We start from the raw sequence: 141,857 nt of genomic DNA, 5'->3' as shown, positions 1-141,857 counted from the left end.
CCCACTTTCTGCAGACAAGTACACAAATCTGAAACAAATACCTGAAAGCCTGTAGGGCGAGAGGAGGAGAGAAGAAGGGAGACAGACACTCGAGAAGGGGAATTTCAACATCCCTTCAGAAAAGATAGATTTCATGTCACTTTTATTTATTAATGGGAAGTTGTATCGTTTGTTTGACGGATGCCTCTTCCCAGCCCTTGTTAAGTTATCCACAGAGAGAAAAAGAAAAAATGTGAAAATTACAAGACTTGTAGTTGGACCTGCGTTCAAAAATGCGATCCCACCAAGTGACTGCTTTCGGTAGGATTTATTTTGAGGTTACGTGTGTGATATATGGGTGTTTGGTGTGGTGCATTTGATTAAAATGGTTTACACATTATGATTACCCCAACATTTTTGAGGTTTGTGGTCAAACCGAACCCCTCTCGAGGGAGCGTTGGCCGATTGTCTGGTGTTCATGGTGGAAGTGATTTAACGCTGGAAGCAGGTTTTAACTATCTCGTGTTTTTCCAACATCGTGTGTTAATAAAAACACAGAGCCCTATTCTGTTTCAGAATGGATTTTCCATAGTGGAAAATTTTAAGCTTGAAGATTTCTGAAAAGCTATGCCGCAGGAAAAAAAAGGAAAAAGGCATGAGGCTGCTCTGGGGTCAGCATTAGCCGTGTCGGATACAGGCCATCCACTCAGCTGAGTTATTACACTAGTAGTCTGTCAGCATTACAGAGGGCAAGACATTATTTATTATTGTCATGAAATTTGATTATATTAAAGTCAGATAAAAGAAGGAAAGCTGTAATATTTTATTAAAGGAGGCAGTATTTTAAGCATAAGCATGACATTGCTTTGGACAATGGATTTGGCAAGGAGTCAAGAATTCTTCCCCTCCAAAAATTTAGGACATTTGAATTTCATGTCCTGCAATTCTCCATATTCAAAGGTGGTTTCACAAAGGATGTAGTGTATACTGTACTCCAAAAACAATTATTGCCAATGGTGCACAGTGCACGACAACACTGTCGCTGCACTGTGCAAAATGCGGAAACTCTCCCAGGACTGCTGCGATGACTGCCCATCCAACCAGGCGTCGAGCCGATGACACAGAGGCAACATGAAGGGAAAGTAAATACTGGACGCATTTAGTGACGTTTGAGTTTGTGGCAAGGTGACAGGAGGAAAGAGGTTTCTGTCGTGGCATGTGTGTTTATTAAAAGTCACGTAGCTTGTTGTAGTGAGCTTAGATTTTTTATCTGTTCCTTCCATCACCTTAACGATCCAATAAAGTTCCGAAGAGGCGCAGAAAACATTCACCTCTGTGGGAACAGTGAGATGAAGCCAGCTGCGAGTGCATGCCAAGTCCTTCAAAAAAGTCCCATAACTATGCAATACTTCCTTGACTCTGACTTTGATGTCCTCACAGCGACATTGTGAGAAAGAGACACGAAACTCAATTAACCCTGAACTGAAAACTCTGGAAGGATTTGGCAGCAGCAAAGATGGTGGAAGCGCAGCCAAAATCCTTCAGCTTGTCAGCTTTGTTGAAACACCTTCAGGTGACAGCAGTAATTATACTATACTAATTTTAATAAAAATAGCATTCATAGAATCACAAATCAAATCTAGTTTTAAAAAGTCATTTTAAAAAGATTTGTGGTTTTGCGCTACAATAAGCTCTGAAAAGCTTTTTCCCACCTGGAAGTTGCGCCTCCACCGCCATCTTTGCTGCTGCAAAATACTCCTTCAGCTTTGAGCTGACGGTTTTTGCAACACAATGACTCTCTCATTTCTGGTGTCATCATAGCTTTATAACTATTTATTCCAGTGCGAATCGCAGCAATTTTCTCCTGAACAATGACGCTACCACTAAGATAAACCTTATCTGGAACATCTGCTGGGACAGCAGTATATGCAGTCGAAACAGTTCTCTGCAGAAAGTCTCACTTTTTACCAGTTATTGTAGAATCTCCTCTTCTGCAGTCTGACCATCTCTAAGCTCCTGTACTGACATAAAAAAACAACAACAACAGACTCATACACTGACTTGTAACCGAGCACCACTGCACGCACCAACTTACAAAAATCAAGAGGTTCCCAATAAGCTTTAACTTTTGGTGTGTGCACCATTCACGAGTGCTGAAATAGGAATCATAAATTAGGTTTTATAATGTTTCTGGTATAACTTCCAGGTTTTTTTTTAAGTGTACTAAAGTGTACTACTTATAAATTTGTCAATTCAATTTTAGAGCCAAATCCCAACAAGGAATGTGCTTTGTATTTTAAGGTTAAGACTCAACAATAAAACAGACAACAATAACAATAACATGCAATAACACATTAAATGTGTTATGACACTCACTTCCTTGGCCTATGATGGTTTATTCCTCCTTAATAAATATTTACAATTCTTTTGGGGGTGACTTGAGGCTGACTCAAAAAGTAGGTCCTGTGGATTCCTATGTTGAATTGGCAACACAACAAAAATAACAAAGATAACAATAAAATTGTTATCTTTTTTAGCTAGCTAAAAAAATTGACCTGTACCGGCTGTTTTTTACTATGCCCCCATCACAGGTCTGGACTGTGATGTTTTTGTGGGTTTTTGTTTTTGTTTTTTTGTTGTTTTTTTTTTGGGGGGGGGGGGGGGGGGATCCTCGGGTGTCTCCACTCTGCCCGTATCCCAATAGTATATTTAAGTCTTGAGTTTTCCTCTGTTCTTTGTTGTGTCGTCCAGTTCAGTCCAGAATCAATAGATGATGTCATAGTGGCTATGTCCGTCTTTTATGTACAGTCTGTGTTTTCCCCTGGTGCCCGTCAGACCCAGTTCTTTCTTGGTACCTTTTGAAAACCAGCCCACATTTTGAAACATCTGTGAACCATGAGTAGTAGAACATGAACTGTTCTGTGGAAAAAACCGAGACTTGCTGTATCCCCTGCCAGCTACAGGCTTAGCAATTTTGTGGAGCTTTTTGGCACCAGCAGCATTTTTTTTTAAATATATCAAAATGTAGAAAACGATTATGAGAAACACACAGACACTGACAACTACAGTATATTTGTTTAGTTTTAGCCTTGGTCACAATTTCTAACAGTTTAAGATAAAGTCCGAAAGATGAGTTTAAACAGATAATAAACTAGTATTCAACACAGTAAAGGGGAAATGCCCCTAACTTCTTCAAACACAGTGAAGCTGTACATATTTTACAGTTTTATATCTGATCTCAACTGTCTTAGGCCCATAAATCAACTTCTCACAGAACTTATAAGGGTTAAAACATGGAGGAGCTTTACTATGTGTGTGTGTGTCTTTGCGTGTCCATGCATTGTGTGCATGTGACTATGCTTATGCATGTTTACTTTATGCAACAGCCTTTGGCCGTTAACGCTCTCCTCGAAAGCTCTCTTCTGAACTTTAATTAACTTCAAACACACACAGACATTTGCTCACACACAAAGATCCACATGGGCATACAAAACACCCCAGAGAGTCCAGCGGATCAAAGAGAGCCAGAGAACGAAAACAAAAATATTTCTCTGTCTGAAAAGGGGAACCTGCTTCCAGTAAAGCGAAAAACAGACGGTAAATATTGTCCGTGTGGACGGGTGTGTGTGTGTGTGTGTGTGTGTGTAAGAGAGAGAGACCTGGAAGATGCTTTGACTCACCACTCCTCTGAGTCATCACTAACAACGATGGAAGGATACACACAGAAGGGCAAGAAATGTGATTTGGACTGTGAGGGAATAGTGACAAAGGCCAACTCTCTCCACACACACACACACACGCACACACACACACGTCAGAAAACAGCGCAGCATGTGAGTGTGCACATGTGACTCTGTGCTGCAGTATGGAGTGTGTGTTTATGCCACACTGAGCACGAACACTGTTTTTGTTTGTGCACTGTTGCAGTGGGTGGGATGACTGTCCTTTAGCCAGATGTCCCTTCACTCTCAGCATCACTGAGCACAGTCACATGGTGACAGGATGTCCAGAAATCAGCTGCATTTTGTGTGTTTTATTTATTTATTTGCCGATTGAGATAGACAAAGAAATAAATGAGAGATGAAATGACAGATGGTGGATATTGTGGAGCTTAAAAAGCTGGAGTTAAAGCTGTGCTGATAATTGGTGCATTGACTCAAGGGTGAAAGGTGTTGGGATTAGGCATGGGTGAGAAAACTGATTAGTGTAAGAACAATGATTCCTATTTTCTGCAACAGAAAAAAGCAAACACTATCAAAATGCACAAATAACAATAGACAGTATTTAGAATTGTTTTTCCTAGTCTTATTGCAGCTGATTGTGGGAGTCTTTACTGCACAATGCTGACATTTACAGGCTTGTTAACTTCTTTCCCTGTGAGTGTACCTCCTCACACCTGTACCTGGGAGTGGATCTGAAAAGAAACAGGTGAAGTGATATAATATTAATTGAGCTGACCGTTGATGGTTAAGCCAAACATAATAAAAGACAGAAGCTGGTGAATAATTTATAATTTCTTTAAATGAAAGCAAATACGAGACTAGTCAATTAGTCTAAAAGACCGAAATCTCTCAGAAAACATTGAAAACTCTGCAGAATCAAATGGACAAAGTTAGCCATGCACATCTCTAATTGAACACAAGCTGCTGGCACAGGAAGTGTGAAATACCACCAAACTACTGGCACATTGCCGTTAGCTGTTAGATCGTGCTGTGTTTGCTCTCTCACTAGCAACCAGTGCACTGCTGAGGAAGCTGGTGTAGTAAAGACAGAAAAACACCTTGTAAATTCAGGTTCATAGATGAGCACCGCAGATCTGCTGTTGGTGTCGCACTGAGATCCAAATATGAATGCTTTATTTTGTTCTAGTTTGATCTCATTTTAGATTATTTTATTATTGAAAATGTTTCATTTTAGGATTTATTAGCTTCAGTGTTAGTTTCAGCTTGCTAAGTTATCACAGCCTAGGGGCAGGTGTAAGGAGTATTTCTCAAATAATACAAGACAAACACATCCCAGTTTGGAGGCAGTTATCACTGACTTGTGTAGACTCAAATCTAAGTAAACCAAGGCCTCACCAACAAAGACTAAAAATAAGTTGCTTGTCTGTTTTTGTAACTTTGTTTAATGTTTTTGAACATAATTTAAGTTAGTGCTCTTTTTTAAAATTTATTTCTCTAAATTATATTTTCTATCTTAGCTTCCGTGCAAACATGCAAATATGAAACAGTCAACAACACAAATTTCCCTTTGCTGCAAAGGAAGCAGTGAAGCCGAGGTTGTTCTCTGATGTTGGCAAAACTTGTTTTGAAAATGTGCCACAGAAAATCACACAAAGATTTGCTTGTGGTATGCAGCTTTTTAGCTGATGATTGGTAACTGGCAGATATCCAAGCCCTGGATGTGTAGAGAACCCTGCATTGTATTATCACCTCCTCGTGTGTCAGTCAGAGCTAATCCCACTGGTGATTACCTAAATTGGGCACTTCAGTGCTGAGAACAGTTCAACTCTGCTCCATTCATGTTGCTAAATTAGTTTGTCTCACTACAAGTTCCTGAATGTCATCAATAGTTTCACCAAATTGGTGCATTGAAAAGTTGGCAGAGTTTTGACGGCGGCGATCAAATCAATGTTTTAGCTACTTAAAGAGAAAAACGTGTGAGTGTCTGAAATCTCTTGTCACTGTAGAGGAAGTGTTTGTGTTATATACAGAAAGCAGTGGATGAGCGAACTGGGCAAATATAGAGAAAGGTTGTGTAAAAACAGAGGTGTGTGGTGGTTTTGTAAAAAAACACGTGACAGCAGGTCAAACGTGTCTTTGCTTTGCTCAAATTTAAGATTTTATTTGGCATGACACAATGTTGATTTAACCCTTGCCCCATTTTCATGCCACCTGACTCTCGGCTTTCAATCCACCTTTACACCTCACACCGACAAAGTACTGTAAGGACATTGGTTCTTGACTTAAGGATGAGGTGTGGTGTAACTTTGAGATAAAACCATTATCATAAAGGATTGATTGTGATAAGAATTTGCGTTGACTCACTGTGGACTCCAACCGGGAGAGTCATGTGACTCCAGCTATGTGGATGAATCCAGAGAGAGAAGTAAACAAAACAAGGAGAGAAAGGAGGGAGGACACATAAGGATGTACATACATGCACACACACACCCCTGTCCTAATTTCCCCCAGCTGTGAGCACAGTCTGTTTCTCCCAGAGACACTTGACAGAAAGACGTTGAACGGCACTCTCACACACACTCTCAAAACCCGACACATGTGTACACACAAGTCTCTCTGTGGTTTAGAGACGTCACGTCTGGCTGAGTTTTAAGTGTATCTAAGGGGCTATGATTATATTCCTCACACACACACACACTTCTCTGGAGAGCCTCAGTGGGGCTGAGGACTCATCCAGTATGACAGCAACGGTTGATGGCTCTGCTCAGTGCAGTCTGACATCGCCTCAGGTCAGTTTGATCCAGACCTGTGTTTGCTCCATTGATTGTCCGATTGTCCTACCTGTTACATGACACACACACACACACACACACACACACACACACGTGCACAGACATGCATGCTGTTCACTTAAATGACTCACGACAGAAACAACTGTCTTTGATTGATTGGCTGTGAGCAAAAAACAAACATAGTTGTACCATAGACTGTAAAAGAAAGATGGACATAGCCATTGTGAAAGCAAATTTATGTCAAAGACAGTCAATCATTAGTTATCATATGAATCTCTTTGCTACAGTCGGTACAGAAAGTAGTTTTTCACTCTTTGTAATATTGCAGCCATTTGCTAAAATCATTTAAGTTCATTTTTTTCCTCATTAATGTACACACAGGACTCCATATTGACAGAAAAACACAGAATTGTTGACATTTTTGCAGATTTATTAAAAAAAGAAAACCGAAATATATGACCCACTCACAAGTACAAGTATTTTGGTGATAATTAACAATAGTGTGTGAAGAGGACTATATTTACATCAACAAATAGGAATCTAGATCTAGATAGATATATGACTGGATATGATTCAAACCACTGCAGAGCAGTACTTTAAATACCTACAGCATGCTCTAATAAAATGTTACATGAGGTCTAGCGGGACAAGCACAGAGATGAGTCTGCTGTCAGAGGCCATTAGAAGATCATTTGTAACCTTCACTAAAGCTGTTTCTGTGCTGTGATCAACTCTGAAACCTGACTGAAATGATCTGTTAGCTGTTTGACAACTGCTCTCTTTCAAGAATTTTCGAAGTAAAAGGAAGGTTGGAGATTGGCCTATAACTAGCTAAGACAGTTGGGTCAAGTGAACACTTTTTAAGTAGTGGTTTAACTAGTGCTAGCTTGAAGGCCTGTGGTACATAGCCAATTAATAGAGACAGGTGATCATATTTAAGACTGAAGATTAATTAATGGTAGGAGCAGTCTTGTAGGAATGGGGTCCAAAAGACACTTTGATGGTTTGGAGGAAGTAATTACTGAACCCCAAAGGGACTTGTGTCTCTGTGAGACTCCTCACCTCTCAGCCATGGCCCTCCACTCACTAAACCAGCGCAACTGCCCCCAAGTTCTTAAAGTGGTAAGCACCTATTTTATCTTCTCATAACAAACAGTGCAAGAAACAGTGGGTCTCATTAATTAGTCGACTCTTTGCCCTCTTGAGGCGCAGTCATATGGATTCCTGTCTATGCTGATTTGTCTCCACTGGTTGTCTGCAGAGCCTTTCAGGATAGCTGAAACTCTGTTTGCCACAAATGGACACATGGTCTCACCCTGGAGATTCTTGAGTACCATTGTACTGTCCATCATGAATGTACATTGTGTTTCATTGCTTGCATTACGCAGGATAAGGTAGCTGACTGATCCATAAGCATCCATATGAATTTGAAAGTGTCTGATTCAACACACCCATTGAGACCAAGGCCCCTGTTGAGTGGAAGTTTGTCATGATCCAGGTTTTTGTTTCTGTTGTCAGTTCAGACTTTGGGATGGAGTCAAGCACCTTCCGTCAGTTGCTCACCCATTTGTTAAGACGGAGGTCTCAATTGCTTCAGATTTTTAAGACACATTGATACAGCAGCCTCCTCAGTAGCGACAAACTTGACAGTCATCATTGTAAAAATTCTGCACAACTGTTTGAACTACTTCAGCTCTGAACTGTCCTGTATCTTCAGCGCACTTCCTCAAAGCGAAAATGGCGCAACTGGGTGAGGATGTGGCCCCAATCAAGTGCACCGTCATGTTGTGCTCAGTCAGAAGACAACTTGTGCTTAGTCTACTCCAAAATTCACTCTAGCCTGATATGTGTGTGTGTGTTTGTTTTGATGTAATTTTAACTGAAAGCATAAGCATTCAACACATCTTATATTCTACTCCACAACTAGCCAGTCAGTCTCTGGTGTTACTTTAATTTGCCATGATGTTGCGTTTCCTGTTTTTTGTTATCTCTGGTCTTTGTACATTCCTATTAATTTTACTTCCTGTTGTAGTTCCCGTAGTTTGTGATTGTTTGCCCCACCTCCATTAGTGACTGAGAACCTTCACAGACATATTAGTACAGTTATTAGTAAAGTTACTTGTCTATTCAAAGGTGTGTTTTGTGTTTACCTAGATTGTTTGTGCACCTATTAAAGTGATAATCATCTTGGATTAAGGTATCAAATTGCTTTTTTTGCTGGACAAATGATTTACTTCCTGGTTCCTACAGTAATTTTCTTTCCTCCATGGCAGCTAAATACATCAGAAGATGTCAGAATTTTCCATATTTCCTATAGTTCAGAGCTTTTATGTATGTATGACGTGTGCTCTTACCTCTTAACCTATTTTTGTTGCTGTTGCTGAGCCACTTTTTCCTTGGCGCCTTTGGTGTCCGGTTTGAGAACCAAATGTTACACAGTTCATTTCCATAGGAAGAAAATCATAGAATAAACTCTGTGTTGGCCATATCTGCCAGTCCTTGATGAATTTCTTGCTGTAATCCCAAAAACAGCAAATTAAGTCAGCAATTTAAACCTTGGGCACCAGCAATGTTGTGGCGCCAGTCTCTCTTTTGTTTTTTTGGTTTTTTTTGTAGGAAATCGATGGAATAATTTCTGGATTGGGCACCAGCACTGCGTCAGTGGAACAGGGGTATTTACAACTCAGGTGCTGGTTTTAGGTCTGTTCAACAAGAACACAGCTCCCACAAAAATAACAGTGATAGCAGTGGAGTAAATGCAGATCTTTAAACATATGAGCATTTCTCATTTATTCCCAAAAGTAAACTAGGCGGATTTAAACATGACTCACATTGCAAATCTTCACTAAACAATTGACTCAAATGTCCATGTTTTGCCTGAAGCAGCAGTACTTGTTGAAGAGTACAGCACATAACAGGAACTAAATGTTCAGTAATGTGGGAGTCGTTATCTGTGATACGTTCTACTTTTGTTTTATTTGTCCATAAAGAGGTGAAGGTAAAAGGCATGGAGAGGAACTACAGCTCCTCAGTCACAAGATGAGGAATAGTTTAGTCACATCCTTCCTTAAGTGCTCATTAAGAGGGACAAACAGCAAAACAGTGTTCACGTTTGAGTGTGCATGTGACTGTCTGTGTACTCAGTGGATCAGCGGTGGGAAACGGTGACACACTTTGTCCGTTAAGCTTTGTTAACAGAACAAACATTATGTATTTCTCTGTGTGTGTGTTGGATATGTGCAGCTATTACTAAGATGCCACTGGCAGAAATTACACAACACCTGCTGTTTTAACATACATGCTATGAGTGAGTGTCTCTGGGGAATCTACAAATATGCTCTCTGTTACGGTTTCCTGTCTCCTAACAGGCAACACATCAGACTGACACTGCTGCTGGAAAACTATTTGCCAGGATTTCATGCTGTCATGTGATACAGTCTTGTGAAAAACAAAGTTATTATGATGCATTTCAACCGCTGATTAAGAATATTTTTAAGTTTGTCCGCGTGCACAGCAAAACTTAACCAGTACGTTGCTATGCAGCAGTTCAAAAACAACACTGTGCTTTTTTTACTTGTTATATTACTTAAAAGAATCTTTAATGCTTTTCTTTATTTACTGTCATGTGCACTGCTAGAAGCAAACTCTATGAACAAGAAACTCAGGATTCAGACTCATTATGACTCAGACTCCCAAAATGTTTTTGACTGTATTACGTCAAGACAACAAGTGCAGATCTTTGCAGCTCTGCCAATAGGCAGAGAAGCCCCGCCCACCTGCTGCTGGGAGGTACGTCACCATGAGCCATGTTCTTTTAAATGAATAATAAACACATTATTGTCAATACTTTACTCTCCAGGCCTCACGCAGTTGTTTTCTCTACCTTTGTAATTTCTTCTTTGAATTTGTTGTTTTTGTCTAGGTGTAAATGAGATTTTAAACCTGGTAAAATGAAATAATTATAATAAATTTCAGACAGAAATTCAGACAGCAAGAACTGCAACCAAGCATTTTCAATAACTGGAGGAATTCCAGCTTTGGAGCATTCCCACTCTTCTGTGTAGACTTGATTTCATTTCAGCCACACTGGGACGTTTCAAGTATGAACGGCATGTTTAAGGCTTTGACAAGGTGACATTTGCCTCAGGTCACTTTGCAGTGCCATAAAAAAATAAAATAAAATAAGTTCATAAAAGGGAGGAGGCCCCGGGGCAGACCCAGGACACGCTGGAGAGATTATATCTCTCGGCTGGCCTGGGAACGCCTTGGTATTCCCCCGGATAAGCTGGAGGAGGTGGCTGGGGAGAGGGAGGTCTGGGCCTCTTTGCTTAGGCTGCTGCCCCCGCGACCCGGCCCCGGACAAAGCGGATGAAGATGGATGGATGGATGGAAGTTCATAAAAGAGAGGGCATGTTCACACTAACCCAAAAGATAACGGAGGTACTTTAAACCACATCATGAACTGGGACACATACATGTGTTACAAGCATGCATGGATGTGTAGGCTCATAGAGAAACGTGGCCACAGTTATAAAATGCAAAACTATCTTTTTTAGATTGCAGAGGCAAATCAGGAGTTGAATGGGAGAGACGTTTTCTCTACATGCAGAAATCTGTTATGAAGTTACCACATGCTAGGACACTGGACTGTGAGCGCTGAATTATCTTCAGCATATTTACATTTGTTTTGCAAATTTCTACTGACGTCATGCTCTGAAGCTACACTAAATGGACGCAAATTACAGGGACTCCTACACGTTACACTTACCGGAGCTGGTAATCCTTGAAAACCCATGGCATGAAGCTTTCACAAAAGCTCTCTTTTGTGTTGATGTTAATGCCAAAAGAGGTTTTTAATTACAGGTATTCAGTCAGCTAATGTTGTACACGCCTCAGCACTTGGTGATCCTGCTCTGTAACTTTATGTGGTGTGACACTTTGGGGCTGAGCTGCTGTGGTTCTTACGGCTGATCGTGGAATACCTACGAGAGAAGAAATTTCACAAGCTGACTTGTTGAAATGCCATTCTTTACGGGGCCACGCATGAATTCATTGAGTTCTTTAGAAAAACCTGTTCTTTCACAAATGTTTGGAAAGGCAGACGGCATGATTGGCTGTCGGCATCCTCCTCAGATATACAGTAACATATCAGTGTTTAGCCCTTTCATTAACAAGCTGTATGAGCAAATTTAAGGCAAAGTGGCGATTTTGGATGAGCCTGAACCTCCAATGCCTGTCCAAAACATCAACGCTGAAACAAAGACACAGTATGAACAGGAAGCACCCCAAGAGCACAGACCTCTGCAGCTCAGTCGCTGGGCAATACTTACTTTTAAAGGAATACACTGTACATGTTAATTTTACTTTTTTATACTGAAGTTTGTAGTACAGTATAAATCAGATAATGGTAGCATGACAGATGTTTATTTTGATTACACAAGGACTATGTAGGAGTAGGTCATCGATAATACTGGTACTGATTTGTAAATAAGCAGACACGAACAACTTGAGCTTGTTATACAACATTATACTGCAGTATGTTTCTAACTAACTTGACAGCTCATTCTCTTTAAAGATATGAAATGAGGTCAGCTTGAAAGAAAGGCAGATGTGACATGTACAAGTGAACTTAATAGTCAAAAACTATAATGTGGAATTCCTAAACGTTGCCAACACAAACAAAGGCAGCAGAATTTTTAACATAGCTTTAACAATAACAGACATTTTATGAATGCTTGACCTTATTTGACCTTAAAGAAGAGGTCAGAGGTCCAAAGTAACATGATATTTAGAATACCATATGTCATTCCCTATATGCCTATATGTTGTTAGTTCAAACAATGGCAGTAAGAAGCATAGTTTTAAGTAGCTCTATATGGGTTATTATTATTTTGACCTTTAATATACTTTCTACATGTTGAAACTATGCAGCACACTTGTAAGAATCATAGTTTCTAAGTTATAAGACTTTTTTTGGTCAGTTTTAGACTAATAAATCATTAAGTTGACCTTAAAGGCCTTGGTGGATGTAATATTTCTTGCTTTGTAAGAGGTGGTCAGACCTGGCAACTATAATATGGAAACATCAACATCTGTCCGTCCGGAGGAGCTTTTACCCTCAAACCACAATCAGTTTTTTGACTGGATATTATCAAGGTTTCAACCATATTTGTGGGTTACATTTTGGGGCTTTTATTGTAGCCAGCAGCCATCAAGTATCAGTGATTACTGCAGATTAGACATTTACTGCACATGTGAGGTGGATATGGAACTTGATAAAATGATTTGAGGGGTCAGTAAACACTTTATTGGTGAGTTACTGCGCATGTGCTTTAACTTTGCTCAACTCGCTCATTTCATACTAAACTTTGCGGGAAATTACATCAATGAGACCAAAGTATTTAATGGACTAGTACCTGACTCAGGCTGTGGCCTTCAGCAGTCGCTGTTATTAAATTATGCAGCAACCCAGCAGACAGCTGTTAAGGATATAAAGGCTCCTCATGGGCTCCGTGTGCATGTGCGTGTCTGGGGGAGCAGACACCCTGTAGCAGTGACACTGATGCATTGCCAGGCCTTGAGCGTGACCAGAAGAGCCTCGTGCCTGTGTGTGCGTGTCTGTGTCGCGGGTTTTGGAGGTGCACGAGCACAAAAACAGACAACAATGCAGAAAAGTTAAGGAGAAGAGTGGAATGTATTTAGATTGGCAGTTAACATATGGCAGTAAATCTTATCTGCAACCGATAACGCCTCCGGTGTGTGTGAACAGATGTGTGTGTCGACATGTGCGCGGGTTATCAGCTATCCAGAGTTTTACTGCCTGCGTTAAAGCGCTTCCTTTTAGAAAAAAACAGTTTTGATCCACTGCCACACATGGTTAAGCATTCACCACCTGACTCTGCTTCGTTTCAAACAGCAGCCCGAGGAGAGAAGACAGAGGGAGGGGGCGCTTCAGAAAGTCCATGTTGTGAAAAAAAAAAAAGTGTGGAACTGCCCTCACCTCCCCACTCTCTCTTACCTGCCCTCAAGAGCTCCCATGGATGTTTTTTTTTAATTTTTTTTCTTTTATATCAACCTGTGCAGATATTCGTTTTCTTACCTCTTACCCACTGTGTGTGCTTTTTTTTACACTAATTCTCTGGCTTAACCCTTCAGTTTCCCTCAGCATATCCACACTCCTGCAGCAATGGGAAATCCTTCAAAATCCATAATTCACGCTTCACTGCTCCTCTGCCTCTCATCTCCCACTATTTCTCCCTCTGCAGGCCTCTGTGTGTGTGTGTGTGTGTGTGTGTGTGTGTGTGTGTGTGTGTGTGTGTGTGTGTGTGTGTGTGTGTGTGTGTGTGTGTGTGTGCGTGTGTGCGTGTGTGTGTCTGAGATAGCGAGAGAGACAGACCTGAATACAAATACAAACCCCTCGTGGAAAAATACAAACAAACATATGGTCTTGCCTTCACGCGCACTCACACACATTTCCAGACACACATCTTATTCACATGCGCCCACCACACACTGCACTCTTATGCAAATAGTTGCTTTTTAATGATTCTGTATGCAATGAAGAAAATATATTTTTAATGACCTTGTATGCAAATTGGAGAAAGCGTTCCCCTGGCACGCGCTACACGTGACAAATGCCAGTACAGTGAAGAGAAATGCATGTGAAGAAAAGTCTAGGCTCTCCAAAGCCACCGGTCATTTAAAGAATAAAGTTAGTACACTTAAAAACATTACCAGAATGTGAATCATTTTCTTACATAATAATAAATATAAATATTTACTCATAATATATTAGCACTGGACTTTTTCATAGCAGACAAGCAAAAAATTGTGTTATCAATAACATTTACAGTGGCCGTGTGTTATTCAGTTGTCCAAATGTAATGTAGGAGGGCATCCGTGTTGTTTATTTATTACTTAAATAAAAGATCATTTATTAAACATTTGTAATTTGTGACATTTATTAAAAAGTGACAGAGAGAAGGACCAACTTCATAGCCTTGAAGGCCCCAGGAGCTGCATCAGCTGACCGCCCTCCCATGTCTGGCAGCTGTGATGGTGGAGTAGGCCAGGACCACTCCGAGAGTGTCAGAAACAGCTAAATGAGATTTAATGATATAATATTTGTATTACTCTGTCATGGCCTTTGTGTTGATCATTGCTTGTTGTTGTAATCTTTACTCCTTGCTTCATTCTGAGCCTGCTGTGTTCCCCTGTTTATATCTTAATGTTATTTCAGCGAGTTCATTCTCGGTCCCGCTTTCAATTCACTTCCAGCTGTTGAATATTTAATCCCTTTTGTGGGTCTCAGCGTTTCAGCTTTGCTCCTTTTCCCACTTTCATTACTGTCTTGATTGAGCTTACCTGTGCTTTACTCCGCGTCTCCGTGGTTTGTCTGCATAAATTGCCCGTGTGTGCTTCTCTCCCTTGTGTTTCTCTTGTTGTAGAAAACAAGTTCAGCATACCCAGGATATATTTTCGTCATCTGGGATCATTTACTGTGACACTGTCAACCAGATTAAACAGTCACATAAAGGTGATTATCATAAAGGTGTTCACATGACCGAGACAGTGTTTGTAGCTTCTGACCAATCACAAACAAGGACAGGTGTGCTTGCAACAGAGCGGCATATTTTACAAATGACATTTTCAAATGTGTTTTTTGTGATTGTTGTGCATGTAAATTTTTTGCACTTTCAAAAATATCACAGTATAATTCCCTCACTATGCACATGTGGCACTTTTACTTTAACGTGCTGTTTATTTAATGTATTATTTTTATTTCTTATCCATCTGAAACACAACAATTTCCCTTGTGGCATCAACAAAGTATCGACCTATGATATGAAGGGTACACCAGTGTGTAACATGAGTCCTTTGAGCAATTAATAAAACTGCAGCTAAAAGCTAAAATAAGATAGAGTAGTTAAGTTAATAAAGTTGTAATTATCAAGTCCCCTTCTTTAAGACAAAATGCAGATCTCACTTTAATCACAACTATGTAATCTATTAAATTTATGGTTAAATGGGGGTGTTATGTAAGTATTATGACCGTTCCGCGATAGCCAAGTATAACAAGGATTCAAACCAAGCTGCGTCTCCTTTGAGGTAAGGCAAGGCTTACGTATCCGGTTTAAAGATGATATTGAGTTTATGGTGTTGGCACAGTGCAACCGACACCATATAATGTCATCAATGTTTAAATTGGTTGGTTGTTAAACTTTCTCTTCAGTTTTGCAGCCCACTGAGTCCTGGGGTCAGCAATGGTGAGGCCTAGCAGACAGCTTGCATTTATATCCAATAGGTCCAGATGGATGAGTTACACTAAAAAAATATAAAAAATCACCTGAAGAAGAGTACTAGCCATACTCTTGATTTCCTTGGTGTGAGCGTGACCCTGGTTTACATGATTCAGTCCCTACACTGCTAAGCAATAAGAGAAAATAGGAGAGGTAAATCTGCAGCTCTTTACACTCTTTGGGTGTGTCCCTAGATCCCATCTTCCTAACCTGTGTGTCAGCATCCATGTAGGTGAGCGACACAAGTAAAGGAACTTGATTGAGGATTTTACCCTCATGCTGTCGACATGAACGCCTGCAGACACCGTGCACAGCAGTGAGTCTTGTTACACTTCCTTGAAGTATGCATGAAGTCCACCTGAAAGGTGCATGGATGCACAACTGGTGGCATTGTAACAAGACTTCAGAGTCACAAAAAACTGGCAGACACACTCACTTCTTGTGATGAGGTTTTGCACCTGCTTGTACTCTAATGAGCTTGGAATGAGAAGTGAAAGGTCTTCAAGAAACTTTAAGAAGTCCAGTTGCTTTTCTTTCCACGGTCCTTAGATTACCAAGAACCTGCACAGACATATCACCTGATCGTACGTCAAGACCTGCTTCTTAAAATGTTTCCTGCAAATGTATTTATTTTTGTCCTGCATAATAGCAATAGCATATATGGGAACAGCTTATTGTATTGCATATTTGGACCATATACCTTTTCCCTTAAACAACTATGAACACACACACACACACACACACACACACACACACACACACACACACACACACACACACACACTGGAATCTGTCCCATAAATCAGCAGGATCTCTGTGAAGGCCGGAAACCCAAGGACAGCTCAGACACGTGGAGCACACACAGCCAAGACCTCCTGGTTCCACGCCACCCTCTCTCCCTCACTCTGAATGTGCCAGAGTATGTCTGTCCATATTTATGACTGCCTACGAGTGTTAACTCCCTTGTGTGTGCTCTCTCATAGGCATGCGCATGCTTATCTGTGAGAGTGTGATATTGTGTGAGCGTGTCCAGTAAAAATTTGCTGCTGTCTCTCTTTCACTCGCTGGGATCTGCAGACTTGCACACGGCCTCCAAGTTATGAATCTGCAGACAGCACTCTTTCTCTGGCTCCATCTTACTCGTGCAGCCACTTAGCTGTTGCAAAGGCAGTGTGATCACGTTGTCACGTGTTCATGTGTGTAATTTGTTCTATTGCTGGGTTGTAAAGCCTTCTTTAACTGGACAAAAATAAAAAATGAACAACGACAGAGCAGAGAGAAGCAAACGTACCAGGAATTAAATAGAAATTAAATTTCAGTGCCCCCTTATGTACTTTGAAAGACTGTAATTTGGATCATGACGAACCTTTAGGTCAAACAGTGATATACCAGTTGATGAATGCATTTCTATTGAAAGCCAAATGATTACAGTGCGAAATAACACTGAAATAACCTTCAGCAACAGTTTTAAAGGTTAATGGGACAAAAAGCGGAATAGATAAGCATGTAAAGGCTTAACTTCCTTTCATTCTCATTATTTGGTGAGGAAGGTAGGAAGGTCAACTTCAAATAAAATATGGTCTTCATGATGTGGCCCACATCATCCCACACAAACATACTCTGCTGGGAAGCTACCTTCAGACCTCTATAGAGGAGGCTGGACTACTAGGTTTGATCTTTTCTAAAACCCCTAAAACCCCGAAGAAGGGATCACATTAGAACCCACCTCACACTACTGTGGAGTGGGTTCAAGTCCACCCCAGAAATTTCCCACATAAATGCCTTAAAATTCCAAAATAAATCTTAAAAACGTCTGCTCCAAGACCCCCAGGAGGGGCTGGCTTGTTAGGGATTGACAGATAGACGTTGTTGGCTTTGTTAAGAGCCTTTAAACATGGTGACCATTCTTTGTCCATCACCCTGCCCACCCCAGAAGCTTCCACGAGAGTCAATGTTTATTTTCTGTCGTTTTCCCCACTCTCATCTTGTGCTTAACAAGCTTTTGATCCCTGACTGAGCCTGACCCCCGTTTAAAGGCCACCTGTTCTGTGCTTATGGAGAATGCGCTGAAGGCAAACACTGCGTTGTTTAACATGATTAACGCGCAACAATGCACGGGGGCGGAGGATGGCGAGCACGTCAAAAGGAAGCTGTTGGTTTTTAATGATGTTTTTCAAGCTCTTACTGACTCCACATAGCAGCAGACGGCAGAGAACACTGACGTGAGACAGCAGCAGGAGAGAGGGTCCTGTTTTCTTTTGTCTGTGTGTGCGGATGGGTCTGTGGGTTATTTATGGGGTCTTCTACACAGCGAGGGGACAGAGAGGAGTGTCTGAGAGGTGAGCAGAGAGTGGGATGGAGAGGACGCCTCATTCAGCAGTCACTGCCAAAGCAGAAGAGTTTTTCTCTCTTTTCAAAATTCCTTCTTACAACCCCCGCCTCCTCCTTTTTTCTCCCTTTCCCATTTCCTCGCACACTCTTCCATGCTCGACAGTTTCCACAGATCTGAGGGTTAATTCCCATTTTTCCTCCCTCAGCCTCAGAATGAAATCTAATTTCTCCCAGGTCCACTCCTGCTAATTTAGCGTTAATGCTTCAATCCGATCTCCGCCTTCTCTCCCTCTCTTATCTCTCTGCAGAATGAAATTCAAGTGTAATTTTAAAATCTCCCACTGAATCAAATCTAATTTTTCTCACCATCTCTCACACTAATGTCTGTTTAAAAAGATCTAATGCTTTATTTTACCGCTAGTGATCTCTCTCTTTCACACTCTCTCACTAATCCAAGAAAATGCTGAGAGCGTTTTTGAAGTATTATGTGACACAAGATGGAGGGAATGTAGTACAGGTGAACGCGTTTGTGTTTAATTTACCTCGTTACTTTAATTTGGCATTTCTGTGACCAAACCCTTAATAAATAAATTAAATAAGCTGTCCACTCTCTGTCCATCCCTCTCTGTCACCCTCGTTTTCCATCTCACGCTCCCTTTTTCGTCTCTCTCACACTTTATCTCTCACCTACCCCCCTTTTTTCTCCTCTCTCCTCCATGGAGTAACCAAGGGTGCGAGGTGTCTGGTTGGAGAAAATGTTCCCACATATCAAAAGGCTCCTGGGTTCTTAGTGGAAGCGGCCAAGAGAAGGAAAAGGTCAAGTTGAATACAGTGGGTGCAGAGAGAGGGATGAGGGCTGCAAAGAACAGTGATTAATACAAGCAGCAGAGAGGCAGTGGCACTGAAAGGGCACTCAGAGTGGGAACCAGTACTGAATTGCTTTGTCCCTTATTTCCTCTTTGAAATTTCCATTGATTGTTCTTCTCTATTATGTATCAATTTCCATTTTTAAATTTGTTGTTTTGATGCTGAAACTGAAATTTAACCAGCTTGTGTTTGTGGAACTTGGTGTAAATTCCCTTTGGCTGTTTTTAATCATAGTAAGTTTTCACAAATTATTAATTATTATTCATAAATGGATGTAAATGCATATGCAGCGCTCTGTTGCTGACAATGCTGTAAATCTTTGAAAATAGTTCAATGAAATGTAGTTTCACTTCTTTAAAACCCCAGGATGGAATAGTGGTTTGGATCATTGCTTGAACTATTTTTGCCAGTTGACTAATGCAAATTTTGGTGACGGACAGTTTTTCTCTGTATCAAATTTACATATTTTCCATTTGTCTGTAGTGCCGTTATCTGTCTAGAGAGTTTTGTATGATATGCCCAGTTTTGGCTGCTTCTCCAGTACTGCATGATTTGGGGGGTTTTTTTGGCAACACAGCGGTAATATTTCTTTCCGCAAGTCATTTCCTTGTTATTAAAAAAAACAACCAAAAAACACTGTGAGCACATTCATAAAGAGACTGTTTTAGTCTACTAAACTATAGTCACCTGACAAATAAAGCGCACCTTTACTCAGTTCCAAGGTTTCATGCATCAGGACATTGCACAAAATAATCTGGTTCTCAGATGAACAACAACATATGACATATGTCCACTGACTGCGCCATTATTTAAGTAATCGTTTAGGGAGTTCTTCCTTTCCACTGTCTCCATGTGCTGTATTATTGTAAGATCTTTGCCTTAGAATCTGAAGCATGTTGAGGTGACTGTTGTTGTAATCTGGCGTCGTATGAATAAAATCTAACTACACTGAATTTTCTGTATGACTTTATCAGCCTCTCACATGATTTTGGCCCAGTATTCTTTATAATGTTGCTTCAGCTCATTAAGGTTTGTGGGTGCAGCTTGCCACAGCATTTCCTTCCTTTGACTGGACCATTGCATCACCCCGTCCCTTTTCTTTTTGAGCTGGTCTGTTGTAGATTTGCTGCTGTGCTTGGGATCATCATCCAGCTGCATGACCTACTTAGCTGTCACACAGATGGCCTCACATTTGACACTGGAATACTTTGGTATTCGGACTTCATGGCTGACTCAATGATAACAAGCTGTGCAGATCCAGTGGCTACAAAACAAGCCCAGATCATCACCCTCCACCACCGTGCTCACAGTTGGTATGAGGTGTTTGTCCTGATGTGCTTTATTTTATTTTTTCCAAACATGGTTCTGCGCATTGTGGCTAAACACTTCCACTTTGGTCTTATCTGTCCAAAGGACACTGATCCAGAAGCCCTGTTGTTTGCTCAGATGCAACTTTGCAAAGCTAAGCCACGCTGCTGTGTTATCAGAGAGAAGAGCTCCTTTCAAACAAGCCATACTTATTCAGTCTTTTTCTAATTGTGCTATTGTGAACTATAACTTTTAACAGACTAATGGGCAACATGTCCAGAGTGTCCTCAAAGTCTTTTACAGGTGGAATAAGCTCGAACCCCTATGACCCTGAAATGGCTCTATAGATGATAATAATAATAATAATAATAAGCTTAAATTACAAATGCACAAAGGTAGGAAAGGCTTGAACGAGAAAACTCTACAAAAACATACAGAAAGCACAACTAAACAGATATTTACGATATAGTATTGATAGTATTGATGTTTGTGACACTCGTGATTTCTGCAAAGCAGATTTTTCCAGATTTATTTTTCACTTTTTATTATTATGAGTCTAATTCCAAAAATTCAGGATGTGATATTAATACAGTGTTGTGTTACCATGCAGTGTACAGTGGGACATTTATACAGTAAAACACATACATTGTGAATGTTTCATCACTGTAACAGTATGCATATCTAATTGCACTTTATATTCTGACTACACTTCCTTCTGTACATATTACTTGTTTTCTTTTCTTTCTTTTCATTTATTTGTTTATTTATTATTTTTGTTTTTTCATCTAACTTTAGTGAAAGGAACTCGCTAAAAGAAGAATTTCATTGCTCAGCATAACCACTATGTGTAGTTGTGTATATGACAACAAACTTCCTGAACCTGTTGATCTGGAAAGGGCAGACATCTCTGCAGTGCGTAACTCTAAAACTGGGAGACTCACAGAAAAAAAAGTCAAACAAATAGCACTAAAGGCCAGAGGAAAATGTGCATATGGGACGTTGGAATGAACTGTCATTTTAATAATGGTGGAAGAATGGAAGTGCATATGGGAATATGCAGGGACTGCAGTATAATAATCTAGCGCTACAGATGTAATGAAGAAGGGACTATGTTTACATGGAGCATAAAAGTCAGATTCTTATCAGTTTAAAAGCCTAAACACAATAAAAATCTTCCATATGAGCTTATCAGTCAAAATAAAGAATCTCTTCACAAACACCGTGTACTCTTTTTCACGTGTCCTCTGTCTTGATGTAAATTTGCGAAGGGAAGCTTACGTCTGTCCAAAAATGCTTCCACACTGAACCAGTTCTCTGTAGGAACTAGGGTTTTTTTTTTTCAGTCCATGTGACAAAGTGGCTAGGACTGAATTCATTTGCCATTTGTCACTTGCATATATTGTTATTTTGTGTTCTGTTATCCTATAGTCTATCATAATGCTTTAATGTAAACACAGCACATGTAACCTTGGCTCTACATACTATCCCGGGTCTGTTTGTGGTAGCATTGGTTATATTCATTTCATCTGTGCAAATGTACTTAAAGCTAAATGTCACTTCATCATTAATTGATTTGAATCTTTCATTCGTTTATGTAGTTTGGTTATACTTACCATTGTCTGTTCCTTTGAGCAGGTCCTATTTGTAAAACAGGTATGTGGGAAGGACCGCCCCAGTACTTCCTGATTTTATAGGATATGATGTCACTGATCATGTCAATTGGGTGTAACCAAATGAAGGGGTGTTTCTTTTGTGTATAATTGTTTATTTCATTTAAAATAACCTCATGAGTCAGATTAGGTGAAGAGATTGACTTTTCAAACTGTTTAGTTGGGTGAATGAGTTTGTTAAGTGGAAAAATTATTTTATTCCTGTTTCTTTGTCTAGACTGTGTTATTTAGTCTACCCTGTTTTCCCAATGGTAGAGGTTAATGAGATCCAGGTGTGAGTGGAATTCTATATAAAGCAGGTGAGATTTTGACTCACAGGTTCTTATGTTTTTGTGAAACAATTGTTGAAAGACGACGCCAGAAAATAACGAACACTTAAAAGAAACTTGAACAGTCTGCAGATGCTGTCTTATCACCTTCCATGCTGCTTATGTTATGCTACTTCACAGTCCAAACTCCTAAAAATTGAGGAGCAATAAGAGATTAAGCAGAACAGATGACAGATATCCATCTTTATTAAGCTGATCAAGAACATGCCAAAGAGATAAGATAACCGTTAAGGAAGACAAATGCATGGCACAATACAGCAATGTCCTGCTGTTCACTGCATGGTAACATAACACTGTATTAAAATCACATCCCATGTACACATATGACCACAAATCGATGTGTGCATGTAACCGCAGCCAGTCTGGCTCAGGATTTGGCTTTAATTGTTTTTTTGGTAACAATGGTGATGAATGGAACACAAGAATAAGCTCATAATTAGCCGCAAAGCTGGATACATTTTTTCTAGTTTTGGTTTCACAGTCTAATAATGGTAGAATATTACCATATATATATATATATATATATATATATATATATATATATATATATATATATATATATATATATATATATTTGAAAACCAGAAACAAAAATCTGTAGAACAACATCACCTTAAAACAGTTTCAAACCAGCAGCCATTTGCCTTCTTTCATTCCGTGTGTCATTACTCTTCTTGTTCTTAACCCATCTGTCTTTTTTTCCTCTCACACCATGGAGCACCCTCCAAAAAAATTAAAATTCAATCACTATAAGCAAATTTGCTCCCCCACAGGACATCACTGAGTGGCACACAGCAACAGTGCAAGGTACTCCAATCAATGGCCTTGTTCCCTGAGCACAGGCCCGCAGCTTTAATTTGCATGACATTGGACAAGTAAGCAGATAGTCTCTCTCTCTTTCTCGCTCTCTCTCCGTCTCTCTCTTACACACCCACGAATACAATTGCATATTATCCTCACACATCTATTCCACTCTATAACAGAGGAAAATATATTCAAAGGCTGAGTGCAGGCACACGGTGAGAGAAAAAAAGCAATAAAAACAGGGGCAGGTTGACACATAGATGTGAAGTTTCCACAGAACATTAATCCAACTTACTCCAGCCGTGATGTGCTCCTGCTCCCGTCTGCTGCTCCTGGTGGGTGGATAATGGATGGAAACTTGGACTGGTGTGTTTGTGTGTTTTATTCATGAGTGTGCACGCTCCAAATTATCAGTTTGTGTATGAGTGCTGTTTAATTTGCTGTTTGCTGCTGCAGACCAGCGGTTGCCCAATCATAACCGAGTTTCCCAACCTAGGCATAGCAGGTGTGTCGTGGAGTTTAACAAACACAAGGAGAGATTATTTGAAAGATTTAAACATCATTTATTGAGGTACAGAGTTGGTGTAATGATCTGCTACGATGAAGCAACAATGTAGAGTAGGAAGCGGGACTGGGCATGCCACCGTGAGTGTGGATGCTGGTGTTTTTGGAGATGAAGCACTTTGAGACTTGGATGAGTGACAGGGTGAACATGGGGATGAAGAGCACTGAGGTTTAAAGCACAGGGAACAGAGAATGATTAGCTCTCAGAAGGAAAATTACTGCACTGACTGAGGGTGAAGTAAATAATAGACCAGCAGCCCAAGGGCTCAGGAATGCTCTGCTCAAGTGAATATAGATATTTCTTATTGAGCTTTAGCATAAGCTTCATTAGACTGAAGCAAAGGGGATATTCCTCAATAAACACTGGGAATGCTAAACTGTTGTTTTAGCACGTATTCATTGTAACAGAGCGTGGTTAAAAAACTGATGTCTGATGATTTCTACTAGATTTGCTTCATAAAGTTCTGCTGGACGTCCTTCTCCAGGTTTTCTAGCACTAAGTAGATTAGTTAACATGTTACCCCTTCACTGATTAGAGCAGAAATTACAGAACCTGAGAACAACAAGAGCAACAACGATTAATGCTCCACAAGTCTGGATTACATTGTGAAATGGTCATACCACACACATCCTTTTATCTTACAGAGCTAGCTGCGTGTTGTGTAAATGGTTTATTGAAAGGGAAAGACCCACACAAATAGCCACCAAGAAAAGCAGAATGAAACAAGCAAAAATGCCCCCTCATGATCAGGACTTTAACAACCAAACCTGGCACGCAGACACATCTAAGTTTTATCTGTATCGCATATTATGACATCATCCCATTGCCTAGCAACCACCTACCAATGGACTATGACCCATTTATGAACCTGTAACACTTCATAAAAGCATTTTATATATTTAATGGACATACATTTATTAAATTAATACATTTTAATGTATTCGAATTTAAACACACAGAACTTAAATATTATGATATACGATCTATTATGACATCAGCACGTCTTCATGGTTTTCATGGTGGTCATCCGTCCTTCCATCCATCTCCTTAACCACTTATCCATTTCAAGGTTGCTGAAGAGGCTGGAGCCCATTCCAGCTGTGATAGAGTGAGAGGCAGGGGTACAGGTCACCAGTCTGTTGCAGGGTCATGGAAATAATACAGTCAATATTTTTTGGTTTGTACGAGAGTCTGACTAGACCATACTTGGACACGGACACACCACCCCCTTTGCCACCTGCCTCATATCAGCTTTGCACTTTCTTTTCTGACACGGACCACAATCTCAGTAAAACTGGGTTAGCATTCAAACAGTTCAGAGGAAGGTGTATTTGATGCAGTTACATAACCAATAAATTTACCTCACTTCTGTTAGAGTGCCTGGCTAACTAGCTTGCTAATGACATTAGTAACACAGTATTACTTCTATGTATATCCATGGACAGAAAATCAACATATTATGGGGCTCCCACACACATATTTCTTAAGTGCATGGTTTAATTTCTAGTTCCTGGTTTAAATCTCCTGGTCAGGTGGGGCCTTTCAGCGGCCTCCCACCATTCAAACAAATGCATGTTAAGTTAACTGGTGGTTCCACATTTGCTGTATGTGTGACACAGATAAAATGCTTAAAGCAAGAATCAATCCATGCATGAATGTGTGGCTATAATAGATGATGATTGTGACATGAGGTATGTAAACAAAAGCACTTTGAGTACTCGGTAATACTAAGCAGTGCTATATAAATGCCAGTCTTTCCATTAAATACACACATGTATGGATCACGTAACCACAGGCGCTGGATATATGATACATACTTATTCAGAGAGCTTGTGTATCTACACTTCCTGAGCACACAGTTTGGTCACACATCAACACAAAGCAGCTCACAACTACACCATGCATTAACCTCGATCTTGCATTTGTTTTTCCGACACATGAAAGCGCTGAGATTCTGTTACACTATGTACACTGTCAGTCTTCAAGAGTCATAAATACACTTTAATCTAAACAAAGACCACAGTGAAAACCACACACCCATAACTGGCTTCTCAGACACTTCTGCCTGAACGGTCAGGACATTTCTTTTCACGTGTTTACAGGAAGATTCAGTCTGAGCTGTATACATTAGCCAAACATTGACTCAGGGACCTTTTTCCTGCATAGGAGATGTGAAAGGGTGTAGTCAACTTCACTCGGTGCCCGGTCTCTTAGTGCCAGCACTGCTGCTCCTCTGCTGTCACAATGGCATCGAATCCCTCCACAGGAGGCCGAACTGTATCAATTACACAGCCAGTGACTGTTTAATTTGAGATTTTGGTTTGCCTTCCCATAGACTCTCTATTCTTTCTGCCAGATTCACAACTAACCAACAGCGTGCGACAGTATAATATATAAATTAATCGACTAATTCTCAAAACATTCAGTTTTCTAAATATACTATTTTTAACAAATGTTGAAATCCGTGTAGCATTAACATGTGGTAATCCGTGTATGGACCTCCAGTGTAATGCACTACAATAGCATTAAATACAGCCATTTATTCTGCGTGTGGTTAGATTGACACGCTGTGCACATTTACTAAACCGAAGCTGATCGTTGCCACTAACAGACAAACATAAATGTCATCGTTACAATGCTTATAAAAGGTTTTTTTTCTTGCAATGAAATAGCCCAGGTTTATCAGACAAAACGATTTACAACCATCTCATTGAGTTAACAATAATTAACATGCTGGCTGCAGTTGATAAAATCTGCCAGCCTATTTCAGTTAGTGGAATCAATTTGCCTTTGTTTTAAATCAAGCACCCATTGTTTCATAAGCTATTGTGAATTTCTGGTGGTAAGTCTTCCACTGTTGCAGTGCTCGGCTAGAGGGGAAAGCTTGGCGGGCATAGCAACAGTAAGGAAAGGAGGCAGGGCCTGGTAAACAGATACACAACACCAGCACACTCTCTCCTGTCTTTCTCCTCTGCGTAGCAGGTGAAGGGCAGAGAAAGGGTTCATGCATGCGGCAGCTAAGTGGCTCAATGCGCTATCGACTGGCTCGCCGAGGCAACCTGCAGAATTCCACCGCCCCCTCACGAGCCTGGCAGACTATCTGTTCGCCATTCCTTCCCTCCTCCTTCCTTCCCTACCTCCCTCCCTCCCTTCCTCTGTCCTTCTTCAGCTCCCATCCCCCACTCCAACAGCTCCAGGGAAGCAGTGACGTGGGGGCTCGCTGCTCTGAGAGGGAGACATGGAAAGAAAGGCTGGCAGCGAGCAAGAGGGTGATGTGAGAGAGAAAAGACAGAGCTGCTGCCACACTAAACAGAGAGTGAGAGAAAGAGGCGAGGAGCAGGAAAGAGAAAAGATAAAGATCTCCTCCCTCTCCCAGCACTCGTTGACAATGACACCAGGAGAGTCATTTCGAAGCAATGAGCCAGAAAACGTAGAGCCGCCGCTGCCATTCATCCTCCTAAGCACAACACTCAGTCACCACCGTGCCACAATCACATTCATCTCTGAGAGAACAGTGCTGGCTTAATAACATGTATGGCAGAACACTCGTGCTATAAAAACAGGCCATTTGAATGCAGTGACTCACTTTAATAAAAAATAACCGAAAAGTGAATTGAGATTGTGTAGTATGACTACAGTGGTTTAGCTCGCTCTTTCATTCATTTTAAGATATTTGCTTTTGACTTGTATTTTAATGCAATAAAGGGGAGGATTGATACCGTGCGCTACATGATGCTCGGCCTGTTCAGCCACTGGAAAGCAGCCAAGATGATCACGTATTAAATTAGGAAATACGTCATTACTCATTTAAAAACATATTTTTTACTTAAATGACAGTAATGTCCTTTACGTCAGTTAAACCTATAAATCAAGCATTTAGTATATACTGAATATTTAATGTTAAAAATAAAGGAACGTACTGGTAACTATCCTGCTACTGTGGCTATGCCAGTACTTTACTGCAGGCAAATTGTGAATTTACTACAATAGTTTTTTACTATAAAAATATTTTGTGATAATAATCAGAATAAGAGTCAGAGTACTTTATTAATTCCAGAGGAAATTATGTGGTCACGATAGCTCCAAGACAGTAAAAGCTTTAATACAAATAGCTCTAATATACAAATATCCCCTATGTAATAGACATAAGAAGTATAAAATATGAAGTTGAAGCTGAAGTGCCCGTCTTATCATACTGGCATTTATTTTCTCTGTAAAGGATGTGCAGATAACACTGAATAATACAGAAGCATTAAAAATATAATCCCGTCAGCTGTTATGACTATACTGCAAATGTTCCTAATCCTAATCTCCATAAACAGTGTATTACAGTGTTAGTGTAATATAAGTACAGCAACCTATGCATGCATGTTCTGGTTTACAGTAGGCACGATGTACAATTACAACGTGTAATTAATCATTAAAAAACTACTAAATAAATAATCTGAACTTAAACATTTATATCACCACAAATCTCCACAGTGTGGAATCCTGGGCTTTTTTCCCCCTATTTCTCTGTTTTTTGTGACTCTGAAGTCTCAAACGAGGCGGGAGAACAGAGGAAGCTTGCTATGATCAATGATGCATACGTGCATTCTTTGGAAGTGTTGTTACTTGTGACACATGAAAGAGCGTGACACTGCTTTTTCAGTCATCTGAAAAAGAAAGTTTTCCACAGGGCCCATGAAAAAAATAAATACACCTTTACTGCTTTCACAGGGAGAAGAACGAAAGCAGCAGCCAGGCGCTGATAATCAAATATGTTTGAATGTGGCCACCAATTTAATAACAGAGGTCCTGAGCATTTGGGTCTTTAGTAACACAAAGACGTAATCTTTGTGTCCTTTTGTCTTCCACTGTTTATCCAGGAGTGGACATCTCAACGTAAGACCATGTCATGGTTAGAAAAACTGCAAAAATATGGCTTGATTGGAAGGGTTGCCAGGAGAAAGCGCCTTCTCTTTAAAAAGAACATGGCAGCACACCCTAGGTTTGCAAAGCATAAATACTATCAAGCATGGTCGAGGGGTGATGATTTGGCGCCTCTGATGGAGTCACTGAGTCAATCATGAACTCCTCTGTACCCCGAAGTATTCTAGAGTCAAATATGAGGCCATCTGTCCAACAGCTAAAACTTGGCTAAAGGTGGGTGAGGTATCAGGACTGTGAATCCAAGCACTGCAGCAAATCTATATAAGAACGTAACACCTTGGTTATCTTATTTTTCCAAAGTCGAGAACTCAACCTGACTGAGATGAACTGTAGCTACATTATGGAGAAGAGTGGCTCAAAAGTCTTCCAGAACAGTGATGATAAAATGATAAAATCATACTGAAAATGATCACCTCGAGTACCTGCTGCTGAAGGACTGACTGTACAAAACATGTAGTCAAGACACTTTAACAATTATTCCCTCATAATTTGTCTTAGTTATTTAAATGTGCCAATTGGGTTAGCACTGACCCCCCTTGGTCTTAAATTTAAATGAGTTTGTGTGTGAGCATATAAAATGTGGATAACATGTGGCCTGTTTAAAGCACCTTGTGGTCTAAACGACTGAAAAAGCACTAATATATATCATGAAAATTCTGACATCTGAGCTCATAAAATTCTGCAGTAACAAAACAGCAGGCCGACGATGCAGCAATGGTGCTATACTTTACTGAAATTGCTTTAAATGGACGGCTCCAAAGCCAGGATGTCTGAGTTTATTTTATTTTATTATGCTGGTGCCTCAACTCATGTCTCTTCTTCACCTCCTGTGGTGGGAGAGGATGCAAGAAGAGGACACAAGGAGAGGAATCAGGGATGATTCCTCAGGGATGAGTGAGAGGAGTGGTGTCTGCAACATCACTCTGATTTTTAGATTTAGATTTTGACTGTGTGCTAAATAAATCAATGGAACTTAACATAATTTTGCTCAGATGATTTATGGGCAGACTGAATCAACAGAGAGTCAAGTCTGCCTTATTTCAAAAAGAAGAAATATTGTATTTTGCTGTGAGACTACACAGTAGCTTGCTGCTTTTCCTCAGTACTCTCTGAGTATTGACAAAAATCAATCATAGAATCAAAATGTTGTGAACAACAAAATAAATTGTAATTTTTGCTGTAAAATTTGAGAGACACATTTTATAATACAAACTCACAAACCAATCAATATGTATGAAATAACATAAAAATAGTAATTTTCATTTAATACAGCGTTTTATTATTAATCCAAGTAGGACATCTTGTAATGGCCTGAATTGAATATTCATACCCAGCTCTCTACTTTCCCTTTTTTCTCTACAAATAATCAAAAATACCATTTCATTTCCCCCCAGTCAGCCCCAGGTCATGTGCTGATGATGAGATGGAAAACACAGCATGTCGTTAAGCTGCCTGCTAATCAGTGTTAGCTAGTAATCCTCCCCCTTTCCATCTACCACACGGGCCCCTTCTCTCCCTCCACCTCTGCTTCTTCTGCTGCTGCGCTGCTGCTGTAGTCTGCCTGCGAGATGGATGGCACAGCCCTAATCACCCCCTGCAGTGCACTGTCAGCGTGGCTGCGGGCCGCTCTTAACATTTACACCACATGATCACACACGCACACGCAATAAACACAAGCCAATAAGTGAGAAAATCTACCCTCCTCCTCCTCTTTTCTCATCCTGCAGGTACCGGCTCCCTCACCCTCCACTCTCCCCTCCCCTCTGCCTCTGCCCAGGGCCCACCACGCACCAACACTTCTCTCACTGTCACCTTGGATGGATTCAGTGAGATGTGGTTATGTCCTGAGGGCTGAGATAGATAGTCCTCCTCCTCCTTCTTCTCCTCCTCTTCCACTGCCTCCTCACACTGCGCCTTCCTGCGGTTATCTCCAAGCTGGAGCCTCATCAGCCTGCACAGTAGCTCTGGCTTCCAGCTGTCTCACCAGCAGCTCCAACAGGGGAAGAGGCTGCCAGAGGAGCTGGGAGGGAGGCCGCTCCTATATCAGCATCCTCTCATGTGGCCGGCTTCAAGGTTCCTCTTAGGCAAGCTTTCAGTCTTTCAGACTCATCTTGAGGCACGCACATGGAAACACAGCCTCAGTGGTTGGCATGAATTTTAAGAGTCTCAGAAGTGCAGATTTTAGCCCAGTTTTTATTATTTTAAAACAAGCTTTGGTTTGATAGTGTCTGTGTCATAGCTATTATGTGGTCAAATAATAATTCATAATAATTAAATAAATCTAGTGCAACGAAAATTGAATGTGTCCATAAACATCACGAGGAAATATCGTGTGGATGTGGAAATTCTTTCTAATTGAGAACCAGATGTTCTTTCTGCATTCATACGGGAACAAATCAATCAGATATAGACAGAAGTTCCTCAGATAATAATGATCTGTGTTTATCAGATTTCTAAAAGAAACACGTCCAGTTTGAAGTCTTATTCAAGAACACATGATGTGCATTTTGTACATTTTGTTCCCTCAGCTTCTCAGATTCACTCTTCGCTCATTGTGTCTGGTTTCATAACACCAAGATGGCAAAAATGCTCAGCTCAGATGCTTCAGGACAGGACCTCACTAACAAGGGTGTGAAATCACAGTGGCTATTAAATCTTTAAAAAGAAAACAACAAAAAACAAACTTTGCTCTTAAAGTACATTTGACATAAAAAAAATAATTATTTTCTCATGCAAAGGCACAATTTGGTCTCCTTTACACTCTCACACCACCGTCATAATACTTACAGATTCACTGATACATAGAAGTTTGATAGAGATCTGAGGAAAGAGATCAAGATCTTTTTTTGTTTTGTTAATTTCCTCACGCCACTTTTGAAGAATGTTTGGGAGATAGCATGACTTGATATGCTTTTTTTTATGCTAATAAAGCAAACAGGCATCTGGGAATGTTATTTTCCTGAAAGGGTGTAACTGTTTTGCAACATTTTTGTAGATTGTACCTGTTGAGAGTAACAGCCACATGTCAGATACCAAGGTTCTCAAGAACTCTACTGTCTCTGGCAGTCTCGATGTAGTCTCTTTCCCAGGTAAACGGTGCACAAAATTCACTTCTTCTATTGCTCCACGGTCCAGTTCTGATTCTCACATGCGAACTTCATCCACCTCTAAAACTCACCACAACGTCTGCAGCTCTGCAGCCTCTGTATGCAGGAAGCTGCAATGCTGTGTGTTTTCTGGCATCGCTCTTCTGTGGAACTGGACAGTCGTCACTCCCAGCATTCATCTGTGAGCCTTGGGCAGCCATGCCTCTGTTGCCAGTTCACTGGTTATCCTTTAATAGATATAATGAACACTGGGAAAATCCCACCACAAGATGTTTTCAAGGATGCGCTCACCCCGATTAGCAAACTATCAATACATTGGTCCTTGTCGTTAACTTCATCTGGTTTTAATGCGGTGGCTGACTGGCCACAAAAATCCTTTTTCATCTATTTCTGTTCAAATCTCTGACCTGGGTTATCCAGCTCCTCTTTGGATTGCTCCTCACCAACCAGGTCTCCTATTGCCTGGTTTGCTGAGTTTTTTTCCTGACTAGAGACATTTCTTGAAGGGGTTTTGAAAGAATCTTTCTTGCAAACAAACTTTTCAAACCATTATCCTTTTGACTTCCAGAGCTTTCAGAGATTGTGAAGTTACAGCAGTTTTTATACCTTCTAGAAGTCTTTTCTGTTGAGCTCCTCAAGTCTGTTCACTTTATACTACAGTCTGTCATCGATCTTCTGCAGGCGTGCAGCTCCAGTCTTCTCCATTATGGCCTCCAACCTGCCATTCTCCCTCTCTGGGAGAAGAAAGGCCTTCAGGGAGATTAACTTTATTTTTCCTCCTTACTTTTCTGACAGTTTCTTAAACTCTGCAACTGTTTCTGGTTCAAAGACAAAGGTCATTTTCCTGAAAGTTGCACATTTGTTCGTCTCTCTCACCTCTCGTAGCGTTTACGTCGTGCCTCCAACTTTGAAACTTTGAAAGCCTGAAGAGCTTTTTCTGACGAGAATTCCTTACTTTTGCTGTTCAGCGTTTATGTCCTCCATAGTTTTTCAACACTCCTGATCAGAAATATTCACATTATAAATAATTTAAAAGGTGAACCTAAAACAATAAAAGATCCTGAGAATTTAATTTGATGTTTGTTCGTATTAACTATTTCAAATATATATTATATTTTCTCAGTAATTAGTTCTTAGTTCCGAATTTGTTAAAAGAAATGTCAGCAGCTAAGAAGGAAACAAAAATGAATTAAATGAAGTATAATTGTGAAAAAAACATGTACACATCGTAATGCAATTAAACCCATGATTGGTCCATTTTGGCTCACTACCCACTTAGGGGTGGGGATAGGTTAGGTTTTAAAAGCATGTTGTGCACATGCAGAAAGTACTCCGTTTGGGCTGGGGTACAGAGGCGGCCCAAAGCGAGGGAGCTCAAAGCGAGGAATCTTATTCACAAACAATGAGAAAGGTGGAGCATGAGGTGGAAAGGCAGATTTGGTGTGGTTGGAAGTTGAAACTTTTGATTTGCTAGTTCTTCTACATTCCAACACTCACCTGTGGAAATGAGATATGAGTGTTTCCACTGTTGGGTGGCTAGACTCGCCATTAAGGGTGCCAAAAGATGCCAGCTGAGGTGGTTTGAGTCTGGTCAGAGTGCTTGCTGGCTGCCTACCTTTGGAGGTTATCTAGGCGTGCAAGCTGGAGAGAAGATCTCATCTGGCCTGAGAGCACCTTAAAGCATCGGTCCTCAACCTTTTTTGCACCACGGATCAGTTTAATGTCCAACAATATTTTCACAGACCGGCCTTAAGGTGTCGAAGATAAATACAACAAAATAAAATGATACGACCAAGACAAAAACTGTGGTGTTTTGTAAATATAATAATAAATGCAAATTCACTGTGTAATTGTGTAATTTTGTTAGCAGCGTCCTCCTGAAATGTGCCAACAACATTGAGAGTAACATCCTCCTCTCTGCCCCTTAATGCTCTCTGGTCGCTATGGTAACGTGTAAATATTTCTTTAAAAATAAGACACACAACTACAACAAGGCAAAGATCCAGGGAAACCGAGTTAACGATAAAAACCCTGAAAACCATAAATTTCACACCCGAGTCTCAACTCTCGTGGCCCGGTACCAAACGACTCACGGGAACTCGGGAGAAGAGTTCACCAGACAGAAGATTTCGATTTACCAAAAAGGTTAAAATACCATTTAAAAAACAAAAACAAAAAAAGAGTTAAACCTAACACTACAGGTTGATAGCAACGATAAAAGGCAGCACTCATGCCTTCCACAATGGAAAAAGCTAATTAAATGTTATTATTCATTGACAATACCTGAGAACTACCAGTAAAACAAGACAATCCACTGGTATGAGAGACAATGAAAACTGATATTTCTAGTTTTTATAGAGTTTCACTCAAGCGTGACGTTCACTTTGAGGCTATAAATTAGTCAGCGTCTTGTTATGGCATGTATTAGCTGTGTTTTGTTTGGCACTTCACTGTAGCTTCCTCATATGCTTTTATTTTCCCAGGATGCCTGCCAGGGCAGTCCAGCAAATTCCCTGCCCCATTCTGACTAAGCACATGTGTGTTTGTATTAAACATGCCCACGTCTGCTCCTCTCATGACCTGCTGACCAGATCATCAAATGAAACCATGTGTCCACTACAAGGCCAGGCTCCAGATGATTGCACTCAGCTGCTGTCCCTGTCCCTCCTCCAGCCTCCCCGCCAACTACACACATGTCGGCTCCGCCGCTCCCTGCCAAATACATAATTATCCCGCTTTCCATTGGCATCAGCGGCATCAGGTGGAAGTGTGAAAGACAAAGAACCAGCAGGATGCCACTACACATCTCCTAGGAGGCAGTTTAACAGTTCAACTTGCTCTTATTTTTTTTGGCAGCTTCTTGCTTTCATTTGTTGTACGAGGACATAAGGAGGTACACTGGAGCTGATTAGTCATAAACTGCACACTGAAGTCAATATTCGCATTTATGGACTTTTGAGTGAGTCAGGCAGGATGGAAGATGAACTCTGGACTGACTGGAAAATTTAAAGATTTGATAAAAAATTTTCAGGCCCATGTGATGTTTGCGGGAGGCTCAGCTCACGTCACTATCCGCGCAACATCCATTATGTACACTTTGCTGCTGTGAGTCACTCGGCACAGTGGTCACTGCTCATGACTGGTACCTGCCTTTGACGCACAAACACACACATCTTTATCAATTACATGTCTAGATGGGAGGCTGAGTCACTGCGATGCCGGAGCACATCTTTCCTGCTTCCACTCTAAAATGCACAGGAGAGGCTCACAGCTTGCGTCGTGGGCAGGTTGCCGCTGCTGACGTAAGCATGAGGTCTCTTTAGAAAGCCTGAGCAAAGCCTCTCAAGAGACTCATTTAACCCCTGAGTCACGCTCACCTATTAGCTTCCACATCATTACAATCCAGATAAAAATAACTTGCATATCAGGACGGAGTCTTGAGTCTCTAATTACATGCCAGTGATTTATGCACGAGGCTCGATTTCTGCATCTCTGAATCCTTTTGAATTATGCTCAGAAGAAGAGACAACACGTGCGACTCCATGAATCCCGTCGAATTGACTCTGTCGCCTCAGCAGGTTAAAAACATTTGTCACACGCTAACACGCGTTGGGAAATCAGATTCTTTAGAAGAGGCTCTCAGGATTTCATTTCGCTTTCATACAGTAACTCCCACAGAGACAAATCTCTGAAGACAGGCGTTTATGACAGGGTTGCTGTTTCTCTCCATCTATAAAATCACAGCACATCAATAAGTGGCTTTGACGCTCTTTATTAGAGTTTTTCCACTTTATTCTAGAAGAAAATAAAGTACTTTTTTACTGGGTTACATTTCTTTAAAAGCTATAATTAATTTTCATTTTAAAGGGACAGTTCACTCCAAAATCAAACGGTCATGTTTTTCCTCTCGCCTTGAGTGCTGCTTATCAATTTAGGTAGTTTGGTTTGCGCACTTCTGGAAATATCCACTGCAGAGTTGTCTCCCTCCTCTTGAATATCATGGATCTGACTGACACTCACTTTTTGGTGCTCAAAACTTTAAAACGAGCAGTGGTTTCTGGCACAACTTCAGCTACTTCTAAGGTGCATATTAGATGAGTACAAAGTCTGAAGAGGATAAGGTTCCAGCAAAACAATAAAGAGCAACTTTATTGTTTGACCAACATATTTTAGTCCAAAGAGCATCTGCCTTCCGTGGCTTTAATCCCACAGAGGCATTAAGGACCACCTCATTTCTTATTTCTGCACCAAATGATGTTTTGCAGTAACTGTCTGAATATATGAGAAAATAAGAGATGTTACATTTTCTTAAGCCACCTTCTTTGCACAAGGATAATCCAGAATCCAACTCTGCTTGGAACAGTGTTCTCAACAAATACTCCTTTGCACCATACAACACCTCAGTGAAATCAGAGATGTCTGAAAAGACAAATTTCTGAAAGATGAAAATGATTATGAGAAGGACTACACCTCTCCAGCTAACACACAACCGGCATACAGTTTAGTTTAAAAACTCAAAGCACCAGTGCCTCTTTCTAGAAATCATCCTCCTGTATCCAGCTATTTTCTCCAAACTACACCCTACCAAGTGTATCATGCTGCAGAAGGAAGGGTCCATGCACACATCTGGAGACACTTGTGCAAAGAACTTCAAAATGCTCAAGAACACCCACTCTCTGGACTTCTGGTTTCATGGCGGGCGCTCGTGAGATGAATGAATGGGGCCATATGAGGCTAAAGGGTTCATTTTCAAAGGGGAAAAAAATAATAAATATAGCTCTACTTCTAGTTTTGAAGGGTTCAGTAAAATCTCTTTCTGTGAGCATTACAGATACCATGAGCTACTTTTTATGGCATGAAGTGAGCAGTATGCTGATAGCACTCAGCTTCACCAACACGTTTAAGCTTGTGCTGCGATTTAGCTGCACTTCTAATATCTCCTTTAGTAATCATTTGTAAGTGGGGCTCATCAAGAGAGCAGGTCAGTGTCAGCATGTATTACCTGAATGCCGGTATTTTATTTGCAAAGTCATCATCACTGTAAAAAGAACAAGAAAAAACAAACCAGAGATGTTGTTTTATATTATTTCAGATTTATCCTCAATACTGCTTTTGTCAAGGTTTAGCTGCCTTCAGTGAGGACTACCTGGGCCTGGGTTCCTGCTTGTAAAAACTGCTGTTTTACAATACAATACAACTTTATTTATATAGCACATTTAAAACCAAAGGTACACCAAACTGCTTCACAACAAGGTTAAAACATAAGATATAAGATAAAAGGCTATAACAGAGTACAAGCCCCCCCCCCCAAAAAAAGTACCGGCAAAATAAGAAATAAGTTTTTTTCTTTTTTTCTTCATTTTTTAGTTGTGATTTCTGGGTAAAAACACGGCAGCTGGAATTTCCAAATCTACTTCTGGCACCCGGTCACCACTGGGCGAGAGCCATTTAGAGCTATTACATTCAATAGAAGGCAGACATGTCTATACCCGATATCTCCAAAACTGGGCAACTCACACTAAAACGACCAAGGTGAATAAAGAAACTCCAGGGGAAATATATGTAAATCTGACTTTTTGGGCTGAACTGGCCCTTTAACCTTTAGATGATTAAAAAAAAAAAGACATGATGGGTTATTAAAATAAAGCATTAAACCAACAATTTTCTGGTTGGGCTCCCCAGAGTTTATACCAGTTCCACTAAACATTCCTGTCTCCTCTAAACGTCTTAGATGATTTCATTTCATGAAATCCAAAGCAGTAAAATATATTAATTAATTACTTCAGACTCAAACATCAAACACCTGAGTCGCTTAATGAATTAAAACTGTCAGACACGTGTCGAGTGATTTAAAATACTACAAAGTTAATGTGCTATATTTACAAAATTATACATCAAACCAAATGTGAAAGTCTCCTTGAAGAAATCTTTGTTAACATATTGTACGCGCTATATTTATTAGGGATTGAACCATCAGTGTGTCCATTCACGTTAAAACATTATGAATCATGCTTTCTTTGTCTCCCTCCCACCAGCCGTCGCTGCCTACCAAAGACGGTAGAACATGTCACGAGCGCAGGCTGAGAATGGCATTAAAACCTGTCTGTAGTGCAGCGCTGACTCATTCATTTGATCTGTGTGGTGAGAAAAAAGAAGCTGCGGTGAATCCCAGCTGAAAAGGAAACGCGCAGTGAAATAGAGAGATGACAGACTGGGCTGTTCGGCTGTGGGCAACAACAAAACTGCAGCAGTTTGTACCAATAATGCAGATTTCATTATACTCAACGTGTGTTGGTTTAAACGGTTTGGTTTCAGGTAACAGTTTAAAAAACAGAAGTATTTTTAAACTTTGTGAAAATCTGCACAATTCAAAAGTCTGGAATCATTTGGTGAATGAAGTCTGTCATCCTTTCTTTTTCTATAGCCAGTCTCAGCAGAGAGTCTGACGTCTGCTGCTTTTCTCCTACATTAAAGAAACCTTTCAATTGATTAAATAATTGTAAAGCTTTTAGTTCCAAGGCAGCACTTTTCTTTATGTGCTTAATATGTACTTAAAGGATGTCAGCCGTGGTGGTTGGCTGACCTTTCACCAGAAAATATTTTGATTTAAGATTACTAAATGCCTCTGAGGTTAAGGTCAGACGACTTATTTATGGAAACTCCAGAAAACCTGAATCTCCCCTCCAAGTTCTTTCTTCAGAAGTCAAACAAACAGTAGTCGATTTGAAACTACACATCTGGATCTCAGCTTTCCTTTCACTGCCGTTAATCAAATCTTTTCTTCTGGACTTTAACGTCACCTCATCCCTCCATCTCCTGTTTTTCCTCTGCTGTTATTGGATCTGCAGCACTGCGCTGTGATGCAGGCAGAGCGTCATGTCTTCCTACGTGGAAATGTCATCTTAATCAGATGTTCCCACTCAGAGAAAGAGCGTCATCAAATGCTGGGGATTGGAGGATTTTTGTAAATGAATATGAGCTTTCGTGTCCACCTGCCGATTCACCTGCTGAATACTTCAAACTTACATTGGTTTCATATAAATCATGCATGTAAGACACTTATGTGATGCATGAGGAAGAATTTTCTCTTTTTTTTCTTTGTTTTTCACTTCTTGTAACAGTAATGTCACTTCTTCCCCTCCACTCACCCTGTCACTAATGAATCCAGTCATTATTTTACTTCAACCCCCCTCCACCGTGTGACACAAAGACTTGCAATCATGCGCTTTAGTTTTTTAGCAGAGGGGAAGTACTCCTTCTAACTCATAAAAACAAGCAGATTTACTTAAAGTTTGCATCTATTAAGACTGAACAAGCAGCTCATTACAGGTGGAGAAGAGTGAAGGGTTGGGCAGGAGTGGGTTTAAACGTTCTCCTTTCAAAACTAAACTTCAAATGAGCTAATTTCTCTGTAATTTCCTGTGGATTTCTCCTGTTAGTGCGCTCCCTTCATCCTGTCCTCTCACAAGCACTGATTTCATAGATCTGACTGGCACATGCACGTCGGGCTTTTCCATCTAAAGGACTTTCCTGTCCACACACATACAAGGAAGACAGAAACGTTTTTCTTTCTTCTTTTTTTTTGTTAATGGGAATGTGGCAGAAACTTCCAACATATCCCTGCAGCATCCTGATGCATTTATTAGATTTTTTTTAAACAGAAAGTTGGCATGATGATGAATTTAGAAGGAGATCGAGACAAAAGCGAATCCAATCACGCGAGACCAGTTTGTTCTCTCTCTGCGTCACTTTTTTTTTCTCAGGTGGTTTTAAAATAAAACGGAGCCCGGGCTGTGGGAGGAATTAACGCCGAAATATTAAATAAACTGCGCTCGTGCAGCTGGAGAGAAACGGGCTTATTTGCGCTAAACTGCCGACGACTGCGCTGGTTTTCGTTCCTGCCGTTGGCGAATTTTAAAAGCGCAAATGCAGCCGCGCGGTGCTGCTCAGGTAAAGTTTCCGAGATACCGTTAATAACCAACACGCACGTGCGCCATCACATTACACCCACCCCTGGAGCACGTGCCCATGTTCCCAAAACACGAGACAAAAAAAAAAAAACGAAAAGAAAAAAATATGTAGTATATCAACACTTGGCGCCAGCAGCCTTTTTTGCTCGAAGACAAATATGATACCTAGATACGATATTTGATCTTCAGCAGGTTTTGACGTCATCAGGTTTGAAGTGCAGACAGGTGACACGTGCACGGCCGCGCGGACGCTTGGTAGAAGCTCTCTGGCGAGCACGTTATGGCACTGGCACCTTCACCTTCACCCCCAGATTCTAATTTGCGACCTCGGCTCTTCTGCTCATCCTTAATTCAGGAGTGACGCAGATGAATTAGCAGACCGCACGAGCGGCGCTGTACGTGTGCGCGCGCCGAGGCTGCTATGCAGCCCAGCACAGAGGGGCCGACTTGATGAGTATTGAATGTTTTGTACATATGAAAAGCTTTTTGGGGGGAAAACAGAGAAGTGCGAGTGCGCTGCGTTCGTTCGTTCGTTTCAGGCGATATTTCACTGCCGATTTGCGCCCATTGCCTTATAAGGAAAGACCGCCATGCCTGCCTGCAATAGGCCCAGCGCAGCAGCCTGCGGGAACTCTACACTTTAACCCTTTCGCTGCTGAATTTTATTTAGTCCTGCCGTCTGAAACAATGCGGCCGGGGCTGCAGTGACATTTTTACGCTTTTGTTTTCGAATAGATGTTTATGAAATGACTTCCTCCCTCAGATTCGGATTAAATGTAAAGAATAACAGTGAACAGAGAGCTGCGTGTGCCAACAGCGGGAAAGAACAGCACATGTTATTTGTAACCTCCCTCTGTGTCCGTCTAATTATATCAAAATCCTCAACCTTCCCTCAGGTGTAAATAAGCGCAACCATTTCTAGCACAAACCGTCGGCTTTGGTGCTGCAGGTCCGTGTGCCCCCCTCAGCTTCAGGCCCGAGCTGGTTCAGGCTGTCCGTGCCAATAATGGAACCGGCTGGTGCCTGTCTTGTCGGGGCTCAGTCAGAAATAACCCCTCCGGAGTTAAAACTGAGGGCTAGAGTAAGAGGATGACCTACATCGGCTGCCACTCAACCAGGAGCTATCTTCTAACAACGCGAAAATCCACCAGAAAATCCCCGCGACACGCTGCCATGCGAAATGTCATCTCTTTGTGTGACCTTGACTCAGGGAAGATATGGAAATCTATTCATTGTAATGCGCATTGCAGCGTAGGGGCTCTGTTCGCAATTTAACTTTACACAGGGTCACGATTCATGCCGCATTATCCACACTACAGGGCTTCGGATGGGAATGTGTTTTTCCCGTTTCACTGGCATTTGCCGTAATAGAGAAGGCCTTGTTATGGTGGCGGTGATAAATCAATGTCAGACGGGCTCTGGCCTTGACTTTGGTTGGGCCTGTTGTGTATTTTCAGGTGGATGGTTTCCATTTTGAGGCATACAATCTTAAGTTAACCACCTCATCGTGTGGCCCTCATAAAACACATTTTGGATAGCGCTTTAGGTGCTATTAAGTGCGAAGGCGCAAAGTTAAGAAAAAATATCTCGTATAAACTCGGACTGTTGATGTGCTGTGACTGCAAATACAACATTAATTGCAAGGCCTTGCTCAGATGCTGAATTCAGGCAGCACATTCGGGCCATCACGTTTCAGGATAAAACACTCACCATTCATAGCAGTCTCTTCCAGTTAGATCTGGCTTCGCGTTCAGCGACAAGGGAGGGAGGTGAGGCGTTCAGGCTCTTGTTTTGGCTCGTAACCTTTACTACCCCAGTCACGTTGTGTAGTGCACTTGTTTTTCTGATAGGCGTGTCACCCTCACGTTAGTTCTTTAGTCACAAACAGTCTAATTTGATCTCACGTGGGCCAATAAAAGGGTGGGATAATAATCCACTTTTGTTTCAGTATAAGGAGACTATTGCTCACGAACAGATAATAATCAGGCTACATCTTAAAGATAAGTGGAATGTCAACAATGCGTCTTCTGACAGGTGTATCACAAAGGTTCTGCAAGAACGCGAAACCTTCATACATAAAGTTTTATATGTATATATGTATTTAAATAATCACATAATCACAGCATTTCACTATTCGTGTTTCCAGCAGTTTATCAAAATATAAGAAAAAAACGTTGTAATTATATAAATGTTTGGTTTTTTTATTTAGAAAGCAAATCAAAGATGGTAAAGACATCACTGTATTTCTCTCACTTGGATGTAAAGCCATCCTATATGGTAGTTTGTACCGTATCTGTTCTCCAGAGCCACATATTGAACACCCTTGCTTTAGGTAGAAAGTTTATTATTATCTGTCAAGGTGATTTTCCGCCCAGACAAACAGAAGAGCAGGTGATTTCACACACTGGCATCTCCCCACAGTCAGACATGGAGGACTTAATGATATTAGAACTTCCTACCAACAGGCCGGAGAGGTACAAGCTTAGACACTGTCATGTAGGCAAAATTAGTGTCATATTTTTGTTTTTCTACAGGAAAAAAGTAAACGCCATTCATGTCTGGTTGGTGTTAATATCCTGGCACAATAAACTAGCCCACAACAAAATTTCAGCTACCAGATTTTTCCTTGGTTTTCATCCCTCGCCAAATTTCTCAAAGACATCCTCTACATCAGCCACTTACAGCTTTTTTCATGTTGTTTACGCGCCGTTGAAGTCGTGATTACACTTTTTACGACAGTCTCCGAATGCAGCACGGGAACAACCCCCGCCCCCAATAACCTCCCCCTCATGTAACGTCACACCAACGGCTATTTGCATGAAGTGTTTTCTGGCTGCAGCTCGAGCTCGGCTGCAGAGCGAGATCCTCAGAGGGGGAAAGCGAGGGAAGCGGTGCAGTGAAAATAGGAGGAGGGGGAGTCTTGTGTTTCACATCAGAGGAGCAGCGAGGAAAAACGGGCTGAAAGCAAGGATAAGGTGTCCGATAACAAAAGCAGAGAGGGGGGGGAAAGCAGAAGAGCGGCTTCTCTTGTATCGGAAAATGGAGCTACCCGCCGCGGGAGAGCACGTCTTTGCGGTGGAGAGCATCGAGAAGAAGCGCAGCAGAAAGGTTTGTCACAAGAGCACCGAAGGACATTTTTGCACACATGCACTTGGAAAGGAGGCTGATTTTTCTTTTTCACTTCTGCTTTCAGCGGAGCATATGTTGTTTTATTATTACTATTATTGTTATTCGATATTTTAAGATGACTGTGCAGCGCGGAGTAAAGTAACGTTACGCTCATTATCCCGTTTCTCCTCCTTCACAGGGACGGGTTGAGTATTTGGTCAAGTGGCGTGGATGGTCTCCAAGGTGAGTGCACTTGATAACAGAAATACACTCAACGAGGACGCCACATCCAAAACAGAAAGTGTGCGCAAGTGTAAATGCCTGCATTTTTCTGTGCGTGGGCGCGCGTACGGGGGGTTGCGCGTTCTTGCTCTGGGCACTCGGCGCGTTTATTGGCCCCGATGATGGATGTGGTTTCCCAATGTATGCAATCCCCAGTGTGCCAATTAGAGGAAGACATGTCTATAATTGAACACTATGTTTAAGAAATGCCACGTATCGAGATTTGTGTGGAGGCCGGACCGTTGTTTCCTCCCCCTATTACCGTGCGTAAAAGTTACCCATGATTTATTACACGTGTATCCACAGGGAGGACAAGCGTCTCAGCATGTTGTTTACATGCACGCCCACAATTATGACTCTAGGGAGATTTTATAAGTGATAGATTGAATTAGGTCCTGTCACCTGGGTATCTTCAGCCAGTGCCTGTTATGGTGAGCCGTTTTTGACTGGCCAGCGTGCACTCACTGCTCTCTGTCTCTCCTCTGTGGACAGATACAACACATGGGAACCAGAGGAGAACATCCTGGACCCAAGACTACTTGATGCGTTTCAAGACAGGTACGTTTGATAAAGAAGCTTCACAAGCTGCTGAAAAACATGATAGAACAGGTTTTAATCCACTGTATCTTACATTTCCAGTTTTTGTCACAGCACATAAAATATCTGTCACCCATCCCCAGAGAGTAAAGCAGGTTCCCCTGTAAGTTTTAGAAGTGTAGAGAGTTTGGTTAACAGAAAAGCCTTAATGTTTGTCTTTAGATTAAACCCTGTGTCATCAGAGTTGGATCAGGGTTAAGCTCAGGTTAGGGTTATCAGATCAAACTGAACCACTTTGTTGCGCATCTACTTTTTGTTACCTGATAGTTATTTGAGTGTCGGCATCATGTTATCCTGCTAAAGTGCTACCTGCTGTCCTGCCATCCACTCACCAGATGACCAGTGTCATTTTCCACAGCATGACTGTATAAGTGAATGATGATTGTTCAAAGGTTGTTTGATCCCTTTACTTTTTTGCAGGTTAGACTTTTTTCCCCTGGATTTTCTGATGTGCACCACTTTTAAGAACACAAATACAGAGGACACGAGACACCAATCACCAGCTTTCAGAGATGAATAACACTTAGTATTCAACTAAAAGATCTCCATTAAAAATCAATGAAGTCTAGTACTAGGATCAGTCCACATCTACGAGACAGAGTTATGATGTCACTTTATACTTCTTTAGTTGTATAGGTGTACTGCTTATTTAAAGTATCTGCATCTTTCACATTGTTTAAATTGCTTATGGATTTGCATTTATACAGTTTCTAGTGCTATAAATCCAGCTTGCCTGCACACATGTTAAAGTCAGACTTTCTGATGGCACAAAAAAGCCTCAGCAGACAAATGTGAAAATAATTTAGTCACATTCTGCACATTACATCATCGTGCATGGTAGAGTTTAAATATCTGTCTGAAGGAACATGAAGCAAAGTGTATTTTGGAGTCGAGGGAAAGTTTACATTATGGTTCACATCTTTAAGTAATCGGCTCATGATGTGATGACGGTGCAAAAGCAAAGCAAGATTGAAGGAACTACATAGTATCTTAGTAAACGTATATATCAGAAAAATTCAAATATTACCCTTTAGCGTTGGCTACCTTGGTGACTTTAGCTGTTTGGCTAAATACTAAATACTCTCCTGAGTGGCTGACCAGGCTGCTCCGTGTGAAGGGCAGTGTAATTGAATTTCCTAAATGCATGCTGTGTTAAACTGTCACTGGCTTCTCTCTCAGTCTCCTTCAGCTTTTGCCTACAGCAACCTTTCAGGCGCAGGTCACACGTTAAAGCAAAACATCGACTTCACTCTACGGCTGTTTTCGCAATTATCTCTCGCTTGCTCCAAAGAGGAGGGATTTTATTGAAACTAATTGCGTGCCTCTCGGGGGAGCCAAATCGTCTGAATGCCAGGCTATGAAAATACACTGAGTCGTCATTGTAATTAGATGTGAGGGGGGGAGGGTGGGGGAGGAATCTGACATCACTCCTGTCAGCGGTATTGAATTACTGTCTTGGAGGGACTTGGATGGAGACTGAGGAAAGTCAGAGAGGGGTTGGCCCTTATCTTCCACCGTGGATAGAGTTTGTTTACTGGATTATGAGTGTTAGTATAAACTGACTGTTTAGCTTTTGTAGCAGCTGAGGATAAATGTACATTTGATCCTGTTTAAACAAAGGCGAGGACAGGTAAATATATGATGAACAAATAACAATGTATGCTCACCTTACATCAGGAAGTGTAACACATGCTCAGCGTTTTCTAATAGAGCATGAGGAGGACACCCATGACGTTGTGTTGCCATGCAACTGCAACTCATCTCTGTGTCATGGTTCACTGATTGGCTGGTCTATTCCTCTCCCGCAGGGAACGTCAAGAGCAGATGATGGGGTATCGCAAGAGAGGACCCAAGCCAAAACATCTTCTGGTCCAGGTAAGAAAAAAAACATATAACAAGGAAACAGGACTTCAGTTTTTCTGTTTTTTATTAACCAGAACACCAGAAAGGCAGCAGCTCAAATAGCATTGTTTACACACAGCGCATTCACACACTGAAATATACTTCAAAACATGATTCTAAATGCTAATCTTGATTATCAGTAATGATGAATGATGCTTAAGTTTCATTTTTATTTGTACCTCTCTCTCTAAGGTCGGGAAATTTCAGAAAATATTAAAGAACATGTGAAATATGTCACGTTTCATCATGTGAAAATGATGAAACATGTCATGAAAGTTGTGATACTAAAAAAAAATAAAATAACGTTTTCGTCTCTAACATGGCTAAAGCTTTTGGTACCATTAAAGCCTACATTCCCCAAAATGCAACTCAAAGCTCCTTTTGTTAGACCCCGCCTGTTAAACGTTTGGGCTTCACACTCAAATTTTTTGGCTTTCAAGTTGTGATTATGAAAGCCATGCTAGATGAAGATGTTCCAAATAAATATGTGGTTAATATGTTTTTCTATTTTGTTTTTGTTCTTGTTGTTATTTATACATGAATAAAAGCATCTTTGTATAATATGCATAATTTCATGTCTGTAAGCCACTTCACATTATCTTTTTAACGTGAAACTCGTGGGACACAGCAGATTAATATTGGCCACAGACATCTGTAAATGTATTTGGGTATCAGTCAAGTTGTTACAGATATTTGGCTGATATATCAGTATTCCCTATTTTAAACTGAGATGACCCATCATGGTTTACTCCACAGGGTTTTGTTTTACCTGTATGATGAGATAACAAAGCTTCATTTGTAAAAATTTAGGTGTTGGCTCATTTACGGAGTGAAAATTTGAATGAGCGAGGGACGTTATCTTCATTAAATTCTATAGGAATCTGTCTCCTGACCTAACAGTTGCAGTTAGGTGACTGCGATTGTACATTTAATGCATCAATCACTGGCCCAAAGGGCTAAGGGATCCCCTCGGAGGCATGTTTTTGTTCCTCTCAGGAGGGTGTTGGTGGTAACACATGGGATAAAGTCAATGCCGGGACACAAAGCAGCCAATGACATTCCTCCAAGCTGAGGTCACAGCCACGGGAGACACTTTGAAATGTCACTGTGATGGCCGGGCTGGTGGCTCAGAGAGCTGCAAGGGATCTGTAGGAGGGCTGTGTCAACATGGACCCAAGGCCTCTGAAATAAACCTTGTGCTCGTTTGGAGCCCCGTCACACATTCCAAGCACAGTGTCTTCATTGCAGCTCGTGGGCCCCATGAAAGCCTTTTTTTTGTACCCAAGGAAAGACACGTGTGTAGAAACTGGAGACTCTTAATCATTAATCAAATTCCCAGCTCAAAGGGATGCTCTTTATTTTAAATGCTCATTAAAACAACACAAATCATTTGATTCTTTATCGATGGGGCTTGGGCGTTTTTAATAATGCTGATTACTGTGTTTGCTCGCAGGTGCCTTCCTTTGCCAGGAGGTCCAGTATCCTGGCTGACCTACAAGAGGCGTCCCTGGATGAGGACAGCTGTCAGAACGCCAGTCCCATCCAGATGCTTCGTCCGCAGCCCCAGCATTACCAGCTGAACAGTAAGAAGCACCACCAGTACCAGCCGCTGTGCAGGGAGCGTGAGGCTGAGCAGCAGGCTAACGGCAAGAAGTTTTACTATCAGCTTAACAGCAAGAAGCATCATCACTACCAGCCAGACATTAAGGTGCACGAGCCCATATTTGCTAAACCCAAGATAGACGTCCAAGCTCCTGAGCTGGCTAACAAAGAGTATAACCTTCCTCCGGTGCTGCAGCAAAAGTGGGTTCGGGACAAGGACTCGGGCTGTCTGACCAAAGTGAAGGATATCACCATGGAGTTGAAGAAGCTTCCGGCAAACTTCAACGGACACAAAGAGCAAGAGAAGCCAAAACCTAAGGAGGACGCTTTACCACAGCCCAACGGTGTCAGCAGCAGCAAACTAAAGATTGTGAAGAACAAAAACAAGAATGGCCGGATTGTTATTGTCATGAGCAAGTACATGGAAAACGGGATGCAAGCAGCTAAAGTGAAAAACGGCGAGTGTGATGCTGCTGAAAAGCCACCGCAAGGCACCGACAATGGTGCGGAAAAGCACCTGGAAAAGATGAAGCTCGTCAAAAAGCTCGGCCTCATCAATGGATTTGCTAAAAGCCCCGTAGACAAAGCAACGTCTCTCAGTTCTGGATTTAATGGAAATTGCCCCAAAGAAAAGGAACCGTCCCTGAAAGCGGAGCTAACTGTGACAGAACAGGATAAACATGTTGAGGTCAGGGGTCAGGGCCAGCTTCCAGAGGATCAGCCTTTGCAATTGACAACCAAACCTAATCTGCTCTCCCGGCCTTTGAACAGGGGAGTCCCCTCATCACAGGACAAAAGAGAAGGCCAAGGTGGGTTTCAAGGGCTAAAGCGACACCTCTCTGACACAGATGGTGAGGAACGTGAGGGTAGTAAAAGGTTTTTGAGCTCCAGGAGCATAAGCGCTCCCAACACAGCATCATCACCTGTCCAAAGCATCAACATCGACCAAAATGGACACCACAGTCACCCCGGGCTGCAGGATTGTGGGTATGTGGACCAAGTGGAGCCCATTGACTTGAGTATTGTCAAGTCGAGGCCTAAAGCTCCAGTTCCCACGGCAGCCCAGCCTGAAACGCACACACAGCCCGAGGCGCTAACACACACAGAGGAGGAAAGACAAACAGAGGCTGACACACAAACAGAAACTCAGCTTGAAACACAACAACCTGCAGAAGTGGAGAACGCCGAGTCGCTGTCCGTTTCTAACCACGAACAGAAAAAGGAGGACACATTTCCCTCCTTCAAACCTTTCCTTGGGAATATAGTCATCACGGACATTACCACAAACTGCCTCACCGTTACGTTCAAGGAGTACATAGCAGCGTAACAATCTGGGTACCAGCTGTTCATCTGTATAAATGTACATGACATATATTTGTATTTTTGGATGCTTGAATGTACAAATCGACCCTTGATGTTGTTTTCATTTTGTATATTGGTAGTTCAGATAACAAGAGAAACTTTTTATTTGCATATTTCTTCTTATAAGCTAACGAGAAACTGTCTATTTGCATATTTCTTTCTTATAAGCTCAACCTGTTGTTATTTCTGGAGATTTTATAACATGCAGTATCTTCTTGAAACCTAAACTGCAAAATTAGATCGAGCAAATGAGGGGATGTAATTAAAGATGCACTTACTCGTGTAAATAAATACGCTTCACTTTTCTATGGATGTAACTCGTTTTATACAGTCAACCGTCTACATGTCAGATAATGTCAAACAAATGTAGGCTATATGGAGAATTTTGTTAGGAAGAAAATTATATTGAATCCTGGTAAATTACACTGTGTGTGTGTGTGTGTGTGTGTGTGTGTGTGTGTGTGTGTGTGTGTGTGTGTGTGTGTGTGTGTGTGTGTGTGTGTGTGTGTGTGTGTGTGTGTGCGCGCACGCACGCGCGAACAGATGGACAGATTTAAAGGATGCGTGCTGCTTGGACAGATTATGCCATTAGGCATGCTTAAACAAGCAAATAAAGAAAAATGAAGCGCCTTTTTGTCAATAAATATGATTTGCATTGTTAAAAAGGCTTTTAAATGGAAGATTATTCAAGCTCGATGTTTGCTTCTGTTCTGTTTTTTAAGCCATGCCTCTCTGATGCCGAGCACCAGTCGCCTGTGACTCTGATAATTTATGTTTTGCAGCAGCACACTGACTGAACGTGGCTTCTTTTTCTTTTATTTGAATGACATCAGTCACAAATCTGCTAGTTGAGCTCTCTAATCTTACAGACTAATACCACCAGCTGGGTTCTCTGGATTCAACTTTTCATGTCTCTGTTCTTTGGCACCCTGACGTGTTCAGTGAAGGCAGTGCAGTTATTATGTATGGGATCCCAGAGGCTTGTCTTGACATAGTTTGCAGTGGAGCTGCAATTAGAAGTGTGTAAAAGCACTTTTCATAATCACTTCTGATCCCCTGTGTCTCTTCCTGCACTGCTGGAGGTGGATTGAGCTGCTCTGTGAGAACCTGGAGCACCGTGTGCTTTTGTGTGCAGAGGAAAAAATAATGGCTTCTTATGATGCATCATAATTTGCAATAATAAAATTGTTTGCAACTGAGTGTGTTTGATGTGTTTATTCTCCATGCTCCTATAGCAAAGGGGGGGTACCCTGGTACCCTTAATCACGTGATGCGACCTCGGCTTCCCTCAGAGAGCTGAATGTTTTAGCAGGAAGAGGACGGCTGCTGTTGTCTTAAAAGGTTGCCTCAGAAGAAGCTAAATCTGATCTTGGCTCTGTCTGTCTCTGTGTGTGCGTGCGTGTGGGCTGCAGGCCACAAGGATTACAGAGCCGGGGTGTATTTTCAGATGAGCATCCTACAATCCCACAGGCTGTTTTGGACCAGCATGTGTGCCATAGTGGAGCTCAAAGTCAGGCCTTTTCACTTGTATATGTGCAAATTATTTTAACTCACATAAAAAACTGCTTTTTACAGAAGTTTGCAGTTTAATTCTGTCCTATATCAGCAACTGAGTTTAAAGTGAAACGATCACAGGCCTGAATTATGCAACAGTAAAAGAAAGACCTTAAATATTGAATATATTGAATCGCTGAATTCTTTGACTGAAAAACAAAACGTCTGTTTTGTGCTGAAATGAATGCTAAAGAAGTACGTTTGTAATTTAAAGCTCATAATTTTGACCTGAACAGCTGTTCGCGCCAGGTGTTTCTTTGATAAATCATGCTGCCACGCTGAGAGACTCAACAGGAGGCAACTGATTTCTTCGCTACAGGTTCAGCTTTAATGGCAGAGGCGGGGTATTATTTTCACGTTTCTTGTTTAATGCATGCATATAGTGAAGGAGCTGGTTCGTGCAGGTGAGCTCAGTCCTAAAGCTGCCCGAAACATTTTTGTCTTGCCACACGAATGCATCATCTATCCGTCTGCTGTGAGGGGAAATGCGCGATATCCGTATTTTCCGACAATGTGTGTGCATAAATAATCTTTAGAAAAGCGATGAAATCTGACATTCCGACAACCGCAATGACAGAGATGGCAGCTCTCGACCATTTCCTCTGCTCCAACCCGCCAATAAAACTGCTTTCTGTGCGCATTAATATGAGCGTCGACAGAGAAAATGGCTGTCCTCTCCTCCTCCGTGCGCGCTCTTCTCTTGCGTCTCTCCGAAACGCTGAGCAGCAGCCCGCAAATTATTACCGCGATGTTCCAGCTGAGGAGCTACAGCGGGAAATTCCCCGCAGGATCTAAGACCAAGTTACTTCCTTTGTAATGGCTGTTTGCGCTTATTCGTGTAAAGAATCTAATAAAAAAAATGTGACAGACACCAAACAAGTTGGTTTCTTACTGCAATCATCTAAAGAAGAATTGCACAAAATGCTGCACGGAGGATTTGCGCTGTTTCTCTTCCTGATTTGTGTCAGGTTGAGCTGATTTTGCGTGTGAGTGATGAACAGATCCAGGGCTCGTCTCACAGAAGACACGTGCTTTTTGAATTGCCAAACTTTTATTCCGAGGGGAGTCTCGAGTGGGCCGGCACTTTCTCCACACACATCCTTAAGTGCAGATTTTGGACTGCGCCACACATCAGCGCAGTTACAAACCTCTTGACCCGCCTGCCCTTTTAAAATTTAGATCCGGTTTAAATGCTGTGAACTGGACAGAAATTTCCACGCGTGACAAAATTACTGACTGAACCCGACTGTTTTAGCTCTTTATGATGTGAACATTAGTTCCGTTTGTAAAATGGGGAAAAACATCCTCTCAGGTTTTGTCCCAAACCCACCAATGAGCCTGGTACAAATATTCCTCTGAAACTCTTTTTAAAGCTGCTCACATAAAGGAGTCTTTGTGTCGTTTTTACACAGAAAAAAAGTTGTTTGAAGGGGAAACGGGTAGGAATAGAAACTGGAGTGTAAATTGCACATAAAAACATTAGAGACTAATAGTTTCATTTACGCAGGCAGCCTGCTGGGATCCCCCTGCCTTTTCCAATGAACAAAGTGACTAAAGCTCCAGTCATCCAGCGGTGACTGGCAGATGAGCTCAGCCCTTGTGAAGACTGTGAACTCATGAAGACTCTGGTGGTGGTTTTTTGTTTTGTTTTTCGTGTCAACGTAACATAATTATCCACAGTGTTTTCCCTAAGTAGTGAATTGGAGCCCCGCGCCTCTGATTTCGGTCTATTCTCTGTTCTCTGATCATTTTCACCCTGCAGGCTGTACGAGCCCGGTTGGTTTGAAACCGGTTGAGCCTGCACGAAAATCAAGTTTTCATGAGACATGACGGGAATCCGTGAAAGGAATTCAGCTTTAAAATGAAGAGAACCATGAAGAATATTGACTACCTGCCATGATACCTTATTGAACTAATGTTTTTTCTTCAACTGCCCATTAGTGCGATTACCTATGGGAAAAAGGAAATTAATAAAGGCTAAAAATTGGGTCTAATGTAAACGTTTAAATCCCCAGACAAGTGAAAAAAATGGGGGAAAGCTTTAATTGGGGCAGGATTCCTTCAATGCTTAAGCTCCACAGAACGGACTGAACTTGGTCAATTGGATGTCTGAAATGTCTGGTTATTATTGCGCTATTTTTCGTATTAGTCCCTTTGTGCTGTAGCCGGGGATTCCTGTTTTGTGCGCACACCGGGAACACGCGTCTTGCCCGGATACAAGCCAACCAATGGTGTTTTAATGGCGGCGGCACTGCTGCACTGCAGGCGCGCCGAGACCAATCGCATCCAGAGTCTGAGGTGCGCCCATCTTCTCTTTCTGTCTGCGCTCAGAAGAAAAAAAAGCCGAAGCATGGATCAGAACCTGTAGCCTGGAATAATCACCGGGCCAGCTAAAGGCTTAATCCGAGCTTTGCTTCCTTTAAGAGGTTCTGATATGTCACTCACCGCAGCCTACAGATCCAGAGTAATGCTTTGGAGATTAGGGCATCTTTCAAATATTTAGTTTGGGTTTGGTGTTCGACCATTCCCTTTGGGTTTCACCTCCGGGGGAAATTATCTTACATAAATGGTAAATATTTCCCTCTGTGCGCGCAACACCAAATTACTGCTAGTCAATTTCTGTTCTGGCTCTTTCAGGTGATTTTGAGCCGGTTGTAATGAGTTTTATTCGAAGATCCTTTCGCTCAGAAACTGAGAAGAACAGAAAAAATGTTTAAATTTGGTTTATTAGAAATTTGGGGAATTTTAATGCGTCGTGGCATCTTCACTCAGCCTGTAGTCACACCTTTTTATTAGCAACAGTTTAGGAATTTAAAACGACAAATGCTCCGGATAGTTTTAAATTTCCCCGAAATTGTTGGTGCTCAGTCGATCTCTGCTCTTAATTATCCCGATGTGAGGCCTCCTCACCCCCGTGTGGTTTTCATGTTTTTGTTCCTCAGTCAGTGATCGTGGGCCTGCTGGACCTGCGCGCATGATTGAGATTTTAAACCAACCTCAGTTATTTGTTTTATTACGCTTAAAGCAATAAAGGCAGCATATTGTTTACCATGTACCTACATGTTTAGCTTTACATGATAGTGTTTATATTTTAAAGTGATGAAACGTGAAAAAGAAAAAGGAAAACGTGTTTTATTATTCAATAAATATAAATGAGGAATGTTATTAAATTGAACACATTATGTCGGTCTAAAAAAAATAATGTGTGTGTGTGTGTGTGTGTGTGTGTGTGTGTGTGTGTGTGTGTGTGTGTGTGTGTGTGTGTGTGTGTGTGTGTGTGTGTGGCAGAGACCTATACTGTAAAATGTAATTAGTTCTCAGAAAAAAAATTATGCAAACTTGTTGCCTTAGAAAAACTAAGTGCAGCTTACTTAAGATGAATTAGGGCATCTTATTCGTTGAGAGTATGCGAAGTTAAATTATGGATTTCTCTCACCCACTCACACACGCACGCACACACAGAATATATTGTTAGTGAAGGCATCATCCTCCTGCTCCTCACGGAGTGCTTGTTCTTGAATTTGTCTTCTCCGCATTTGTAGTTTGCACCAGGGCCTTGCCAGGCTCCTCGAGAAAATCCTTTGCTCTGGAGCTTTCCTGTGTTCCAGTGTGACTTTGGATATATCCAGATGATGAAAGCATTTCACGCTGGGATGTCTAAGATGTTGAAACATATCACAAGTATACCGTAGGGTTCTCATTTTGCAGCTGTAGCCATTCACCAGCTTGCCCATGTCGTCCAGCCGTCCCTCTGTGGGATTATAATCCATGATGATTTCCGGTATTTGATGCTCCTGCTCAAACACTCTCACACCCTTGTGCGGCAGATTTTTCTCCTTTTTTATGTAGGACACTAGGAGGTCTGGGCTGTGAACGCACACCTGGAAGAGCTGAAAGATTTGTGTCTGGGCCGTGTTCAGGACGGTCCACCTTTGTCTGCTTCCTCTTTAGAGGCTCCGATCACAGTTTGTGTGACATAAAAACGCCATTGCATGTTGCATAATTTCCCTGTAAACAGATGCAAGTTGCATTTAAATGCATTTGATGACTTAGCATCACAAGCAGCCCTGCAGAGCTTCCTGATAAATGGCACCAATGCTCGTCCCAGAGGAATTCTGTGAACTCCCGTTAGAATCCGAAACCCCAGCAAGGAGTGCACGGGAGTGGATTTGGGCCATCTCTCTCATCCCTCTCTAAAAACGCTTCTTCCCTCTAAATCAATGTACCTCAGAGTGATTGAATGAATCCGGCACAGCCAGAAAAGGTTAAAGGGAAGACTGGATATCCAGCACTTGAGGAAATGACATCGGTGCTGCATTTTTACACTGTCAGCTCTGCGGGGTGTTTCTTTCTTTGGTGCAGGGAGACCATTTTCTTCAGATCCGTATTTTATCCCTTGCTGGCTGCTGATTGGCTGGCTGCTAATTGGCCGGTCCCGCGGTGTGCTGCTGAGCAGGGGTCCTGGGGCAGACTCGTTTTGGAAGGGGCTAGAGGTCAGTTTCATCCTCTTCTTCAAGCTCACCACAGCCAGAGTTTGAATGGATAGATGTAATGTTACGTTTCTGAAACATTGTCAAGCTTCTCTGTCTTCGAAAATCATATCTCTCTTGTGGTTACCCTAGCGTTACATAAATGACTCCTAAAAGAATATTTGGGAGTGGTGCTCAAGGACGAAATAAATAAAATAAATAAAATGTGTATGTGAAAGAATTTACATCAGTTTTGTGCTTGAACATATTTAACAGTAAATGATCGCAGGTAAGTTTAACCTGACCTGCTGCTAAGACGTAATAGATTTCGATGATGAGTCATGAGTCTGAGGCATTTTTGAAAATTTTTAATTTATTTAAAAATATTCCAACCCAAGAGGAATTAAATGCATAATTAATAACCAGATTGTATGGCCATCTTTTTTTTTTTAGTTACTTACTCATTCGCTTCCCTTTATCGCCGCTGTCCTTGTGTTGGAATTCATTTCATCTCATTTTTAACTGACGAAGAAAGATCAGCCAGTCTCAGCAAAGATGTTCAAATGATTCAGCCAAGACTAACCGCTCTTTTTATATATATATATATATATATATATATATATATATATATATATATATATATATATATATATATATATATATATATATATATATATATATATATATATATAAACGTAGTTATTCTTACTATTTCAACCTAATAAAATCGAATCTAAAAAATGAGCAAGTAAAAAATTATAAATATAAAAACAGTCTAATGAAAAAATAATAATAATAATGATAATAATAATAATAATAATGTTTTTAAATAAATTTTTATTTTATAGTTTCTTTATCATTACACTGATACCAAAGTAAATGCATAAATAATCGAATTTATTTAATTTGTTGTTTGTTTTTTTGCGGGTAACATAAATGTGGCACTGTATGGGAAAACAGGGATCGGATTTATGAGCGGAAGGGCGCCTCACTGTGAGAAAGGAAAAGTGAAAACTGCGGTTTAACTTTGACCTTTTTGTTTGATGTGCGTTAAAAACAAGGGGCCTCGCAGGAGCTTATCCATAATTTCCGATTATCTGGGCTGAGAAATCTCATTATCGGGAAAAATTAAACAAAAATTCAAAGATGGCTGTGTTTCATAATTCAAAGAAACAAATCACAACCCCCCGTTTCACTGAAGAGACCAATCAGATGCCTTTAAACCTCACACAGCGAGAAGCTTTCCCAGATCTCTTCCTGGAAAATTCGTCTTATTACTGCTTATCTTTGGGCCGTGACAGCTGTTTTCCTAACGTCTGATGAATCAGTGTCACTGAAAGGTTCAGTTTAATCGCTGAGATCCAATGGACTGACCTCTTACCAAAACACAAATTTATTTTATAACATTACAGGCATGTATTTGATTTAAATGTATCACCCACTTTGCATTTATTTCAAACAACAGAGCGCCGGCGTGTGATATGCGGTAAATCAGACGGCTGAATATAATTACAATATTTTCTCTTTAAGGTGAACGTGCAGAGAATAATTAGATAAAATCACGTGAACGGACCGGGCAGATATGTAGCACTTGGCCTGACGCAGGGAGGACGTGGAGGCGATCGTTTGGTGTTTATGGAATAACAAAAAATAACCTCCGCTTCATCAGCTGATGAATACGCTGCTGTAGCGACCAAACGCAAATGGGGGAAACTACCTACGCGCTGGCGCGCAATTCAGGCGCCCTCGTTATTTCCTACTCTCTCTCTATTTGCCTGACAAGGCTGGCGTGTCCGCATAACGAGACCGCGTGCATTTTTGCGCACATAACTTGCGCGAAATGATTCACTCGCCGCGCGGGGAAAAAAGCCACCATTTCCCCCTCCCCGAAGAATTCGCAGAGGCGCAAGCTCCTCCTCTCCACTTAGCAACCAGAGCACGTAGCAACGGTTCGACCAATGGGTGCTCGCCTAAAGGTTCCACCGACTGCGGTTCCTTAGCAACGCTGTGAAAAAACTGCGCTGACGTCCATTCTGTTCGGGAGTATTATGGTCTGTCGGGAATTCAGAGTGGCTGGGACTGGAGAAAAATATCTGCTCTGCTAGCGTTAGCGTCCACCCAGCTAACGGGAGGTAGCACTGGGGTAAACATGGAGCTTTCTGCCGTCGGGGAGAGGGTGTTCGCTGCCGAGTCTATCATCAAACGCAGAATCAGGAAGGTAGGCGGGAGATGTAACGTGCTCTTTTCTCCCAGAATGCTGAATAAGACCACCACCGCCGCACTCTCATACTACTGTTAACCCTTGCGAGCTAACCAAGTCCTGTCTGTTTGTTTCTGATGGCATGCAGGGTCGCATTGAATACCTCGTGAAATGGAAGGGGTGGTCTCCCAAGTAAGTCCCGCTACACTGAGCCTCATTATGTTTTCACCCCGCGGCTGCCCTGCCCGCACTGTCTCGGCTGTGGCTGTCGTTAGCACAGCACATCACAGCTAGCGAGACAGCGGGATTAAAACTGAGCACGGTGGAGATTTTTAGCTCGCAGGCTAGCGCCGTGTGTCAGTCTCCGCTCCCTCTGTCTAACTCTGCGTTTTTAATTCGCAGATACAGCACTTGGGAACCGGAGGAAAATATTCTGGACTCCCGCCTGTTCGCCGCTTTTGAACAGAGGTAAGATGTCTGTGTGGCCTTTCTGGGCAGAGCCAGTGAGTGTTCGGTAACTGTACGCTGTCCTCGGTGCACTTTGCTCCCGTGACACTCAAAATGGGTGTCTGGTTTTTCACAGGGAGCGTGAAAGGGAGCTCTACGGGCCCAAAAAGAGAGGACCAAAACCCAAGACGTTTCTGCTTAAGGTAAAGCTGGCAGCTTGCTTTATTTTTTTATTGCGTGTCTCTAATAAAGCCCCAACAAACCCTTCCTGCGCTCTCTTCACTTCTGTAGATTGTGGCTTCTTAATTTTTTTCTTTGAGTGCATTAGTGAATGAGCAGGTTAAATATGCTAATTATGCATAATTAGGACAGCCTACCCATGAATGGGAGTGTATTCAGTTTGTTTATTGCCTAATGGGGATGTATTGACATGCTAAAACGGGCTTTGACTACCTAAAGACAGGGGTGTCAAACAAGCGGCCCCATAGGGCCAGAAGCACATCGCAAAAGGTGTCCCATCAGGGGGGCTTTTTTCAACTGGGGAAATTGAACTGTTAATTTTGTGGTGATACCAGGCATTAGAATATATATGATAAAATAATTTCTAGGTCCTGACAAATGGGTTGACCCAGAGAGTTTGGCATGTATCTGGTTATTTCTGCTTCTCTAAATGAAGAGAAAAATCAGATATTATGCAGCTGTTTTAATGGACTATAGCTTACATAAGGACTCTTTGTGTCCTGTTAAATAAAATGTGTTTAACAAACAGCCAGGCTGTTTTTCCATCTTCTTCTTTTTTTTTTACACGCTCTGGGTCTGTTGTCTCTTTATTAAAGCCACTTTTAAAGCAAAAATGGAAAAGCTCCAGGTGGCATGTAATAAATTAGAATTCAGGAATGTTTAAGTTCTCCAATTTTGTAGATCAGTAATAAAAAAAAATCTCACTTGAATTTTAATGTACAAATTTATTTGCCTCTAAAATATAGTTGTAAGAACTATAAAACTACTCTACTTTAAAGGACATGAGGTGTTTTTCTTTTCTTGAACACATGCCGTTTATGCATTTGTTGTCCCTGTTGTGTAATTTATAAATAGATTAAAAAATATAAAACGAATAGTTTATATACTGAAATGGATATGTGTCTGAAATAAATTATTTAATTAAAATTTTATGATTACATGTTACTTTCCAATGAGCCGAGGAAAACATCACGGCCTGATGCTTCATCTGTTCAGAGCGGTGAACCGTGAAAATTGCTTAATGAGCGGCAGTTTGTCTTGAACAAAATGCCAGAGTCTCCACTGACAGGGCTCGTTTAAAGGGGATTGGTAGAAGTTGAGTAATAAACATGGTGCCCTGAAACTAGTTATTGCTGTGAATTATTGATGTAAGATTAATATCCACTCTTTCGATAGTTAGTTTATTAGCAGTCCAATATGACAGGTGTAGGTAGAAGCAATCAATAGGCTGTTTAAATTACATTTTACAAATTAATAGAAAAAGCAGACGATAAAAGAATGAATGAATTCCTTTTAACTGATTCAGTTTGATGTTCGCTATGAAAAATGGTGTCATTTTCTTAAAATACTAATTTCAAAAATTTTCTGATAGGCTCAGGCAAAGGTGAAGTCCAAGTCCTATGACTTCAGGAGCGAAGCAGTCCGAGGAATGCGCGTCACCTACCCGACCCCAGAACCGATTGCCACCCCCAGGGCCAGAGAGGGCCTGAGAGCTGTCGTGCCCACCATCTTCCCACCGAGTACCGTCAACCGTGGAGAAAGCGTACGCGTCCGACCGCCTGAACTGAGCCCTCGTGAGCACCAGCAGTCTTTGCTTCATACTAGTTCAGAAGACCTCATCCACATACCTAAAAAGAGAGGTCCCAAGCCTAAGCCGCGGTTTAATGAGGTCTTCTCTGAGCACCATAAAAGGAGAGGGGAGGAGCAGGAGAGCCACGGCCCTCACAAACTGGCTAAGCTCCAGGGGGGCGAAGACATGAGGCTGGTCAAACTGGCCCACAGACATCCAGAGAACCACGGCCACAGCCATAAACATCATTACCACCACCATCACCACCACCATCACCACACACAGCGCTCTGGGGAGAGCTCCTACAAACAGCTGTACTCAGACCGCGGCCTGCATCCTCACAGAACAGACATGGACACTCACAGAATAAAGGACGTCTCCGCCTACCTGGTACCTGCACACTTCAAGCACCACTCCAAAATGAGTCTGAGTCGTCCCGCCGAGCTCCCCCAAATGGAAAAGCCTTATTTTCTGGACAGGCCGTCCCCAACGCGGCTCGACGACGATTTGGACGAAGTGACGTGGAGGCCGTCTCTCGGCAACGTGGAGAAGGTCCTGGTGACAGACGTGACCACCAACTTCCTGACGGTCACCATCAAGGAGAGCAGCACTTCTAAAGGCTTCTTCAAGGACAAAAGATGACTGACTGATGCTCTGTTTTCTGACTTTCAGCAGATCTGAAGTTTATAGGACATGGTGGGATTATCAAGCAACGCAGATTTTGTATGTAATGTAAAAAGGCAAATAACATAATGTGCATATGTGTATATAATATAAAGCTGGACATCTATTTAATGTATTGACCAAATCAAATGAAGTCCCTTTCACATTGTGCAATGGTTAACATGAGTTGCATGTTTCCTTTGCAGCGAGTGGCTACTTTCTGTACAGACCTTGTGACTTTTACTATTTTGCATTTAAAACTAACAAGAATGTATTTTTTCCACGTTTCTTCCCACCTGAGCTGTGCAGCGAGGATATTTAATTCAGGTTGTGGTCTGAATAATTCTCTTTATTTGAACTGATTTGACTGAAAGGTTTCGCTTGATTTCAAATCCTGGAATAATATTTAAAAATTAACTCAAGCACTTTGAATTTAAAAGTATTAGAAAAAAATCTTTATGTTGTCTTCAAAGACCGAGTTTGCCTCGGAGATTTCTAAAACCTAAAGTAAATTAACAAATTCAACACACTCTCTGAAGTTTTCCCAAAGTTAATATAACATTTTCCATTAACATAGTTCCTATATTTTACATTTTCATAGAAAAACGATCATACAGCTTTGTTGTAACTGACAAAAAAGAGGTTGTTGTCAAACTGCTTTTTAGACGCTTTTCAATAAATCATTTGAATTTCTCATTTCTTTGTGTTGTTTTTAAACCATCGTCAGCCCTCCGGGTTCCGCTTAGATCCATCAATTAGACCCGACAAACGACTTAACCGCCGGGCTTAGTTTTATATTCCCCACATATAATAATATCTCTCGATTTCAACGCGTTGTTTAATATTTATTTATTTATTGAAATTTCTGCAAAGTTGCGCCAAAAGTTAAAGGCCTCGGGCTCATCACCCAGCCCGGCTCGCACAGTCCTGCGGGAGGCCTACATGATTCTCCCTCCAGAGTTGCAACAGCACAAATTTCTCCCCCCTCTGGTCAATAAAAGTCCGTGAATCTGCTTTCATTGTTTAATTTTTGTATGCGTCGTGACTCTACATGGCTGCATGACCGCTTAGTTTTATTATTAAAAAAAGAAAAAGAAAACGATTGAAATGACCAAATGCAGCCAGTCATTCCAATAATTATTCCATTTTTATTCAAGGTATATTTAAAAGCAAACACATTTTTAATGTTTTTGATTGATTTCATGATATTTTCTGTGTATGCGATTGCGCCAGGACAGGCCTCAGACAACAGCCTCAGAGTGCGGTGAAAAATGAGAAACGGGTAAATTGTTCCGCATGCAGGTGCACACATTTCACAGCAATATAAAGCGGGGCTCTGCTTTATTCATCCGCGACACAGGCCTACTCACATGTGGACCGATCGCGGGTTCTACGGCGTTCATACTGTACAGATTGGAGCGCTTCAATCACCGCACGTGTGTGGGTAAAATCAGGAGCGACGCGGTCAGACAGGAAAACGGGTGAGGTCATTAACAATCAATTTTATCGGTTTTTAGAATAAAATAATAATAAAACATACATATGTCGCCTATAAAAATATGACAAAAACAAACCCTCTTTAGCTTCATTCGTAATTTCTGTACGTAAACAGACTGGGGGCGAATACAGCAGGCCTGTATATGTCCTCCACATGATGCGGGTGGTGCAGTGGCTGATGTGGGTTCAAACTTTCTGAACGACTGTCTGTGGAGTTTGTGTTCTCTCAAAGCCCGAGGACATGCGCGTTAGGTTAACTGGTCATTCTGAGGTGTCACAGTGGTGACCTGTTCACGGCGTGCGCCTCCCTTCGCCCTGCGTCAGGTAAACGATGGTGCACCTTCAACGTTTGCTTGTGTTCAATTTTCTGTCAGCTACAAGTGTGGACTGCCGTCTTGCGAGCGCACGTTTTGTCCCACATTTAGTTTTATGCATCTGGTCAGCCAGTTTATCCAAGTTTGAAATCCGGTAATTATCACACAAATATACTTTATCAGAACAGCAAAATCCTTCGTGTTTGTTTCATTTCCCCAAAAACGAAATAAAATGTTTCTTAGAGCTTTTGTAAAGCAAAGCGTGAGGACGGGGGGAAAGGTGTGTGAAGGGGGCGTTTAGACGCACGAACACGGCTAAGGAAAAAACATTCTGGCCTGCCTCCGCTTCAAGGTGTTAAGCAGAGAAAAAAACGCCATCTAATATGCAAATAACTTGAGGCGCTAAAACTTTTATGTCACTGAAACCAGAATCCAGTCGACTGTCTTCAGAAAAAAGGAAATGATTAAGATCTGCATGCAGGTCTGCAGTCTCGCTCTTATTCAAACAAATAAATACAACTTTATTGGAGCTTATGATTTATTTTATTTTATTCTATTCATTAACAAATTTCAGTCTGTGCAGCTACAGAAATAAAGGCGTAAAGGAGCAAATTACAAAGAATTCACTCTAGAAATAATACAACACATGCATATTTTGGTCATTAGATTGAAAGATAATGAGAAAAGAGACTCCAGCTTCAGTCCACGGTCAGTCAGTCACAGCAGGCCTTTTACTGCAGAGAGAGAAAACAAATTCAGATTAAAAACAAGTTTGTCAGTGTAGTTAAAAAATAATAATTCTATATCCCCTTAAATCCATATGTACTGTGAAGTGAGGCACAAATCAGTCTTAATATTCATATTAACATCTAATATTCAGGTATAGTTTTAGATTCAAGCAGGCCACCAAACTTGGTTTACTATCTTTATGACCAAACCACATGGACATCACTTCACCCTTAACTGAAACTTTATCACAGGGAACTCAGATCCTCTTTCATGTCAAAGTGACACTTTGGCGTTATCACAATTTAACTCAGAACTGGCGAATAAGCCTGATTTTGTCATTCTTAACCACTGATAGTGAGCCAGTTTGACTTTTGAAAAGAGTTAAGCAAGAAAACTAATAGTGTTCAAAGAAAAGAGCCCTGGCTGTGAGATATTTTCTCACAGCTTTCTGAGGTTTCCTGTTGTGCCAAACAGTCTTGATAAAATCGCAAAAAACAGGAAGAGCACTAACACAACAGCAGAGACAAACTTCCAATACAGAAACAAGTCATTCAGTTCAAAAGAGACAAGGGCTTTAGCCATCAGGGAATAAAAGGTGTCTAAAAAGGTGACTGAGATGAAAACTGAGGGGTCTGTTGCTGTGTAGATGCACTGTGCTGTAGTCACTCATGAATAGTTTGCAGTTGGGGTTAGAAGTGAAAGTTGAGACTTCGGGCGACTTTTGCCACCTTTTAAACCGGGTGTCCATAGTTTCTGTCGCAGCGTGGGTAGCAGTGAGGGTTCAGCCAGTGCTCCAAGTTGGTCTCCCGGGCCCTCCGATCCAGAGCCTGCATGTGGAGCAGATGCTCCTGCAGGGAGAAGATTGACATCATTGAATAAGACGAACCAAAAGACAGATGAGTGCACACTGAAAGAAACAACGAAAGAAAAATGCTGGAGCTCATTTTGCAAACTGAAACACAGCACAACATAAAGTGACAGAGATGAGTAAACCGAGGGTGATATCACGTGTCCTGTACAGAGCTGGGGGATGTAATAAAAGCAGTGCACGTGCTTTCAGAGAGATTACTTTAAGAAGCTCAGGTACTGACAGGAACCGACAAGCTCAGAGTCTCAGCTGTAACCTGTAAATTAGATTAGGTGACTCGGACCTTTGTGTCCGTGCTCTCTTTGTCCCACAGAGAAAGGGTCAAAGGTTTTTGTTGTTTTTCTTTTACAGGTACCATATGTATTAAATAATATGTAATGACACAGTTTATTATAAATATACACATAGAATATATTCTGAAAAATGATCCTAGGTAAAATTCCCTTTAATTATACAATAGATGGAATTATATTGTATTTATTTGTTATATTTTATTTAATTTTCATTTGTTTGTTTTTTTACCTTATTTTAATTTTTTTTAACATATATATTTTTCTTGTCCCACTTGACCTTTTTTGACCTTATTTTAATTTTGCATGTGATTTAACGCAGGAAGAGTCACTAAATTACACTAAACAAACAAAGACTAATAAAATGAGGTGAACTCAAAAGTATTTGCAATGTACAAAAATTATAAAAATTCATTCATAAAAACACTCACAAAGCTTTAACGCTTACCATCTCTAAGCAGACTATAAACAATAATAATAATAAATGTTTTATAAAATATTGTAACACGCTTTAAATGTTCTCTGAAGGTCTATGAATGTTTTAAAAATACTGCCTTTGCAAAGCTCCTCACCTGAGTCAGTGCTGACTGGTCTAGAAACAAAGTGATAAGACAGATTTGCTTATGCTTTTATATCTTCAACTTAAAACTGTTTAACCCGCATAAATGTGATTAAACACTATAACTAAAAGCTTTAAAACACACACAGAATGAATTCATTATATGGACGAGTGACATGAGCAGGTCTCAAATTTACCAGAAAAACCAAAATTTAAATTGCTTGCAGCACTTACACTGTGTTGCAATGTTCGGCTTTTATCCTGCTGACAAACAGGACAGCACAAACTGTTGCAACAGAACTGAAGAGGTTCAATACTCTTGGTTAAATCTGTGCTTTTTCCAATATACTAACTGTGCTCTTTGCTCTGAGTGGACCTTACCCTCATTGGCTCATCGGGGTAGCCAGCCTTCATTGGCCGGTCCTGCCTCTTGGTACGGAGCAGCTGCTTAGCTACGCTCTCCTTGATTATGGGGTTTGCATCTAAAGGGAAAAAAATGTAAAGATAAGAGTTTGGAAGTAAACGTTTACTTACGTTGACTTCTTTCGGTGCTGTAGAAGAAGGTTTAGCAGGTTAGGATAAGACTGTTTTGCTCTTGCCTTGTAGATGTGAGTCAGTGTTTGTGTTTTGGCAGCTTTCTCTGTTTTTGCTTATTCTTAGACTCAGGAACTAAAACTGCCTGCTTTGAATTTAACCTCTGCCTGAGATATTTTGTTTGTGACATCTGTTTTCTTGGCAGCTAAGTTGTGGTTAATAAGAATAGCATTCCTCTCACTGAAAGCTGTACTCAGGCCCATAAATAAAACTCTCACACTATTTGCTGCTCGTGAGCTGTGGCTGGCCTGATCTATTTAGCTAGTGTCTATGTGAGGCTGTTTATTCCCCAGTGGCAGGCACACACACACACACACACACACACACACACACACACACACACCAGTGAGGGCTCTCTGTCTCCCTCTCTCTCTAAGCCCGGGCCTGCATTAGGAAGCAGGGTATTTGGTGGAAGGTAACAAAGTGCCCATTCAGCCCCCTCGCTCCCAGGGAGTCGAGCCCATGCAGCATGTTACCCCAGCAGGCTTTCTGTTCCTCTCCTGCCACAGGGAGCTGCTGTGAAACTCTGTCAACACAGGCCTGAGCTGCTGGTGCTGCCTGGAGCCTCAGAGAAACGTGGCAAAAATACTCACGGTGTACGTCCACCTGTGGATTGCCACAAAAATAAACCATCCTGATGACATGAAAGTCTTCTGGCTTAAATCAGGCCAAAAGTCAATTGTTATAAAATACAACAGTGTTTCAAAAAGATTGGGCTAAAAATACAAATAAAGATCTTCTGCACATCTATGTAAATATTTCTACCACAACAAAAGGAAGGTGCAGCAAACTACCCTTAAAATAACCTATTCTTACCACAATGGTATGCATTACTCTTCAACGTCTAAGGATATAACTACACCAGCTCCCTCACAATTGCAAAAAACAAGACGCAGAGCACCTGAAAAGGTGTTCTGATGTGACAGGTCACTGTCCTCCATGTGTCAATTCCCTGAGAATTTCCTACCTGTGTAAATGGTCAGCAGGACCACGCAAAGCAAAAACACCACCAGCTTCTTCATCTTTTTCTTTTTCGCCCTTTTCCTGCCTGAGCCCTCTCAACTCTGAGGTCCTGACCAGAGTCCAGAGGGGGTGAAAAGAGGAGATCCTCCTCCTCCTCTGCTTCCTCCTTGACTCTGGCCACAACACACTGCCTCAGACTACCAAGGTTTCAAATAAACTGTAAATATTAGTGACACATTAGCACATGTAAAGATATATAGTTTACCAATTAATGCTTTAAAGGTGAACAGTTCCTGTGAATAACTAACTAATTTACAGCTCCTTATTTTTATTATTGTACCCTAACAGTGTCGTTTTGCATGATTGAGTGTTAAAAATTATCCATATTATCGTATGCTGAGCTTTTTGTAGACCCCATCAGTTCCTCCTCTTTCTGAAACAAGCTGCTTTAGATCCTCCCCCTTTAAGACAAATTTGTTATGATCAGTTGATCCATGTAAACAGAAGATTTGCACGCCAGCTGGGCGGAGCTTCTGTATCCTCTCAGTGACATCATATAGAGCAAAAAGTAGAAAAAGCAGTCTGAAACCACCAAATACCTGTAGAGATGAGGCACGTCAGCTGTATGGGACAAACAAGATCCAGGCTATAAACAAAAGCAAAACAATCCTACCAGTGGCTGCTCTGAAAGACAGCACAGAGGCACTAATCACGGCAGCACAGGAACAAGCTCTGAGCACAAGATCATAGAGGCTGGGGTCTAGCTCACAGATACAGACAGACAAACTGGTGATGGCTAACCAACCGGACATAGTAGTAGTGGACAAGCAGAGGAAAACGACCATAGCAGAAGTACCAAGGACGGAGAGAGAGCTGGAGAAGATGTGGAGGGTGAAGGCAACAGTGGTCCCAGTGGTAATCGGAGTGCTCAGTGCAGTGACCCCCAAGCTGGGCTAGTGGCTTCAGCAGATCCCAGGAACAACATCCGAGCTCTCTGTCCAGAAGAACGCAGTCCTAGGAACCGCAAAGATGTAAAAACAAGGAAAAGCAGAATAAGTCTATTTCAATGTATTAAACGTAGGTGTTAGGTTAGGTTGCAGGTAAAAGTCTGTCCACTAGATGGTGCTGCAAGCATAGTCATATGCATAGTTATAGTCTTGTTTTTAGATGCTCTTATATTTTTATGTCATACCAGCTGTGCACCCCATTCATAATGTAATATTTACATGTATCCGTCTGTTAACTACGTTTTATTTTCCCCTTTCTTTCTGCCTTTTTTCTTACAAAAAAAAAATGTTTGTAAGACAACATTATTAAATAAACGCGTTTTTTTTAAAGAATATTCCACACAAAGTACACTGAAACGTCACTTTGCTTGACCTGTGAATAGAGTCTGTACTGTGTGGCGCAGCAGGCGAGTCAGAGGAAATAACCACGATGACCGGACATGTGAAAGACGGCATCATGGGAAGTGGAGGATCCGCTGTTTCTACCGTCTAACCCATTTGGAGACCAGTCGGCATGTTCTGCCTTTTTCTCGTTCAGTTTTTCCACTTTGCATTTCTAATTTTTACTCTCCAAAACACCAGTGATATGACTGAATAGTCACTAATTAAGGTGAAGTAGCAGTCTAGCCGTTCTCAGCAGGGTTGTTATTCATTATCCTTTGTCACACACATTCGGACGGTGTTCCATGTTAAGTTACCCCTGCAGCTTAACCTTATACGATGTCTGCGCTAAATAAAAAATCTGAATCACAGCAAAGTTAAGAGGGTTTTTTTTTTAAATTTCATTTAAAAAAAAACTGCCACAAAGAAAAGGAAGTGCAATTGCAGCAAATATGGGAAATCTCTAGAAACTGGATTGAGCCGATTGAATGTGATTCTCGCAGAATTATGGATCAGGGTTTCCTATTTTCTTTTCTTTCTTTTTTTTTTGTTAAATCAGTTATTTGAGTTTCACGGGTGCGCCCGTAGCATACAAACAGATGCATCCTAACGAAACTCAATAAACCAGCAGCTAAAATACAGTTATGAACAATGTTAAACGTTATTCTCAGAGAGAAATAAATCGATTCTGTCCCCGAAATCCAACTTTTGTGTTAGTTTCAAATATCTCTGAGCATCACGGGTAAAGTGTCCCACACTCTCTCTCCCCTGCCTACATTTAGTTTGCTGAAGTCTGGTCATCCTAATCTAACCCTTAATATTTATTTAGCTGCTGTACAGGAGTGCCTCCGGTGACGTTCGATGGAATACGTCATTGTGCGTCATTGTTACCATTTCCTCGCGACTCCCTTTGCACGTTTAACTTAATGCACGTGTCCTAATAACCACGTGGACTTATTACGGCCTCATAATGTCACTGCTCTGATTAATTCCCGGGACCCAGAGAGCTTTCTGTTCTCTCGACGCGATTATCTAATGCGCTCTGCGCTCGCAAGGCGCATGCGTGCTGATAACCAGCTGCTAGCAAGCCGGGGCAGCTGAATCAGAGATGAAATTTGAATTGTGAGATGTCGACTTTCAGTTACTTCCGTGTTCGCTCACATTCCAACGGAAACGGAAAATAGTCTCACCCCTCAGGGATCCCAGTTCCTCTTAAAGTACTGTTAACCTTATAATGCCAAACACAGCTGACCAAGAGCATGAGGATGGCCAGTGGTGAAATGAAACACAATACATTTACTGAGTGAACAGGTCATCAGCCTCACAGGGCAAACACCGACGACCACTAACACTCACCTTCACACCTACGACCAATTTTAGAACCACCAGTGAACCTAACCCCACTAACTGCATGTCTTTGGACTGTGGAAGGAAGCCGGAGAGAACCCACACAGACACGGGGAGAACTCCACACAGAGATGCTGGATTCAAACCCAGGACCTTCTTGCAACAGTGCTAACCACGAAAACCACCCTGCTTCCTTAAATATGATAAATACTTCTATAATATAAAACTTTAAACATTTTACAAATATTGTAGGCCTACATTGTGCTTCGTGTCATCTATTATAAGCGTTTAGTTTGCTGAATCATTATTACTGAAATTACCCAGCAGTATGTAAGTCATGACGTTTTTTCCTCCGTGGGTTGATCATCTTGTCATGTGAAAACTCTCTGCTGATGCTCTATCAGGAGGTGGCTCGTGGTTTTAACGTCATATCTCTGTCCTCTTGTTTACACCTTCCTATACAAGAAAATATATTTTAGCTGGATTCAGAACCAGCTTCTGGCTAGTGTTTGTGATCATGAGCGTCGCGTGGAGCTGTGGAGCGTGTCCGGTCTCCTTTAGGTGCCGTTTATCTGCCTTCTACTGATTTCCGCTCGTTAGCGTCTCGCCACGGTCCCGCAGCGATGTGCGGAAAAGGGGACGAGGCGCAGGACGACTGCGGCTCCCGGGAGGAGTGGACTCTACTGTTCTGGACCTCCGTGGCCGTCGTGGTTCCGGTCATCATCACGCTGTGGTGCAGCGCACAACGCTCCAAGAGGAAATCGCACATGAAGGATTTCTTTCGCAAGAGCAAGCACGGCTGGCACTACACCGACCTGTTCAACAAGCCCACCTACTGCTGCGTGTGCTCCCAGCACATCCTGCAAGGCGCTTTCTGCGACTGCTGCGGCGTGTGCGCCGACGAGCAGTGCCTGCGCCGGGCCGACCGCAGCCTGTCCTGCAAGGAGATCATGGCCCCCTCCAGCCCCGAAGGAGCCATGGAGCATCGCTGGGTCCGCGGAAATGTGCCTCTGGCCAGTTACTGTGCTGTATGCAAGCAGCAGTGTGGGACCCAGCCGAAGCTCTGCGACATCAGGTAGCGTAGCTGGACGAGAACCGCTGAAGGGATGCAACAGATGTGCAGCCGTGTTTCTGCAACCAAAAGCCTCTTTTTACACCCACGAGTTAAAAGAAAAATGATCAAGTTTCCTGAGTTAGAGCTGGATGATAAAAGACCTCACTCTTTACTGTGGTTATTTAGTCTTTTTTATATTTGTAGATTGGTTTTTAATCACATCGATATATTCTTCTTTAGAATTTTAAATCTGGGTTTTCTCACGACTCAACATGACTTTAGGGTTTACATGTAATAACGGAACCACCTCTAATGGGCTCCTGCTGCTGTTCAACATAGCAAATTTCAATCTTAAAAGACCCCACCTCAGCATGACACTCATCCCCCGCTTTGTGAGCAGTTCAGGGTCTTCTTTTCATTGGCAGTATTTCTTTTTATGTGCTTCATCACCTTTCTTATAGTTTCGCTCCCCCTGCTCCTCCTTCAGGTGTGTGTGGTGCCAGACCACAGTGCACGATGACTGCATGGAGAGCTTGACGGATGGAGACGTGTGCGACTTGGGCGAGTTCCACAACCTCATCATCCCCCCTCACTACCTCTACCGTGTCAACAAGCTGCGCCGCAGGCACCCCGACGAGTACAGCAAGGTGTTGAAGTCACGACTGGCCTCGTCATAGTGCTCCTACGTCGGGTGCTCCGGAGATGTTTTAAAAATGCGTTTTCTGCTTGTATCTTGTAGCTCGGCTCTTCCTGTGGCAGCGGCTGGACTCCAGTGTTGGTCTTGGCTAACACGCGTAGTGGGAACAACATGGGGGAGGTGCTGCTGGGGGAGTTTCGCACCCTCCTCAACCCGGTGCAGGTCAGCTTGCAGCTCGCCTGCATCTTTTGTCTCAGTGAGAGCAAACTTTGTCATTGCTCTTTTTCAGATCCTGGAACTAATCTTGTTTTCTGCTTCACCTCCAGGTGTTTGACTTATCTCAGCTGACTCCTTCCAAAGCCCTCCAGCTGTGCACCCTCCTCCCCCCCGGCAGTGTCCAGGTGCTGGTGTGTGGAGGTGATGGCACAGTGGGATGGGTGCTCGATGCCATCGATGCTATGAAGCTAAAGGTGAGACGTCTCTGCGCTCAAGAAAAAAGAGCGATCTTTCTTTTACACATTACTTCTTCGCTTTGACACTTTTCTACTTTCTTTTGTCAGGGCCAGGACCAGTTCATCCCCAGGGTGACCATCCTGCCTCTGGGGACAGGAAATGACCTCTCTAACACTTTAGGCTGGGGAGCTGGCTATGCTGGAGAGATCCCCGTGGAGCAGGTTCTCCGTAACATCCTCGATGCTGAAGTGGTGAAAATGGACAGGTGAGCGGTGTTGATACTGATGACAGGTACTCCTCAGGATCAGTCAGAAATGCCTGAACAGACTGATCAGGTTCACCAGTCTTTTTAAAACTGTAGTCTCTTAGGTATTTGGGGAATTAAAACACCCTGTGTCCTGTGTCTTTGGCGACTATATCTATACAAAAGCGGTCAGATGTGTCTTCTAGTTGACGGCTAGTGTTTACATTTTCTTTCTATATTAGGAAATTAATTGGTGAGTCACTTTGACCATTGTCGATCATCAACATCATGATCATCCACTAGCTAACCCCTAAGATGTACCCTACTTTATTGTCCTTTTTGAGTTGAATAGGATCCATACCTTTAACCATAACCATGAACTCATCAGGAAAGTATTTACTAAGGTCATAAATCAAGGGGTACAGCGTTTGTTATTCTCGTAGAAAACTTAAACCTCGGTTTCTGGCACAATTTAGCCTCCTTCCAGAGGTACTTGGGTGAGAGGGTAAAGCACGAAAAGGTCAGAACTCCAGCAACCGTTGCTGAATATGAAAAAACTTTACTGGGTAACATGTTTCAGCTTGGGGCCTTCTGTAGGGTCGTCATCAGGTGGCTGTAGCTCATGTTCAGTCAGTGGTGTGGGCTTGTAGTCATTTACACTGCAAATCAGATGTGGTCAAATGCGTCTCACTTGACCTCGAGAAGTGGTTTGAGTGGCTGGGTCACATTGTGTCCTCATGGTTGTTTACATTGGATTTAATGTTTTCCACTTGTGATCTGATGTCACAAGCTGCACTTTCAAAAGCATGTGAATTACAAATGAAAAGGACATTTATGTTTTATCATTTACGCTTAAAAATTTAGAGCTGTGTAATGTTATTACAGTCAGCATGAGTACTGAGACGTGAGGAAATGTAAATAGTCCAAATAGAAATAAAACTTTGATTCCTGAAATCCAACGTTTTGACCCGTTTGTGTTTGTTTTCATTCCGCTAAACACCTTCATGATTATTTTCAGATGGAAAGTCCAGGTAGCATCAAAAGGCGTCTACTTTCGTAAACCAAAGGTGAGTTTTTTCTCTCTGTGCTGATTGATGAACACCGATGTCTTTCGTGACATGTCAATGCCTGACCCGCGGAAGCACTCAGCTGTACTATAAAGCAGACGCTGGATTTCCTCCTCAGGTTCTGTCCATGAACAACTACTTCTCTGTGGGGCCCGACGCTCTGATGGCGCTCAGTTTCCATGCACACCGTGAGAAAACGCCCTCCTTCTTCTCCAGCCGCATCATCAACAAGGTCCGTAATTTGAATAAACAAAGCAGGCTCAGGGTTTAAATATGAATGCAAAAACCTCTTAATCCTGTAACTGTTTTTGTTATTTTTGTTGTTTTTTTGTAGAGACATAAAGATGCAGCTTCATTTTGTAGTAATGAGTACTTTCCTCTTCCCACAGGCTGTGTACTTCCTGTATGGCACCAGAGATTGTTTAGTGCAGGAATGTAAAGATCTGGATAAGAGGATCGAGGTACGGTGGACTTGTGCACGTGATGAAGCATTATGCAAATTTTGTTTTAAGCTCATAAAGAGAATCCGAGTCACTGTAAGTCACTGCCATATCAAGCTTTCTCTATAAATGTGAATTGGTTGTCCTGTGACTTCAGCAGGGGGCAGAGAAACCAGTGTCTCATCTAGAGATGGACCGATCCGATATTACGTATCGGTCCGATACTGACGTAAATTACTGGATCGGATATCGGAGAGAAATAAAAAAAATGTAATCCGATCCATTAAATATCAAAAAAGCACCTCACAAAACTTGCGACATGGTGTAACTCGGCTCATAACCGTAGCATGTCGGAGCAGTGTGCTCACGTGATAGAGCGGCTGCGTGTATTTGTTTTTTTTGTTTTTTTGCTGGGAGTTTGCAACCCTGTTAGTTAGGTTGCTTAATATTTCTGCTAAGGACTCTTTAAAATACCAGAATAGGGAGGATAGAGCAGGTTTAAATTTATTAGATTGATCAGTTTTGCTGAACTATGAAATATTTTGGGTGCAGTGTATTTTTTACATACAGGTATAACAGAATAGTTTTAGTGTTGTTGTTTATTTAAACTTGAGTATGATCTTATACAAAATGCAGCAATATATATAAAAAAAACTGTTTTATTGATTAAAAAACACGATATCGGATTCATATCGGTATCGGCAGATATCCAAATTAAAATTAAAACAGCGTCTGTATATAAGCCGACTGGTCCCAGTGTTGCCAAGTCGGTCCAAAAGCTTCTGATGAGACATGAAAAGAAAGTTCCAAAATACAAACATGTGAATTTACTTTAGAAATAATTATCTTCACACAGGATTTGAATCCTTCAGTCCTCTGCTCACTTGCGATTAGTCAGAGTCTCCTGTCACAGAGCCCAAAGACGCTGTGCAGTAATCCAGTTCTTTATCAGATCCCGTACAGTTTGCTGAATGGGTGTTTAGATGTTTTTGGTGCTGTTATGTAGCCAAGCTTTAATAAAAATTCACACTTGTCTTGATTACACTTTAATGAAAGTGCAAAGGTTAAAAAAACAACCTGACAGCTTTTCAATTATAGGTTTCAACATTTCGGAATCAAGAAGTGTTAATTACTCAGCTTTGCAGGTGTAAAGATGTTTATTTTAACTTTAGTAAGAGCCTTGTTTCCAGTGCTGCCAGTAATAATGCTAATCTAATTAATTTGTTTATTTAATGTGTAAAAACAAATTAGACATTTTATAGTCTGCACTGTCTCATTTTTCTTACCTGGTTGATGTTTTCTATGTTTTGATCAACGTTTTCAGACATATTTGCCCATTTTGAGGTGGTTTTACTGACAAATGTCTTGATCAGTGTGTATCGTAGCTACAGCTGTTTAATATAAGACATTGTAAGAGAGATCCTTATTAAAAAATGTTTTTATAACACATAAAGATTTGTGAAACATTTATGTGTGTTTGCATGTGTTCCTGCCACAGCTGGAACTGGATGGGGAAAGGGTGAAGCTTCCCAGTTTGGAGGGCATCATAGTCTGTAACATCGGCTACTGGGGCGGAGGCTGCAGGCTGTGGGAGGGTATGGGAGATGAACCGTGCCCCCCTACCCGGTAGGTCATTTAAGAGCATATTGGTCAGGAAAATATAAACGGTCCATCTGGCACCGACTGCTTCAGGTTACCGGTACTATGGAAAGTAAACATGCTATTTCCTGTCTCTGCAGGCTGGATGATGGCCTGTTGGAGGTGGTGGGTGTATTTGGCTCCTTCCACTGTGCGCAGATCCAGGTCAAGCTGGCCAACCCTGTACGGCTGGGACAGGCTCACACTGTCAGAGTAAGGCTTCCTGTTTACCTCATTTACTGGCCACGCAGAACGACAGTAATTACTTTTCACTGCCATTCGCCTCAATCCAATCTAATTGTGACTAATCTGATTAGGCTTTTGTTACTGAGCTCCTGCATGTGTCCATTTACCCTCGATTGATTTCACCTTCATTCATTCTCCTTTTACATTGTGACATAAAGAGCGTTCATTAAAAAATTCACTGTTAATTAAGGCCTTCACACACCAAGCATGTAGTGAAAAAGCGATGCGTTATTGCAGAATAGATACCCTGATGCATGCTTTTGAACATATTTCATGATATCAGGGAGTAAGTTGAGAATAATTAATCTTGTGCATTTTTTGTAACACAGGAAATATTCGCACAGATTTTACACACCTGGTGTGTAAAGCCTTAAGATTACAGCAGCTACTTTCAAACATCATTTTGTAAAAACTATAAATGCACACACCTGCGTGTGGATTTGCCTTTGCTGCCAGAGCGTACCCACAACAACAAACTCATTTTACTGGTATTTGAATACCTCACATATTTAACTACATAAATATTGTAACTGTGGTGATATTTTGTACGCAGGCAAAAAAAAGTCCAATGTCCAAAACTTTTACGGTTTATTTATCCAGTTTGGCAAGCAACAAACAAAGATCCATTTTATGTTGTTTCCTGCTGCTTCTCCAGCTCTGGAAAAAACCACAGGCCCACCCCAGTGCATGCTGGTCCTATACTAGTCCTTTTACTTACAGAAAATGTCCTTACAGTTCTTCCTGTCTGACTTACAAAGATACAAAACAAAAAATTAAGCAATTATTAACCTAAAAATAAACCTTGTAAATAACCCAAGATAAAAAGTAAACCAAGAACAAAAAAAAAAGGAAAAAAAAGAATAAATGGCTCCAGCACTGCACAGATTTTACACGCCTGCTGTGTAAAGCCTTAAGATTACAGCAGCTACTTTCAAACATCATTTTGTAAAAACTGCAAAGGCGCACCTGCGTGTGGATTTGACTTTGCTTCCAGAGTGCACCCACAACAACAAACTCATTTTACTGGTATTTGAATATCTCACATATTTAACTAAATACATTTTAAAAGCATCGCTGCTAACTGAGGGTGTAGGTAATGGAGGAACAGAGTTATAGATGAGAAGAAAAATAATCTATATCAGTAACATTTTTTGTTTTGTTTGCTCTCACAGGCTTCAATCAGAAGAATTAGAAATAAAGCTTAAAATACTGCTATTAATGGCCAAATCCAGTGTTTGCCTAAGCTTGCTCTGAAGCCCCCTGGTGGACTCTGAAGGTACTTTAGGTTGGCACTTACACATACCTTCCAAAAAAAAATAAAAATAAGAGAATACATATAAAATCTTTCATATAAAAAACAAATACTGATTTAAAAAACAGGCTGTTAATGGCGAGGAAAGCTTTAAACTGGACTGTTGCCAATCTGATCTGAAATAAAGTTGTTAAAGGAAAAAAAACACAACAAATAAAAAAGAACAAAGATGAAAGTTACTGATTTTAGTCTCACGTTGAGTTGTTATTATTAAAGGTAATAAAGTAAACCTTTTCTGGGCTACACATTTGTATTATTGGATTCTACTGGAGTAGCTTTGCATTAATCACAGTTCAAAATAAGTCTTATTTATCTTATACATGTCTCCCTATAAGTCAACTTTCTTCTGATTGGCTGTCTCTCCTAAACAGAAGGTTTGTACATCTGTGTTCACATCTGGAGCTGTGTGCCTGTGTGCTATATATGGTCATCTACAGAGCCAATAGTAGAAAAAAAACCTGAAACAGTGATCACTTTTATATACATAGATTTAAAAATTTGGTCATGTTTAGCATGAGCACACACTGTTGCACCAGTATGTATACTTGATCGCTATTTAGACTGTGAATGATTGGCCTAAGCTAACCTATAGGCCTATGTATGATTTAGCTAACATTTTTTCATTGTGCGCTGCTCTTCCATCTCCAGCTGGTTCTGAAGAGCTCCACGATGCCCATGCAGGTGGATGGAGAGCCGTGGGCGCAGGGTCCCTGCACCATCACCATCACCCATAAGACCCAGGCTTTTATGCTGTACCACAGCGCAGAGCAGACGGACGATGATGACGATGAAACCAGCGCCTCTGAGACGGAGAGCCCAACTCCTCACGACTCACCCAGGGCGGCGGGGCCGGCGTCTGCTCGAGCGTGACCCGCCGCAAACATCGTGTGACGTGAAAGCTCTTGTTATCCTCGTTACTTATTTCTGCCTAGTTTGCATTATTCCCTCCTTTGCATTAGTCTTCCTCCTCCGAGGTCTTTGTAGTCACATCGTGATGATTAGAACAGACGTTTTAATTTAGAATCTTTTCAGAGAGCTCACAGACGGAGAAAGATTAGTTTGTTACTGAGCTGGCGTGAATTGTTTCTTCGGTCTTTTATCTACACACTCCCCTTTTAACTCAGAGCTCAGGCAGTCTCTCCTTGGACAGATTGCTCTTTAATTGCACTGATCCTCCGTGCCATAGATAATCTATAGACGACGATACTGTATTTATTACTCTGTATTTACAATTGAATTCTCCGTGCTGCCCTGCAGGTATCGGTGAGCCATTCTAACAGGTTGCCCAGGTTTAACCGACCCCTAAAAGCCATGTTTAAATCAACAGCAGGTGATGACGTTGTGTTTGTTGAGAGAACAGCAGGTTGCGCTGTCTGGTTGATGCTTTATTTCCCACAAATTTTGTATTTCACAAAAAGCACAAAAAGTGAAAGACCTGCGTTTGCTGGCAGGCCCCAGTGGCTCATGTGTCAAATGTGTTATCATCTTTGAGGATCCTCATCATCACACTGCTGGCAGGTTTTTAGTCACACAGGCTTTGAAATGTGTGGACTCGATGGGGCATGGACTCTGATAAAACCGCAGTGTGTTATCAATCAGCAGACATCAGTGTTTACGTTAAAGTGCACTGCCATTTGCCAAACTGTTAAATTATAATACGTTAAAGTGTATAAACTATGGTTGACATTCCTGTATGAGCTACAGGAAATAGCCAGAGTTGCTGAGGCCTGTTTGGGAAGTACTGCCAAGTAGACGTAGTTTAGTGGGTCCATTTTGCCTTCATTTTGAACCGTTGTTTTTCCTCTGTTTTGCTCCTGTTTACATATTTTGTGTTGCACTTTTTGGCATTTACACTGATAAGTACCTTAAACTGCCCAGGATGTTGACCTTTGATGTTACTGCCGATCGTCGTAATAGCTGCTGTTGAGATTATGCTCCCATTAACCCAAAAGTCACCACAAGGTGGCCCACTTAAGACAGTATTTCTGTAGACAGGATAATAGAGTGGTCTTCATATATATTAGGATCATTACACGCATGTACGTATCCATGTAATGTTCAGGTGAAATACTAATTCCTGTTTATTCTGTACTCAGCAGAATTTCTGCAGGAGGACTTTTGTGTTTCTGTGTTTTGCTGTTTGAGGTGGTCTGCTGCTCGGAGTCATATCAGGAATGTCTGTAGCTGTTAGTTTGTGCTTCGTTTTGAACCCGGAGCTGCTCCGAAGGCTGAACAGGGATACGAGTTTTGCCGCGCGATGCCTACTGCTTTCAAAATATGCACCTCCCTGGCAGTTAACCAAACTGCATGGTTTCATCGCCCTCTATTTGTTTGGCGAATGTTGTCGCTCAAGGACACCTGCTTGAACTTTTACCTTGTCATCCATGTTTACCAGAGCTGTCTGTGTTGCACTGAATTCTGCTTAAATGTGACAGGGTTTTAAAGCCACTAGGTCCTTAGCCACGCTAGCATCATGCTTCTAGTATATTTATAGAGAAAACACCCTGCTTTTTGTAGGAGTCACTACAGTTTTGTAGAGAAAGTCATCTCCAATGAATCCTAATGTTTGGTTGATTTAGAGCACTTCAGATCACGATGTGATACTCAAAACAGTAAAACTAAGTGTCTGTCTCAGGCTCAGCTACAGTTTTCAAACTCTAAACACAACCTGAGAAATGTTAGCATGATGCTAATTCGATATATACTTTTGTTTATAGAGAATTAGCATAATTAACATAGCAGGAACAACATGCCAACATCCTTGCTTGGAGCTGAATACAGCTGCAGTGAGTGTCATGGCTGCATCAGATACACATATTTTCAATTAAAATTTAATAAACGTGAATTAGACTGCTGATTCCACCAGCGTTTCTGTAACTTTAGCTCAATCTTACCAAACATATAAAATATGGACATTGGTACTGTCATGTCACCTAAATTTTAGCATTTGGACTTTTTGGTTATTTTGAGCCAGAAGTCGACATATTTGTATGAGAGGGTGAAGTGCCACATTTTTAGCTTGATTACCAAGTTCTGTGTGTAAATACTGTTACATTTAATCATTAATTATTATTAGTATTATTATTATCATTGTCTTGCTCTCTTCCACAGCAGTTCTTTGTCCTGTCTTCCCCCCCATACACCTAGCTGCTCGCTGCAGGTTTCTTCCTGTTAAAAAGGAGTTTTTCCTTCCCACTGTTGTCGTGCTTGCTCATAGGGGGTCGACTCAGTTTTCTCTGTACACTTTAGGATCTTTACTGTTGAATCTATAGTGCTTTGTTTTGAAGCGACTGCTATCTAGATTTGGTTCTACATAAATAAAATTGAATTAAATTATTAATTAAATATGAGTGCAACATGCAAAAAACAGCCCTTATTATGACATGCTTTTTAAAAATTATTATCATTGTTATTTATTTACAAATTAAAAAAAATATAATTAAGTTATAAAAAGTGAAGCACAACCTTCTTGGATGGACTGTAGCAGCAAGCTAAGTTATATGTAAGATAACTGCAGTGAAAAGATTACATGCTCAGTGTAACTACATTTTCCATCGCATTAATCCGATTATCTGAGGTAAAGTCTAGAAGACAGCGATTGTTTACAGCCGTCTGTGTTGACATCCACCTGTTACAGCGCTAACAAAGCAAACTATAAGCCTTAATAAAATTCACCCGCTGCACAGCTGTTATGAAACCCTCCACATTTTTTCTATCAAGCTGTGAACGTGTTTTCTTCTGCGGCAAAGCTGGACACTCGAACACGGCACTCTCGTTTGAATAGAGCCTCAAGTGGTCATTCAAGGAACTGCACTCCCTGTGATGCTAGCGCGGCTAATGAACTTGTTTGGGAGATATGACTGTGACATTAATTGTTGTTTTGAATTCTGCCAAGTCATAGCTTATAGTTTATTATTTATGAAGACACAGAACAGTATTTATTTAGAGTCTAAGGCAAATTGAGTGAAGCTGTGCAGCTGTCCATCACTGGGATTAGATTACTAGAGCTCAGCTCTTGCATTTGAAATTCAATTGTTACATTTCACTGTTGCTGTTGATATTACTTAGTTATTGCATATTTGAATATAGCTATTTCTTTTTGACATGGGTAAAATTATAATAATTATAAAGAGTGAGAGACATCTGCAGAAAACACAAAAATCACAAATTTTTATTACAAGATGACTCCATTAGAAAAACAACAGAAAAACTTTAAACACAGAAACGCCATCTGAGGGGGGGGAAAGCTTTTATCAAACAATCATGTCAAACAAAGCTGTTTACAAAAAGAATCGTAGCGAGGGTTTGATGGGTTACTACTACTACAGGTGAGAGAAACTCATTTTGATTGAAATGAATGTAATGAAGCGATCTTTTGAATTTGATGACATTCCCATAAATATTTTCATATATAAACCAATCGTGTTTGTCTCTTTATTCACTTTTATATAGACATCTGAAAAGCAGCAGCCATGATCTCTGGTCAAAGATTACAACAGCAGCTACATACACACTAACAAACATGACACATGATGTTTGAATTCGTTAATCATTGACCAGTTTTGCAAACACTGATAAAGAGACAGTTTGAAACAGCAGCTACAACACTTACACTGTGTTTTGTGCTGACCTTTATTCACGTAATATTCATCTTGGATCCTTTTAATCATCAAATCATTATTTAAAAAGGAAACATTGGGTGTCATTTTTAAGGTTCTGATGTAAAAGGAGAGGATCCCAAACTCTTTAAGAAAAACAAAACTGATGGTCTCCACCAAGGCCAAAATCAAGTATTAATGCAAGTGTTAATCACACATCATCCAAGACTAAACAAAGCTGTAATAAAAATAATAATAATGATGATGATGATGATGATGATGATTGCACAGCACTTTTAAAGACAGAGTTAAAAGAGCGGTGTGGAACAGTTCAAAGAACCTGACCAGAAATCGGAGGCTAACTGCTCCAATAAGGTCTCAGCAGGTCTGTAATTCTACTACTACTACTAATAATACTAATACATTTTATTTGAAAGTACCTTTCAGAAGACTCAAGGACACTGTACACAGCAGAAAATTAGAAAGCAAGCATAAAAGCAGACAATTTACAAAATCATAAAACAGGGTTAAAATAGCAGAATGGAAAAGGTTACGTGGGATAAGCTATTTTGAACAGGTGAGTTTTGAGTCTAGACTTAAAAAGAGAAAAGGAAGTGACATTTCTTATGTCAGGAGGAAGGGAATTCCAAAGTCAAGGAGTAGAGCAGCTGAAAGCCCTGATGGTGGCAAGATGAGGGGAGGGGACAGAGAGAGAAAGAGAAGAAGAGGATCTAAGACACCGAGATCGAAAGTTGATCTGAACCAAATCAGAGAGATATGGAGGGGAGAGATGATGAACAGCCTCACATTTATACAAAAGTATTTTAAAACTGATGCGATATTTGACCGGGAGCCAATGAAGCCGCTGTAGGACGGGGGTGATGTGGTGAATAGAAGGGGTCCTGGTGATAATACGGGCAGCAGAGTTCTGGACATGTTGGAGTAAGACCAAAAAGAAGTGAATTACAGTAGTCAATCCGCGAAGTAACAAGGCTATGAACAAGAATGGCAGTGGCATGGTGGCATGTGGAGTGAGACAGTTGCACAGTTGGAAATATGCAGACTGCGTGACATTATTGATGTGTGAATTCAAAGATCAAGTTAGTTAAGTATGAGTGGAGTTGTGTGCCAACTACCTTATCTAATACAGGAAAGAGACTGGCTTTCTAGAGCTTTAAATGTTGTTAATAAATTTTAAATTAGAATCCGATAGATGGTAAATGGTCTGTATTTGTATAGTGCTTTACTTGGTCCTGAGCACCCCAAAGCGCTTTACACTATACACAATCATCCACCCACTCACACACTGGTGATGGCAAGCTACAGATAAGATATATACACAAATCTCATAATGCATTCAGGCTTCAGATTAAAATCAAATATTGGTTCTACTTCTTCTGATTTCTATGAGGACGTGAGTGTTGTGTTCCTGAAGAAGCATGGCCTTTGGGTTTATCTTTCTTGGTGAAATCAGATCCTTTCCCGGATCCTGAAGACTTATGCCCTCCAGCAGCGCTGTGCGGCCTCCTGTCTGGATCTGAAGTAAAACATAGTAGTTAGTCAGTTGTCTTTAATGTAGGATGCGCACCACTTGCTAAACAAATCAACAAACAAATAACACTCCTACACAGTTTTTATGTACAAAATACAATAATCCCTTAAAACTATACACCGCGCACAGAGTGAGGTTTGTACCCAGAGAGCTTCTTGTTGTATGTGTCCTGTTTATTTAATCAGTGGAATCGTGTTGTTATTCATCATCTGATTGGCAGGCTGACATTTTTTATAACACGTGAGGATTTGATTCATACTTGATTTCTCAGAAGAAGCATGGCCTTTGGGTTTATCTTTCTTGGTGAAATCAGATCCTTTCCCAGATCCTGAAGACTTATGCCCTCCAGCAGCGCTGTGCGGCCTCCTGTCTGGATCTGAAGGAAAACACAGTAGTTAGTAATTTGTCTTTAATGTAGGATGAGCGACACTTGCTAAACTAATCTGATTTAAATTTATTAAATATCAAAAAGTAGAGAAACCCATGGTCAGATCAACAAGCTGGAACCTTTTCTGGAAGCATTTTTGTTTTAAATATCACAATATAGTTTGCACACAGTTTGTCACATTTGACCTCTCACCTCACTTCTACATTTCACATCTGCCTTCCTTTCAAGTTGACTGCAAAAATGTGCTTTAATTTAAAAAGAAATACTGAAAAAAAAAATACTGTCAAGAGAAACAGAATGAGCTGATGATTTATGCTGCGGTACACAATTATATAAGCCCACGTTTTACATGGCCAGTTATTTACAAATGAATACATATTAGCCATTAGCTCCTATATAGTTCTTAAGTACAAAATGGAATAATCCCTCAAAAGTAAACACTGCCCAGAGAGTGAGGTTTGCACTCAGAGGGCTTCTTGTTATGTGTACTGTTTATTTAATCAGTGGAATAGTGTTGTTATTGATCATTTGACTGGCAGTCTGACATTTTTTATAACACATGAGGATGTGAGTGCTTCATACTTGATTTCTCAGAAGGAGGATGGCCTTTTGGTTTATCTTTCTTGGTGAAATCAGATCCTTTCCCGGCTGGTTTACCTCCTCCAGGAGCACTGTGCGGCTTTCTGTCTTGATCTAAAGGAAAATATGCAAAACGTCTTCCACAGTTAGTCGGTTGTCGTTAACACAGGAGATGTGCAACGCGTCCACTAATCTGAACTGTACACAGGCATACTGAATTACATTTTGTCAGGTTTAAAATGAACAGTGTGAATGCTAGAATTACTATAAATGTTTGATTTGTGAAGTTGCTTTTAAAGGCACATTTACAAACCCAACATACAACATCTGCTCAATGAGAAGCTGTTTTTATTGGAAAGGTTCCAGAACTTTGGTTACTGCTGCTGTTAACTTCACTGTTGAGGACTGCTGCAGACACGCACGGCACACTGAACTGTAATGTACACAGTGGTCGCAGACGCTGCAATTCCTCGCGCCTCCAGCTGAGCCGCTGTCTCCATCGACAGGGAGGTAAGCATGGCAGGAGGCGTTGGATCCGGGGAAGGATATCTGCATATGTATGTATGTGTGTGTGTGTGTGTGTCCAGAGTTCAGCTGGCCTTGCGTAGGATAGGAAGAACAGTCTGTTATCAGGGTGTTTTTGTTCAGATCCAGCCTTGAGACCACAGCTGGCGCTGAAGTGGTAGCCGCATGAAATAATGGTGGTTTTTACTTTAGTGCAAACAACTCATTGGAATTTCAAAGCTGTTCTAACAGTCTGACACTGGTCTCTCAATCTCCCGTTGGAGAGCCGTGAGCTTCTCCATGATGTTGTCATTCTTGCGCTCAAAGAGCAGATTCTGAGAACTCACAACCGCTGTGAGCTTCTCAAGGATGTAATCCAATTTTCGCTCAGAGGTCTTATTCTGAGCGTTCACGGCAGCCTCAAGCTTCTCCAAGATCTTATCCGTGCTGCGCTCAATGAGCCCATTTTAAGAACGCATGACTCATCCCATCATTTCAATCACAGCGGGCAGCCTTGTGGGGGTTTGAACAGCCGATTCCGCTTTCTTTAATCTTCGATAAGCCAGGGCCAAGCCAGCTCCGATCAGCAAAAACCCTGTTATCATGGTTCCGAAAAGGTAGATAACTTCAATGTCCTCGATCGACAGTCCCGCCAGGCACACGACCCTCCAGTTATGCCACCCGTCCATCGTGTATCCAGCAGGGAAAGTCCCTCCAGGACACTCAGACTCACCTGAGCTCAGGCTTCTCGTTGAGAAGAGGGTGTCAATTTCATTCAGGGACCAGTTGATCAAATCCATAATTCCTCTTTTTTTTATGAGGACTTATCACTGTTATCAATGGTGTGCTTTTTATTGCAGTTAATCAATTGAGTGTTCTTAAACTTTGGGTCCAAACATTCATTTGGATATTATTTTGACGTGCGCCAACCAACCTAAACATTTCAGAGTAAGCACTCCTCATCATGGCAACAGCACTCCCCATCAGCAGTGGTCTCCCCCACCAGGAAGATTTGCCACACCTTTAAAACTGCTTAGGAGCAGATTGAAGAACATAATAAAGTTCAGCCCATCGACTTAAACTCCAAACTCCACAGACCAAAATCCAGCTGAGCATCTGCATGAACAAGCTGAATCTTTCCAGACGCCACAGCAAACACAAATGTGTCAGAGCTGCTTTTGCACCACAATGAGGATCTACACAATACTGGCTTTAATGTTACGGTCGATCAGTTTATGACCTCAATCTTAATAATGACTGCCAGGAATGAAGACAACACTTTGGCACAAGGCTCGTTTTGACATGTGTCTTTTATACTTTGAAAGTTTAAATAATTTATGATGGGTTTACTGGTTATGGGAGGACTCGGCCTCAAAGTGTGCCTAATAGCTTGTAAAAGTGCCTAGCTGCATTCTATTACTGCCAAACCATGAAGGACATCTACAAATGTCCGTAAGCTTCTGGGTGAGTATGGGCGATGAAGTAAGGTCATTTTAGAACCAATCCCTGTCTAGGTCTTCACACACCTTCTTCACATGTTTAACTGACTGCGCGATCATGGTTGTCTTTCAGAACAGAGACATGCCCAGTGGTAAGTTGTTAAAACACTAAATGCACTATCAGATTGATCGAGTTTGCCTTAAGCACACTGACTTTTAGTAGATGTGATTTCATATCAGGCTGAAATAAAACAAAGGTGTTCCTTCAATGTGTGTAACAAGTCATATCCTGGATAAATCTTATACTGTTTATTAAAAAAATGGGGCTTCATCTTGCTTCTGTCTTTTATCATTTATAAGCTGGCTTGCAAAGGGTAGGTATTATGTGTCATTGAATTTTTAATTAGCTGTTAGGGCACCAATTAATTAACACATTGTCCCGTTTGTGGTGATTGGAGACTAAGCTGTTTACACAGACATATATGATTTTTGTCATTACAGACGTGTGTGTGTAAGAGAGAGATTTTAGGTTGTATCTTACTTGTGTTTTGTTGGGCATAAAATCGAGGTTGCCCAAAATGTTGCAATCGAGGTTGGGTCTGTGGATAATGGGGTGGATTCCATCTTTGCTGTGGTCTAATAAAAACGGGGATGGGAACCGGCTGGTAGTACGGCTGGATGGGTGGACTGCTCAGTGGACTTTGGAACGAGGGGTTGCTTCTCTGCTGAGGCGCTGCTGAGTAATGAAACAGTGAAATGAGAACGCACTCTGAACATCTTTATCACACTGTAAAGAATCACGTGTCACAAAGTGCTTGTAATGTTTTAAATAGTTTTCACGTATGTGCTTGAGGAAGGAAATTAACGATATTACAATATGATTTGCAGTATTTTAAATAAAAATGTAATATACGTTTTTTTACACAGTGTGCCTTCTCTTGCAAATACACTCAAATAACAAGTGCAGGGAGGTGTAGTCAGTAATTATAGCTGTACAACAAGACCACGTTATCGTACGTGTATTATTAACATGAGATCGTCTTTAAAATTATAGTTACAGTGAATACCTGTATCACACTAGGAGATAGTCATATTGGCAGATGTTTTCAGATACTCTTTCAGTTCACATGTTACTGTATTCAAATATCATCCTATAATAACTCCTCGCTGATATAAACTTACCAGAATTTGGCTGGGATTCACTACCTCCAGCACTTTCTGGTCTGGAGACAGGAGCTGCTGTTTCACCTGTTAAAAACAAAGGTTACATTTAAAGAGTGCTTCCCAAAATACTTCCCAAGAAATAGTCACCACTGAAGAAGAATAAATTCATGAGCATTTAACAGAAAATCCTCAACAGTATTTTCCACAAGACAGAAACTCACCAGAATCCCCAAATGCACCAGTGTTAAGATCTGCATCAGAACGTGAAAATGATTGGCTTCGTTAATCTTTTAGAATATTAATCCAAATTTACATTTTCTGCTAATGCGTGCCTGCACACAGACCTGCTTTAAAGAATGGTAATCTGGCCTCAACTGGCTGTTTAAGCATCTCCATCAGAGTCTCCCTCAGGGCTGCAGCAAAGCTCTGCGTCGCTATCACCTTCTTGGAGTCCAGGCTGATTCGAGGCACGTGAGGCTCAAACTTTACAACTTTGGGCAACACAACTGAAGCCTGTGGGGGGCAAAAGAAAGGTTTTTATTTAAACTTCCTAATTATTTAACTTAACCACGCCCATTCTATCTTATTCTTTAGTTTAAGTTTTCCACGGGTGTTCGTCTCACCTGTAGAAAAGCCGAGGTTTGGGATTGACTCAGCAGCCTGTTGATATCTTCTCTGGCTTTTCCCATCCTATTATAGTTTTCGTCGAACTTCTTTGTGAGATCCCGAAGTTTCATCTGACCGAGCTCCAGCTCACGGTCCACCTCAGTTTGGGCCTCGCGTTCATCTTGAGCCAAGATGTCCCTCATCTGCTGATAGACAGCTGCGAGTGCCGTCTTTCTTTTGTTTGCTCCATCCTGGAACAGTGACAATAAGATATGACAACAGTGAGTTTTTCATAGTTACTGCCAGCACATTTACTTTGTCTCTGTATGACATGTGGAAATTACCTTCAGCATACTCTGCATGTTGTTCATTTGAAACACAACATTTTCAGTCTTCTCCATTTTCTCATTCAGCAAACCCAACTTGTCTCTGAGGTCAGACTATAAGAACAGACACAGAACAGCTTAAGTGCACAAATTCCATACAGACACTGCTCAGAGGGCCTGGAGAACTTTGCAAGTAATGCTTTGACTGCATGTCCACCATCTGCATTATTCCATTATTTCATTTTTCCACTACATCTTACATGCGGAAATATTTTGAATTGTTAAACTTTATTTATAATGAGGTCATTCTTATCTGTTTCTAGTGTTGCCTTGACTAGAGATGTGTGGGCCAAAGTCATTGAATCAGATATTGTGGAAAAAGAAGTGTAATACAACCTGATCCATCAGCCTAAAGCAGTGGTGTTAAATATACAGCCTGAGATCAAAGCAGACACAGCTCAATGCCTGGCATACAACACTAAGAAAAACTTGTTAAAGCAAGGAAGACTTGAACTTGGCTGTCATTTACAAACAATTGTACACAAGGGTCCCTTTTCAGGTATGAACCCACTTCCATCTTTTTTATACAGATGGAATGTTTCCTCTCCAGGAAGTCAGCTGACTGTCATCTTTGTTTAAAGATATACACACCAACATATTGATTTATAATATTACAAATTAAATAAGTTAAAACATGTATGAATTAAGGAGAAACAGTTAACTCTGTACATAAGTCAGTGTTTAATACAGTACAATCGTCAATGTGAATGCAAACACACCTTTTTCAGGTTCCTCTGCTCCTCCGGAGTTAGGAAGGAGCATCCTTTGTGGATATGCTGGAGGCAGAAGCTGCAAATCAGACGGTCATGCTGGCTGCAGAAGAACTCCATCAGCTTGTGGTGGTCGGAGCAGATGCGCTCCGATAGGTCCCCGACAGGCTCGCTCAGCTCGTGGAGATGGAAGACGGGGTTTTCCCGGTGAGGGCGCAGGTGCTCCTCACAGTAAGACGCCATGCAGGTGAGGCAGGTCTTCGATGCTTCTGCTTCCATGCAGGTATCACAGCGGATGACATCGTCTTTCTCCGCTTCGCTCTCTTCTTCTCTCTCCTCTTCGCTCACTTCTTCGCTCTCCTCTTCGCTCACCTCTTCGCTCTCCTCTTCGCTCGCTTCTTCGCTCTCCCCTTCGCTCGCTTCTTCGCTCTCCTCTCCTCTCTCCTCTTCGCTCTCATAGCCTCTCTCCTCTTCGCTCTCCTCTTCATTCAGGTTGTCTTCGCTCTTGCTCGATCTCAATTTAAAGGTCTCCACGACGGCGATGAGGACCGTGTTTTTCTTCAGCTCGGGTTTGGTGTCGAACACCGTTCGACACTGAGGGCAACTGTACGAGTCCTCCCAGCTGGCGAGCAGGCAGTCCTGGCAGAAGTTGTGTCCGCAGGGGATGGTCACCGGACAGTCAAAGGTGCTCAGACAGATGCTGCAGGTCAGCTCATCCTCCAGACTCATGATAGAAAACTGAGACTCGTCCACTTCGGCCATGATGGGACTGATGCGAATGAAGCTACGAGGCACAAACGAAACTTATCATTACAGCAGATAATCAACGAAGGCCAACCCCTCTGGAAGTTAAACAACGGCAAACGCACTCGCACCAAAACTCAGAACAGCCATTTTACTGCAGTAAAGTTCATGACGTTGCACATAAATAACCAATAACAAAGAATCCACGCGGAGCTGCTGTCTGCAAAACAAAACACTGCAGACCGCTTTATACTCACAGGCCTCTGCTGCGCGTGATGAAAACTAGAGTTTTCTTCTGGCTATAGAAAAAACAGTCTTCCAGCTTGCGCAACAGGACTCGTGATACAGGTTCCACCCTCCGAGCGCACGTCAGAGCCAAATAATTTTTTTTATGAACACATTCTGATTCTCGCTGTGAGAAATAAATGAGTTATTTCTCATCCCTTTTTACACATTCAAAACATTTTTTTAAATGGAAAACGGTGAAAAAGTCTGTTCGAAGAGAGTCGTGTGCCCGCTTTAACCTAAAACGTACCTGCTCCTTATGCCACCTGTCCTTCTGAAAAGAAAGACATGTTTTTTTCTTGTCTTTTTTTTTTTTTTTTACTAGTAATCACTGGTGAATTCAGAAGACATCTTTTTTAAACTAGAATAAATGAATTGTAGCAATAATTTACCAAATACACTTACTTACACTCTGATCCACAAGTATTTGGACAGTTACAGAGGTTGTGTGACTTTACCGCTGTATACAACTATAGTGGATTTTAAATGAAAAATAAATCAAGCTGTGACTGAAGTTTTGAATTTCAGGTTAAATTCAGGGGGTTAATCAGAATATTACATTATCTGTTTAGAAATTACAGTAATTTTTTATGCATAGTTCTCCATGTTCAGAGACTCAAAAGTCCCTGGATAATTAACTTGACCAAGAACCAAGAACACTCTTGATTGTATCACTGTCGAGGTCTGCAATCATGAGATGCCTTCATAAATGTAAATCCAGACGGTTTAGAACAAGATGAAAACCACTAGTTACACTAGGAAACTGGAACAACAGGTTAGGAAAAGTATGAAGAAGGGGAGACACAGCTCATGATCTGAAACAGACGACATCATCCGTCAAACATGGTGGAGGCAACATTATGGCACAGGCCTGTACGACTGTCAGTGGAGCTGGCTCGCTGTTAATAATGTGACTGCTGATAGAAGCCACAAGATGAATTGTGAGGTATACGGAGTTATACTCCCTGCTCAGATTCAGCCAAATGTTGTAAAAAGGAGTGGACCCTTTACACTGCAAATAGATAATAACCCAAAACATATGGGAAAAGCAACATTTGGTTATGCCTAGCTGAGTGCTGGCAGGCACTGACTGCAAATGATTTTCTTCCAAACATTAAAAAGCAATCTTGATGTTGTAAAGGCTCACCTTTCAGCACATTCACTTCACCAGATGCACCTTGTTTCTTTTCCTCACCTTTGATTGGGTGTGGTGCTTGGCCTTAATTGCACTCACCTGTCACTCGTTATATAAGGACTGCACTCACCTACCCCTCACTCTTTCTTCACTCCCACATGGGGCGGCAGCTGAGGTGAGTTTCTCTTTGAGTCTCCTGAGTTCATGTATCATTTTGAGTTACTTAAATCATACTTTATGTCCTTTTTAGAGAGAGCAGTCCATGTGTGTCTTTCTTTCCTTCCTTCTTTGCCTTATTGATTTGGAGAATAAAAGGAAAACCCTGAGAATAATTAGATGACTGCTTATTCTTATTCTAACCGGATGAGCCCATGATGCTGATTGCTTAAGCCCTGAACCTTCCTTCCTTCAAAACATGGTCCTCCGAGCCGGAGTGGTATTAGCGTCATGGATTCAAAGCAGCCATTGACTGAAGGTTTGAGAAGATCCATTCGTGATAGTCGACCTCCTGCCTACCTGCAGCAGTATGACGTTCAGTATCCTGGAGCTAGAAGAGCTACATGTGAGACAGAGAGTCAAACAGAATGCCAACATAGTGACAAAGACACACATGGGCTGCAGGATCCTGTCGGAGAGTCAGAAAGACAACCAGAGACATCCCCTGCTCCTTTACCCACCAATCAAGATGAGGTGATGAGGGAACTCCTGATGACAATGAGGGAGATTAGGCAACTCATGATTCAGTTATCTCCTCCCCATTCTCACAGTTCCTCCAGATCTTCAATTCACACTGTCTCTGATGAAAGCAAATCCTCTGTTTGCGGTTTACAAGCCATTCCCCAAACACATCAGCAACATGAGCAGTTCCCAGTGATTGATCCAGCAACATGTCAATCACACTCTCAGCCCCCCCAGGTTAGCCGTCACTCTGGTGCAGTTCTGGCTGCTAGCCCTTCTTTCCCTAATTCAACAATATTAGATGCTGCAGTTCCTTCAAGTGGTTTGCCTAGACCAGTTTTTCCTACACCAGATGAGACTCCTTTTAATTTCCTGGCCACACCACTGCAAGGTCCCCACCAGATTTCATGTGTTCAACCTGCTGTTCCTCTAGATGAAGACCCTGCTCAACCTCTCGTTTGCATTCCGGAACCAAGGCAGCACCCTCCTGTAAAGCAGCAACCAGCTACATCTGATGGTTTGCATGCACAAAACCCTTCAGTACCCATTACTGCTAGTTCTAGTCACCCTGTTAGCACTAGAACACATGTGTATAAACTTGAGGGTCCTTCTTTCCCAGACCTTACCAGAGAAGATGAAATCCAGTATAGGCTGTTACGAATGGCCCTTACTAACCTGCTTGACCCTCATGACACAGAGCATTTCAAATATCATGTCCTTCTTGATCATCTGAAAGTAGACCAAGCTAAACGGTTAGCTATTTCCTTTTCCTATGCTCCTGACCCATACACTCAAGCCATCAAAGCTCTTGATGAGCGTTATGGGCAACCAAGACAGCTAGCATTGAAAGAGCTACGGAATATACTGGAGCTTCCTCCTATCAGAGCAGGTGACGGTCGGACTCTGGATAATTTTGCTCTTCGTGTACAAGCTTTAGTTGGTTTGCTTAGCACTATGGGTGATCAAGGACGGACAGAACTAAATTGTGGCTCCCATGTCGATCGCCTACTTGAAAAGTTGCCCGCAGAGCATTCCAGTCGCTTCAAACGGCATATTTACAGGGAACAAGGAGATACGATGTATGACTTACCTTTGTTCTCATCCTGGTTGCAAATTGAATTCAAGTGTCAACCAAGAAAGGACAGTCCTGTTTCATCCTTTAACCAGCCACGACCTGCCCATAAGTACACCTCTCCACTCACAACAATATTACATGGGACAAATGCATCCGATCCTGTACAGGCAGCACAACCCATCATAATGACTAAGGCAAGATGTGCATATTGCTGCTCACCTGAACACCACATTAGCAAGTGCCCCGAGTTCATTAACAAGACAAAGGATGAGAAAATAAACTGGATAAGGAGAAACAAACGGTGCTGGCGTTGTGCTAGAACTCATCAGGCTGCGAAGTGTGATCTGAGGAAAGCATGTGCCACCTGCATGGAAAGACATCTACAGATCCTATGTGAGGTGAATCAGAGACCTAGAACTGAAACTAATCCTGTAGTGAGGACACTGTACTTTGATAGACCTAGCGATCGCCCTAGTGTCCTTTTAAAGGTTGTGAAAGTGCTCCTGCGTAATGGCAAAAGAACCCTGGAAACATATGCAATACTTGACGATGGCTCCCAACGTACCATGCTTCTGACATCTGCAGCTAAGCATCTCCACCTAACTGGGAAAGCTGAAAAATTATCACTCAGAACTGTCCATCAAGAAGTTGAAACCATTCAAGGTTCTTGTGTAAGTTTCCAGATTTCTCCCATCGCACATCCAGAGAAAACTTACACAATTAACAATGCCTTCGCTGTAATGTTCTTATTCCTCTATGAATAAAACATCAAGAATTGCTCCTGGTGCTAGCTTCAGCTAGCTGTTTATTATTCTTTCTACCACAATAACTTCTTCTTCTACTCTGTATATCTTATTGATCCCAGAGCGCCCCCTGTGGGTAGCTTCAACAATAGCAACTATCATTACATCCCCTTTCCAAACAGGTTGGTGTTATAATAAGCACAATTCCAAAGAGAACTGTTACTCGGTAACATCTGAACATTCTTGTCTAACATTCAACATGTTATAAATTGTGCAACAAGCTACATTCAGTAGTATTCTTTTTTTTTTTTATATAACCAAAAATTGTAGCACAAGTCAAACAAAATAAATCCAAATGTATACCTTACATCTTCCAGAATGAACCAAATGAATCCCATACAGCCCTCAAGCACATTAGAACTCTTCACCTTTGACAGCTTGAACAGTCAATAACACATAACTCAGCAGGTATCAATTAAGTGTGAACAATTACTATTCTAAATGAATTATTATCCGTTGTTTACTTGTGATTTATTATTATTATTTTTTAACAATTCTTTACCACAACAGTTCACACTTGTTCTATGAGCCTCTCTGTAGGTTTCTTAGGTCTGGTAGACCTTCTCAGTATCTCAGACATTGGGGAAGTTGAAGGAGGCTCACTGTGGTGCTCAACAGGGTTAGCACCTCGTTGTTCAGTTCCAGTCTCTGTGTCCTGATGTTTAACATCCTGTGTCTTTAACAGACTTCTCCGGTTTCTTCTTAACACTTGTCCATTCTCTGTCTGAACAGCAAACGATCTGGGCCCTACTTTGCTGAGAACTGTTGCTTTTTTGTCCCAGAAATCTGGACCTGCAATCCTCACAACATCTCTTTCCTGAAGCGGTTCCAGACGCCTTGCAGTTTTGTCATAGTTCCCTTTCTGTCTGTGCTTGAGTTTCATTCTTTTGTCGGTCAGCTTGTTGTCATGTGCATTGTCATTTTCCTTGGAAATGTGTGGAAGTGTGGTGCGGAGCTTGCGATGCATGAGTAGCTCAGCAGGTGATGCCCCACACTCCAGGGATGAAGCTCTGTAGCTTAGCAGAGCCAGGTAAGGGTCGGTCTTACTGTCTCTTGCTTTTTTGAACAATCTCTTTACTATTTGGACTCCTTTTTCTGCCTGTCCATTCGCTTGGGGATACAAGGGACTAGAGGTGATATGTTGAAATCCATATTGTTTTGCAAAGTCACTAAATTCTCTACAGTCATATTGTGGACCATTGTCACTGATGACACACTGTGGAATTCCATGTCTGGCAAAAAAGCCCTTCATGTGTGTGATGACTGACTGTGCTGATGTACTGGAAAGCTGTGCCACTTCTGGATAATTAGAATAGTAGTCAATCACCAAAACATAGTCCTTGCCATCCAGATGAAATAAATCCGTGCCTACCTTTTGCCATGGTGCAGTGGGTAGGTCTGCTGCCAGCATTGGCTCTTTTGTTTGTTTGTAGTGATGTTTGAGACATGTTTCACATTTCTGTATCATCTCTTCAATATCCCTGTTGATGCCTGGCCAGTAAACTGCTTCTCTCGCTCTCCTTTTACATTTCTCCACTCCAAGATGTCCTTCATGGATACGCTGAAGCATGTCTTTCCGCATGGATTGCGGTATGACAATCTGGTTTTGTCTCAGCACCAGCCCATTAGCCATGCATAAATCAGCTCGCACAGAGTAGAACCCTGGACAGACTCCTTTTGACCACCCATTCTGTATAAGGTGGGATACTTTCTGCAGCACTGGATCTTTTGTTGTCTCCTGTACAATTTGCTGCAACATGACATCTGATGCTGGGAGTGAGGCAGTTACCATGTTTACATGTGTTTCAGCCTCCTCGGCTGTAGTGCTGACTAACCTGTCACCACTTGGTGCTGGCGCTCGGGATAAAGCATCCGCAAGTACGATATATTTCCCAGGCGTGTAGATCAGCTCAAAATCATAGCGCTGCAACACCATCATCATGCGCTGAATTCTGGGTGACATGTCGTTGAGGTTCTTTTTTCTGATCGAGATGAGAGGTTTGTGATCAGTCTCTGCTGTAAAGGTTGGTAATCCATATACATAGCTGTGAAATTTTCCACACCCAAACACTAAGCCCAAAGTCTCTTTTTCAATTTGAGCATAGCGTTGTTCAGTTTCTGTCATTGATCTGGACGCATATGCTACAGGTTGCCACTTGTCTTTGTTCCTTTGGAGCAGAACTGCTCCCAAGCCATCTTTTGAGGCATCTGTTGAAATTTTTGTTGGCTTTGATGGATCAAAGAATGTCAAGACCGGCTCTGTAGTTACAGTTTCCTTCAATTTTTTCCACTCTTTCTCATGCCGGGCCGTCCACTCGAACACTGTGTTGTGCTGTAGCAGCTCCCTTAGACATGCTGTCTTGGAGGTAAGATTAGGAATGAACTTACCCAGAAAGTTGATCATCCCCATTGCTCGCAAGACACCTTTTTTGTCAGTGGGTGCTGGCATATCCAATATGGCTTGTACCTTTGACTGATCAGGTTCCACCCCTTCACTTGTAACCTTATCTCCCAGGAAGGTCATCTCTGAAACACCAAAGAGGCACTTGTCTCTATTCAGTTTAAGTCCATTCTTGTTAACTCTCCACAAAAGTTTCTCCAGCCTTTCATCATGTTGTTGCCTTGTATTTCCCCAGACTACGAGGTCATCTATGTAGACTCTGGTGCCTTCCAGCCCTTCGATCAGGGACTCCATTGCCCTGTGGAAGATCTCTGGTGCTGATTTAATTCCAAATGGGAGCCTCAGGAAACAGTAACGCCCAAATGGCGTGTTAAAGGTAGTGTACCTGCTGCTTTCTGGGTCTAGCCTCAGCTGCCAAAATCCATGTGATGCATCCAGTTTGCTAAAAAACTTAGCTCCTGCCATTTCACTCATTATTTCCTCTCTCTTAGGGATCTGATAATGCTCTCTTTTAATATTTTCATTTAGATCTTTGGGATCAAGGCAGACTCTTAAGGCACCTGTATTCTTTTTCTTGACACAAGTGATAGAGTTCACCCAGTCTGTGGGCTCTTCCACTCGTTCAATGACACCCATTTGAGTCATTCTTTCAAGCTCTTTTTTCAAACTTGTCCGTAATGGAGCAGGCACTCTCCTTGGGGCATGCACCACAGGCACGGCATCATCCTTGAGCTGGATTTTGTAGGTGTAAGGCAATGTTCCATGTCCTTTGAAGACTGAAGGAAATTTACTGATAATGTCTGAACTTCCTTCATGCCCTTGGTGTTCCTGTCTTTTGCCTTGTTTGGCTTCTTTCATGGTGTCAGTATTAATCTGATAGATCCTCTTTACTAGTCCCAAATCCTCAGATGTTTTATCTCCTAAAAGTGACTCGTGTCCATCAGGCACGATGGTGAACAAAATGTTATGCTGTTTGCCTTTTGCTGTCACTTTAAGTCTGCATCCTCCTTTTGTTTGTATTGGCTGGTTATTGTAGGCCCTCAGCGGCGTGACTTTCTCTGTGAATCTTCTAGGCTTCTCAGTCAGTGCCTTGAAATCCTTCTCGTTGATCAAGTTAGCTTTGGCCCCTGTGTCAATTTTAAATGTTACCAATGTCCCATTGACTAACAGTGGAGCAGTCCATTTATCATCTGTGACTGAACTAACACTTTGGCCAGTGTTATGTCTTGAAGACTGTGCATTGACATCTTCTTCATGTGACACCATCTTAATGAAAAATGTTTCACTTAGATCATCACTGTCATCTGTGTCTTCCTGCACAGTGTGTACTTTTTGTCCCTTGTTTTTGGAGAGACACATTTTTGCATAATGGTTTTGTCCTTTACATTTTGCACATTTTTTTCCATATGCGGGACATTGTTTTGGTCTGTGTTTCTCTCCACATCTCTTGCAAGTGAACATTTCATTGTCACACGTTCTGTTTTTGTTGTCGTTGTTTTTGAATTTACTCCATGGCTTTCTTTTAATCGACACTGCATTCACTGCCTCATTTTCCTGTTGCGCTGCTCCTTGAACAGGCTCTCTAAACGTCAGTACATGTTGTCGTGCTAGCTCACTGGCTTGACTTATCTTTATAGCACTTTCCAGCGTTAGTTCTGTTTCTCTCAACAGTTTCTCTCGGAGCTTCTTCTCATTAGTTCCAAACACTATTTGATCTCGTATCATAGAGTCTCTGAGATCACCAAAATTGCAGGACTGAGCTTTGATCTTGAGGTCTGTGAGAAAAGTATCAAATGACTCACCCTGATGCTGTAAGCGTGAGCGAAAGACGTATCTCTCGTATGTTTCATTTTTCTTTGACAGACAGTGCTCGTCAAATTTCTTCATGACTTCATCAAAGTTATCTTTGTCCTCGGGCTGAGCAAACACAAAAGTGTTGAAGACCTCTATTGCTTCTGTGCCGGCGATGGTGAGCAGCATGGCTATTTTCCTTTCATCTGCCCGTCGATCCACTCCGACAGCTGCAATATACAGTTTGAACTGCTGTTTGAAAGTCCTCCAACTTGCATCCACGTTTCCAGTCAGTTTCAACGGACTTGGCGGTTTTATTGCATCCATCTTGTTGCGTTGCTTCTTATTCTTAACCCGTCTCCTGGTACCATGTAATGTTCTTATTCCTCTATGAATAAAACATCAAGAATTGCTCCTGGTGCTAGCTTCAGCTAGCTGTTTATTATTCTTTCTACCACAATAACTTCTTCTTCTACTCTGTATATCTTATTGATCCCAGAGCGCCCCCTGTGGGTAGCTTCAACAATAGCAACTATCATTACATTCGCTACAAGTCACTTAGCACTTTCAGACCACACCTACCCCGTATCCTCTCTTCAACGGAGATACAAGCATCTTCAAGGTATCCCATTAACCTTCATTAACAAAGCAGTTCCACTACTGCTCATAGGCTCTGATCATACCCACCTTATTACGCCTATTGCACCAGTTAGACATGGACCATTTGGATCTCCTGCAGCAGTCAAAACCCACTTAGGATGGACACTCCAAGGTCCAATCACAGACTTCCAACCCCAGAGCAGTTCCACGCATGCCCAATGTTTATTCACATCTTCCAGTTCAGGTTCAGGAGAACCGCTCCAGCACATCCTTGTGTCCGCTGATGGCTCTGAATTCATTCAGCCACCTCATACTCTACCATCAGCAGTACCTATGTCGTCACCAGCAGTGCCACTATCACCAGTTCCACCGCCTGTGGCTGCCATTCCGCCAGTGGTCAGGGCACTGCCTGCTCCTGCATCACCTGGTCCTGCCTCTGCCAAGCCCCGTACATTGCCCCCAGCACCTGCAAAACTGCCCAACGGTCTGCAGGTCTGGGCCTGCCGCTGCATCCCACGCGGTTGGCATTTGGACCTGCTTTGCCGTCACCGCTGGTTACATGGTCGGCCCCCTGAACTGTCTAGCCTGCATTGTCGATCTCTAGGTCAACCCCCTGAACCTATATTAGACCTGTAGCATGTCTGATTCCTCTGCCCCCGCTTTGTGAAAAAGAGCATCTCTAATCCTTTGAACATATTTCTCAGTAGAAATATGGGGGCGGCTGTTGTAAAGGCTCACCTTTCAGCACATTCACTTCACCAGATGCACCTTGTTTCTTTTCCTCACCTTTGATTGGGTGTGGTGCTTGGCCTTAATTGCACTCACCTGTCACTCGTTATATAAGGACTGCACTCACCTACCCCTCACTCTTTCTTCACTCCCACATGGGGCGGCAGCTGAGGTGAGTTTCTCTTTGAGTCTCCTGAGTTCATGTATCATTTTGAGTTACTTAAATCGTACTTTATGTCCTTTTTAGAGAGAGCAGTCCATGTGTGTCTTTCTTTCCTTCCTTCTTTGCCTTATTGATTTGGAGAATAAAAGGAAAACCCTGAGAATAATTAGATGACTGCTTATTCTTATTCTAACCGGATGAGCCCATGATGCTGATTGCTTAAGCCCTGAACCTTCCTTCCTTCAAAACACTTGATAGTAAAAATCATGTTGGTTTGTCCAGTTATCACAGAGCCTCTAAAAATGGGTTTTATTGTACAAAAATAGGTCTAATTCCTAAACAGTTAATACCATTTTTAAACCTTTGCACTAAAGCTGAAACTCTGACAGAACAGAAATCAAGAAACATGGTGACCTGGAAACAGCAGTGAACACTTAGACACAAGGAGCACGCACAGCCAGGGAGACAACGACGTGACACAGCTGGATCTGAGTAACAGAACAGTAACAGAACGTGCTTTCACTTGACAAATAAGGGCCATTATCTGTAACTGTGCCATTTTCTCTTTAATCTATCATGTCTTTGATTCTCTGTCTTAATGATTCCCCTTTGACTAACCCGCAAAATAAAACAGGAAGTAACACGCACATCGAGACCCAGAAAAGGACACATAAGCTTGACATTAGGAAAGGGGACTAACAGACATGGAAGCAAGTGACAGACTGGGGAGACAAGGGATGAGACGCGAAGGAAATGGAAACTGGTAAGGCAGACCGAAGACAGACATGACGGAGACACAGAGAGGGGGGGAGTGAGGGACAAAACATGGGGACGAGACAAAGCCATGAAAGAAACCTAATAGCAAAACAAAACACCATGAAGTAAAAAATCTCAGAGACCCTCAAAAGACCAGACTGTACAAAGCTAAAACTCAAATCATCTTCCTAATGCAAAAGAAAGAATAATGAATTTACACAAAACTCGAAACCCCTTTGCTTCAATCTTTATTCACACTATTTGTTTATTTATTATTTGACGTTTCTATTATATAGCGAGGCGCAATCATAAGCATTTTAAAGAGTTTTATTGGAAAAGAAGTCAAATTTAAACAACAACACAGTATTTATAGTGTTACACGTGCACTGACCATACGATAAAACATCCTCGTGACTTCATAGATCTGGAAGCAATTTGGTGATGACCAGTGCATGATGGGTCACTGTGTCATAAGTGGTTCAAAGTGATCAAATCACTATTTTGGATTCAACACCAGATCTTAATCTGATGCAGAATCGATGACCAGTGCTTAAGAAGCAGGAGATTTTGACCAATATTAGCACATTACTACATGTTTTGCATGTGATCTGTAAGGTTTCATGGTTTTCCACTGATAGCGTTAATGGAGCCAACAAATGTGCCAGCCAAGACCTGCACCTGGATAAACAGTGAATAAGAACGCTGTCCGGTAACAATGGATATAAATTATGCGCAAAGCAGTTAATATTTTGTGGGCGATTGTGGCTCCAGAGTTGGGAGTTCGTCTTGTAATCGGAAGGTTGCCGGTTCGAGCCCCGGCTTAGACAGCCTCGGTCGTTGCGTCCTTGGGCAAGACACTTCACCCGTTGCCTACTGGTGGTGGTCAGAGGGCCCGGTGGCGCCAGTGTCCGGTAGCCTCGCCTCTGTCAGTGCGCCCCAGGGTGGCTGTGGCTACAATCTAGCTGCCATCACCAGTGTGTGAATGTGTGGATGACTGAATGTGTAAAGCGCTTTGGGGTCCTTAGGGACTAGTAAAGCGCTATACAAATACAGGCCATTTACCAGGCCTTTTTTTTTTTTTTTTGATAAACTGGATTATTAAAATAAATTACTTATTTTTTGTTTTTACTTCAGGAGGAAATATGGCTACAATAGCTTTTGGTTGCTTAGTAAACTGAAAAACTGAAAACTGAAACACCATAGGACACCTTTAATTATAGCAACAATCGCACCATCTGACTGTGTATGGTATTCATTGTTGCATTTTGCAAAAGGTAATGGAGGAGCCATTTGAGAAAATCCAGAAGGCTGGATAGATAGCCTCTAAAAAGGCAGGGTAAGGGAACTTGATAGTGTGGAAGGGATACGCCCTCTCTGCCACGCGATAGAACGTAGCGGTGCTGGCCTCACAATCCAACAGCACGCCGACACGCTTTGGATTTGGATTAGCAAGCACGGTCTCGCTGCTGTTATGCCAGACTGACAGGCCGACATCAAGCCACTCGACACACCAGGACTGGACGTTGCGGCCCAGTCGACTGGTGGGGCCTTTGCGGTCGATGCTGTTGTAAGCCAAGCCTATGCCAATGAAGTTAATGTTGGTCAGTCGCACTTCCCAGTAATGGCGTCCCGTAGAGAAACCCTTGGAGGCGAGCACCTGGGAGCAGACAGCAAAGCGTCCGGGGCAGTCGGGGTAGTTTATGTGCTCGTCTGACACGGAGGCCTTAGTGAAGTTCTCGGTCAGCGCGATGCGTTTATGGGCGGTGCTTGGATCGAAAGTGAGTTCTGTGGCGTCTGAAAGGGATAAAAGGAAAGACCATTTTATTTTAAAAAACAAACAGACACGGCTGCTGTTGCTGCATGAGCGGATGATGCCTGCTACACTTACATTTCAGAAGTTCACCTCTCTTTTCAGCTGTGCTTATGTCTGGGGGAATATCTGGAGCTTCTACAATTAAAGACAAAAAAGTAAATCATTTGTGTTGCCATATTGGAAAATGGACATGGTTACTGTAAAACTGGAATTGTAGCTTGTGCCAAGTTGGGGTGTATTTACATGGTGATAGTGATGATTTTGTTTGCTTTCCACACAGCTGTCAGAGTTGCAATAAGTGAAATAAAGACATAGACCAAGTTTGTCATCAAGCTCAGAGATAACAGAAGATGAATGGCACCTGTTCTAAAGTCTGTTTGTGGTGCTGGGACTACATTAGCAACTCAGCATACAGTGCTCAAATCTGATGTCTGTCTACCTGGTTTCTGATTAGGTTCAGCTGCAGGAGAACAGTCTCTGGGTTCCTCTTTCACTCCATACTCCAGCAGGTTTTCCATTGAACGGGCGTTTTTCTTAATTCCCATAATGCCAGTGGACTCATTAGGCTTTGTTTTGGTTTCTAGAAAGTAGAGAAAGGCAGTGAAGTATTTATAACACTGAATATGCATAAATCAGATCTAAACACTGGCAGGGAAGACCCGACATTCTCCATATTTATTATATAGGTTCATTATTACATCTTCATCAGGACTGTGTGTGGAAAAACAGAGTTCATTACCAGTAAGAATTGACACAGATGTGACACAGGAAAAGATATGGCACTGAAACAATTCTTCACATCGTCACTGTGAACAGAGTCATAACAGATGTTTGCGCACAGCTGCACAAGCAGAGGAAAAAAGCTTTTTAAACCTTTCTTTGGGTTTATGCAGTTTTTATGTCCTGATGACATTAAAATTACAATAACGGATCTCTCCCAGTTTATTTTGTGCAGGTCTTTAAAATAGACTTGCTTCTAGAACCGACCACCACCAAAACGTTTGACTTGGATTCTGTATATGGTGTCATCCTCTATTAGAAGTCCTGGAAACAAACTGTCGAGGGACTGTGTGCTATCTATTGGTTCATTAAAAAAAAATAAAAATCACATGTTCCTTACTTCGAGTTCTTTTCTTTTTGGCTGTTTGAGCTTGAGGACCTGGACTGTTGGACTCGCGGAGTCTGGGCTGAGCAGGAGAGCACTCCACTTCTGAAAAAGCATTAAAAAAAAGATTAGAAGCATTTTATTCTTTAATTTTTTTAATTTTTTATTTGTTGCATGTGTTGCATTTAAATGACTTTCTTTCCTGAGAAGAACATACCCAACTCTGGCTGAGCTCCGGTACTTTCAGGTCTTGCTGGTCCTGAGACAGGAGCTGCAGTTTGACCTGTGGAGGGTAAACGGTTGCATTTAAACAGCACTTTACTTCTTGTTCGTGGGACTAGTGTACCCTGCCCAGTGTATGGTTACTGGGGCCCCACCTGGGAGGCAGCCCTGAGAGGGAGCTTGACAGAGAGTGGCTGCTGGCTGGGCCATTGGGCCTTTCCAGGTGCAGCCCAAAAAGCTACATGGGCCCACCCTCCTGAACCTGAGTGGTGTTCTGTTATTGGACCTCTTTGCAAATCAGTTTGTCCATAACGAACACCATGTTTGAAAATATGGATGTCCTGAATGGACCATGTTTTGCACCTCCATAGTATTTGGCAAGGATGCCTGTTGGGTGAGGTGTTTTGGGCATGTCCCAGCAGAGGGAGGCCCCGGGGCAGACCCAGGACATGCTGAGGAGATTACATCTCTTGGCTGGCCTGGGAATGTCTGTGTCACCTGGATTAGCTGGAGGAGGTGACTGAGGAGAGGGAGGACTAGATTTCGGATCCTTGAAGAAAAAAAAATCATAACCCTTTATCACAAAGTCTTCAATCTTTCCTTTGATTGCCAACATATTAAACATGACAAACTCACCAAATTGCACCAGTGCTAGTGTTAATTTCTGCAACAAAATTTGAACAAAACCTGCTAATGCATGCCTGCACACAGACCTGCTTTAAATAATAGTAATCTGGCCTCAGTGGGCTGTTTAAGCATCTCCATCAGAGTCTCCCTCAGGGCTGCTGCAAAGCTCTGCATCGCTATCATCTTCTTGGAGTCCAGATTGATTGGAGGCACTTTAGGCTCAATCTTTACAACTTTGGGCAATTCAAATGAAGCCTGTGAGGAACAAGAGACAGGGAACGCTGTTTATTGTGACATGATTTTTAATCCCTAATTATTTATCTAGTACCATAAATGCTCTGTCTTGTTCTTCAGTTTAAGTTTTCCACCCTTTTCTTCTTTCCTGCTTCACATTCCTGTGATAATGTTTGACTCACCTGCAGAAAAGCCATAGACTGGGATTGACTCAGCAGCCTGTTGATATCTTCTCTGGCTTTCCCCATCTTATTACAGTTTTCATCTAGCTTCTTCATGAGATCCCGAAGTTTCATCTGACCGAGCTCCAGCTCACGGTCCACCTCATTTTGGGCCTCGCGTTCATCTTGAGTCAAGATGTCCCTCATCTGCTGATAGACAGCTGCGAGCGCCGTCTTTCTTTTGTTTGCTCCATCCTGGAGCAGAATAAATACAGACACAATAAAATATGAAAATAATGAGGTTTTATCAGTGCATTTACACATGTGTCGCTGATTAAATTATATGACAAGTAATCTATGGAAATTACCTTCAGCTTGCTCTGCATGGTATTTATTTGAAACACAACAGTTTCAGTCTTCTCCATTTTCTCATTCAGCAAACCCAACTTGTCTCTGAGGTCAGACTATAAGAACAGACACAGAACAGCTTCAGCGCACAAATTTCATACAGACACTGCTCAGTGGGCCTGCAGAAGATTGCAAGTAACACTTACATACTTGTTAAACTTCATTTACAATGAGATCAGTGTTATCTGTAGAAAGTGACGCCTTGAATAAAGACGTGTGTTTAGATGCTGAGGGGAAAAAAGATCCATTACCCTAAACTAGGAGTGTCAATAATACAACCTGAGGACTGAACTAGGCTTCAAAGAATCTGTTAAAAAGCTCTCCTGTCAGCCCACGCCTTACCTGCATGGGAGGAGCATGATCCCCACAGGGTCCAATAGAAATGATCCAGCAGTCAATCAGTGTTCACCTATGGTATGGAGGGTGTTGAGTGCCAAAATAATTTAATTAAATACATCATTAAGTGATTCATTGTTTCATTAACTAATTAATATTGGAAATAAATAATTTAGTAAATATTTTAAATGAAATGAACATTGAATTAATTATGTACATATTTAATTAATTATTTCCTATTTTAATTCATTAATGACACAATTAATTAATTTTGAAATCCATTAGGGGATAATATGCACCTGTCGATCACTGTGTTTAACATTTGCTCTCCTGGACTTAACTCGAAAAACCTGGAAGGACTCTGTTCTCATATATTGCTATGTCCATTCCAAATAAAGATATAATTTTAAAAAAATAATTTTGGTACTTGAGACCCTCCATAATGCTGGTTTGTGTGATAGCATTGCTTCACATGCTACATTTCTATGAATAAGCTGATTGTTGTTATTGTGTAAAGTTAGTGATTGCAAGAAAGTCTTATCTGTTGTAATTTAGTGTGATAACATGTGCACCTGTGCTGACAAGCTTTATGTTTCAGAGCGGCACTTGAGTGAATTCCTGGGTCCACTAGGGCCGTGCTGATCCACAAACAAGAGATTTAATACAAGTTAGCTCTGATTCTGTGTCTATCCTGCTCTTATCTGCTTCTATCCCATGGTTAACATTACATTTTATTGTGGTTTAACTGTAATACTTCATCTGAAAGATGCTGAATTATTGAAAGAGATGTTTATATTATTTCCTACTTGCATCAGTTTCAGAAGCACATTTCTACTCACCAGCAAGGTTGTGTGCTTAATGTGTGGCAGCGATAAATAAAGTTCTGCGATACAGTGACATCATCTCATGTCTCTGATCGGACATTAATACACGGGGACAGGATTGAACCACATTCCAGAGATAGTGGGCTATCGTGTCTGCTGTAACAGGATCCATTCTGACTGGTGGATGGATTTACAAAGTGTAAAAGCTACTGAGAAGTAAAAAAAAAACTTGTTCTTTTTACTGTTTTCTCAGCAGGGAGCCCTTTGCTTATACCATCCCATGTCATAAGAGTCATTGCTTAAACTCTCAATCTTAGCCAGAAGTCTAAATTATGGTCAGTTTTGCAGCTATCTTACTGATAAAGACCCATGGCTTGCAATACTACACTAAGAGAAAACAATAAACCCAAGCAGCCGTGCCAAGATATGCTTGAAGATGCAAGGACAATGAAGATAAGGAGATAATGAAGGTAGATGAGGTTAAATACCTGGGATCAACCATCCAATGCAATAGACCGTGCACAAGTGAGGTGAAGAAGTGAGTGCATGAATGGTGGTTGAAGAGGAAAGTCAGGAGAGAATTTGTGATAAAAGGCAGTGAGACCTGCTATGATGTATTGTTTAGAGAAGGTTTGAACTGACAAGAAGGCTGAGCTGGAGGCTGCAGACTTGGAGATAAAGAGTTTTATGTTGTTTTCATATTTTCCTGCATCATTGTTATGCATTTTATTTATTTTAGTGGCATTTTACATTGTTAAGCACTTCGTGCAGCATGGACTGTTGGTAATGTGCTACATGAATAAACTTGACCTTGACCTTGACAAACAGTGCTGCAAGGATGAATTTAGAATTTACTATAATAAGCTTGTCCTAGTTTGAAAACAGTTGCACAGCCAATCACTACAGGCTTGAACCTGTTTAATGTATAAAAACTGCTCTTGTGTGAGGAGCGGTGTGTGAAAGTGACATTTTCTTCTATTATGTCAAATTACAGACAGGTGAAGCACATGACTGAGCACCACCTTAAGCTGACAACCAACAAGAGCAAATGGAAAGAGGAACAGCGCTCTACTCCACTGAACACACAGGGAGGGGTGCTACTGTCATAGAGCCCTGCTCGCACTTTGAACGCGTTGTCTGCTAAAAGCTGACAACGCAGTAGGGTGTGATCAACTGACTTACCCGTGGGGATTATGCAACAACTAAATGATTCATTCTGATTCATATGCAAGATTGTCATATTTTGACCATAAATAATAATAATGATAATAATAACCGTTTCCCATCATAAATGTGTAAACCAGTATCATTGTAAAGTGTGTCCATTTCACTCTTTGGAGAGCTAATAAAATGTAAAAGGTGGACCGGTATGTCTACTGTACGCTTTGACCTTATATCAGGCGGCTTATATCAGGAAGGATACTAAAACGTCGTAAGGTAATTTCTGGCATTGGAATGTTGATTAGAGGAGCCATTGATTATGACCTGAGAAGGGGAAAGCTAAAGACAGGCCCCTCCTTTAATATGAAGTACAAGTCTAACCTAAATTTACTGGCTGCTAGCATTTGGACACATTTTAGAATTAAACATTAAGTTCCGATTTTCATTCATTGTGACCACAAACTGTACATAAAACTCTAATATTATCCTGAATATAAGGAACTGCCAGGTGAATACTAACAGACACACCTCTTTCAGGTTCCTCTGCTCCTCCGGACTTATGAAGGAGCATCCTTTGTGGACCTGTTGAAGGCAAAAGCTGCAGATCAGACGGTCATGCTGGCTGCAGAAGAACTCCTTCAGCTTGTGGTGGTCGGAGCAGATGCGCTCCAACAGGTCCCCGACAGGCTCGCTCAGCTGGTGGGGACGGAAAATGGGGTTTTCCCGGTGAGGGCGCAGGTGCTCCTCACAGTAAGACGCCATGCAGGTGAGGCAGGTCTTCGACGCCTCTGTTTCCATGCAGGTATCACAGCGAATGATCTCCTTTTTCTTCACTTGGCTCTCCTCTGCAGTCAGGTTGTCTTCGCTCTTGCTCGATCTCACTTTAAAGGTCTCCACGACGGCGGTGAGGACCGTGTTTTTCTTCAGCTCGGGTCTGGTGGCGAACAGGGTCCGACACTGAGGGCAGCTGTACGACTCCTTCCATGTGGCGAGCAGGCAGTCCTGGCAGAAGTTGTGTCCGCAGGGGATGGTCACCGGACAGTCAAAGGTGCTCAGACAGATGCTGCAGGTCAGCTCATCCTCCAGACTCATGATAGAAAACTGAGACTCGTCCACTTCGGCCATGATGGGACTGACGCGAATGAAGCTGCGAGGCACAAACGAAACTTATCATTACATCGGATAATCAACGAAGGCCAACCCCTCTGGAAGTTAAACAACGGCAAACGCACTCGCACCAAAACTCAGAACTACGGAAGAGGATTAGGGCCACTGGAAAAAAAAAAATCTGACTTTTTTCTCAGAATTCAGAGAAAAAAGTCAGAATTTTTTTTTCCAGTGGCCCTAATCCTCTTCTGTACTACGAGAACAGTCATTTTACTGCAGTAAAGTTCATGACGTTGCACATAAATAACCATAAATAACAATACTTGTTGTATTGTTTACAATGTGTGCAATCCGTGCTTATTGTGCCTTGGGGTTTACCGTAGTGGCAGTGGGGGGCGTGTGTATTACGGAATTATTATGGAAGTGGACGTGTGTCATTATTATGTTTACGGTAACAGGATTTATGACAAAGTCACCACAACATCTGCCTGAATATTTATTTTTTCATAAACACAGATTCAACCTGAACAATGAATAAATGAATAGACAGATATATTAACTTATTTGATATCCTGTTTTAGGGCGCTGTCAAAGAAATCAAGCATTAGGAAAGAAAATGAAAGATCTTTATGTTTAATCATTTTTAACATTTGATTGTTAATTACATTATTTAATTTAATATATAAATACAAGGAACAGGCTATGAATGCATACAGGGGTGGGGAACTCGAGGCCTCCAGGGCCTGTTTCCTGCAGGTTTTAGTTAACACCCTGGGTCAACACACCTGAATCAAGTGATTAGCTCATTACCAGGCCTCTGGAGAACTTTAAGACACGTTGAGAAGATCATTTAAATCAGCTGTGTTGGATCAAGGACACATCTAAAACCTACAGGACACTGGCCCTGCATCACACGCTGAAAGACAGCCAGCTGAGTTTTAACTGATGACTTCTCCAGCTCTTTTATATCTTTATTTATGCAGGTTTTTTTGCTTACATATTTAAGATCTTCCAGAATACTGCTGTGATAATAACCCCATTAGCTGAAAAAGCTTTAATGTTTAAATGACTAAAGAGATCATTAGTTATATTCATACAATCTTGGAGAAAAACTGGATGGTGGAAGGATGGGAAAACAAATATACTTCAGATGAGTACTTTTTAAAGTACTTTTAGTTGTTAACACACAGAGACTTGAAGCCTGGAGAGGTGGAGGTATGCCCGGGAGTGGAGTGTGATGAAAGTTAGTAGTGGCAATACGGTATACATGTGTGTGAATGAGAGGGAGACAGATGTAACAATGAAGATGCAACGAGTCAAAATAGTGAAGGCGGATGAGTTTAAATACCTGGGGTAAACCATCTACAGCAGCAGATAGGGCATAAGAGGGGTGAGGACAGGGTGGAGTGGGAGGAGATGAGTGTCAGGGTGATTTGTATGAATGATAAAAGCAAGAATGAAAGGGAAGGTTTTAAATATGGTAGTGAGACCTGCAGTGATGGGTCTGGGCTGGAAACAGTGGCACTGACAAAAAAAAAGATAAGCCGAAGGTGGCAGAGGTGAAGATGCTAAGATTTTAAGTTTGCGTGAGCACAACTGAAGGATTAGTAATTAATACATCAGCGAGACAGCTGAGGTTGAGTGTTTTGTAGTCAAAGTTAGAGAGATAAGCGTGTGTGTCAGAGGAAGGATGGTGTATATTGGATAAAGGGTGTTGGATATGGAGCTACTAGGCAGGTAAAGAATATATAACACAGGTTGAGAGTGTTTATAATGAATAACAGGATCAATTAAACAGCAGCTTAAATACATTTGAGAAGTATTCAAGGTGACAATAGACAAATAATAGTGTTTAATAATATTTATAAAGGTTAGTTATGAAAATCATGACAGGAAAGGGAAAGATTGCGTTATGACAAAGTGGATATCCAAACTGAAGATAATTCTCTGTCTAAATGTCTTAAAAATATTATTTAAAATTTGTAAAATTCACATTTATATACATTGTGCAAAAAAAGCAGCTGTTGTCAGAACTTTGCCTTAATCAGCGCCATATAATCCAGTCTGGCATCCATAACAGGGCAGCATTAATCAGCTGCTCTTCCTGGCAGCCTCAGGTCTAACATCTGAACTAGACATGAGATGTGGGCGGGTGATGTCGATATGTGGCAGCAAAAGAGCAAAATTCTTTGACCTGCATCTTATTTGGCTTAAAGTGTCTTTAAAAGAAACAAAGCCATTTGAGAATCAGAAAAACCCTTTATTAGCAATATTCACTGGTTAACTTGCAATGCAGTTTTTGATTATGCAATATAGCAATTCAAGAGAATACAGCATGAACACCTTAAATATAATGTACTAACAAGCACTTTTTCAAAGACAGTAAGAGCACAAGATGGTTAACCACTGAAGCGTTACAGAAACACACGTACTGCTACACTTCTGTGTGATGCAAAGACTACAGTTAAGTTGACATTCACTAATTTACACAGAACAAATCATCTCAGTCCTGGAGTCTGCTTAAACTCGAAAAGTACTACAGGAAGTTAAAAAAAAAAAAAAGTTTTGATTAATTGTATACACCACTATTATGTGATTTCAACGTAAGGTAGTAAGAGTACACAAGTGTCACCACGGTCCAGGAAAGGTATTGATAGTTTCTTAAACCCTTCTATGCTTTCTCCACTGTGATAAGCTGATTGCACCACACAGGATCAGATCCAGTACACCAATATCAGTGTACAACCTAAAATTATACTTAGTTTATGGATTGCACACTGTTTATGTGTGAACCTTTCCTCGCTTATCACTCAGTCTGAACAAAAGTGTCTTTTGAACCTTTTAAATATAGTAAAGTTTGTCCAACTTTGTCAAAAAGAACAAAGTTAGGAGCTGTGACTGAACCACACACTTCACTGTTAAAGCACACCGAAGATGTTCAACACTTAGTCTCATTTCTATAAGATGCACGTCTGACTCTTAAAGTGATCACTATATTAAACACTTTAACACCTGGTGGACTGGAGTATTCCACATCAGGAAGAGAGTCGTTGTTCTTACAGGCCGGAGTAAACTTTGCTACAACAAATAATTTACCCCTTTGAAACCGTACGTTTTGCTACATTTCCTCCACCTTTTTAAAGCCAACAAGGTTTTCTGATGGCTTGTTAGTTTAGTATGCCTACCATAGAAAAACGTGTATAGCATTTTATTTCTATGGGGCATCCCATGCAAGCATGATATCCCAAGATCAAATCCAGGATCTGATCAGCTGCAGATAATCGGTGACTCTTGCCATAAAAACAACCCAAATACAAAAGAGGAGAGAGACTTTCAGAACATGATGAAAACAGAGGAAACATGGCTTCTGTTCCCATCAGTTGAAAGAAGTGAGCATTTGGAGCTGGGTGATACAAGCTACAGCATAGATTCTCTTATGCTGATAAAATTTCCATGACATGTGCGGTGCTTGTGCACATTAAGCAGCCAATCATGTCACAGAAACATATTTTAGAAACTGACAAATGGAAGTCACTCTAGCTTCATATCAATCTTCAGATGTCAGGTATTTACAAATAATTTCTTCGTTTACAGTTTGGACAGATTTGAGCATTTTTGTAACGTAACGCTGAGGCAAATCTTTAAAGTCACCACACATTGTTCATATCATGAAAAACCGCTGCATCACCCAGTCTTAGAACCTCAGTTCCCACACTCTAAAACAAAGTCTCCACATGCAGAATTGATATCGAAACACTATGCAAACATGTGCTTCACAGGTAGACTCCCTGCTTGATCCAGCTGTAGTCACATCTGTTCAACAGTGCACGATACATAACCTGCACAGGACACACACTGTATGTGTGTGTTCTGCAAGAACTGCAGAAAAAGCAGGAAATAAATAAACTCTCCGAAAAATAAAAACACCACAAGGAAACCCTGACACCATTGAAAGTGAAATTATTGTATACATTAAAAAAAACAACATACATTTATATGGTTTTTATCTTTTGAGTTTAGGTCTGATGTTGTTTTCTATCCTGCTTTCTCTCGACACCAAGACATTTCATTTTGACTTGATGCAGTTTTAAAAGCAAACTTTGTTTTTAAATACTTTTCTTAAAGTGACTTGAACACATATTTGCTTCACAGTCACTAGAAAAATACAGGATATAGTGCATTACCTGCGTTTTGAGACAAATTCATTTAAATGAATCAGCTGCTGAATATCACATCCAGCACAGATAATAAAAGTTAATAACATCAGATATGACATGCTATTAACTCTTGATACCCACTTCGGTTGTTTGCGTAACTCTGTCTACTAGTACTGTCAGATAGGACCGAGAAACCGCTGCCATATATTCCTCAGATCTTACAGACGTTATTAGCAGAAAGCACTACTAATCAGGACATTCACATTCTGCGTCTCAAATCGAGCATTTCTGTTCTCCCACTTGCCATTTTGAGATCGGCAAGTACAGCTACACGCATTGCACAGCAAGTATTTGGATGCACACGTGTAGCTGAACGTTTTATTACCCTCAAATACCACCAAGAAATTATCACTCAGTAGCAGGAGAGTGCATTGACAGCACTGATTGCAACAAGAATGCTTTGCTGCCTAACTTAGGCATTAACATTACGTGCTGTGGCAATGTCATCGTTATTGTAAACGGGTGGATGGTCATGGGGCGGTCAGAGGTTCAAAAAAAGTTGGAAACGGCCCCAAGATTTGGCAACTAGAGCAACAGTACATCAGGAATGTCAAACTCATTTCCCACTGTGAGCCACATACAGACCACTTTGATCTTAAGTGGGCTGAACCTGTGAAACTCCCAGTTCTGTCAGTATAAAGATGCAGTTTCAAAAGCACATCTCTTTTTCTACATCATAAGGAAGTCCTGCTGCAGCAAACAACAGAAATCTGTCAGCATGTCTCTGGGCTTAAAATGAAAATTAATAAATGTGTATAATTACAGGAAGGCGCTCATTGCTCACTGCCCAGACTGTAATTATAAAACAGAATATTTTTATTAATTCACAGAAAATGCATTTTTTTTTATGTGGACCCATTGTAAAAATAATTACATTTCTACTCATGTCTATCAGTTACCCATGTACTTTGATGTAGATGAATCGGCATGGGGAAGGTCTATACCCGCAGCAAAAGCTGTAAAACCTATGAAAATACAGTTAAGAGTCCAAAATATTTGCCCTTCTTCACATTTTCCAAAGTGGGCCAGTTTGGAATCTTTGTTTGGCCAATCCTAGCCCACGGGCCTCATGTTTGACACCCCTGATGTACATGAAAAGCAGTAACAGAAATCTCTATGAGACAGTGATATTTAACCTGATCAAACGTCAATAAAGATGCTAATCAGTTGTGTAAAGACAACATTTTCCTCTTCAACAACAGCTGAACAAATAGTTCCCAGAGAGCAGCTATAATCGGTCCTGATGTGAAAAATATCGTGGTTCAACTTTTTGGTGTTTAAAACATTCAAAAAATTATTGCTAACTAATTACTTTTTCTAATCAATCTTTTTTTGTTCCTCCATTTAAATAATTGTATATAATTTTATGTAGATTAAGTCTGTAATAACGAGCGATTGATTAAAGGTGCCCTGTGGAGCTTCTAACTACTGTCAGCACTGATGCATAGAATTTATGATGCCTCAATTTAGTTTCATGGTTATTTACTGAACCAGTTCATGAATCCAACAAGCCAAAAAATGCAGCGACCAACACCTACACATGCAGTTAAGTAGAAGGCAGCTTGTTAACCATAATAATTACCTTGTTAATTACATAATGCATTTTAATAAATTAGCTTTGCAAAATTTCTTTCCTGCACTTTTAGACCTAAAAAAAATTTAATGAATATTCTACAGTTACGTATAGTTACATAGTGACAATAAGTGACGTGTTTACAAGAAAACTCCACTGGGTACCTTTAACAAAGAGCCGACTGGCTGACTGCAAACTCATTGCTGCAGCTTGCACAAAGTAATGAAGGAGCCACTCGAGAAAATCCAGAAGGCTGGATAGACAGCCTGAGCGAAGGGGAACATGAAGGAGTGGAAGGGATACGCCCTGTCAGCCACGTTGTAGAATGTAGCAGTGCCGGCCTCGCAATCCAACAGCACGCCTACGCGCTTTGGATTTGGATTAACAAGCACGGTCTCGCTGCTGTTATGCCAGACTGACAACTTGACATTAAACCACTCGACGCACCAGGACTGGGCGTTGCGGCCCAGTCGACTGGTGGGGCCTTTGCGGTCGATGCTGTTGTAAGCCAAGCCTATGCCAACGAAGTTACTGCTGCTCAGTCGCACTTCCCAGTAATGGCGCCCTGTAGAGAAACCCTTGGAGGCGAGCACCTGGGAGCAGACAGCAAAGCGTTCGGGGCAGTCGGGGTAGTTTATGTGATCGTCTGACACCGAGGCCTTAGTGAAGTTCTCAGTCAGCGCGATGCGTTTATGGGCGGTCCTTGGATTGAAGGTGAGTACTGTGCCATCTGGAACGGACAAAAAGAAAGATTATTTCACAACAGCCACAGCTGCTGTTACCACATGATGGAAAGACACCTGCTACACTTACATTTCAGTAGTTCACTTCTCTTTTCAGCTGTGCTTATGTCTGGGGGAATATCTGTAGTTTCTACAATTAAAGACAAATGCGATTAGATCTCAAACAACAGGAACAGGCTCCCATAAACTAGTCCATTTCTGAGCTTTAAGCAAGGTTTAGCATAAAACGCAAAAATCTGATGTTTACCTGGTTTCTGTTTAGGTTCAGCTGCAGGAGTACGGCCTCTGGGTTTCCCTCCAAACTCCAACAGGTTTTCCATTGAACGGCCAGTATTTTTATCACCCATACCGTCCCCAGTGGTCTGAGGATTTTTTGGTTTGGGTTCTAGAAAAACAAGAGAAGTAGTTATAAAATTGAATGTGCATATATCAGATTTAAGAGACAAACTCGGCATGGACCTCAAATTTGTGGGAGGATTTTGTAACAGCAACGACGGTCTTTTGTCCCCCCTCATTCAAGAGTCAAACCAGGAAGCAAGTGAGCCATTTGTGTAGTTTCACCCATGTAAACAGTGATATCAGGTATATCTGCTTTTTATTGTAATGATATAGGAAAGCATATTTTGCCTCAGCTTTCTGTGTGCTCAGTGGGTGAGTCAGACATCAGCATTCTGAAATGAGCCACTAATGAAGCTGCAGACAGCTGCATGTGCACAGTAGAAAGTACAAATATTAAATTACAAGTATAAATATTTTTAAAGGCTTTTTTTAAATCAGAAATGAATGATGATTCCAAATATGTGGGAGTTTTTTTTTTTTTTTATCCTGTTGACTAACAAATTTACAGTATGGAACTGCTCCCATTCATTTAGAGAGGAGCTTCAAATTAAGCGCAGTACAAATGTGAAGCAAACATGTAGAACAGTCATTCCCAAAGTCAAGAGTTCTGCAGCCAACTTAAACAAGAAAATCCCATCTCTCCCACTCAATCTAAATTTTCACTGATCAAAATACAAGATAAAGAGATCCATCCATCATTCGCTTATCCTTTACAGCGTTGCTGGAGCCTATCCCAGCTGTCATAGGGCGAGAGGCAGGGTACACCCTGGACAGGTCGCCAGTCTGTCGCAGGGCCAACACACAGAGACAGACAACCAGTCGCGCTCACAATCACTCCGACATTCACACATATGGGCAATTTAGATTAATCAATTAACCCATCCCCGCAAACTGCGTGTCTTTAATGGCGTCCCCGGAGTACCATGCAAACACGGGGAGAACATGCGAACTCTACACAGAAATACCCCAGCCTGACGGTGGATTTTAACTCAGGACCTTCTTGCTGTGCGGCAACAGTGCTAACCACTGTTCCACCGTGCTGCCCCAAGATAAGATAATGCTAAATATAGATAAAAAGATGTATTTACTAAAAAATGCTATTAAAAAAACCCAATAACCATAAACAACACAGGCTGTTGGCTATAAATTGATAATGCCACGCAGTCATACGCAAAGTGTAAAGGTCAATGTGCAACCCAAGTGCCACTGGGTCACACAATACATTTTCTAATGTAATGGGATTACATTTTCTTGCAGCCCACCAGGGGGTCCCAGCCCACACTCTGGGAATCACTGATGTAGAGGAATACTTCTTTAATGGCTGTTGCCTGACCCATACCAGAAACCCATTTCTGTGCAATAAAAGTGCTTCTTCCTGTCATTGCCTTTCACAATAAGAGACTTTGACAGCCCTCTGTGCTGACTGCAAATCACAGAAGTCAAAACAAATAACAGAATTTAGGATTACAATAAAATCTATTTTAGTCTTATTAGATATGAATAACATTTATAGACATTTTGCTGGTTTTTGAGTTGCTGTGCCAATTAAATGGAAGATGACATTTTTCCTTATCAAACACTACAAATCTGGACTGATTTCATGAAGTGAATTAACTAAATTCTTTGAACTATGAGTTAAATTACAAATAATGCATGAATATAAAATGTCTGAATAATTTATCATTATTAATGGTGGTACTGTACAAGTCACATCAGTAAATGCAGAGGCTAAAGTCATTTCCTGTACACCTGTAGTTCATTAAAAAAACTGCATGACCATACAACTAAAATAATGAAAAATCTCCACAAACATATCATTATGTGCTCAGTATCGACAATATAGTTCAACCACAAGACGGCAACACAAAATGAAAATGAAAGCAGTTTCATACTTGGAGTCTTTTTCTTCTGGGCTGTTTTGGCCTGAGGACCTGGACTGTGAGACCTGGGGAGTTTAAGGTGACCTGGACTGGACTCCACCTCTGAAGAAGCAGTAAATAAAAGAACAGACATTTATGCTTGACCGGTTATAAAAATCTTGTTTTATAAACCTGGTACTGGACAGATGAATTGACTTACCATATTCCAATAAATTTCCGGAGCCCAGTGGAGACCCCACTGTAGACCACAGAGTAGTGTAGGCTGAACCTGGTTTTTCAATGAAAGCATGAACATTGAGTCATTACAGTATTGACTCTTTATCAACACTTAATGTATTCAACCTCGACCACAGAACGCGGTATCAATTTGAGTATTTTCAAAATATACTGTTCAGAAAAAAATTAAGGGAACACTTGAACAATATTAACTGCCTTGATAGTTGGTGTGATTTTTATCCTGCTCTCAGTAAAGATGTTCAACTTGAAATTTTCCTTCAACAAGATCCGATACACGATTTAAGTGTTCCCTTAAATTTTTGAGCAGTTTGATTGGAATCCTGTTTTCATTGGTCCCCACATGAAACAACTCACCAGCTGCCAAAATATCAGGGTTAACTTCTGCAACAAAATTGGACACCATCTTCACTAAACTTCCTCAATGAACCTTAAACTTTAAAACGTCAGACAAAACGGGTCCATGCACTCACCTGGTGTATTTAATGGTAGTCGGCTCTCGACGGGCTGTTTGAAGATCTCTGTCAGATGCTGCTTCAGGGCAGCAGCAAAGGCCTGTGATGCCAAAACCTTCTTGGAGTCCAGGCTGATTTTAGGGGAGTAAGGCTCAAAGTTAATAGCTTGGGGGAGGTTAAATGGTGCCTGAGAAGAGAGGAACACAATGTTGTACGCTCAGTCAAGATAATCATATCCCCTTTTACAAAATGTAATAAACTACTATGTGATGTAATACATTTATAATAAACAAACAGATCTATGTGTACACATGTGGGGTTTTTGTGATGGTTGTGTTAAAATATCCCTCTAACACAACTATCATAAAATCAGAAATCACATCTCTGTTAGAGAACAACAATTGTTTAGAATTAAATTATATTTGACTTATATAGCACCAAATCCAAAATACAGTTGACTCATGGGGCTTTATGTTGCAACATAAAGACCCTACAATAATACAGAGAAACCCACAACAATCAAACGACCCCCTATGAGCAGGTGGTGACAGTGGGAAGGAAAAACTCCCTTTTAACAGGAACCTCCAGCAGAACCAGGCTCAGGTGGGGGCAGCCATCATCCCCAAACAATACTATTTACATGCAATATATTGATTAGACGTTGCTGACAATGCCTAGCAAGCGGAGACTCCTCTGACTTTTAACGAGTTTGGTTCTAAATGCTTTACTGCTGATTGTAGGACCTCATTTGCTAGTTTCGAGTCTCGCTGAATAAAACATATATAGGGAGTGTTTTATTTATATCGCACCAGATCACAAAAACATTTGCTTCAATGTGCTTTATATTGTAAGGTTAGGACACTAAAATAAAGCAGAGAAAACTCCAACAACTCTGTGACTGTGGGAAAGTAAAACTCCCTTTTAACAGGAAGAACCCTACGCCAGAAGCAGGCTCAAGGAGGGGCAACTATGTGCCCTGACTGGTTGGGGCTTTTATCATTTTGGGTGGTTACATTTCTCTGTGAGTATATTAGGTGTATATGGTTGTTTTTGGTTGGAACAGCAGAGAGACGTAAGCCAAATACTCTCCTGTTTACAGTTAGTTGCCCCTCAAGTTTAAATGGTCTGCTGCCGACTCTGAACCTAAGCCCAGTCACCTAGGCTTTGTACCCAAACCTAGCTTACAAAACTCAATTATGTGACCCAATTGTTTAACCTGACCTTCAACAGGTTGGGTTTGGTGTCCAACCCGAACCAACAATGGCATTTAAAGCCAACCCAACAGCTTGACCTAACCCTAACTTCTTGTTTAAAGTGTCTATCCATAACCGATGTTGGGTGTGCTGCCACCCAACATTTAAAACACTACCTCATTTAAAACTGACCTAGCCCCATAAGCCCGACAGATCTGTGGCTTAAAGGTCGTAAGTGCCGTTTAGGGAGCTCAAGGAGCCTGAAATATTCTAACATGTTTAGGAAAAAAAAAAAAAACTATCAAAGCTTTTCATAATAAAGGCAATGGTTGGTTCTCCAAAACAGAGGGGAAGCGATTAGAGTTATGATAGCCAAGGAATTCTTCTTTGAATTTTTGCTATTTTTTGGGGGTCATAGGGAAACGGTCAACTTTTTTTAAAATTCCCATTTGATACATTTCACCCATTTTCAAGCAATAAAACTCAAACATCAAGGTCCAAGGTTCTGAAATGTGGTTTGCTTGGCATTTTAGATTCGAGACACACCGACTATGAAATTCTTGGCCAACATCACCATGGACCTTATTCGTTACCCCCTCTGTTCCTTGGAAACAAAAGCCATTCGTCATCAAAGTAAGTGGGGTGTTTGAAATTCTTCCAGCAATTTTCCACACAGAACATTTAACTAGTAGAGGGCCAGACCCTGATATCAGTCTACGATTGAATGGGTCAAGTTGGTATTCTTATACTTTGCCAAGCAAAATGAACATGCTGTTCACTTTGTAAATTACGGCTCACACTGCAGGAAGGGGAAAGGCAACATGAGGGTGCGGCTGCTTTTATCGTGATTCAGGTCTGTTTTAGAACCATTACTCACTTTTTATCATGTGTTAGTATGTTATCATTACTAGCAGCTGTATGAATTAACAATCACAGACGTCCCACCTGCAGGAAGGCCTGGGTTTGAGAGCGACTCAGCAGACTGTGGATTTCTTCTTTAGCTTTCGTCATGTTGTCAACGTTGTCACCAAACTTCTTCATAAGAACTCTGAGTTTGGTCTGACCAGTTTCCACCTCTCGGTCCACTGCGTTCAGAGCTTCGCGCTCATCTTGGACCAACATCTCCTTCATCTGCTGATACTCAGCTGTCAAAGCTCTCTTCCTGCTGGTCGCCAAGTCCTGGAGGACAGGAGTGAGAAAACATTCATAACTGGATCAGCAAAGAAATAATTCAAAGTAATACAAAATGTTCCTTTAGCCTCGTCTTTGTTTTTGCTTATGAGAAGTCTTACCTTTAGCTTGTTCTGCATGTCCTTCATTTCAAATATGATGGTCTCATTTTTCACAATCTTCCCATCTAGCAAACCCAAATTGCTCCTCAGGTCAGACTGCAAAGAGGGAAACATGATACAGTCACTTACTTTAGCCCTGTCTCTTTACAAAAAAAAAAATAATAAATTTAAAAAAAAAAATTTGTTGGCATAAGTGATAACTTTGGCCGTAACCTTGGCTTTCTGGCTTCACAATGAGGGTAAACTCCTAAATGGATGCTATGGTTATACTCAGGTTATCAAGTCTCTCTTTTCATAATTCAGATATTCTAATGACAGCATAACCAATATCGAAAGATAACAGACGTGCAACCCAAAATTTTAAAGCTGTGAGCAGCTAAAAAGGAATTCCACTCATTCATATTTTAAAGCAGTTCTCAAACTGTGAGACACCTGCCAGTATTAGGCTACGTTCACACTGCAGGCGAAAGCGCATCAAATCCGATTTTTTTGACCCTATGCGACCCATATCCGATAATGGTGTGACAGTGTGAACGGCACAAATACGATATTTTCAAATCCGATCTGGGTCACTTTCGTATGTGGTACTGAATCCGATACATATCCGATGTTTTAGAAAGCGACTGCTGTTTGAACGGTCATTAAATCTGTCTTTTACGTCACCGACACAAGACAGACGCCAATTATTAGCACCTGCAGTGTGAACGTAGCCTTAGTTTCTGCATCTGCAGTTGTGCAAGGACTACTAAGGTTCATCAATTTTGTCTCTTAGGTAAACGTAAGGCTCTGTGCAAACACCTGTGTTTCTGTGAAATGCCACACTATGATGTAGCAATTATGTATGGATCCTTCTGAGCCTCCAAACGGACATTCAAAACGTAGGAATGACTACTCGACCTCATCAGGTTGTAGAGTGCGGTTTGTAGGCCCTATACTATTTGAGGATCTGCGTGGGTGAATGCAAAGATCTGTTCTGAGTTGTCCACAAGGCACTGCTACAACTGAGTTAAAAGATGGACGTAGCTTCCATGTCTGAAAAGTAAAGGCCATGTCTAATATCTCTTTTCCATTAGAACCTACTCGCCTCGACTCAACTTTACTCTACTTGATTTCAGTCGTTTTCCATTACAACTGAGTACCAAGCTGAAGCTTACTTCAGCTCAGTACACATTTTACTGGTCACTGGTCTAAATTGCTAGTTTGAGCTCTTAATGAATAAAATATGATGCTCATTTTGTGAATTATGGTCCTATTTGCTGTCAGAAAGGAGGATGAATCAGGCTAGGCATATGTTATTCAATAATCATCTGTGTTTCAGTTTCTTATCTAGATCTGTGACATCTGGAAAACTACACAGCTTGAGGCTTTGCAGGACTCTTATAAATAGTGGGAGATGTCATGATAGCTACATCCATAGACTGTATCCAGGTAGTCTATTGCAGCTCCTAGACTGTGGAACAACCTCCCGATTGCCATTCGCTCTTCTGAGACTGTTCAGTCTTTAATCTCGTTTAAAGACCCATCTTTTTACTCTGGCTCTGACGTAAAATAGTTTGATTATCATTTGGTTGGTTTCTATGTTTGTCTCGTCTTGTATTGTTTGGTAATTTTGTCTTACTTTATTTATTTCCTAACTTGTGACACACTTTGATCAAAACTGTTGTTTTTAAATGTGCTATATAAATAAATTTTGATTGATGGATTGAAAAGTGGAACTGGAACAACTACTCATCCATGGCATCTACCACTTTTCTCAAGTACGTGAAACTCAGGCTAGCCATCCTGATGAAAATACAGAAACTAAGACATAATTATGTTTTAACAGGAAAAATAAACCCATCTTTGTTTAGATGTGGCTCTTTAAACTTCTCAGGTGAATACTGACAAACACACACCTCTTTCCGGCTCCTTTGTTCATCAGGGGTTGTGAAGGAACATCCTTTGTGGACCTGCTGGAGGCAGAAGCTGCAGATTGGCCGATCATGCTGGGTGCAGAAGAGCTCCATCAGCTTGTGGTGGTCGGGGCAGATGCGCTCCAACAGGTCCCCGACAGGCTCGCTCAAGCTGTGCAGACGGAAAATAGGATTTTCCCGGTGAGGGCGCAGGTGCTCCTCACAGTAAGACGCCATGCAGGTGAGGCAGGTCTTCGACGCCTCTGCTTCCATGCAGGTATCACAGCGAATGATCTCCTTTTTCTTCACTTGGCTCTCCTCTGCAGTCAGGTTGGGTTCGTTCTTGCTCGATCTCACTTTAAAGGTCTCCACGACGGCGGTGAGGACCGTGTTTTTCTTCAGCTCGGGTCTGGTGGCGAACAGGGTCCGACACTGAGGGCAGCTGTACGACTCCTTCCATGTGGCGAGCAGGCAGTCCTGGCAGAAGTTGTGTCCGCAGGGGATGGTCACCGGACAGTCAAAGGTGCTCAGACAGATGCTGCAGGTCAGCTCATCCTCCAGACTCATGATAGAAAACTGAGACTCGTCCACTTCGGCCATGATGGGACTGACGTGAGTGAGCCTGTGAGGCAGAAACGAAACTGACTTGAGGAGGCGGAAAACGAAAGTAAATTTTTTCGCGTTATTTCCTTGAACCTAATATTCGATACATTCGGTAAATTTTGTTTTTAAAAGAATAAAAATCCGCTAATGTAACATATAAACCACCCTGCTATAATATATTTGAATATAAAGCGCGACACGTTTTTACATAAATCACAAAATTAAAGTCGCTTAAATATATTCGGACTATCCGTCATTACCTGGATTCGTTTGGGTGTGCAGCACGCAGTCCAAATGGATAAACAACTTCGGACTTTACGCTGCCGTGTTGTACGCAGTTCACAGCTCCTGCGGAAGTCACTCCTCCCACCCTGTACGTGTGACTCAAAAGCGCACTTGCGCACACGCAGTGGACCACAGGCAGAAACCAGTTACATACATAATCTCTCTACCTGAAACCAAACTAACACACACGAGGGAAGTGCGTGACAGGTAGTGATGGGACGTTCTGTATCGAGGCTTCGGAGCGTGTGTCGAGTACTGGAGGGGGCGTTTCCGCGAAGCGCGTATCGAGGCTTGCTTCATTTATGGGAGGAGCTGAAAATCATGACGTCCGAAGCCTCGCTGCCCGGCTGTACCACGTGACTGGTTCATGAAGCGGTTCGAACTTTGCCGCGAGATATGACAGCGATATAAACCCTCAGACTTCATTCAAAAATGTGGGTGTTTGATGGAGAGTTGCGGTTAGTGAGAGTTTGGAGACCGTTTGGAGGTTTATGAGAGTGAGGAGAGAAAGTCAGGAGAGAATGGAGCCAGCTAAGAAGAGGAGGATGTCCTCCCCTGTGTGGGAACATTTTGATCTTATTCCTCCCAACAAGGTATTTCTACAGAAGATGTATTTTCATGATACTGATGGTGCAATACAATTTATGTTGAGCTGTCTTGACTTTTGTACAAGGTGAAGTGTTTGCTATGTGCCAGGGAGCTGGGATATAACAACAACATCCATGCTTAGGCACTACAGAGCTTTGCATGAGAATAAGGGGGACACCGATCGTGGAGCAAGACCAGGTGAGCCATCAAATGCAATGATAATATAGGATGCAGTAATGTTACTAAATGATATAACAATATTATACAACTGTTATAAGTTACGTGTGTGCTATTTATATTTGTGCTTTATCTTTATTGTCTTTCCTCAGGAGAACAATCTCAAATAGATGAAGACCTGGTTAGCATGGTGATTGAGGACTCCCAGCCATTTAGCATTGTGGAGGACAAAGGATTCAAAAGATTTGTTAAATCATTAAATCCTAGCTATGTTCTCCCCACTAAAAAGGTCATAAAAGCAGTGAAAATTTAGTTTTTACAGAATAAAATGTGAACAGGCAGGACTGTGTAGCTGTCCATACCTCAACGTTACAAAAGCACAACCACTGTCCACACCCCAACCACACCTCACCTCACAGTAAATGATCATTTCCATTTCAAGCATTTCCAAATAATCATTTCCCATACTGCCACTATAAATATACACAGTATACTCCCATCACTACAATATACATGTTTTACACACTCCTTTTGTTGTTGACATTTACAGGCTGTGTGCAAAATGCCACACTCTTCAAATTCATGCCAGCTATTATTTTTACGTCCAGTAGGTGTCCTGCTAGAGCAAATGAAGCTTCATGAAGCTTCGCGTTGGGGTGAACCAATTGGATGAAAAGCTTCAGTGCTTCATGTGGCTTCATCTGCCCATCACTAGTGACAGGTCACACGCAAACAGGGATAATGACAAAAGAACGGAAGGAGGAAAGCTTCTCCCTGTTTTTGTGTGCAGTCATCATTGTTTAGACTTTTAGTAGCATTCGCTGTGTCAGCACCATCAGTGATCCGGTTTATCCACAAAGTCATTTTGTGCAAAAATGAATTCAATATTTTACCTGAAGCTAAGTTGATCATATAAATTGAATAACTGCTACACATTAAATAGAATTTCTGTGTTTTATTTATTAGCGCTGTTTAAAGAAATCGTTCTGATTTGACTCATATGACAAGGATGCCATCAGGGCTGGACTGAGACAAAAAATAAAAATCGGCCGTGGCATTTTTGGTCCAGGCGGCCAAATAACTGGTATTGAAACAGGTTTAAATCAGGTTGGTACAGTTGTTGTTGGGTTAGTCATGCAGCACGTGACAATAATTAAAAGCTACACTTAGCTTTTCACCAAAGTAGCCATTCATTTTGCCTGAATCCTGTTAATCTCTCCCTCCATCTAATTTCTCACCACGTTCATTTCAGCTTCCTCAGTCGCTTCCTTATTTCTCCGCAGCTGATGCAGCAGTCCTTAATTTTACACATTTGCTGCATTTATTTTTGGTTTTTTATATTGTTTTCTCTCAGCCTACTACTCCACCTTTTGGCCACTTTCGTGCTTAACTTTTTCTACACGGCGCACACTAGCGGACAGCGAAGGGAGGGGAGAGACCCCTCACAACACTTGAGGGGCTTTTAAGAGGTTTGATTGGGCAATCTAGTGTCAGTAATGAAAACGAATGAATGGGCCACTGTCAGCGTGTAAGGTGCGCAGAGGCACTTCAGGCCAGTCCCATCGGCCACAAAGTGCGTCGGACCACCGACGTGGCCAGTGGTATACCAGGTTACCATCCAGGTGGAGGGCAGCAACCCCTCCTCCCTCCCTGACGACCTCAACGCGTTCTACACCAGGTTTGAGACGGACAACATGGCCCAGCTTAAAGAGTTCAGATCCTCACTCAAACCTGGCAGCTCTGCACTCACCTTCAGGACTGAAGATGTGGTGAGAGCCCTCAGGAGGACCAGGGAGAAGAGCTCACCCGGCCCTGACAACATTAGCAGTCGAGTTCTGAGGCACTGTGCAGGGCAACTAGGAAGTGTGTTCTGGATTCTATTTCAACACTCAATTGACAGTCACACCGTCCCCCAGCTGTGGAAACACTCCACAGTCATCCCCATCCCCAAAAGAAACAACCCAAAGTCTCTGAATGATCTCCGTCCTGTGGCCCTCACCTCCCTGATGATGAAGGCCATGGAGAAGATCATAAAACAGCACATCGTAAGAGCAATTGACCCCCTGATGGACCCACTCCAGTTTGCTTACCGTGCATGCAGAGGTGTCAATGATGCCAAAATCTTCATCTTGGACTCCATCCACAAACATCTGGAGCTCCCTGACTCCTCTGCCAGACTTCGGTTTGCAGATTTCTCATCAGCGTTCAACACTCTGCAGCCTCATATCCTGGCCACTAAACTTTCCACCTGATTTCACCTGGATGATCAGCTAATCCTGTGGATTTTGGACTTTTTGACCAACAGGACTCAGAAAGTTCAGGTCAACAAGTCTCTTTCTGGTCTCTGTTCCACCTGCACTGGCTCCCCCCAGGGCTGTGAGCTCTCCCCCCTGCTCTTCATCCTCTACACCGATGACTGCAGATCCACACAGCCCAACTGTCACCTGGTGAAATATGCTGACGACAGTTCTCCTGTCACTGCTGTCAGGCCCCTCATGACACCACGGGCCCGCTCTGCAGGAGTTTGTACAGTGGTGTGACAGCTCTAAACTTGAATTGAACGTGAGCAAAACCAAAGAGATGGTGGTGACCTTCTCCAGTATGCACAGGGATCTGGCTGCTTCAGTCACCACCACCATCCATGGGAAGCCAGTGGAGGTAGTTGAGGAGTACAAATACCTGGGAAGCATCTTTGACAACCTCCTGAAATTCTCTGCCAACACAGAGGAGATTCTCAGGAGGTGCCACCAACAGCTATACCTTCTTAGGAAACTCAACTCCTTTGGAGTCAGCACACCCATCATGACTTTCTACTATGCCTTCCTGGAAAGCATCATGACCTTGTCCATCACCTGCTGTTTCCACTCCCTCAGCCTCCAGAACAGGAACAGACTGCAGCACACTGCATCAGTGTGCTCTAAAATCATTGGCCTGCCTGTCAGAACTCTGGCACAGGTTTTCAGACAGGCAGCCAAAATCATCAACAACCCCACTCACATTCTTCACCCCACATTTCAATGGCTCCCCTCTGGACGACGCCTCCGCTGCATTTCCTGCAGGACTGAGAGGAGGAGAGCCACCTTTGTCCCCAAAACCACTCTGCTTTTTAACTCCAGCCGATAAGAACATTTCCCGCACCCATAAACTACACTCTTCTTACACTGCTGACACTTTATTCACTTTTAGTCACTTGCAGTTATTTAGTCACCTTCAGTCACTTTAATTTTAAAACTGTCGGGCAGCAGGGGCGCATCCAGATTTTTTTTCATAGGGGTGGCCATAGGGGTAGGGTGACCAACCATCCTATTTTTTGCACTTGTAGACATTAGCCTTTTTACTCTTCAATGCGCCATATAGCGGCTGCAGCAGGTGTGCCACTCTGTGGAGAAAATGGTTGTAAAAATTTCCCATCCCCCAAAATTCCTGCAGTGCTTTAATAGATGTCGGAAGCGGAAAGTCTTGAACAGCCCAAATTTCTTTGGCAATGGAACCGCACTCTCAGCGGAAATACAGTGTCCCAGGAAGTCTAGAATTGGCAACCCAAACTGGCATTTAGACGGGTTAATGATTAGGCCACATGCAGCCAAGCGCTGAAAAACCTGACGCAGATGGGACGTGTGCTGTCTCTTCGAACTGCTGGCCGCCGGGATATCATCTAGATATACAAAAACGAAACACAGCCCGCGCAAGACCAAGACCATCAAACGTTTGGGTGGCATCTTTCAGGCTGAAAGGCAAGCGCAAAAACTCAAAAAGGCCAAACGGAGTAATTATGGCGGCTTTGGGGACATCCTCAGCACGCATGGGAACCTGGTGATACCCATGTACTAAATCAATCTTACAAAAAAAATCAAGGTCCCGTGAAGATGGACGGAAAAATCCTGGATGTGGGGAATGGGATAGCGATTGTTTGCTGTGACGTTATTAAGACGGCGAAAATTCTCATAAGGCCGCCTCCCACCGTCAGATTTGGCCACCATTTGTAACGGGGAAGCCCAGGCACTGCACAATGCCCAGGCGCTCCATAGTCGCAAGTGGTAATCCTTCGCAGCCAGCAGCAGGGAGTTGGCAAGGCCAGGTCGCACTGGAGCTGGCAGAGGAAGAGGTAGGTGAAGAGGAATCCTCCGTCATTTGTTCCTAGCAAGGACAGCATGCTCTCCAAGAGCGGTACCATCACCCAGGCGCGAGAGAGAGGAGTTTCTCAGCCTGCTCTTCATCAGAGAGGGAGTAGCACCTCAGAAGCAGTGCCCTTGAGAGCGGTGTATTTCCCTTGGGCGGGGGCAATCCTGTAGGAGGGTCATCACACACTGGGTGGACAGTGGATCCAGCAACGCCATCACATGATGGCATTTTGTGTCATTGGAATGAAATGCCACGAAGAGCAAACTGAACTTCGACGTGCATGAACCATGAAGGGGGGTTGTGAAGCCAAAAATCCAAAAGTGGTAGAACTTATTTACCTCTTGTTCCTTAAACATCTTGATAATTTATCCCATGTTATTTCACAGTTGGCCGCAACGCTTTATTTTAGATATTGCTGGTGTAACTTTACTCTAAATACTATCCCGGGTTTGTTTGTGGTAGCATTATATTACATGCACGCATATTCTTTTAAAGCAAATACTACTTAACCATCAGGTGATTTGACTCTTCTTCTGTTGACAGGTAAATTTCTGGTAAATTATGTTTGCTTATGTTGCTTTGGCTATACTTACCTTTGTCTGTCCCTTTGTTCTGGTCATATAGCCAAAGCAGGTGTGTGGGAGGGGCCAACCCAGCACTTCCTGTTTATATAAGGTCATGAGGTCAGTGATTGATTCACTGGGCACAACCAAATGAAGGGTTTTTTCCTTTTGATAGTATTGTTTATTTTCTTTAAAGTAACGTTTGAGTTGTACTATATGCAGTGTTTTACTTTTCAAATCATTTAGCTGTGTAAACGAGTCTGTCAATTGGATGAATAATTTTATTCCTGTTTATTTGTTTCGATTATCTTGTTTGGTCTAACCTATTTCTAAGGTAGAGAATAATGACATTGAGATGTGTGTAAAATTCTATATAAAACAAGTGAGATTTTGACAACCGGGGTTGTTTTAAAATGGTAGAATGGACATGCAAGGAAATATAGTACACTTAAAAGAAATTTGACCCGTCTGCTGATGCTGTCCTTTCCTTGTCACTTGCTCTACACTACTACCCACTGCTAAATTCAATATGTATACTGTAGTCTTTACCAGGCTACATTTTGTCATTCTATCTGACAGCAAAGTTGACTAATGCAGCTTTCTGGGGGCAGAAGGTTCTTGCACATTAAAATTTTTACAAACCTATTTTAAAGTGTTTTTCTTCATTTGTTTTTTTCTTTTTTAATTTTTATTTTCTGTTAGAATTGTATTACTTTTCTGTTTGATTGTTTGGCTTTGTGGTGGATTTTTCCCATACAGTTTTAATACACTGAGATGGTGACAGAGAAAACACTCTTCACTAACCAATGGGTAACATCATAGTGGCTCTCCTTTTTTTTATATACAGTCTATGACTACAGGCAAGAAAAACTATAGATTTTGGGGTTACCTGTCCCTGCAAATCCATAATCATAATCAAGTTACAGTGATTATTCTTGATTAAAATAGACACAAAATAGACCACTTACCATGACAAATGCAAAATAGACTCCTTAAATAGAAAAACATTAGGCAGCAGCTTTTTTTATTTAAAAAAAAGGGTTTACAAGCAGAGATACAGTGAAAGAGGAAATGCGAACAAATCCTTCAGCCTTCATATTCACCTTAACTGGAGTTCATTATGGGTATCTTTATAAAATAAACTTATATCTAACCAGGAATTCATGATTGTGGCATCAGGCTGTGTGTGTGTGTGTGTATGTGTATAAAAACTATGAAGCCCAAAGCGTAACCCTTTTTCTCAGGGTTCAGGTGGTGTTGAGTGGTTTTTCAGGATGCTGTGTGTTGTTTTGGCTGCTCTTGTACGCCTCGCTGAGCTGTTGAAGGTCACTTAGCAGACCTGCAAACTGCTCCTCCTGTGTGAGCACATTAAAAACAGCTGTTAATATGCTGAAATCAACCACTGTCGCTAAACTTTAAATATCCAGTACCTTAAAGGGAACATATTTGGTTAAGAAATACAAATTAGCTTGTTTAAAGGGCATCAAATACACTTAAACCACTCTCAGATCATTTCTTATAAAACTTAATCAGCATAGTTGCATTTAACTGCTTTTTAAATATTCAGTTTTTATGGGTCTACAGCATATGAAACTGTAATCTTTTAGCCTACTGATAACAATAGAGGCAGGGTTTGAAATATGCAGAGGATGTTTATCTATCAGCAGTGATCCGGGCTTTTTCCTGTATAAGGTTTTGGCCTCCCCCTAAAGTAAAGTCACCGGCATTCTGTTAAATATTTTGAGGGTTTAATTTAATCAGGCATAAAATACACTGTTGTTTATGAAACAATCACAAATCTCAGAGAATTCAGTGACTGCTGATGATTAAGGTAATACAGGTAGCTTCTACTATTTGAGGCAGACTGTGTTTGCCTGCATAGTAAACATAACCTGCACCCTCTGTTATTAAATAGCAGATTCCATCACAGTTTTTAAGAGACTAATGAATATATTTCTGCCTTTTAGTTTGCTACGTTTTAATTTAAGGACCCCCTAGGGCTGGACTGAGATGCTCTGAGCCAGTTCTGGCTGTCTTCACTCCTCCACTGAATGGGCTTGCAAAGAGAGGTGACCACCTCTACTGGTAGCATGACTCAAAGTGTCATTTATAAATATCATGCAGTTATATTGCTCATAAATTAAATTAAATTTCATATAGAGCGTAAAAAAGTAGGTATTCCTAGGCTAAATTCCAAAGCCTGCGGTAGCTGCACATGTTAGAATAGTCTAACTAGGTCAGAACAGAACAGAAAATAAAACCATTAAATTTATAATTATATAAAAAAGTACTAAATGTTACTACTTAATAATTTAAGTGAACTGTTTTATGTTAGCGTTCTCTCTATGGACATAAATTCTTTTACCAGAAAGTTTTTGATTTCTGAAAATTTTAAAAATCAGTGGTTTGGTTCTATTTTTCTATCTCAATTTAAAATGCGAAAATCTTTTGCATCCCACTGGACCCTTAAACCTCATCTCTGATTAACTCATTAGGCTAAGAATAAGGACTTCCTTCATGATGACTGACAAAATACCGGATACTCTCTAGATCAGGGGTGTCAAACTCCAGGCCTCGAGGGCCCGTGTCCTGCAGGTTTTAGATCTCACCCAGGGTCAACACACCTGAATCAAATGATTAGTTCATTAACAGGCTTCTGGAGAACTTCAAGACATGTTGAGGAGGTCATTTAGCCATTTAAATCAGCTGTCTTGGATCAAGGACACATCTAAAACCTGCAGGACACCGGGCCTCGAGGCCTGGAGTTCAACACCTGTGCTCTAGATCAAATCAAGGCAGATAAATGAGGAATAACAAATGCAGGTGACCTGCAGTACCATCATAGCCCACCAGGGAGCACCAGCGCACACTGCTCTGTGGGGTTCAGGAGAATAAAATGTGGATCTTGAAGTGAACTATTTACAAGCACTGTTCTTTGACAGTGGACTTTCTTCATCTCACTTACCAGCACATTCACTCTCTCGGCTGCTGCAATGGCAACACTCAGCTTCCTCTCATCTTCCTCCCTTTCCTCTTCAATCACACCCAGCCTGCAAAACACACAGATAAGAAGACATGCTGTTAAGAGAGAAACACTGAGGTTGCAGATTGAACAGGATAAAGCACAAACAAAATGCATGCTTTAAAAACAGAATATATGAGGTGTGATCAAAACATTCTGAGAACTGGTCGATAAAAAACTCAAATCTAAAAACTCTTTCCTGATTTCAATTTGGCTGTTTCTTCTGCGTGTGGTCACCTCAGATCTTGACCTTTCTAGAGACCAAATGTGTGTGCTCAACACTGATCGGTTCATTGTGGGATCAAATTTTAGGTAGCTATAGAATTTAGGTGCAGTACTTTAGGGAAGACAGGATGATGCCTTGGTGCCAGTGCTCTGGAGCAGCTGAAGCGGTGCATGAGCGTGATTTACAAGTGTGCAGCTTTTTGTGTAGTGTGAGAAAGAGGATTCAGAGGTCAGAAGATTTCGACACGTGGAGGGAGATCCCACTGCACGAGTGCAAGCTGATCGAACATGACTGTCACTGAGAGATCTAAAATAGTAGGTGCTCTCAACACTGTCCAGAGATGCACGACCTTCTGGTTTTAAGTATGAGATCCTCCAAATTTAAACTGGATAAAGATTTTTTCAATTTCTTTAGTCACACCTTGTGTTTACTTTCAAATGGAACACACACACACACGTTAATGCACAGACTAACCTGAAGGTGGCGCTGGCAAGCTGCTCCTCACGCATAGCCAGCACATTCCTGAGCTCGTTGACCTCTTCCTGCAGTATTGCATTCTGGTCCTGACTTTGGATGATGAAGTCCTCCAGGCGCTTAGCCATGTCCAGCTCGCGCTCCGTCACCTGCTCTATGCCCAGGCGAAGCTCTGACAGCTCCTGAGCATGCTGTCATTACACGTAGACATCATATAAACTGTAGCATTGAAAGCAAACACTTTACACTGTCACTATAATATGTAGGAGGCTTGCCATACCTTATCCAGTAAGCTGAATTGCTCATTCTCAGTCTTGATCTCGCTCGGTTGCCGGGTGTGGCTGCCTGGTGGGTTGGGGTCCCCGGGTTTAATCCAGGGAACCGGTGCAGGTGCACGCTTGACAGAGACGCTCTGGGAAAACATGAGCAGAAACTCCCTGCGTTATTCCTCTCAGTGAAACTTGAAAAAATATGTGTGCACTTACAGAAGCGTGACTCAGAGGTGCTACTTAAGACCCCTGATCTGTGTTTATGTATGCTGTTGTGATATTCCTAGACATAAAAATGTTTCCTATGATGATTTTTTTTATCCACTACTCATAAAACTTGGACCTGGCCGATAAGTGTGGCAAGTATAAGTGTTTGTCCACTTCCAATCAATGCAATGTACTGCAATAATGTACGGCTCTCAGGAATTCCATTAATCTGAATATTTTGAGTGTTTCTGCATAAAATATTCAAATATTACAAATCTAGAAACAATCTGATCCAGATTTAACTTGAGCAAAAGAAAGGAAGCAACAACAGATAAAAAAAAAAACAGCCTGACTGTGATAACAACCGTACTTTGTTGTTGATTAGAATATTACAGAGTCACAAATTTATCTGTATTTTGCTGTTACACTGATATATGACGTATGCAAACTGTAATATATAAACCGACTCAGATGTAACTTTATTAATTTTTTTCTACTTTTATTACAATAAAGTAAAGTTGTTTTGCAAGACTTAAGAAGATAAATGTAATTATGTTTTGTAATTTGTGTCTTTAAACATTTAATGTTGTAATTATATTACAACATTTCTTTCACAGACAAAAGATACAGTAGAGATGTGATAAACAAAAACAGATTCATATTATTTCTGTAAAAAATCTAGTCATGCTTGGTCATTAAAAATGGCCAAGGCTGTTTATTGTTTAAAGGCTTTAGAGTATGAACTATAGCCTCCTCTGTGAAAAGCTGAAGTCCTTTTTGCATAAACACGAGAACATGAGCTGCGCAGCTCAGTTGCTATTACAGGCAGTTCACAGTTCCTGTTTATACTCACAGTATTTGGTGGTGAGATAAGTGGTTGGTTGGGCTCCGCCTCCTGTTCCTGGTCAGATGTCGGCAGAGCCTCGGAGCTCGTTTGCCTCTTCATCTCACGTTTTACTTGTGCCGGACGTCTGTGTGGGGCACTCTGAGTTCTGGCGATCGGTTTCCTCCTTTGACTCCTGACATCCACGGTGAATAAACGGATCAGTGTTAATTATTTAAATGCCAATGAACACATTATACAATGTTTAAAATGCACAGACAAAGGATCCTAAATGGAATAAAAAAATCAAATCTATCTGACCCAAACTGAATTTGTAATTGAATAGCTTGAGAGAGTCCTTCCTCCACACTGACATTGGGAGGAGCTGCGTCTGACCACCACTGTGCCCCTTTGAAACTGACCTGTTGTCACGTGTGCTTTTGGATTCCTGAGGAATATGCTGGAGAGACGACTGGAGAGGGCTGTACTTGCTCAAGTCCTTAGGTGGAATATACGCTGGCTTGATGTGTCCTGTTTGGCTACAGGAATACCACTGTTTTAGTAACATGCAACAGAACTAATATGATGGACAAATCACACAAATCAACATACCTGTTAATATCTATCCGAGGTGCTTCAGGGCCTAGTGACTCTGTTATTTGGTTCAGAATTGAAGGCAGAGGGTGCAGCTTGTCAACTGTTTGCTGAGGGAGAAACAAGTAGCATGTTAACCTTCACTTATACACAAAGCATGAAATAAGTATATTTATATAGTGAATGGATACATAATTGCTTCTGGTAAACTTGAGAGAAAAACTACATCTATGACCACACAACACAGCGATACACACCACACACACCACATTTTTTCTACAAGGCCTTTTAATCCCTTAACCTACCAGTGTTAGAATTAGGATTCTGTTTACAAATATTTATATGGGATAAAGGGGTAGCTGTGAATCTCTTAAATCTGTGTAACTAGATAACAAAAATCAAACCCTATCTTTAATCAGAGCTCTGATCACAAGAATAAGATTATTTCCTTCTGTGTCTGTAGTTCACTATCAATAGTTTTACTTAGGTCACCTGACAGATTAAAAAAATGGGGGGGGGGGGGGGGTGTCAGAAAAATAAAAAATTATATCTTCTAATAATATCCAGCTATTTATGTCATTCTTGTGACTTTATCTGCAGTACCCCCATAGTCCACTTGGGGGCCACAGCAAAAGCTTTTTGTCCTGTACAGCCTCCATCTTGTCAACACAATCTTAAAGGGTAGAATTAGTGCGTGAGTACACCATGTATAACTGAAGTGATCTATATGTGGGTGTCAGTCAGTCCAGCTTGTACAGAATGCTGCAGCTCTCCTTTTGACTCGTGTGAAGAACATATTACTCCGGTGCTTGCTTCCCTTCATTGGCTTCCAGTGCGTTTTAGAATTAAATTCAAAATCTTACTTTTGACTTATAAAGTGCTAAATGGCCAGGCACCGGACTATTTGTCTGACCTTTTGCAGCTTTATACGCCCTCTAGAGCCCTTCGATCAAGTGATCACCTGCTCCTTACCTTACATAAGTCTAGGATGGTTCATAGAGGAGATCAGGCATTTGCGGTTTTGGCACCGAAAATGTGGAATGATCTACCTCTCCACATTAGAAAGGCCCCAACTGTTACTCTTTTTAAATCGCATCTTAAAACATATTTTTTTACTCTGGCTTTCGAAACTGTATGAGAGTTACCAATTCTTTTATCCTAAAAAACTCCTTTGTCCCACACGCCATCAAACTGTTTAACTCCTCTCTGGAGGGGAGAGGGAGGGGAAACAGGAGGACAAAGGAGGGGGGAACAACTAAGCTGTAGTGCCTCTTCACCTCACTGTACAATACCTTGTGCAATACTTTTTGTAAATAGTCAACAGTGCAATAGACTCAATACTTGAAATGTGCAATTCACTTGTATTTTTATTTTTTATTCCTATTTATTCTATTTATCCCCTTTGTATATTTTATTTATATTTGTCTCTGTATTTATATATATGTGTGTGTGTGTGTGTGTATATATATATATATATATATATAACAATTCTGTAACTGTAACTTCGGTCGTTGCTTTTTGGAAGTCGAATTTCCCAGAGGAACCCACCCGAGGGATTAATAAAGTTCTATCTTATCTTATCTTATCTAATTTTCTTTTAATTTTCTTACCTGTTGTTGTTGTTAATGTCATTGTTTAATTGTTATTTTGTACAGCACTTTGGTCAACTCCCTGTTGTTATTAAATGTGCTTTATAAATAAATAAATAAATGAAATGAAATCTTCATATAAACTCTATAATTATAAGTATCCCCCTGATAGCTGCTTATAAATTGTCTTCCACTGTGGTTAAGCTAGCTAGTGGAGCCATGCAATACAAAAGTCACACAATTCCTTTAAAACTAACTACCAAACTGGACTAATGTTTGCCTGCCTACCTGGTCCTTCTGGTAGATGATGTCCACCAGCAGTCCATGGAGCACAGCCAAACGCAGAGGCAAATCCACATAGCCATCAAAGGATGTCATTGCAATCTCAGTGTCTCCACTCGACACCGTTTGTAGGAAGCCTCTCATTCCATCCCAGTGCTGCTCCAGGAATTCATTCATGAAGAGCATGTACTCCTCCTTTTCCCCGAACCTAAGTAAGAACAACAAATTTAATTTACTTTAGGTATTTATTTCAGGCCCTTTATTGTTATTGTACATGTGCAACAAAAAAATATCTTTATCCATATTCCCAGATTATGTCTTTCAGTGTGCCAAAACAAACAAACAAACAAAAGCAAACAATCTGCTCAGGAACAAATGCACAAACGTGACATAAACTACTGACAAGGTGAAGTTGGCCAGATTCTGGATGACTTTGGCTGTCAGCGTAAGGGTACGCAGGGTGTTTGGCTCCGGGTACGGTTGCGTCAGACCAAAAAGGGAAGGACTGAGGATAGCAGGACACAAGAAACGAAGGAAGAGGGAAGCAGAGATGAGCCGATGGCCAATCTCCGGTTTGCCCTGGTCTTCACACACCTCCACCCAGCTGGAGAAGATCCTGTTTAACTCTTCAGGAAAAGGCCTAGTGGAAAGAAGCATGTCAAGTATGAGATCTCTGAATGTGAGAGATGCCCAAATCATTTATTGTATGTTAAGCTGATTTCTCTCACCCATGGAGCTCAATGATCTTCTGCACCACCTCCTCACAGGTTTCCCTCAAGTGCTTCTGGTTGCTTGACAGTTCAGCCGCAGGACATTTACGAGGGTCAACTTCACAGTTCTCGGTCGATGCATATAGACGGTTGATAAATTCTCCTGCATTGAAAAGAAAGCATAGAGTTCAGGAAAACCCAGTACGATTGAATACAAGCAGCCACCTTTACGACTGATCTGCCCTACCTAGTGTGTCGATGAGGTACTTCTGACCAACCAGCTTCATATATTCATCTATAGCTTTAGTGGCCAGTGTGTTCTCTCTGAAGATCATTGCTTCTTTTTCTCCAAGACGCTCCACCTCATCGTTGCCCAAATCAATGAGGAATTCCTAAGGAATAAAAACTTACTTCTGAATATGCTTCTGGTTGTATTTTTGATACATATTGTGAAAAAATAACGTTTGATTCATAAATTGCATTAAAATTTTTTTAAATTTAATCTCATTCTTTACCTTGGCCTTGCCGATGCTCTGGAGTACGTGGACCAGAGCTCCTGCCAGCTCTTCCTTCTCCTTCACATTCAGAAGTGGCTCCAAGTTTCTGCACATTTCTACGTAATCCACAGTCACATACTCGGCAAACTCTTTATATTTCTCCATTGGCAGAACTTGCAAGTTCTGGAAACGGGCCTTTATGCGAAGTGAAGCCTGCGGCCCCAGAGCTTCTTTGTTCCCTGCTGAGCCTGACGCCTTATATGGAGTGATGGGGTACCACTTCTCCTGATAGGTCCTCCCTCGAATGTCAGCTAGAGGTATGGTCACGCTTCCCAGAGGGTGTAGACTGGAGTCGTCTCGGGAATGCCGCTTTTTCTTGGGGTCTTCTTCCCGGAAGAGGTGCAGGCTGATTTGGGAGATACAAGGCAGGTTGTCGAGCTCAAAGAATTCTCCCCAGAACAGTTGGCACCCTCCAGTCGCACCTCCACTGGCCCCCAGGCCTCCCGAAGATCCAGCGGAGCCATCTGCTGCCAGGCTGGAACGGTTTGGGAGCTTGCCAACAGCTCTGCTGGTCGTGCGGGCGAACAAGGTGCCATCCAGGTGTACCTCACAGTAATAACGCTTTTTGGGTGGCAGATCCTTGGCTTCATTAACCCACAGACTCAGCGAGTTCTCTGTGCGCTCGATGTTGTCCTGTGAATATAATGAATGTTATTAGTAGCACAACACAATTTGAATATTGCGTGACCGGTGGGACCGGCGGCTGAAAGCTCACCTTGTTGGGCTGTGCAGCTCGTCTCAGATCTTCAATCCAGCGGTCACGTTCAGCAGCCGAGGAGCAGCCGAAGCAGTGGGTGTTCTCAGAGTTTATCACCTATAGCACATTGAAACTAACAGTTAGTGGTACTGGAATACTTTACGGTACTCGTTAATGAATCTATGGGAGTGCCCTTTAAAGTCTACCTCAAAGCAGTACTTCTCCCCCAGAATGGAGCTGTGGACCGGTCTGATGACGGTGCTGGTGTCTGCACTCAGATCTAGTGTCCCCACTGGACTGACTGGAATTGACACAGACTCTCGGGATTCATAGAGCCTTAAAATTAAACACAGTGGAAGAATTCAGTCAAAAAAACGAGATGGAGATTTGTCAAAGGTACTCACAATGTACACTTTCACTACCTGCAGGTTGTTTTACCATCGACACATTACATTAACACTGTGGTTGTTTTTAAAAAGAACATCTTGCAAAGTTTTATTTGCAACATGTTTGAATTATTCTTTAGTGAGGTTTTATGTGTGTGTAGGTTCTCTCTCAACCAGGTCAACCAGGTCATGCTGAACTCTTAAGTTTCCAAAACTTAAAGACATCCAGTTGCTTTCTTTGCAAGCTTCTTGGACCTTTAGTGAGGTTTACTATGAAACTGATCGGTTAGTCTATTGTTGAAGAAGTGATTAAGAACACGATAGATGAATTATAGGCAGGGTTTTTTGAAGATAAGAGTTTGGCCTTAAATTATGAAAGACAATGAGAGAAGTTACTTTAGACCAAAGGTGGATATGGAGTGCAGTATATCTGCTTTGAGAAACACAGCAGTGCACTTTACCTGCGTCCTTTGTTAAGTCCCTGTTGGTTTAGCTGGGTGTTGCTATTCCTCTTGGCTTTGTTCTCAAGACGTCGCTTGATCAGTCCCTACGGGTGAAGAATGCAAACACAGTGCATTTGGGCAATTATGTGTTGTATCAACAGGAAAAGGAAAACTAGCGCAAAGATTGTCTCTGGCGCATACTGCACTCACCCTCACACCGCCATCTTGAGCCTTTGGTCGAGGACCAAGCTGGCCCCCATGGTCGGGGCTGCATTCTAGGGATTGGGATGAAAATGGAATTCTCTGTCAGTTTTTCATTAGTGTTGGCAGGACAAGTTGGCTTAACTAAATGAAATTATAGGCAGTACTCATTGTTTCCATTTAGAGTTTGTGGTCAGTACTTCTAAATATTTCTTCCTTTTTGTGAGTCAGTTGTTTCCAGGCGTCAAATCAAATGGTTGCCAGGCTAACTTTAGAGCAGATATTGTGTGCTGGTGAAGCAGGAATAGCACGAATATTAATACAATTAAAATTGGCTAAGTTCCATTACGGTAAGTGACTTCCAGGTCATATGAGAGCACCTGGGGTTAAATAACCTGTGATTTTTTGCTGATATGAAAACAAAGCAGTAAAATAAATAGTTATGCACACCATCTTATGACTAATTTTCAAGCAGTTAGATGAGTGTTTTTTCACTCATCTAACACAAATAACTTCTACTGAAGACTCTCAAAAACATCAAGCAAAAAGTTTTAATATTTCCAGATGGGTTCAGATGAGCCATTTCAGGATGTGGTTTAAAGCTGTAATCCGATAGCTAGACCTATCTCAGTAAAGTTAACTAATTGCACATATGTCACTAAATAACACATAGTGTACTGCAGCTTTACATAGAACAAACGTAAATGTTCCCATTTTGATTTTTCCTGTTTTGTGTGAACATTTTAACCTTTTAGTCAGAAAATTGATATCTCTAACTGGAGATCATGATATCCTCTTTTGCTTATTTATACTCAGCGATATTGATGTGTTTAATTACAAGATAACACAGGTGTCCGATTTCCTTTTCGCTGCTTACCCAAATTCCCACCACAAACAATCCAGCGTTTAAATCCTATCATTTAGTCCAGAGGTGTGTGCAAAAGCCCTGTTACTTCAGTCTCTGTGTCTTTATCATTTCCTTTCTGTCGTCTTCAAAAGAGCCGATTGAGTCACCCAGCCAGTCGGTGCAGAATCGAACACCTCCACAGTGCAGCACCTCCACTCTTCTAAGCAAAATATATAAACTGCATGGATGGAAGATACCGACTATATCATCTCGCTCTGTCTTTCTGCGAGTTTTCATTGGACTGCTAAAACCCTGTCTTGATGCTATCTTCCCCAGAGGGAAAAAAAACACAGAGGAAGCGATCTTACAGACATTGCCACGAACAAACATTTAGCTATTTCCTCTGTGTCTTCTGCGGAAATAGTGCAATAGTCATCGCTGATGTCAGTAACAGTTAAGCTGGGGGGTGTTTGATGATTTTTCTTCATTGCATTTTAATCTGCACATCATTTTGTTTGCTTTGCATGTGTATACGGACCTGTGTCAATGTCTACAAGGTTCTGCATGCTGAGGTTGGACAAGCAGCTGCTGACACGGTTTCGAGTCCACATTGTTGGCTAAGACGGACACACAAAAACGGGCATTTTTTACTCTCCGTGGTTATGACAACATGATTTGAAATCAGTGTAAATAACATGCTGTTATCTGTGGGTACCTCTTCCTCTGGGGAAATGAGAATCTGCCCATCTTCCAGGCAACAGTTGCTGATGTCCCATAAGGGGACCTCCTGAGGCGGGACCCATTGCAGTCTTGAGAGTTCGCAGGGTCCGGCTGGTGTCGGCACAACCTCATTCAAACCTGCAATTCAAGTAAACGTTGCACAGACAAACACATTTTGATACTGATCAATCATGTAAGGTCAGTATACACATGTAATCACGTGCTAAATATGTGCTGATTTCTCTCACTTTGAAGAACTGACAGTAAATTGTTTATGATGTACAGATACTGTTTAACTGGAGGCGTATGCTGCCGGGCTGGTTTGTTTTTGATTTTTGGTAATGACACTTATCTCACACAGCGATTGGCCACTCCCATTTGAGGTGTTGCCTTGGCCACTGACGCTATTGGTCTCTCTTTTTTATTACACGCCATGAAGGCCTGCGCACATCCTGTGGGCTGTCGTTAGGTTTTTTGTGTCTTTTTTTTTTTTTACTCGATGTCAACATCCATTGTGCTTTTATGTCGTCTTAATGCTTACATTATCTTACTATCAAGTATATGCTGTTCTTGAAACGCCAGCAGAACATAAAGATAATATTGCATCACTAAAACATGCATAAAAGCCCAGGAGAGCAGAAGGTGGCAGGAAAGTAATGCTTGTTTTTAAAGCAATTATATTTTCTTCTTGTTCTTTTTAATAATAAAATATGGTATCTTCTTCATGCAGCCATGCCTCATTTGGCTCACACCTGCATGATCTGTCTGTGTGTGTTGCAGATGTTTCTCTCACTTCCTGTCAGCTGAGATGAAAGACGTCTAGAGAACTTCTGTATAGGTACAACTATTTGAATCTGTCCTGAGGTGGATTGAGGTTTCTGATGTCATTAGACAAATGTTCAGACATCATTTGTATTAGCTGTCTGAGGGCACTCCTTTTTAGTTTCTGCACAAGTACAGGAGTGCGTGCAAATCTGACTAGAGTTCATATTTTGTATCTGAACAGCAGGTAGGCTTCTGGTTGGATTTGCCTACCATTTTCATATAAGGGGCACAGAAACGTCTGTGTCACAACAACACATTATGTTGCTGTACATTTTTAGCCATGTACCTCTTAGTATGCATTTGTTTCTCAGCGCTGGGGAAGTTGGTTAGTGAATCTAGTTAAGTGTGGGTGCTGGTTTGCAGTTCTTCATTTACTTTGAATTTCTGGGTCATTTCTCTGCTGTTTTGGCGGTTTTGGTCTCGCAATGATTCATGTCTGAAATGAGATAATGACGATTGTCTGGGTTCTGCTTTTTAGAAGGAGAGAAATCTGTTACCTACAAGGAGAGAGCCCTTAAACATAGACTTGAAGGGCGCAGGGCTTAGATTTTAAGCTTGTCCAATGACTCCACACTTGCCTCACAGATTTACTACTACTACCACTACTGCTGCTACTACTAATGTTTTAATCTCGGCCTATACTTACTGTTTGTTTAGAAAATATTCCAACAGTTACAGACTTTCCTTTTGTCTTTGTACTGATCATTTTTTACTGTTTATTTGAGGATGTAAATGTTGCATCTACAAATCTTCTAAAAGAGCTTCCTTGAGGTTAGGGGACTTTAAATAGCCATCAATAGACATCAGATTTGTCACATTATCCGAGATCACACTATCGTTTAGCTTACTGGGTAATGGCTCAAATATCTTTACAACATTTTGTTTAAATTGTTTGCTGATGTTTAAGATATTTTTGGAAGTGTCAAAGTCATTCACTGGTGTTTGGCTGTATTTAACTCTTTCATCACTTTCATAACCTGTAACATTTCTGAGATCCACTCTTTTACTTGTGATTTATAAATGATTTATATTTATAATGTATTTTCACATAATGTAAGCCTATTTAAATTCTCAGCTTCTCTCTTTAATTATTTCTACATGTGTTTAATACTGAGCCAGATGCTAAAATAGTCTTAATAGTATCATTGCAGATGAAATTTCCAGATGCACTTTTGACAGAGGTCACCCATACCACTCATACTGCTGAGTGTTATTAAATGGTCCTACCTACTTAACAAGAAATCACAAATCGTGTGATCGCAAATAGGAAATAGGAAACATTTTCTGATATTTCACATAATATTTGGATTGAGTAATGACCTTAATGCGCAGGGCTTTGTGTGTACGCTGTACTTTTGTTGTAGTAGTCTTACCTGCAAGGGATGGCGTGCTGTTGCGGGGCTGTAGCTTTGGCTTCTTGAGCTTCTGGGACACACTCCGAAGATATTTTTTAAAAAGTGCCCCTCCGCCCCCTTTCTGTGAGGGGTCACTGGAGGCAGCCCCCGAGGCTTCTGTGCCAGCAGAAGTGGCTGCAGCAGAGGATGAACCTGCGTGAGCCGAATTGGCAGTAGAGAGGGCTGCAAACAGTGACCCAGGAGGCTCGGACAGAGCCCTCCTGAAGGGGTTCTTTCTTGTTCCTCCGGAGGCTTTTTCAGGCTTGGCTGCATCGCTGCTTTTCCCATTGGATGAATTCTTTTCTCCGGGGTCCTCGCTCAAGGCCTTGCGCCAGTTTTGCATCTTGCTCCACTTGTTGCTAGAGGCCTTCTGAATTTTTTCCATGGTGGATGTGGAGGATGCCGGCGTTCCTTCTCCTTCTTCTTTCTGCTCATTGAGGGTTCCCTTGGAGCCAGTATGCCACTTGTATGTGTTGAGAGGGTCGCTGGTCTCAGATGTTTGTGGAGGCTCATTTTCCTTCTCAGGTGATCCCTGCTCCTTTGATGCTGGCTGAGCTGCAGGCTCTGGATCTTTCTCCTCAGTGCCCATTTCACACTTTTAGGGTGTAACTAAAATTCTCTCTGTTTTTTAAGGTCGCATCAAAAACCTTCACAAGAGAATTCACCTGTCTCCCTCCTAATTTACCGCCGCTTTGGAGATTGCTGCGTGTGCAAAAGGAAGACAGCGTAGTCTGTATCTCCTCTAACTGTCTGTTTCTCATTTCCTGTCTTGCAAAAACGTTGATCAACAACACGCGACTTAGCTGCTCTGCCTGTGGTTGCTGTGCTGCTGCACTACTCCCATCTCTCTGGGCTGTTGGCTTCCTCATGAAATGACACAGAGAAGTTCAGTGTTTTCATTTAATACTTCCTGTCATTCGTTCTTCCTGTTCTGTCAAAAAAAATAAAACAAATCTGCATTCAATTTGTGTGAAACTCAAAGAAATGTCCACAGATGTTATAATAAAATGTGTGTTTTAGGTTGTCCACCTTGACCTCAAAGGAAGCCTACTTGTCAGATTCAGTCTGTCACATTATGA

The 141,857-nt window shown here is 41.6% G+C and overlaps 8 protein-coding genes and 3 long non-coding RNA genes across 15 annotated transcripts; 4 read left to right on the top strand and 7 right to left on the bottom strand.

The window, feature by feature from the left end:
- Nucleotides 1-13,847: 13,847 nt before the first annotated feature.
- Nucleotides 13,848-22,248, bottom strand: LOC113023627 (uncharacterized). Its single transcript, XR_003272598.2, has 3 exons — nt 21,873-22,248; nt 14,819-14,960; nt 13,848-14,552 (listed from the first exon to the last, which is right to left on the bottom strand). It is a non-coding gene; the product is annotated as an uncharacterized LOC113023627 (long non-coding RNA).
- Nucleotides 22,249-23,607: 1,359 nt separating this feature from the next.
- Nucleotides 23,608-41,802, bottom strand: LOC145429365 (uncharacterized). Its single transcript, XR_013909593.1, has 2 exons — nt 41,347-41,802; nt 23,608-24,763 (listed from the first exon to the last, which is right to left on the bottom strand). It is a non-coding gene; the product is annotated as an uncharacterized LOC145429365 (long non-coding RNA).
- Nucleotides 41,803-42,438: 636 nt separating this feature from the next.
- On the top strand, nt 42,439-49,688 carry LOC113023624 (E3 SUMO-protein ligase CBX4-like). The gene is made up of 5 exons (XM_026169821.2): nt 42,439-42,744; nt 42,944-42,987; nt 43,519-43,584; nt 45,432-45,498; nt 46,979-49,688. The coding sequence occupies exons 1-5, from the start codon at nt 42,454-42,456 to the stop codon at nt 48,452-48,454; spliced, it is 1,944 nt and encodes a 647-aa protein (XP_026025606.2). The 5' UTR covers nt 42,439-42,453; the 3' UTR covers nt 48,455-49,688.
- Nucleotides 49,689-56,130: 6,442 nt separating this feature from the next.
- On the top strand, nt 56,131-60,328 carry cbx8b (chromobox homolog 8b). Its single transcript, XM_026169820.2, has 5 exons — nt 56,131-56,730; nt 56,861-56,904; nt 57,115-57,180; nt 57,296-57,362; nt 58,772-60,328. The coding sequence occupies exons 1-5, from the start codon at nt 56,662-56,664 to the stop codon at nt 59,609-59,611; spliced, it is 1,086 nt and encodes a 361-aa protein (XP_026025605.2). The 5' UTR covers nt 56,131-56,661; the 3' UTR covers nt 59,612-60,328.
- Nucleotides 60,329-61,963: 1,635 nt separating this feature from the next.
- c6h17orf67 (chromosome 6 C17orf67 homolog) lies at nt 61,964-65,945 on the bottom strand. Its single transcript, XM_026169819.2, has 4 exons — nt 65,451-65,945; nt 64,271-64,371; nt 62,901-63,020; nt 61,964-62,177 (listed from the first exon to the last, which is right to left on the bottom strand). Exons 1-3 carry the CDS (start codon nt 65,503-65,505, stop codon nt 62,904-62,906), a joined length of 273 nt encoding a protein of 90 aa, XP_026025604.2. The 5' UTR covers nt 65,506-65,945; the 3' UTR covers nt 61,964-62,177; nt 62,901-62,903.
- A 2,592-nt stretch (nt 65,946-68,537) lies between these two features.
- On the top strand, nt 68,538-79,688 carry dgke (diacylglycerol kinase, epsilon). Its single transcript, XM_026169818.2, has 11 exons — nt 68,538-69,256; nt 69,723-69,882; nt 69,975-70,094; nt 70,199-70,342; nt 70,433-70,590; nt 71,588-71,636; nt 71,755-71,868; nt 72,026-72,097; nt 73,575-73,702; nt 73,816-73,927; nt 75,921-79,688. The coding sequence occupies exons 1-11, from the start codon at nt 68,805-68,807 to the stop codon at nt 76,140-76,142; spliced, it is 1,731 nt and encodes a 576-aa protein (XP_026025603.2). The 5' UTR covers nt 68,538-68,804; the 3' UTR covers nt 76,143-79,688.
- LOC113023620 (E3 ubiquitin/ISG15 ligase TRIM25-like) lies at nt 79,417-88,325 on the bottom strand. Of its 2 annotated transcripts, XM_080302667.1 has the most exons (11): nt 88,200-88,325; nt 87,208-87,982; nt 86,447-86,542; nt 86,120-86,353; nt 85,841-86,009; nt 85,718-85,747; nt 85,515-85,580; nt 84,874-85,068; nt 82,393-82,503; nt 81,682-81,798; nt 79,417-81,407 (listed from the first exon to the last, which is right to left on the bottom strand). In XM_080302667.1, the coding sequence occupies exons 2-11, from the start codon at nt 87,958-87,960 to the stop codon at nt 81,259-81,261; spliced, it is 1,920 nt and encodes a 639-aa protein (XP_080158793.1). In that variant the 5' UTR covers nt 87,961-87,982; nt 88,200-88,325; the 3' UTR covers nt 79,417-81,258. The 2 variants fall into 2 exon arrangements, with proteins under 2 accessions (XP_080158793.1, XP_080158794.1); XM_080302668.1 differs by having other exon boundaries at nt 84,874-85,065; nt 87,208-88,203.
- A 10,264-nt stretch (nt 88,326-98,589) lies between these two features.
- Nucleotides 98,590-106,509, bottom strand: LOC113023619 (E3 ubiquitin/ISG15 ligase TRIM25-like). Its single transcript, XM_026169816.2, has 9 exons — nt 105,778-106,509; nt 102,889-102,984; nt 102,542-102,775; nt 102,212-102,380; nt 101,494-101,559; nt 101,292-101,381; nt 100,611-100,751; nt 100,247-100,306; nt 98,590-100,152 (listed from the first exon to the last, which is right to left on the bottom strand). The coding sequence occupies exons 1-9, from the start codon at nt 106,372-106,374 to the stop codon at nt 99,611-99,613; spliced, it is 1,995 nt and encodes a 664-aa protein (XP_026025601.2). The 5' UTR covers nt 106,375-106,509; the 3' UTR covers nt 98,590-99,610.
- Nucleotides 106,510-108,595: 2,086 nt separating this feature from the next.
- LOC113023618 (E3 ubiquitin/ISG15 ligase TRIM25-like) lies at nt 108,596-127,365 on the bottom strand. 3 transcript variants are annotated; one of them, XM_080302665.1, is made up of 12 exons: nt 126,543-127,365; nt 121,038-121,172; nt 120,178-120,796; nt 118,283-118,378; nt 117,936-118,169; nt 115,816-115,984; nt 115,700-115,726; nt 115,308-115,376; nt 115,121-115,210; nt 113,137-113,274; nt 112,960-113,019; nt 108,596-112,876 (listed from the first exon to the last, which is right to left on the bottom strand). In XM_080302665.1, the coding sequence occupies exons 3-12, from the start codon at nt 120,772-120,774 to the stop codon at nt 112,344-112,346; spliced, it is 2,013 nt and encodes a 670-aa protein (XP_080158791.1). In that variant the 5' UTR covers nt 120,775-120,796; nt 121,038-121,172; nt 126,543-127,365; the 3' UTR covers nt 108,596-112,343. The 3 variants fall into 3 exon arrangements, with proteins under 3 accessions (XP_080158791.1, XP_026025598.2, XP_080158792.1); XM_026169813.2 differs by lacking the exon at nt 115,700-115,726; XM_080302666.1 differs by lacking the exon at nt 121,038-121,172.
- On the top strand, nt 120,781-122,168 carry LOC145429364 (uncharacterized). The gene is made up of 2 exons (XR_013909592.1): nt 120,781-121,848; nt 121,980-122,168. It is a non-coding gene; the product is annotated as an uncharacterized LOC145429364 (long non-coding RNA).
- Nucleotides 127,366-127,509: 144 nt separating the features above from the next.
- Nucleotides 127,510-141,647, bottom strand: rasal3 (RAS protein activator like 3). 2 transcript variants are annotated; one of them, XM_026169812.2, is made up of 19 exons: nt 140,758-141,647; nt 138,555-138,697; nt 138,378-138,456; nt 137,002-137,066; nt 136,810-136,895; nt 136,169-136,298; nt 135,981-136,079; nt 135,224-135,898; nt 134,956-135,100; nt 134,727-134,871; nt 134,402-134,638; nt 134,005-134,206; nt 132,146-132,237; nt 131,956-132,072; nt 131,564-131,729; nt 130,515-130,646; nt 130,235-130,425; nt 129,478-129,562; nt 127,510-127,867 (listed from the first exon to the last, which is right to left on the bottom strand). In XM_026169812.2, the coding sequence occupies exons 1-19, from the start codon at nt 141,365-141,367 to the stop codon at nt 127,760-127,762; spliced, it is 3,507 nt and encodes a 1,168-aa protein (XP_026025597.1). In that variant the 5' UTR covers nt 141,368-141,647; the 3' UTR covers nt 127,510-127,759. The 2 variants fall into 2 exon arrangements, with proteins under 2 accessions (XP_026025597.1, XP_080158790.1); XM_080302664.1 differs by lacking the exons at nt 138,378-138,456; nt 138,555-138,697; nt 140,758-141,647 and adding an exon at nt 137,870-138,136.
- Nucleotides 141,648-141,857: the final 210 nt, after the last annotated feature.

The sequence above is a fragment of the Astatotilapia calliptera genome, chromosome 6 (genome assembly GCF_964374335.1).
Source record: "Astatotilapia calliptera chromosome 6, fAstCal68.1, whole genome shotgun sequence".
NCBI lineage: Eukaryota > Metazoa > Chordata > Actinopteri > Cichliformes > Cichlidae > Astatotilapia > Astatotilapia calliptera.
The sequence above is the reverse complement of the archived record's forward strand: the minus strand, read 5'-3'. Positions and strand labels throughout refer to the sequence as shown.

Coding starts and splice junctions, on each gene's coding strand:
- LOC113023619 (XM_026169816.2), bottom strand. CDS start 106,374: ATGGCCGAAGTGGACGAGTCTCAGTTTTCTATCATGAGTCTGGAGGAT. Junction 102,985..105,777: donor AGCAGAGGAACCTGAAAGAG/GTGTGTCTGTTA, acceptor CTGTTCTTATAG/TCTGACCTCAGAGACAAGTT. Junction 100,752..101,291: donor CAAAAAGAAAAGAACTCGAA/GTAAGGAACATG, acceptor TCTACTTTCTAG/AAACCAAAACAAAGCCTAAT.
- LOC113023618 (XM_080302665.1), bottom strand. CDS start 120,774: ATGGCCGAAGTGGACGAGTCTCAGTTTTCTATCATGAGTCTGGAGGAT. Junction 115,377..115,699: donor CCCTGATATTTTGGCAGCTG/GTGAGTTGTTTC, acceptor TTGAAAAACCAG/GTTCAGCCTACACTACTCTG. Junction 113,275..115,120: donor CCAGAAGAAAAAGACTCCAA/GTATGAAACTGC, acceptor TTGTTTTTCTAG/AACCCAAACCAAAAAATCCT.
- c6h17orf67 (XM_026169819.2), bottom strand. CDS start 65,505: ATGAAGAAGCTGGTGGTGTTTTTGCTTTGCGTGGTCCTGCTGACCATT. Junction 64,372..65,450: donor CCTGCTGACCATTTACACAG/GTAGGAAATTCT, acceptor TTTTCCCTTTAG/ATGCAAACCCCATAATCAAG. Junction 63,021..64,270: donor ACCCCGATGAGCCAATGAGG/GTAAGGTCCACT, acceptor TTCTCCCTGCAG/GAGCATCTGCTCCACATGCA.
- LOC113023620 (XM_080302667.1), bottom strand. CDS start 87,960: ATGGCCGAAGTGGACGAGTCTCAGTTTTCTATCATGAGTCTGGAGGAT. Junction 86,543..87,207: donor AGCAGAGGAACCTGAAAAAG/GTGTGTTTGCAT, acceptor CTGTTCTTATAG/TCTGACCTCAGAGACAAGTT. Junction 86,010..86,119: donor AAACCTCGGCTTTTCTACAG/GTGAGACGAACA, acceptor TGCCCCCCACAG/GCTTCAGTTGTGTTGCCCAA.
- dgke (XM_026169818.2), top strand. CDS start 68,805: ATGTGCGGAAAAGGGGACGAGGCGCAGGACGACTGCGGCTCCCGGGAG. Junction 70,343..70,432: donor TCGATGCTATGAAGCTAAAG/GTGAGACGTCTC, acceptor TTCTTTTGTCAG/GGCCAGGACCAGTTCATCCC. Junction 73,928..75,920: donor GACAGGCTCACACTGTCAGA/GTAAGGCTTCCT, acceptor TTCCATCTCCAG/CTGGTTCTGAAGAGCTCCAC.
- rasal3 (XM_026169812.2), bottom strand. CDS start 141,367: ATGGGCACTGAGGAGAAAGATCCAGAGCCTGCAGCTCAGCCAGCATCA. Junction 132,073..132,145: donor CCTCGGATAGATATTAACAG/GTATGTTGATTT, acceptor GTATTCCTGTAG/CCAAACAGGACACATCAAGC. Junction 130,647..131,563: donor TTATCTCACCACCAAATACT/GTGAGTATAAAC, acceptor ATGTTTTCCCAG/AGCGTCTCTGTCAAGCGTGC.
- cbx8b (XM_026169820.2), top strand. CDS start 56,662: ATGGAGCTTTCTGCCGTCGGGGAGAGGGTGTTCGCTGCCGAGTCTATC. Junction 56,905..57,114: donor TGGAAGGGGTGGTCTCCCAA/GTAAGTCCCGCT, acceptor TTTAATTCGCAG/ATACAGCACTTGGGAACCGG. Junction 57,181..57,295: donor TTCGCCGCTTTTGAACAGAG/GTAAGATGTCTG, acceptor GGTTTTTCACAG/GGAGCGTGAAAGGGAGCTCT.
- LOC113023624 (XM_026169821.2), top strand. CDS start 42,454: ATGAAGTGTTTTCTGGCTGCAGCTCGAGCTCGGCTGCAGAGCGAGATC. Junction 43,585..45,431: donor CTTGATGCGTTTCAAGACAG/GTACGTTTGATA, acceptor CCTCTCCCGCAG/GGAACGTCAAGAGCAGATGA. Junction 45,499..46,978: donor CAAAACATCTTCTGGTCCAG/GTAAGAAAAAAA, acceptor GTTTGCTCGCAG/GTGCCTTCCTTTGCCAGGAG.